Below are 144,179 nucleotides of genomic sequence, written 5' to 3'. Positions count from 1 at the left end.
TGCCTTAATGAAGTCTCCTCACCCATTTCAATCTTGGCTCACTGTTGAACCTCTACCAAAACTAAAGGGAAAACCACCTATGCCTTCTTTGGAATCTCCCTCGCAACTAGAACTAAAGCCCTTACTGGACTCCCTTAAGTATGTATTTTTAGGACCCGATCAAACACTGCCGATGATCATAGTCGCAGACTTAACCCCTAGACAGGAAGAGAAACTGATTGAGGTATTAAAGGAGTATAGGGGTGTTATTGGTTGGTCAGTAGCTGATCTGAAGGGTATTAGTCCGTCCATCTGTATGCACCATATTTACACAGAGGAAGGTACCAAACCTAGTAGGGAGATGCAAAGAAGGTTGAATCCAAATATGAGAGAGGTGGTCAAACAAGAAGTAATTAAGTGGTTAGATGCGGGTATTATCTACCCGATCTCAGATAGCAGTTAGGTAAGTCCTATGCAAGTGGTGCCTAAGAAACCTGAACTCACCGTGGTCACTAATGATCAAGTTGAAGTAATCCCTACCCGACCTACCACGGGATGGCGAGTGTGCATCGATTTTAGGAAACTCAACACAGTAACAAAAAAGGCCCACTTCCCTTTGCCCTTCATTGACCAAATTCTAAAAAAAAACTCATCAGGCAAAAATATTTCTACTTCTTAGATGGGTATTCTAGGTTCAACCAAGTGGTCATTTACCCCGAAGACCAAGAGAAAACAACTTTAACTTGCCCTTATGGAACATTCACCTTCTTGCCAATGCCATTTGGATTATGTAATGCACCAATTAGAGGTGCATGATAGCAATTTTTTCGAAAATGGTGGGTAATTTCCTAAAAATATTTATGGATGATTTCTCGGTCATTGGGGATTCCTTCAAATCATGTCTCGAACACTTACGAAAAATTCTTCAACGATGTATCAAGACAAACTTGGTCCTCAGTTGGGAGAAGAGTCATTTTATGGTCAAAGAAGGCATTGTTTTAGGCCACATAGTTTCTGAATGGGGTATCGAGGTGGATAAAGCAAAAATTGACCTAATCTCAAACTTCCACCTCCCACTTTTGTCAAGCAAATCCGTTCTTTCCTTGGACATGTTGATTTCTACCGACAATTTATTAAGGACTTCTCCCAATTTTCCAGACCAATGTGCAACCTACCAGCAAAAGATGTCCCATTCGGCTTTGATGACACATGTCTAAAGGCCTTCGAGTACTTAAAATGGGCATTGACTAAGGCTCCAATTCTGCAACCCTCTGACTGGTCTTTTCCCTTTGAAATCATGTGTGATGCCTCTGACCACGCCATTGGAGCTGTTTTGGGACAAAGGGTGGATAAACGTCCTATGGTGATCTGTTATGTAAGTCGTACCCTCTCAGAAGACCAATTGAATTATACCATCACAGAGAAAGAATTGGTAGTTGTAGTGTTTGCTCTAGAGAAATTCTGCTCGTACTTATCGGGCACCAAAGTGGTTGTCTATTCTAATCACTCGGCCTTAAGACATTTGTTGTCTAAGAAAGAGGCCAAACCTAGGCTCATCAAATGAATCATTCTTTTACAAGAATTTCACCTTGAGATTTAGGATAAAAAGGGCTCTGAAAATGTAGTAGTTAATCATCTATACAGAATCCAAATTGAGAAGAGTGAACCTATGCTTGACTACTCTTTTTCAGATGAACACCTCTTGGCAGTCCCATAGCACACTTCCATGGTTTGCTCATATTTCCAACTATTTAGTAGTGGGTAAAATTCCTGAGGGGTGGTCCAAGAATGAGAATGACATATTCTTCTCACAGCTCAAATACTATTTCTAGGAAGACCCTGAGCTATTCCGTCTCTGTTTGGATCAAGTAATCCGAAGATGCATCCCCAAGTCTGAACACCAAAGTATCCTTAATTTTTGTACACTCTTGCTTGTGGGGTGCATTTTTCGGGGAAGAAAATAGAGGCCAAAGTACTACAAAGTGGCTTTTATTGGCCAAGTTTATTTAAGGATGCCCATGCTTTTAGTAAAAATTGAGGCTATTGGGAATATGTCTCGTAGGGATATGATGCTACTTAATCCCATTCTAATGTAGAAATCTTCGATGTTTGGGATTTTGATTTCATGGGACCATTTCTGCCATCATTTGGTTATGAATACATCCTAGTGGTTGTTGATTATGTGTCAAAATAGATTGAGGCAGTAGAAACTTGGACCAATGACTACAAAGTTGTAATGAAATTTGTTCAAAAGAACATTTTCTCTAGGTTTGGGTGCCACGAGCAATCATTAGTGACGGGGGTTTACATTTCACTAATGTACAATTCAATGCTTTGCTCCACAAATACGGAATCACTTATAAGATAGCAACCCCTTACCATCCCCAAACAAATGGACAAGTGTAAGTTTCCAATTGGGAATTTAAGAGTGTTCTGCAAAAATCTATTAGGTCAAACCGAAAAGATTGGCTCGACAAATTGAATGATGCACTTTGGGCTTATTGGACGACATATAAAACTCCCATTGGATTGTCTCCTTATAGGCTAGTCTTTGGCAAAGCTTGTTATCTTCCTATAGAATTAGAGCATCGGGCCTATTGGGCCATCAAAAAGTTTAACTTCGATCTAACCCAAGTTGGACCCCACTGAGCTTTACAATTAAGTGAGCTGGAAGAATTTTGCAATGAAGCCTATGAAAACTATTGCATTTATAAAGTCAAAATGAAAGTGTTTCATGATAAAAACATCTCTTGAAAAACATTTGAACTTGGTCAAAAAGTTTGGTTCTTTAATTCTAGGTTACGGTTGTTTTCAGGGAAATTAAAATTTAGATGGGATGGGTCGTTTGTTGTTGATAAAGTGTTCGAGCATGGCGCGGTTAGAATAGTTGATCCCAAGAATGGAACCATGTTCAAGGTCAATGGCCAAAGGCTTAAGCCATACATAGAAGGAGTATCCGAAAATAGAGGAGTTGAGACCTTTAGTCTGGGTGATCCAGTTGTGTTTGACTGAAAACGTTGAACTTAGCACTAGTTGGGAGGCAACCCAACATAATTTTTAGTTTTTCTACTTTTAGGATTAGAGTTTTTTTTTTTATTATTTAAAACCAAGTGGCATACCTTGAACCCCTCTAGAAAACCCTACTCGTTGTTTCCTTTTGCCAAAATCTTCTTTGCATCATTCTAGTCATTCCATTAGGGGCAATGGCATTTAAGTTGGGGGGTGAAGAAAGAGAGAGAAAAATTGAAAAAAAAAAATTGTGAAGCTAAGCCTCCAAAGATGGAGAATTAAAATTTCACTGAAATTTTTAAATTTTTTCATTAAAAGTGATTCCCAAACAAAAAAAGTTAAGGAAATTGATAAAAGAATATTGAATTCTATAGAAATTGGTAGAAAGTGATAGAAGTCAAAAATTGATCTTGTTTGAATATTGTCATAACCGTTTAGAAATTAGAAAATACTCCCAAATTTGCCCCTATCAAGATAAGAAGAAAAATATTGAAAAATTAGACAAAATTTTTTAAATTGTTAAGAGACAGTGGACTACCCTGAACAGTGTTGCAAAACAAAAGAAAGAGAGAGAGAATAACAGGTCAATGAATACCGTAGACTTAGTAATCAGGTCTCTTCACCTAAGTCAAGTGTCGAGATTCACATCAAACAGAAAAGAGAATGCCAAAAGTACTTACCTAACACTTAGTAACCAGGTCTCTTCACCCAAGTCAAGTGTCGAGATTCGTGTAAAATGGTGAAAGGTAACAATAAAAATAAGTTCAGGGGTAGAAATCTATTGTCAGAAATAATAAAAAGAATACCTGTTTGATTTTAAGATCAATCTCATCTTATCAAGACAGTTTGCAAATGGAAGGGTAAATAAGATTTTTAAGCCATGTTTTGGTAAATTCAAAATAAGACAATTTTACCCCTAAAGCCCAATACCGATCTATATAGAGTTCGAGAATGCTGGAATCAAGGTGCTTGATTAATTCTATTAGGGATGACCTTGTGATAACTCTGCAATGCTAAGGGACTAGCACTATTTAAGTTGGGAGGTGTGATAACTCTGCATTTTGATGCCTTAAGGGCATCAATTCAGGGGTATTTTTAGCCTTAGAATAGTCAAAGTGTACCATTTTTCCCAGTTAAAATCAATTATGTGACCTTTGAAGGTCTCTGTGCAAATTATGTAGAAAACTAAGAAGTTTTCTATGCTGAAGTACAGTTTTTGGAAAGCTGATGTGAAGACCAGTTGAGAGAGGGGGTGTTTTTGTAAAGAACCGAGAACAGGAGGGCGCATCATATCTGCTAAACCCAGTTGGCGCCCATCCTACTATATTACCATGCTCCCATCTTCTTAGCAAACCTTAGGGAGCCTTTTTAACCTAATCTTTTCACTCTTAGAAAACCTTAGCCGCCCTTAAGTGTTTAATATCCACCCTCCACCTCTTTTAATTTCAACCACTCATTTTAAGGCTTGCAACTTTTAAACCGTAGGGTGCCACATATCCTGTTAACCCTCACCACTCAGCCCCTTACCTCCAAATCTCAGCCACTCCCTCCATCTTATATCCTAACCATTCAATCTAGGACACCACCTATTTTTTTAATCTTAACCCTTCAACCCTAAATGTTCTAATTTACACCCTCCATTTATGGGCACCCAAATCTCAACCATACATAATATTGGGTGCTCTCTCCTTCAATTCTTGGCCATAGGATCACCCCAAAACCATCTTAACCATCCACTAGAAACCCTAGGGGGTCCTTAACTTTGCTAAATCCTAGTTGTCGCCTCCCATCTTTCTCCCTATTTTCAGTTGTGTCCACCATTCTCTATAAAAAGGGTCCCAAAGGCCCTGTAGAAGGGGTTGGTCTATTCACCCAGTTAACAAGACTAAGGTTTCTTGAGGAGTTCATGGGTTGTAGAAGGGGAGGACGCCCAGATTTTGCCAAGAGGGGTTCCTACAAGTTGTTCAACCATTCTGTAAATTCCGCCACGGGATCTGATCAACCATTCTTTTCTTTTCTGTTATTTTTATTTCTACAATCCTTTAGAATTAATTCTTATTCGTTTATCTATTTTGCAGATCTGAATTCATTCGGTTCAAGGCTAAGGTGTCTTGAGGGGTTCATTATGAGGGATTTCTACAAGATGTCTGGCCGATTTGCAACTACCGCCACCAGATCCAAATTCTATATCATTTTTTTTATCAACAATAATAGATTCTATTTTCTTATTTTCTGTAATTCTTGATTATATTCTCTTGTACAGATCTAAGCATATATTAATTTTTCACTTGCTTCTCTATGGATATGACTCATTCTCACCCATTTACTACATTAGTAGTTGTTTGAGAAATGGTAAAAATTATAAATGTATAAATTGGTGTTCTGGTATATTTAATAACGCACTTCCGAAAAAACCAATACTATATCAAAGAACTATTCAAAATGAACTTCATTGAATTAGATGAAATTCTTCAATAGATTGATATTCTCTAACAAATTGAACTTCATTGAGTTGTCGTTACATTATATAGTTGTAGAATTGAGTTGTAGCTCAAAAGGAAACTAAAGCCTAAAGGGATAAAATGCAATGAAAACTAAAAGATAAAATACATTAACTGGTATATAAGCTGGCATGTAACAGTGTTCAAATGAATAAAGCAAACTAACAAAGTTAATAGGGCATATGCAGTGCTATATGTGGAAATAATTGTCTCGTAATGCAAGGATGACACTGGAATTACCAAGTACTCTCATCGTTAATGCAAGGATGACACTGTAATTAAAACTTTTTGCTCTATTTCTGATCTAAACTCATTCACCCCCAAAGCAAATATAGGTCCATATTCCATGCAAAATTAATTGCAAACCAATTAAGACTAATAAAATGCAAAGACACTGCAATTCCCTGATGCAGCTGCAGCTTCAACTGCAGTTCATGCTTTAAAAATAACTGAAAACAGAACAATCAATGGCACATTTTTCTACATGGATATACCTTTGCAAGATATCCACAATAAATAGAACACAACAAAGAAAATAATTTCGTCTTGGTTTCCTACCATCCAAATTCTGGATTATTCAAATGAATTTTAGGAGTATTATATATAACCAGTACAACAGGACAATTCCTGTATAACCCATGTTGGAGAGAAATAGGTATAAAGCTGTATGCATGTGACTTAACAGGAAAGTACATGCCATTCTACTATTGGTTTCTATCCTAATGCCTTTCCTCTTTTTGTATGGTGCATCAAGTTATCTCATGTTCTTCCAACCCTCTTAATTTTTGTATTTTCTCTCTTCCTAGGGATTTAATGTATATTTATCTTATTGATTACTGGGGCTGAGCTCGCACCCCCCTCCCCGCCTTATGTAGCCCCTCCTATTTATACCAAAATAATCTCAAACCCAAATAAAAATAGTCACTGAATGATTTTTCTCTTCCAATGTCAAGGTTTACACTTAGGCCCCGTTTATCTTTCAGTAAGTTATTTATCTATGTTCTTTTTTTCCAGGTAAATAATGCAATGACTATTTTAGCCATAGAAATCTATTATTAAAATGGATGTTTTTGTCACATTCAAGTGTTGGCAACTTTCCTCCAGTGTGGGAAAGTTATTTACCCACTTAGAAGATGAGCTATCAATTTCTTGGGTAAATAATAGGTAGGAAAATAAACTTTCCCTGATCCACATAAAGCTGAAAAAAGAACAGAAAATTCTTAATCAATAAGAATCAAAATCCCATTGACCAACTTCCCCACTCTCAAAATCCAAAAGAAGAACGCCACGTTAATAAAGTTTTTATTGTCGTACTTTAGACATGTGTTGGACCCTCAAGCTGTTCCCACTCTGCCCACCTCTCTGCCAGCCCAACTCCTTGTAGCATCCTTACAACTTCTGCCATCTTTGGGCGATCCTTTATAGAGCTTTGAGTACAAAATAATGCAACCAGCTGGACAATGATATCAACTTCTTTGGATCATAATACTTTTAAATGGCTATCCACAATGTCAAGAACCTTTTCTCCCTCAGCAATATTGCTCCAGTCATCCTGGGTCTTGGGATGGGTGGACTAGATAAAGAGTCAAAAAGCCCATATCAATGGATCTGACCTGTGCGTTTGTGCTCCATTACAAGGGGTTAGAGTATATCTCTTTGGTGGAAAAAAATCCAGTGGTGTGTCTTGACCCAATTTTGAATATAAAATATAAGACAAACAAGTTGTTAGAATTGGACCCAGCTTATCAATTTAGGTGGGTCCAGATAAAAAAAAAGGTTCATCAAGATCATAATATTATGGAGATGACAATTTTGACCCAACCCACCTACTTAAAAATCTATTCATACCTATCCATTTTAATTGTGGGTCAATATGCGTCAAAAAAACCATTAAGGTTAGGGTGGAGTTGGGTCGATGATATCCACCGACATCGGGTGGGTCATAAAGGGTGATTCCAAAGGTTCATCTCTTGAAGCAACGCGTGAAACTTGGAACAGTAGATCCAGGGAGTTGGCGAAGTCAGATAACCATTGTTCGGTGGTCTGAAAAAGTTTGATTAATGATCTAACACCAGTAGTCTCAAGCAGTTCGAACTGATGATTCAAGCTTGTAGAGTTTCAGGTCCATGTAGTTAAACAATATTATCGAACAAACATGCAGAAACAAAGTGACAAAGATTCCATATTTCTTCTATTGCACTAGAACAAAATTCACCTCCTCACAATACAAGGGAAGAGTCGGATATGCTACATTTGTTAGCGCTGAACATAACGTGCATTTGCACTCAGGCTGTATTGCTGAAGACTATGGAGGTCGTATGTGTATCAGTTTATGTTAAAAACACAAGCTAGATCTAGTAGGTACAGCATTGTAAGCATACTGAATGAATACTTGATAAATGTTCCAACAATTTATAAAAGCTTGTTTTTAATCATTTTGAAGGATAGTCTGGAGGTATTTTAAGGTACATGTGTAAAAGAATTTTATAAATACCTACTCAATGTATTCACCATGTATGCCTACCTGAGCCCAACTGATTAAAACATACAAGACTCATCAGACAACCTAGCAATTTTGCAAATTCCTAGCGGTGTCTTCGGTACATTAAAACCTAGTGGGTCTAGCAATTGACACATTCATCCAGTAGGAAAAGTGAGTCAAAAGTTGGTCTAACAGGCGGGATTTTATCTAAGTCTCTGCTACGACCAATAAGAGACCTTACCAGCAACCAGTGTTTGGCACCTTGCTTCGTTAGGCTGATTTGAGTACCATTATTGTATGAGCTGAAAGTGGTAAAGAAAGAGGAGAAGCTACTGGGAAAATTGGGACACCCAGGACTAGGGATGATAATGGACCGGGCAGGGTTTTTACAAGGTATTAACAGCTTTTGTGGGCCTGTAGTGGATCCAAGCTGGGCTGGATTAGAGTGAAATATATATATATATGCTTGTCCGGGCCTAAAACTTTATGAGTTGGGCTGGTTCAAAAATAATTACTTGTGATCAGTTCACACCACTTTCCCATATGCTCAATAATGATCATGTTTTTATGTGGAAAATAAGACATTATTACAAAGAAATCAGGGGTGGGAACAGAGTAAGTCTACAGACACTGACTGACTAACTTAATTATAGAAAATTAAGTTTTACGCGGTTATAAATAGATGTTGGTTTAAGTTGTAATTGGTTTGCAAGAAAAAGAAAATGGTAGGGTAACCTGTACAAACCTTGTATGGATTTTCTTACATTTTTTTTCCTTTTTATACTTATTAATTTCAAACCAAACAGTATAAGAAGGATGGTTAGAGCTCTTAAAATCTATCTTGAGAATGTCCCTTGGTTTTTCTATGGAATTGTGACCTGTGGATAATATTAAACAATGAAAAATGTAAGAATAATCATATTGTTAGGTAGAGAAATGGGGTTGCCAATGCATGCCTTTTGGTGATCAATTAATGGTAAGTAGTCAAATTGCTTTAATTTGGTATTGCCATTCCATTGATCAATTAATACCACAATTCAATTTCTTAAAATAAAATATAGGTATGATCGAATAAACCTTTTTTTTTTTTCTGACAAAGTGAAATTATGGTTAACTTAATGCATCCCAAGCCTCGTCCTCCTTTCACATCAAGCTTTGTTTTTGTGTGCGCACTATTCCTTCTGAAATTAATAAATAATAATGTCCCTTTATTCTTTTTCATGTTGTATGGGCTATGACATGGTCCAACTATATGTGATTTATGGACTTCATAATCTACTTGGGCTGCATCGTAGATAATTGGGCGTAATTTTTAATTTGATGTTTCTTCTTTCTTTTGTTAAATACTAGGCCCCATCCAAAATAATGGGTTGGATCGATTTACACAACTTAACATATGTATTATCTTATGTTCTTTTCTTCATTTTTGAACTAGAGAATTTCCTCATATCAAGTACGGGGCGATTATGCTTTTTTTTTTTGTTTTTTATAATAATAATGTTTTATTTGTTTTTTTTTTGGTAGAAAATCTAATTTTAAACTTTCATTTAAAACAAAGGCCCCCTAAACTTTCACTTTGCAACAAATAGCAACTTAGCCATTAAGTTAGATGATGAAATACATTAAATTACCAAAATACTCACTTGAACGTTCCTTATTTTCTTTTCTTAGCCTTTCCTCTTAAACCCTAGTTGATCCAAAAATACCTCCATTTTATCCAAACGAAACTAGCCAAAATAACAAGAATCATTTCACTAACATAGAATAACAAGTTTCTTTGACTTGTTGTTTCATTGGGTGAATGTCTCTCTTCATCTTAATATATAAGAATTATATATCCACTTCCTTATCCAATAAACTAGGAAAATCCAAATGAAACATTAAATTTATATCTATTAAAAAGAAACATCTACCATTTCATCTAAATATTGAATCCAACTAGAAATCTGCAATGATACATTAGAGCAATCAAGAGGTCCTCAATATTATATCTACAAAATTAATTAAATCATAAATAATTCAAACAAATAAGAAAAAGACAGTTTGGGGATTTAAGAATTTTTAAACAGTTGAATGATAATCTTTTTTGAAGTTAATTGCTGAAACCCTAACAAGTGGTATTTGTCACAAATTAAAAGATTAGGGGGTCTTTGTCACAAATGAAATTCATGTCATAATTGTAACTAACCTTATAGTACAAGGGGGTCTTTATAATCTACCCCTTCTTTTAGTGGGCAACCATGTGTTTGGAGTTAAAGAGTAGAGTTAACTACTCTCACTTTTTTTTGAAAGTGGATAAATACATGTCAAAGGAAGAAAACTTTTATTTAAGAATGAAAAGTTTCTTGAATAAAATTTCTTTAAAAAATAGAATTCCATGTGTATGAAGGAGCACTCTAGTGTAAGAGGGTTTTACTTTAACAAATACATTTTTAAATGACCCTCGCACTAAGTATGGGAAAAAAACACCTATGTATCATTTTATTTTTTATTGGCATCTTTTCTTTTATAAAAATATATTCTTATTTAAGATTTCACTATAATTTGTTTAGTAATTATATCTAACTTAAATTTCCTATTTAATTTGAATAATCAAATTAAGTTAAATATGTAATTTAAAAGTCTTTATAATAATTCTTTTATTTTATTTATGTTATTGAAATATAAAGATTAATACGAACACCACAATCTTTGAGTGGATGCCTTTTTTATTGATAACCATATGTTTAGAGTTAGCTTGGAGTGAAATTCTTTTTTTTTTATTGGTAGCTATGTGTCTAAAGTTTTTTTTTTTTCTGAGAATGGAATTAACTACTCTCACATATTCTAAGAGTGGGTAAGTACATGTCTAAAAAATAAATCTTCTATTTGAAAGTGGAAATAACTGCTCCTTTCATACTCTCTCTAGATATAATATGATATCACTTGTTTAAAAAAAGGTTTGTGATTTTAGGGCTTTAGTTTAAATATATACTAGAGAAGGACTATTATACTAAGTATGGGATAAATGCACTTTTTTGTAATAAAATCATTTTATTTAAAATATACTATTTTTTGGTAATTATATAAAAAAATTAAAAGTCATATTCTTATTTAATTTAAATAATTAATTTAGGTTTAATTTATAGTTTACAAGTCTTATTCTTTATAATGATTCTTCTATTTGAATTGTAAAACTAAATTACAATGTTAATATGAGTCTTATTCCTTTGGAATAGATAAATTATGTGTTTAAAGATAGTTTGGAGTCGATGTATACTTTTCTTTCATATTTCTCATGTGTCTAAAGTTTGCATTTTTTCTTAGAGAAAAATTAAATATTTTCATTTTTTAAGAGTGAGTAGACACATGTATAAGAAAGAAAACTTGTATTTGAGAATAAGAAGATCCATTTCTAGCAGAAGAAATGATACTAGTAGTGAAAGGATATATGTTCAATGTTTTCAGAATTATCTTCCTTATTCTCTCCAAGGCATATCATTATGTAAGCCAAACAACATAGAAACAAATTCTGAAAATTCTTAGCACATCAATTAAGTTAATGTGTGTCTAGAGTTCGATGGTTGTTGTTATCTCATTAAAAGACTTTATTGATTTATTGTTCCTTCAATTATCCTTTTATGATGGTTGTCATTTTCTAGCCATGATGTCCGTGAATTCTTGGCACTGTCAGAGCCTTACCCAAATTCATTGTACTATGTTTTCAACACGATGCTATTGATGTTACTTGTCTTCCACATATACTGGTGGATTCTCATATGTTCAATGATCATGAGACAACTACAAAATAGAGGAAAGTAGGAGAAGATATCTGATCAGGTAAACACAATTATGAGGCTCACCAAATTCGTACTTGTTTCTAGTATCCAATCTCAAGAAGATAATCAATCTAAATAATACATCTATACAAGCATATACATACATTTGTGTGTGAAATTAAGTGAAACAAATTTAACTTTGTTAGATATTTGGAGTCTATCAGATAGCTAGTAGAGCATAAATGACTACAATTGTTGAGCCCCATTCATTAAACACTTAATAAAGCATAAACCAGGAACAGGACTCTATAGCAAGACGAGCAGGGTAAAGTTGGTACTTTGAAGTTCTCATTAAAATTTTTGAAAAGGGCATGGATTACAACTTGGACTAACTGGCTTGTGACCCAATGGGTTTATAGGGTTGTAAAACTCCCCATTTTTTAACCCCAGTTTAATTGTCACTCAACTGGGTGGGTTTCAATTTAACTATTTGGTTTAGAAACCTATCCTCTTATAATCAATCTATCCAGTTCATTGCTCCATACCATAGTTATGAAGTCTAGATAGGTAGTTAACGTGGATTAATGGCTAAGTCTTGGATCTCTAGTGTTCACATCGTAGGTCAGTTTCAATCATCACAGGTCAACTATATGCGACACAATACACCTTAATAAATCCAAGTTTGGTTGTATAAAACTGAGTTCCACGGATCAGATGGTTCAATTAGGGAAGGGAGAAATAAATCCTGCTTGTTCAACAATCATTCATCCTAAAATTTAGGAGATCACATGATAGGTTCATTCAACTATTGGGCTTACAATTGAACCAGAATCCAACCATCTTTCTATCTGGTTCAGTTTTCCTAACTATCTTTTAATACATTGGAACATAAAGACCTAAAGCATTAATTCCTAAGGTATCCCTATGATTATAATGGAGTGATTCAATCCACAAACCTTTGGCTTTGTGTATCTATTGGGGAACCCCAGACTGTAGCAAACCTTCCAGATGTGTAACCAATGTATTTGACATGCTACAAAACATTAGATTGAGGGGTAGAAAAATACTATCTAGTTAAAACACCTCAAGTTGCTAAAGACATCGGTATTTCAAATGGTGAACACTTGAGGCAAAGATCCATGATCTCCAAAAGTGCAAGATGTACTAATTTCTTTAAAAATGAAATATAGGAAAAGATACATAAAAAAAATATCGCAAAAGCTTCAAAGATTATGTCTATTGAGACAACTTACACATGCGACGTGATTTAACCATAACATGATAGTTTAAAAAAAAAAAAAAACATAAATAAGATGCATAAATTGCTTTGATTGAGACTTAAAAGGTAAAGGACGTCTTCAAATTTTGTTCCAACAAATAGAAACAAACTGGTAAGATAAATAATACAAACCATTCCTACTGTGTAGATTGTAAAATCCATCATCCAACAAAGCTCTTATCTTAATGTGCCAATTCATCACCTCAGGTCCAGCCTTAATAAATTTAAAATGCTGATTGCGATGTAGTCACTTCACAAGTTGGCAAGAAGGAAGATGAGAAGACAAGCTTTGTTAGTAAAGTGTTCCTACGGTAAACATATAAAACAGAGGCTATGCTGGCAACCTGTGAGATAGCCACCTTCCACCTCCAGTTGAGTGATTTCAATTAGGAGTTGGGGTCTTGGGGAGGAGTATCATGAAAGAGTAGAATGTATGAACTGGCCTAGATCATAATACTCTAGGTGGGATTTAGTGCTAAGAACATCTCTGATGTCTTTAATTAGAAATCAGACATTTTGGACACACTCAACTAGTTCCCAAACATATCTCTGCATTGGTACATACTTGGGTGGAACATACAACCAATACCTATAAAAAAATGAAAATCTTGGAAAGAACAATTCTCCAAAATGCACAAGAGAGTAGCAGGTAGGGTTGTAATGGGTATCACTTTCACAGAGGACGAGTCTAAAATTCAACCTATGTTAGTTTTGGATCTCAAATATCAGTTTTCTTGTAGTGTCTCTAGGCAGTTCCTCACGAATTAATCATGGCCAATGGGGCTGTTAATGTCACTCCCAGACAAATGGACCATGAGTTTTGGGTCTTTGTACCACCAAATAAGAACTATTATCAATAATAGGGTTAAAAGGCAACAACTGACCCCTGCGTTACAAAGCCTACTAATCTAATTGCCCTTTATAAGAAACACAAATCAATCATCTAGAGCCTCAGATGGAACTCAGGCTACAGTCACTGAAAATCTCATCAATTGTGGGGACCCACCACAAGTTTCACTCTCTTCTACATAGAAACAAATTAATTAGCAACAAACAAACCAAAATTAGGGCTAGTACAAACTGGAAAATAATTCCATTCAAAACTCCCTCTTGGTATTTGTAACTCTTTGACAATAGAGTTGATGGCCTTGCTTTAAGACGCTTAAGTCAAAGAATTGGAGGTATGTATTAATTGAAGGGGATTGTAAGGTAGTTATTATTTGGCTAAATTTTGAAGAAGACCTAACCTTCCATGGAGATTTAGATTTTTGGTTGGGGAAGCATCTCTTGGGTAGAAGTTTGAAATGCTCATTCAAGAGTACTCCTAGATATGCTAATTCCCTAGCTGATTCTTTGGCTATAAGAAGAGTATCTAGACAAGGTTCTAACTAGGTACACCAAGTCTTGGGGCTCTACAGCAACAGGGGTGTATATGAGTATTTTTCTGGTATGGTTATTTTTTTTCTGTTTTGATCTATTGATCCTTACGCTCTTTTTAGAAACTTCAAGTTTTGCTTTTGATCATTAATAAAATATGTTAAATTTTATAAAAAAAAAAAAAAACTTTAATCTTAAAGTACGAGATTTTATAAGCAAATATACTAGATGAAGATTCCTCTCAGTTCTTGTGCCATAATCGATGTAACACATTCAACACATAACTTTTAGGGATTCCAAAACCATCAATATAGATTTCAAGAGATCCCTCCTAACACAATTTTTACGCATTTCAAATAACAACCCAGTCTAAGGAATTTTGTGAAATTCAATTTATTTTGTAGAAAATGTTGCATGAACACCAGCAAAGTCACCATTACTTTTTATCATCTATATGTTCCATCAGTCCTATTTTTAAGCTATTTGCTAATGCTTATTGTACCTAGTTGGAGTGGATTCTTTTTTAATGAATAGCAATACTTTTCAAGTTTACCCTTCTTTTAAAGGAATTATAGTTGATAAGGGCAACTTTTGAGCCCTAATATCAATAAAAGTAATCATTTTAATATAATTTCTAAAATAGGTTAGCTTTTTTTTAAATATATCAAATAAGGGAAAAAACATTGTTCATCTTATTCTTCCTCTAAACCACTGAACAAATCTCTCCCAAGATTAATAAATATTAATCATAGATCTCTACTTTTTTGTTCTTCACTTCAGAACTTTTTTTAGTACTCCCCAAGCCCTAACCCTTGTTTCGGTATGCAAATAGGATTTCAATGGGTTAAGCACTATCTTGAAGAAGAAAACCATTAATTGAACTAAATTGCAAACCTTCTCATTCGATTGATGAAGGCCACTGTAAACCAGTACCCTGGAACAATACCACAGAGTAATGAGAGATTATGCCCTTGCAATTCTAAAGACCTCTTCAATGGCATTCGTCGTGTTTGCAGGGGGATCCACCCCAATTGCGTTGAAGATGTCCTCAACCTGCAAGACCTTGGACATGTTGGATTTTTTATCTTTCAAAACAGGAGACGCCTTTTCCTACGCTAGTAGTAAGTCAAAGCAGTAGGCAATGCACCAAACACTAGAAGAAACGCCATATGTATTCAACTTGTGAGACAGTTGAGGTACTGACGTCAATTTCGTAAGTTAAAGAGGAGTACTTGGCCTTGATTGCAATGGATGATGATTGAAACCACCCCACCAACTAAGATACTAAATGCTTGCATGGTGAAAACGGTAACAATGAATGCGCCACAAGTCTTCTTGTTGGCATACTTGGAAATAATCGTGGCAAAAAGTGGGTAGTCATCATGTTCTGAGCCCGGGTGTAGGATCTCATCACGGGTTGGTCCACCGGGAGAGACTCATGTCTTCCCTTGCCCTTCCCCGTGCGTGCAGACCCTATAGTGGCAATCACATGGGTGATTTGTTCGAGAGATCACCCGAACTCTACTAACACCTTTCTTGGTTAAAAACTTAATGCATTTATTTCCACTCATAGCTCCTTAAGTTGGAGATTACAAAGGGAATTCCTTGTTGGATTCGGCTAGACTGGGGAATCCTTAACAAACTCAAACTCCTACTTCTAAACAAATTGCCTACTTCTGATGATAACACAACCCCTACTAAGAATAGATAAGGATAAGGCATGAGGGAAAGTGTAGCTGGCGGATGGTGAGCAGAGTTGTTGTGGTAGGATAAGGTGGGGCCCACCCTGATGAGCTATCGTGTGGGCCCCACTCTACTACTACTGCCGATGGTGTGCATGCACAACGGTGCTACTGTCGTGGGGTGCATGCTGCTGCCGTGCGGTGCGTGCCGTTGCTTATGACTCTGCTGCCGGGCGATGCATGCTGTTGTGCGTCCATAACATCACACCCCTCCTGGACAACGAGCTTGTCCTCAAGCTCAAGTTCTGGGTAGGCATTGTGAAGATCGGTCCAGGGAATCCAGGTCGCCTCAGCTGATGGCAGTCTACCCGGAAGTCGAATCCAAGGAATTTGCTAACCCAATGTTGTTGTGGCGAGGTGGTGAGCCATTGTTCCAGCAGATATTTGAGGCTGTAATGGTCCATCTTAACTATGAAAGATCTTCCCCATAGGTATGGCCTCCAGTGCTGCACTGCCTTGCCTAGGCTAATAAGTTCTCGTTCATAGGCGGGCAACTTAAGGTGGCGATCGGCCAGCTTGTGGTTGAAAAAGGCGATTGGGTGCCCTTGTTGTTGTAGTATCGTGCCTATGTCGGTGTCGGATGCGTCACACTCCACTATGAACTCAAGATCAAAGTTTGGCAACTGTAGAACTGGTGTGGAGGAAAGGGCTTCTCTTAATTTTACAAAGGCCGCTTCAGTTGTACCATCCCAGAGGAAGGCGTTTTTCTTGAGCAAACTTGTTAGCGGGGCTGCTAGCAGTCCATAATTGTGAACGAACTTGTGGTAGTAGCCTATCAGCCCTAGGAAACTACGGAGGGCCTTGGCGGATTACGGTCTGGGCCATTCTTTGATGGTCTGAATCTTGGAGTCATCCACAGTGACCCCTTGACCGCTAATCACATGTCTTAAGTAAAGGACCCTGCATTCCCCAAAGGAGCATTTTGTCCATTTAAGGAAGAGTTGATGTTGTTGCAGGAGTTCAAGAACAATTCGTAGATGCTGCACATGCTCTATCCACGATTTTCATAGACTAGGATGTCGTTGAAAAATTCCAAGACAAATCTGTGGAGATGGGAGTGAAACACCTCATTCATCAGGGCCTGGAATGTGAAGGGCACGTTGCTAAGACCGAAGGGCATGACCAGGAACTCGAAGTGGCCATGGTGTGTTCTGAAGGCCATTTTCTCTACATCTTCTAGGGTCATTTGAACCTAAAAGTATCCTGATCGAAGGTTTAGCTTGGAGAAGTAATGCGCTCCATGGAGTTCGTCTAACAGCTCATCTACGATTGGGATGGGAAACTTATCCTTGATCGTCCAACTGTTAATCTCTCTGTAATCCACACAGAATCCCCAAGTCCTGTCTTGCTTGGGCACCAAAAGAACTGGGGAGGAGAAGGGGGAGCAGTTGGGGCGGATGATCCCTTGTTTTAACATGTCTACGCACTGCCTTTCTATTTCATCTTTCTGCCGATGTGGGTAGTGGTAGGGCCTGACAACGATGGGATCTAATCCGGTTATCAGAGGGATTTGGTGGTCACAAGCTCTAGGAGGGGGAAGCCCCTTGGACTCCTTGAATACTGCAGAGAAGTCCGTAAGGAGCCTTTCCATATCTGTTGTGCGTAAGTCCCTTGGAGTGTATGTAGCTGCGCCCTTGTTCTTATTCCGGTTCCCTGACATGTGACTGGTTTTCCATCCAAGTGGAAGGTCATGGTCAGGGCAGCGAAGTCCCATAGGATTGGTCCAAGTGTGATCAGCCATTTAACACCTAGGACGATGTCAAATTCGTCCAATGATAGTATGAATAAATCTGCTTGGAAGGACTCTATTCCGACCTGAATTCTGTGTTCTTGCAAATTCCGGGGCTGTGAACTCTTTCTCCGTTTGCCACGGCCACCTGTAATTGTGGTCTTCTTTCCATGGGCAGTTCTAACTTGCGGGCTGCCTGTTCATGGATGAAATTGTGGGTGCTACCCGAGTCCACCAGAATACGGACTGGCCGCTCTAGTATCAATGCTCTCAGTTGCATGGTTTGGGAAGTCTTGACCCCTATGATGGCATGGAGGGAGATTTCTGGTCCTGATGTTGCAGGTTCGTCCTCTTCCTCTTCGGGTTCTTCTACTAGGAGACAGAACAACTTCTTACACTTGTGGCCGGCAGAGTACAGGTCATCGCAGTTGAAGCACTGCCCCCTTGCGCGTCGTTCCGCCATCTCGGCTCGGGTCAACCGCCTAATGGGGGGTGCAGACCTGCTGCTTCCTATGCTTGATGCTGATCTGGAGGGGTTGCCCATAGGCAGCCTTGGTTCTCTGCTAGTGATCGAAGAGGGAGTCACTCCTGTTGTCTTCGAAGGCGTCCATGTTGATGTTGGCCGTCCTATACTGAAGCCCCCGTGGGAGATCTACATCTTCCTTTCAAAGGCATGTGTGAGGTTCATAACCGTGACTAGATTAGGGAGGTGCTGCATCTCAATGTCCACTCTTAGGGGTTCCACTAGCCCTGTTGTGAACATGTCGACTTGCTGGTCTGGGCATACCGAGGCTGCTCTGGTGAGAAGGGTTTGGAACTGGCGTTGATAATCCGCCACAGTCCCGGTTTGCTTGAGGTTGATTAGTTCGTCCAACGGATTACTTGTCAGTGGGGGTCCAAACCGAAGGAGGCAATAGGATTTAATTGTTCCCAACTAAGCCTGGGTTCTTCCTGCTCTAGACGGTAGAACCAGAGTTGTGCCTCTTCTGTGAGGTGGAAAGCGGCCAGACTGACGTTGTCTTTGATATCGGTGCGCTAGTTGCGAAAGAGCTGTTCATAGCGATACAACCATCCCAATGGGTCTCTAGTGCCGTTGTAGGACGGAAATTCTAGCCGACTGTATTTGGGGATAACAGTGGCAATCGGGCGGCCATCTGATGTTCATCGAACATTTCTGCCCAGTCCGGCCTGTGGCTGTTGTTGCTGGTGGTTCCTTTTGAGTTCATTTCCCTATTGGCTAAGAATGTCTCCAGCAAGCATCGGAGCTCCCAGACATCATCCTTGACCTCACGAACCTCCATTCTGGTCTCTACAAATTTGTGTTCCAGTTCGTGGACCTTGGAAGATAGCGGCTCTTGTTCCCCAATGATGGTAGGCTTTGATACCAGAATGTTTTGGGCCCGGGCATAGGATATCATCATGGGTGGGTCCACCGGGAGAGACTCCTGTCTTCCCTTGCCCTTCCCCTTGCGTACAAACCCTATAGTGGCAATCGCATGGGTGATTTCAAGAGATCACCCGAACTCTCCTAACACCTTTCTTGGTTGAAAACTGAATGCATTTATTTCCACTCATAGCTCCTTAAATAGGAGATTACAAAGGGAATTCCTTGTTGGATTCGGCTAGAATGGGGAATCCTTAACAAACTCAAACTCCTACTTCTAAGCAGATTGCCTACTTCTAATGATAACACAACTCCTACTAAGAACAGATAAGATAAGGATAAGGCATGAGGGAAAGTGTAGCTGGCGGATGGTGAGCAGAGCTGTTGTGGTAGGATAAGGTGGGGCCCACCCTGATGAGTTGTCATGTGGGCCCCGCTCTATTGCTGCTATCGATGGTGTGTGTGCCTCATGGTGTTGCTACCCTGGGGTGCGTGCTGCTACCTAGTGTTGTTGCATAGTGTTGCTGTCGTGCGGTGCGTGCTGCTGCCTATGACTGTGCTGCCGCGCGCCGCCAGGCGGTGTGTGTTGCGGTGCATGCTGCTGCCTATGGCTGCGCCGCAGTGCGCTGCAGGGCGGTGCGTCCATAACACATCACCAATGTCAAACTCGTGCTAGAAGCGAGAAAAAGAAATCACCATTATGTTGTTTGGAATACTTCCAAAAGAAAGCCCTAAAGTGAAGAACAATGTTGAGAAGAAGAGTCATTTCTGATTTGTTCTTCTGGTTTAAAATGCCAATGCGGTCCATTCTTATTGGTGGGTTCACGTGTCTCATGAACCCACCGGTTCATAGGATGCAAACTTAGGAAAGAAAAAGATACAAAGACTAAAGGTGGGAAGATTTGTTCATTAGTTTGAAGGAGGAAGGAGATGAATAGTGTTTCTACCCTTTTCGATATTTTAAATAAAAAGTAATTCTATTCTAGAAATTATGTTAAAAAAGTTATTTTTTTAAGTTGCCTTTATCAGCTATAATTCATTTTTAAATATAGAATTAATTACTTTTAATTTTTTTAAGTGTGAATAATGCTTGAGCAAAAATGCTTTTATTTAATAGTTGAAATATCCACTTTTAAAATACATGTTTAAAAAAGATTCTATTTGTCAAAAAAACTCATTAGCCTATGAGTTAAAAGTACATATCGTGATATTCTTATTTGAATTAAAAAATTGAATTATAAAGTTAATTTGTGCCTTATATCTTTTGGAATGGATAAGGCATGTGTCTAAACAACGGATAATCATATATTTAAATTTGGCATTATTTTCTAAGAATGGACTTAAGTACTCTCACTTTTATTTTGAGAGTGGATAGAGAATTCTTGAGGAAAAAAAAAACTTCTATTTGAGAGTGGAACATTCATTTCTAAAATCATTTTTTCTAACATAAGAAGACAAAATTTCATAGTGGTTTATTGTAGGAAAAGAATTACATTAATTCCTTTTCTAAGTTAGGAAAAATGAATTATAATAATATTTGTGACTTAGATTCCCTTTTGTGATATATTTTATATTCCATTCTGCGTTAAATTAAAAAAAAAAAACTCAAAGGAAAAATTTTATAATGGTTTTTAATAAAAGTATAGGACTTAGGCCAACATTATGAACCTAATCCATATTTATTTTATGAGTTTAAACCAAATTAAATATAAAAAGTTATATAGTTTGGAGGTTTTCTTTTACATACATTTTTTAACTTAAGAGATAAGTTGAAAAAATTTGTGTGTTTTAAGTTTTAGGGCTTATGTGAAAGAGGTGTATACAATTATGTAATCTCATTTATTGATTTTATAATGAGTTTCTTTTCCTTCTGTAAGGTATAAATCAAACTATGAATATTTGTGTGTGTTCTATTTCTTAATTTTCTTTATCTTTGTTATTCTATTTTCTTATGCCATTATATTTTCTAGGTATTATGCAACATTTATAAAGTTAATATGAGACCCACATCCTTAGGTGTGAATTTATCATTTGTAAATTTATTTTAAAGAAGATAATTTTTTCTATTGATGGTCTTGTATTCAAATTTAACATTTTTTTTCAAAGGCTCTGTTCATTGTTTAGAATTTTACTTTTTCTAGTAAATGTACTTATCTATATTCTTTTTTATTTAATTTGTGTGGATAAATGTATCATATGGGTCATATTTTATCATTTTAATTTTTACATTAACCCTCTACTTAGGAAACTCAACATACCAATGGGTCTAACAGGTTTCTTAAATAAGAACATAAATAAATTAGTCAATAGGAACTACAATCTCATTAATCAACCTCCTCCTCCAAAATCCCAAAAATGAACTAGGTTTGAAAGTAAAGTTATTTTTAATTTTTTTAGATAAGTAATACATATTCAAAGATATTTTATTTGAGAGTGGGAATGTTTCTTCTTAAATGTTATTTTTTTAAGATGTTTATTGTCTAATAGAATACATTGTATTGTATGAGTTTAAAGCAATGTTTTCGAACCATCATTGACCCGGAGGGTTAGACTGTTCGGACCAAAAATCATTTAAGTGAACAATTCTGTTTTACCCCAAACCTGATATTTGGTCAAAAATCGTTGAATTAGTCAATGAACAGTTGTCCCAAACGATGAGACAGTGAGACAGTGAGAGAGATCTGAGATGTGTGAAATAGATTTGCGCAAGACAATGAGAGAAAGAGATCTGAGATGTGTGAAATAGATTTGTGCAAGACAGTGAGAGAAAGAGATCTGAGACTAAGAAATCTCATATCTAAATTTGTCACTATCATCGTCGTTGTTTCCATTGTACCTCACCATTACCGTCGCCGCCACTGTTGCCGCTGTAAGTCACTGTCGTTGTTGCCACTATAACATGCAAATCCTCCTCCTTCTCTTCCTCCTTCTTCTAAATTCTTTCAAATTTCAACTGACAATTTTCTCAAATCTTCTCAAGTCCCTCTCATTCAAACCTTATTTTCTCTTATACAGTATGCATCTTACCCTAATATTCCAATATAGAAACTGGTGGCCAGAACGATTCCATTTTCGAGGCAATTTTTATAACATTGGTTAAAATTTTTTTAAATGATTCTTGCATTTAAATTATAAAATTAATGAGTTCAACATCTTTTAAAGTGGATAATTCATATTATTAAAATTAGCTTGAAATAAATATACTTTTCTTTGCATATTCATATGTTTAATATGAATCTCACATCCTTTGAAATGGATAAGCCATGTGTCTAAACTTAATTTCGAATAGATACTTTTTTATTGTTAACCCTGTCTAAAGTTAGTTCTTTTTTTAATAGCTCTTTGATGTCTCAATAAATCATATATGGGTAAATGCACTTATTAAGGTAAGTGTTTCCCAAACTTACTGAGATAATAAATGCATTTACTATGGTTCTTTTATTTCTCAGATACAATTGTACAATGATCATCTTATCTATAAAATAATGACAATATAAAAGAGACAATATTGTCCCATTACATATTACTAATTTTTTGTATATAAATGGGTAAGTGGTTTACCTAAATCTTAAAAGGGTATTATTTACCTAAATAAATGAGACACTTGGGAATCATTTTTTCTTAAGACTCATTAATACTGGAATACAAACATGGGTTTATTTCTCTTCTATGGGATCTACCAACCTACCTATTTTGACTTTCCAAAAAATGATCATGGCTTAAGTATAATTAACTACTCTCATTTTTTTTTTTGAGATGGATAAATACATGCCCAAGGATTTTTTTTACTTGAGATAGATAAATACATTTAAAAGAATTTAGTCTATAGGTTAAAAATTTTTATAGTAATTTCTTGTATTTAAGTTATAAAGTTAATCATGTGTTTAAAAAATAATAATTTGCATTTTTTTATTTTTTTAATCTGAGTAGTTAAGAATGCTTAAGTAACTATTGGCTAAAACAAAAAGACAATAACATTCACGTTGAAAGAAAAAAATAAAAAATTTATTAATAAAAGAAACATACCACTACTACTCACAAACCGAACATATTCAAATTAAACAAGCTTTAGACCGACAAAAATTACAAATGCAAAGATGATAACCATTTTTAATTCCTTAATGTCTTGTTTAATTTCATTGATGCCTTGTTTGATTTCGTTGAGGGCATTTTTTATCTCATCATTGTCGTCGTTAATGTCATTTTTTATTTCATCAATGCCACTATTGATGACATTTTTTATCTCATCAATACCATTCTTTTGCTCTTTTTTAAAATTCTTCATCTCTTTCTTAAAACTCTTTAGCTGATTAATAACCATTTTTCCTCTTTCAATTCTTGTTTTACTCTCTTCAGCCACTACACCAATATAGTCCACTATTCCATAATTTCTTTTTCGGTGACTTTTTCCATTGAAAAAATAAAAAAATTACTTTAACACAAACGAGTATTTTGGCCCGAATTTGGCTGGTGCTATTGGGAACGACTAGCTAATTTTAGTGATACACTATGTGTAAAAAGTCGGTGTTAACAACGAAAAACTGATAAATAAGACTTGATACATCCGAAGAAATGATAATGAGTCACAGAATGAGAAAATCGTGACAAGATGCCACCATTTTTTATTCACTGCCACTATAACAAGTGATACAGGAGATGAACAACTTTTTCCCCCTTCGGAGCATTTCATCTTGATTATCTTTACTTTTCTCCCCAAATAACAATTTTTATTAAGAGTAGAGCTATTAGTTTTATTTTTTTTAGAGTAATTACATGCTTGATGAAGAAAATTTTTATTTAAGAGTTATAGCATCCACTTTTAATATAATATTTCCTTAATCTAATTTTAATTAAAAAAATAAATTATAAATTTAATATGGATCGTACATCATTTGAAATGGAATAAATCATGTGATTAAAGTTAGTATTTTTGGTGTACACACTTTTTTAGTAGTAAGGATTCATAATTTTTGCTAAGCATAAGTGGATATATGTAAGAAAAAAAAATGCTTCTACTTGATAATAGAAACATCTTCCTATAGGATGATTTTTATAAAATATAATATGACATTTATTTAAAGTGAGTATTTCTTTTATTTTTAATTAGAAATTTGAATTACAAAATTAATATGATTCCACATATTTGAAAATAGATAAACCAAATGTTAAAGCTTATATTATAGTGGATACATTTTGCAATATATAGCCATGTGTCTTAACACATTTTTTAAAAGTGGTGTTAATTAATTTGAAGTGATCTTCTATTTTAATTAGAAAAATTAAATTAAAATATCTTAAAGTGGATATCTTTCTCTATGGATACACGTGTGTTAAAACGAACATATTTTTCTATCAGTTGAATTAATTTTTTATAATTTTTAATCGTAAATTGACATATGTGTTAATAGGAAAGTTTTTTCCTTTTAAAATATGAACATCCACTTCTATACTTTTATTAAAAAATAAGATGACACTTATTTTAAAGAAATGCTTTGTAAAGTGATTCTTTTATTTAAATTAAAAAATTGAACGACAAAGTTAATATACATTAACATCTTTTTTATGAGTAACCATGTGTCAAAAGTTATGATATTTTTTAAGAGTAAAGATGCCTATTTTTAATATTCTTCTTAAAAATAAGCTAACACACATTTAAGAAAAAAGTGTTTATTTGGAAGCGTACACATCCACATCTATGATGTTCTTTCTTGAAAAGAAAATAATATTACACTTATCAAATAAACATTCTTTAAAATGATTTTTTTTATTTAAATTAAAAAAAATAAATCTTATATAGGTTGAAATTTATTGATTCTAATTAAAGGGGTAGGAGGCTTCTATATTTATGAATTTCATTCTTCTATTTTTTTCTCCTTTTTTTTCCTATATATTAAAGCGAAAGGGGTGTTTTTTCCTTTCGCTATTTGGAATTTTACTATTGTTACAATGTAGTTTGCTTTAGATGAGTGTTTTGCATCTGTGAACAATTTTATTTGAGAGTGCAGGCATCCACTTCTTTGATGTTCTTTATTAAAAAAAAAAAGATAATACTTATCTAAAAGAAACACTCTTTAAAGTGATTATATATATATATATATATACTCATATAAATCTCAAAAAAGATAGAGGGTTGGATTGAGTATTGGTTAGGGCTTTAGGCTTTCACTATGAAAGGATCAAAGAGATGGAGGGTTGGAATTTATTGATTCTAATCAAACGGGTAGGATGCTTCTAGATTTTTGAAAATTTATTCATTCCCTTTTTTTTTTTTTTCCTATTAATTCTCTCTTTTTACCATAATTAAGAATAGAGAACAACTTTCCTTAAAAGACTCCCACTTGTCTCCCCCATTTATGGATTTTTAGAATTTAAATTTAAAATTTTTAATTTGAAATTCTAAATTCTAAATTCTAAATTGAAAGGCAAAGAAGGAAATGACTAGTGTTTTTTAGTTTAGGGTTTTGGGAGAGCTAAGTTAGGATAATGATGACTTAAGTGTGGAGAGAGTATGCATGTTTAGATCTAGGGCTAAGGTTGCATATAGGGTTGATGGAGATATTGGGTGATTTCTATGAATGTGCAAGGGCCATAATAAAAATATGCAGTTTTTTTTTTTTTTTTTGCAATGAAAGGGAAGTCTAAGGATTTGTTTGGATTTAGTGTAAAACGTCATTAGTGTAAAAGTACATTGATGACATTTTACACTGAACCGTATAATAGGTGATCGTCACATTTTGAAAATCATGATAAAAAAAATCTAAAGTTTTACATTGATAAAATTAATGTAGTATTTACATCGATAATTGATGTAGAACTTTATGCTTAATGAGGTTTTACATTGATTCACTATGTAAAACTCCACTCCATCCAAACACCAAATTTGAACTATAGTGGAGTTTTACATCAATCTTCATTTACACTCCTTCCAAATGCCAACAAAACTGGAACAATGTAAACTTTTACATCATTCTTGATTTACACCAATTCCAAACGTAGCCTAAGGGGTTTGATGTGTAGGATTCAAGGGCAAGGATTACACTTTAAAATGTTAGGGTTTATCTCAACTAACGAGATCATAGGAATTGGAATCTTCAAAGATAATGGGGTAAAATTGGGAATTTTGTAACGAACAATTTCATGGTGGTTATAGGGTGTCTAAAATGGACAGTGATGGGGTTTGATGGCTTTGAGTGGTGTGCTAGAGTGAGAAGTCATGATTTGGGGTGTATCAAGCAATGAGGATTATCAAGTTAGGATCTTTCTAGCTTAATGAAGGGGTAAAATGGTCATTTTGGTGTTTAGAAAATGGAGGATGGTTGATTGGGACATCTAGGAGGGGGATGGTGTCGTGTAGGCATATTAAAGGGTTTATCGTAATTTATATCTTGAATTTAGGCAATTACGACCAATGAAAGCCCTCGATTTAGAATCTTTTTAAATGAGAGGTAAAATGGCTATTTTAAGGTCTGAATTTTGTTGTGCTAGTCAAGAGGTTTTGAGGGAATTCATTGGTGTCGGACGATGTATGACAACAAATATCTTGAATTTGGAGAGTATTGGGCGACGAAAGTGGTTTATTTGGAATCTTCTTAAATAAAGGGTAAAATGGTCATTTTAAGGTATAGAATTTAATGGATCATCAATCAGGAGATTTTGATGTGGTTTGGAAGTGTTGATGATGGATAATGAAGGAAATCTTATATTTGGAGAGCATCGAGTGACGAGGGTGGTCCATTTGGAATCTTTATAAGGGAAGGGTAAAATAATCATTTTAAGGTTTAGAATTTGATGGATCATTGATTGAGAGGCTTTGATGGGGTTTTGAGGTGTTTGATGATGCATGACAACGGATATCTTAAATTTGGTGAATATCGGGCGACGATGATGATTTATTTGAAATCTTTTTAAGTGAAGTATAAAATGTTCATTTTAATGTTTGGAATTTAATGAATCATCAATCAAGATGTTTTGATGGTATTTGGCAACAATGATGGTTTATTTGGAATCTTTTGGGTAAAATGGTCATTTTAGGGTCTAAATTTGTTGGATTGTCAATTAGGAAGTTGATAAAGGTTTTGGAGGTCTCAATTAGTGTATCGGTATGAATTGGCCCATAGGGTGGGTTAAGAAAAATTGAAGTGAAATAAGCCCCATGATATTTCCAACTGAGTTCAGTTTGATTCCAGCAAAAAAGGCATTTTTTCTGATTTGAAAAATTCAAAATCTTATGATTCAGTTTTAAAATTTTATATTAATGTAGTTATATTGATTAAATTCTATTTTCTTAATTATAATTTTACATAATATTGGCTAAATCATTTTCCCCATGTCACAGGTCAATGGTTCAACCATGTAGGTCAGCCCGTGACACAAATGGTTTGTAATTTGTAACTTGTGACTCGTTGATTGGGTCAAATGGATATATGGTTCAACTGCCCAGGTTTCTAGGTGACCACAAACCACCCGAACCATAAATTTTTCAGCACTTTGGCCATTGTTAGCACTCCCCCTCATTAACTTCATGGATTGCTTCTTTAGACATTTCTAAAATCTTAAACTACTCTCGTGGTATTTATAAGATAATATATTCCTTTTAACTTGATTTTTTTTTTCCTTCTTTTATCTTAACCCTCACGGGATCAAATCTACATAATCATAAGTTCTCCATGGTTATTTTTATCACTTTGAAGTTTGTTGCTGTCAGCCCATAGTCTCAAATCGGCAATTTAATAATTTTACTTTCATGGTCAACTACATTAACAAAGTGCTAAAATCTAGAATTTTGAGGTTGCAGCATAAAAAAAAAAAAAAATCTAGAATTTTGAGGGTTTTCTGTCCTAAATCAAAGCTTTTTTCATTGTAATTTGATGTCAAAACAAATGTTTTTTTTTGGCAAAAATAACAGTGCAGGCAAAAGTTACCCAAAATCATAAAAAAAAAAACACTGCAATCGAACATCTGAATGCAAAATTATGGTCTTCAGATGTTTGCACATACATTGAGTGTTCAACCTGTGATCCGATGACCGGATTGATGGGTGGTTTGACTAAATCTTGGGTTTTAGCCAAACCCACCCAGAATCATGGTCAGATGACAATTCAACTATCCAGGGTCAATGACGGGTTGAAAACACTACTTTAACCTCCTATGCCTCCATAAACCTCCCTCTACAGATAAATTGTACAAACTGAAAAAAGATGATGACATTATAAAATAAATTATACGAACCTCCCATGTAGTTTGAGCCTTTGAGGTTGAGGTGTTAAGAGAAAATTAATGATGCCATGCTTTCAAATACAAAAATTCTAGTTTTGCCTCATGATAAAGATATTGAAATATTCATTTACAAAAAAGCAAAATATCAATGAAAAAAATAAATAAAAACAATTAAAGGAAATCACTTCAAAGAAAACCCCTTTCTCTACTCTCCCTCACTCTCACCAAATCTCTAATTATTTTTATGCTATCTCTAATTATTATTATTAATGGAAATACAAGGGTAACTTTATAATTTAATTCTCCTACTCAAACTAGCAAAGGGAGTTACTTTGTATAATATATCGGAAGGTGGAAACTAGAGAGTGGTTTTTAGAGAGGTCAAAGTTTGAGGATAAAGTAGCCATCAAAAACTAAAGGGAGGTCCATCAAACTACATATTTATACTACTGCTAAAAGTGTGAATGATAGTGTAGAAGTTTTGTTTGACTAAAGCATCCAAATTATTGAATTTGATCTCTCTAATTGTAAGGTCAAAAATGTAAATTGAACAAATACTTTTCTCCTCATTCAAAACCTTCTCATTAAGTCTTATATTTAAGGTAATAAGTCATTCAAAACCCTTATTTATGAATTTAGTCCCTTGTCACAAAATGTAATTTGAATTGCTACATTTTTGCCCATTCAATCCTCTCTCACTAAGTCATATATTTAGGGTATTAGCTCCCATTATTTCATTGAATCCTATATTAATTAACCATATTAAATAAAAATAAGTGTGAGAAAAGTAATTCTTTTAATTGATGATAGAAATAAAATACAAATTTAAACCAACCCAAAAATATAGTTATGATTGGTGATGAGTTAAATTTAACCTTATTATATAATAATAATAATAATAATAATAATAATAATAATAATAATAATAATAATAATAATAATAAAATAATAATAATAAAATAATAATAATAATAATAATAATAAAATAATAATAATAATAATAATAATAATAATAATAATAATAATAATTAGAAGAAGATGAAAATACACAAAAGTATAAAAAGTACGAAAATTTTGTAGAACATATTTGGGCAATCTTTAATATTGTATAAAACAAAAAAAAGTGTAAAAAATAAGAATAATTTTTATAACCAAAGAACTAAAAAAAATATAGAAATATATTATTTACTATAATAAAAAATTACCACCTGCACTTACTAGTAGCCATAATGGTTGCATTCTTGCCCACGTTTTTTCACTTCTTAACCTCTTCTGCTTATAATCTCCTCTTATTATAATGAACAATTACTGCCAACAGTCTAACATCTGAACATTCCTGTTCTTGGATGTTAGGTTTAGTGCACAATGCTTCTTAATTTATTGATTTAGGAACATATAGGAGAATATTAGAAAACAGAAATGTTCACAGCTCACAGATGAAAAATATTGATGATCAATAATCACAATTGGGGAATGATTTTAGTAAGATAAAAAGTAGCTACAACTTGTAACATTCAGAATGCATCTTTAATCTAATGATGCACCACCCCATATGGAATAAAATCGGCTAGATCTCTAAAGTTTAATTAAAACCAAAACAAAGCTGCTTAAAGGGTTTTGGAATTTTTGTTCTAATTTTACAAATAGAAAACAAGGAAAACTGAACCAAATACACCCTAAGTTCAATATAATTGGTTTAATATCAGATGGGATTGGAATAGATCCATATTGGTTCAGTTCAATTATATATGAATGAAATAGATACCACTTGTAGCTAGCGCTAGGTACCAACTGTATGAATAGCAATTAACAGTTAGAGTTGAAACAATTGAGAAGACATAACAGTGTTCAAATGAATTAGTAGTCAATAGGCATAAGCTGTGCTATGGAAATAATTGCCTTGTCAAGACCTTGCAAATCTTGAATTTGTAGCTACTAGCTACTACTGATTGTAAAACTTAGAACCCTCCTTTGATAATGCGAGAATGACGATGTAATTAAAACTTTCTTGGTCTACTTATCAAAAAATCACTCACCCGGTCACCCCCAAAGCAAACAGGTACAAATTGCATGCAAAGTTGCACACTAAGACTAATAAAATGCAAAGAAACTGCAATTTCCTCATTCATCTGCAGTTCTGCTGTAGATTTTTTTTTTTTTTTGATAGATTGCAGTTCTACTGTAGTTCATGCTTTAGAAATAGCTAAAAATAGAATAATCAATTGGTTTGCATGGAGAAATGGACGTCATGAAACCTGACACAAAGCAGTCAATGGCACATTTTCTGCATGGATGTACCTGTGCAAGGAATACACAATATATATCACAATGAAAACAATTTCCTGCATGGTTCTACCTTCCAAATTCTGAATTCAAATGAACATCAGGATCAGGAGTACTATAACCACTATAACAGGAGAATTCATGTCTCTAGTGAACCCATGTTGGAGTGAAATAGGTATCAATCTGTATGTATGTGACTGAACAGGAAGTACATGACATACTACTATTGTATTTTATCCTAGTGTTTTTTTCCTACTTTTTCTTTACATAATGGAACATGTATAATTTCCCAATTCCAAATAAAAATAGTAAGTGAATGTTCTTTTTCTAATGTCAAGGTTTACATTTAATGAAGCTTTTATTATCGTGCTTCAGACAATTGTATAGCCTCTTGGTCATGTGTTGAATCCTCAGCCCAGGAAAGGTGGCAGGACATAACTGAGAACTCTTGATTACGAATTACCTCAAGCTTCTCCCACTCTGCCCACCTCTCAGCCAGCCCTACTCCTTGCAGCATCCTTACCACTTCTGCCATCTTTGGGCGATCCTCTGGAGAGCTTTGAGTACACAATAATGCAACCTGGACAATGATTTCAACTTCTTTGGGATTATAAACTTTTAAATGGCTATCCACAATGCCATGGAGTCTTTTCTCCCTCAGCAACTTTTTGATCTGTTGCATGAACACAAACAATTGTCAGAAATAAATAAGAAAGCAGTTGCAAAGACAGTCTACAACATCACTTTCTTTGGATATTATTTTCATGCCATTCAGCAGCATTTTATTTGTGATAAAAAAGGCCATTATGCAATATTGCTCCCAGCAATATGGGGTCTTGGGATGGGTGAACTGGATGCAGACCTAACCTAAGCATTTTTAGCAGCTTAGTTGTAGTAATAGGGTTATGTACCATTGAGATTTAAGGATGAATGGGAAGCAATTACATTTACATTTGCAATCAACAAGAAATTGCGATTAAAATGAGAGTATGATTTGCAACAGTAAGTAAACCTCTCTCTCTCCCTAAATTCATTCTTGGGGGGGTGGGGGAGCGGTGTACAAGATAAAGTTTTACACTTCTCATGGGTTAACCACAAATGGACAAACTCAAAGAGAGGATACCTATCCAAAGGTGAGAAGCTAACACTCATACAAAGTGCTCTATCAAACTTACCAATTTATTACTTTTATCTGTTCACTGCCTCAATCTCTATTATCAATCAATTGGAAAAATTGAGCAATTTTATGGAGGATGGTACAAATAATGCAAAGAAACTTCACGTAGTATTGGTATTTACCCCCTAAAGATCAGCAAAGACTTGTTGGGAAAGTGGCTGTGGATATACAGCCTTGAAAAAGAAATGCTATGGAGGAAGCTGATTAGAGCTAACTATGGTGGAACTGATCTGGACAGGCATTCACAACCACCCCCAACATGCTTAAGGCTCTTAACAACTGGAAGGGGGTCATGAAAATTCAATGAAGATTTCTCTAAATCTATCAAATTCAAGCCCAACAAAAGAGATGGGGTTCTATTTTGGAAGGACACCTGGTACAATGTTTGACCTTTCAGTCAATCTTGTCTCAGGGCAGGAAGATGCTTTGGTTAAGGATTGCTTCTAAACCTCAACTGGCTTATATGGACACCTAACCTGTAGAGGTTCAGTACAGGGAGGTTCAAGAATTGCTCTTCTGGAAGCAATCAACAAGATCCATCCTTGAATTAGCCTGCATTTGATAAATAGGACAGTACTCATTTTACTATCATTTGTTAATAGCATATTTTTACTTTTTTCTTATTCCTCACTAAGATCTGTTTAATGTATGTTTAAGAAATCCACAATTGTCTGATAGTTAGGTAGAAAGATGGCAATGCACAACCCATTTTTGGGTAGTTAGGAACATGTTTCAAGGAAACCATATTCACAAGATGAAATGAGTTAGATATTTATGCCCTCCTACTCAATTTTGTTTACAGGTTTATGCACAAATTGATGCATATATTGGATTTTCATTTATTTTTGTTGGTAATCACTATTTCCTATTGTAAGAAAAGTTAAATCAACACTTATCCATGTAATATCAACTTATGAAATTATTTCCATGTTTTGTAAATGTATAGAGAAGTTCAGAGAAACCTAAAGTACCTGCACATATTTAGAGTGTTCAAAACTCAATAAATATAAAGAAGGTAAACCACATGGATCTGAACACTGAGTTATAAAAAATAAGATTCCTTTCTTTTTAGTTTCATAGGTGCAATAGCACACTTTGACATATTGTCCCTTTTTTTATCTCTTGAAGTGTTCTTTTTGTTTTTTCCTCTGAATCTTTTGGGATATTAACTGATCAGAAAATTTATTAAGCAACAACAACCGCTCCAATATTATCACATCAGGGCTAGTACATCATCCTTACCCTCCACCCTCCCCCCTCCCCCCCCCCCCAACCCAAATGAATTGTTATTTCAGTAAGTAAATTGGTGCCATCAATTGGAAGCCACAAGACACTTTACAAGAGAGTTAATTCAACTCTTTTGTAATTCACTAATGTATTCCAGGTTTTATGATGCCAGATACAAGTCTTTGAATAAAAGTAAGATGCAGAGGTGAATGAAAGTATTACAATATGGGAAATATCATATTGGACATACAACTGAATGATAATTACTTAAATTCTTGCAATTTTAAACCTTTTAACCAAACATAGTCAAATACCAAGTTATACAACAAATTCATACTGTAGTTATTACCAACTCCATTTTGATAGAATGAGATTAATATTGTTCAAGCATGGAGTCTCCTAGTATCACTCTACTACACCTCCATAGGTCCACAATGTTTTATTTTTATTTTTATTGTTTTTAATAAGTATAGGTCCACAATGTATTATTATGAGCCATCACACTATATTCAATTATAAACATCCATGTAACTAGGATATTAGATATTTCCTCTTCTCAGCAAAAAGAAAGAAAATGATAATGGAAATGTACTTGTGGGAATAGAAGTGGTACTTTTCTTTTGGAGCTAAATTACGTACATTTTTTGTCAATAATTAATTTGTACTGTCTACTGCAAGTAAAGCATGCAACCACGATAATGAGATGAATTACATCTATCATGTGAAAACTGAATGAAATCATGCCCAGGATCCAAAACCAGCACATATGCACATAGAACATAAAGAAAGGAAAAATGCAAAAGAAAGAACAGGAAAAGGAAGGGAAGAAGAATAAAAAGGCTACAGTATTTCATGTCACAAAGCATGTATAAGGAGATCCATTGGACCATTCAGAAAGGGATTCAGGTCAGAAAAGGAGTTAAACAACATTTTCATCAGGAAAACTGGAATTTTTAGATTAAAATTGATATATTTCATTCAACTGGAAAGAAGAAAACTAATACTCTTACATGATCAAGCAGCAAAACATCTTCTTCCTCTTCAAGCCGTGAAAAATCTACTGCACGTTGGCCAGTCACAAGTTCAAGAAGTGTAATACCATAGCCAAACACGTCTGTTTTTTCTGATGATCTTCCTGTGGAAAGATATTCTGGTGCAATGTGGCCCATAGTCCCACGCACCTGGGTTGTAACATGAGTCAATTTTGTGTCAACCAGTCTAGCTAGTCCAAAATCACAAATAACTGCTTCAAACTCGTCATTTAGAAGGATATTAGCAGCTTTCACATCACGGTGTATAATCTTAGGATTGCAGTGCTCATGCAGATACTCCAAGCCATGAGCTGCACCAAAAGCCACACATTTTCTTGTTGACCAGTCCAGGCCCTTCTCCCCGGGTTTTAAATCTGTTGCAAAGGTAAAATAAATGATAATATTTTCTTTATAGATAACAAACATATAGACATCACAATCCTAGACAAGTTGTTGGAGATATGGATTGAATGATAAGCCATTCAAGAGGAAGTTTATTTCGGTGATTCCCCAATCGAAAATATGTTTCTTCATTGGGCACATCACACATAACAAGAAATGATAATATTTTCTTTATAGATAACAAACATATAGACATCACAATCTTAAACAAGTTGTTGGAGATGTGGATTGAATCATAAGCCATTCAAGAGAAAGTTTATTTCGGTGATTCCCCAATAGAAAATATGTTTCTTTCATTGGGCACATCACACATAACATAGATGGCGTGTTTCATTTTGTATCAGATAATAATTTAGAAACTAACTCTAGATCCCCTACCATACATGTATCTCTAGAATTGGTTCTGGGCAATACTTTGGGATCACCAGAAGAGTGACTTACAGAAACTTTGGGCTTTCTACAATGATATAAAAGTGTTGTGGGACCTAACAGTGTGGGTCTCGGCCCATTTATGTTATGACTTACTATTTCTTGTTTGGATATACTTCTGTTATTAAGTGTTAATAGGCCTGGACTTCCTTATTTCAAGTTATTCCATCTGTTACTAATGAGAGGTAAAGTTGTAATCTTATGTTTTTAATGTTGCCCTAATATAAATATCAGTTTGAAGGGACTAAAACATAATCTTATGTTCCTTATACTTCATGGACTAAAACATAATCTAACACCAAAATTTTAATCCTTGAGTATAAAATATAAAGAATAGAGATAAAAATATACAATTTTATGTTGACAGATTAAGATGGAAAGCTAGCCCAGTTTGTGAATACATAATATTGTAAAAAAGATAGCACAGAAGTGAAATTATAAAGAAATACCTCGTAAACGATATGCAACACTAAGATTTTGCATGAATGGATAAACAAGAATTCTCTCTGATGAGGTTGTACAAAACCCGATCAAGTGAAGAAGATTTCGGTGAACTGCGACACTTATCAGTTCTACTTCCCTCTGGAATGCAGCCTCTCCACCAGGGTTATGATAATCAGTTAGACGCTTCACAGCAATCTTTGAACTGTCAGAGAGAACCCCTCTGTAAACTTTTCCAAAGCCCCCTTGTCCAATGACATTACTTTCATTGAAATTGTCAGTTGCAAGTTGAAGCTCACGCCATGAAAATCTTCTCAATTGTCCAAAGAAAATCTTGCACTCATCTTCACCTAGAGTGACATAGATGTTAAGAGTTTTAGCTCACAAAGAGTAGTCCCAGGATATGCTATTAAAAAAGGAATAACCCTGTTTGTCATTCCAGATTTCAGAAATCATTCGTGAACAACAGATGCATGAAACGAGATGAAGTTAAATATGAAACAAAGTGACCTTGTAGAAGGTCCAAGTAAGACAACAATTGTTAATCATGACCTTGATTTAACCATGAAACAGGTAAGCTGAACTCTAAAAAATAACACTCAAGATTAGGAAAAAGAAAAAAGGAGTGGATGAGAGTATATTTTCCCAGACTTTTTGTAGAGGTGTTGCTCATGAGTTAGCACTATGGGATCTCCATTAGAGATGATTTTAGAAAGAAAACAGATCAGCTGTTTGGCTTACAAGTTACAATGTTACATAAGGACCAAAGTTGGCAGCTAGTCAATTTCTATGTATGATGGACCTGAGGATTGCTAAGGCTACAATATATCCTGATAACTAGAACATGTCTAAGTTTTTCCATGTGATATGATGGTTGCAAATGAAGCTCTATTCTTCTAGAGAATATGCAGCTTGCAAAGATCAAAGGATGGATATCACCAGTTGAAGAATCAATGCTTACTCAATCTTTCTTAACCCCATAGAAAGATGAAAAATCAATTCTTCCTTATGCTTTAGTTATTTTTTATTCCAACATAGAATCAACATGGCAAGAACCAATGTCAATGAATTTTTTGGTATGGATTCTTATACCTAGGATGCAGCATGAAAGTAATAGGATTAATGTCATGGTGTCATTGAAAATTTCAGATTCTTAAAACACAAAAAAAAAAAAGCAGAAAGATCAGAAAATGAAAATTACCAGAAACATCAACAAAGAGATCATTTTTAATTCCATGAACTTGACGGTATTGATACACAAATACTGCCCCAATGGATAGAAGAAGAAAGGCACCACAACCTGCAGCACTGACCAGAACTCCAAGGCTAGGCTTTCTGTCTGAATCTGTCAAAGTATCAAGAATGTAGGTAACTTTTTAACATAAAAAGGGATTGGAAGAAATTGAGATGTACAGGGATGAGAAAAATTAGACCTCGATTAGATAAGCTTGAACCTGAAAAGCAAGGGCGTGATAAGCTAGAGCCACATTCAAGATGAGTTCCTGTAAAACTGATGGACTAACCTTGCCAGTAAAGAGCCATTGAATTATAAAATAATATTCTAGATAAATACCCCTATCACATGTTTACCCATTATGTCTCTAATTTGAAGCAAATTAGACATTTCGGTAAAACTTTGGTTGTGACATAGATGTGCACAAGAATATCTTTATTTTTAGACAGTTAAGGAAAATATTTATACATAAGAATCTATTTAACAGTGAGATTCCATCTGCATGGATTTAGCAAGTTATGACACTTTCTAGTATATTGAAGTGCACTCTGTTCTCCTATTTCTCTTTTCTGGACAATTACTTTAATTTTAAATGTAAGATCTATTATTCTCTTGAACTATATCTTTCTCTTAAGATAAATTACATATAACAAATGAAACAAAAGCTCGTTTTATTCCCCACCTGAATCTTCTAGATCTTTCTTAAGAAAAGGATTACCTAACATTTCTAAGGTTTCATGCTTGGGCTTCTCGTCGTGTTGCATCAGCTAATCCATTGATAATCAACCTTATAACCTCACAAGAGCCCAATACTTGAAGTAAACCAATGCAGGTTAATGGGCACAACCCTCACTGCAACAGCATCACTTCCCAACCTGAGATCCATGCCCCAAGTGTTAGGATTCAGGCAGAGTCCAAGGCCATGAATTGCTCACTTATTGAGCTTTCTTTTTCTCTCATCAACATTTTATAATCTTTCTTTTTGTTCCTTTTGGGGTTCCTCCCTAGTACCATTTTGGTTTTTACTTTGTATTCAAGTTTGTTCTTACTGTTAAAGTTTGAGCTATATCAGTTGAATAATCAGTATGACTAAATTAAAGCAGTATTAAGGTGAGAAAGGTTAATGAGAAGAAAAAGACGAGAAAGAGATTAGGAGGAAAACTATGAGATAGGGATTTATGTCCTATTACTTCTTTTTTACAACAAGAGAAAATAGCAGAGGCTGTCAACTCAGTTCAAATCAGAGAAGAACTAGGAAATGAAAGGGTGTGTTCTCTTGAGTCAAGGTTATGGAAAGGACAGTTGTGCCCTTCTCTTACAAGAAAGAATAAAACAAAAAAATAGTGTACATAAGTTACAACATAAAAGAGTAGTCCCAAGGGCCAAAAAAGGAAAAAAGATGTAAGAGACATAAATCAGTCTCTACACCCCCCCTCAAACTGATGCCAAGGTACGAGCATCGGTTTGTCAACTAGAAACTGGTGGCGAGCATAGGTCATAACCTTGGTGAATAAGTCAGTAAGTAAGTTGTAGGGCAGAAGACAAGTGTGGCAGAGATATATGTCCAACAGAAAACTGATCTCTAATGAAGTGGCAGTCAACCTCTATATGTTTGGTTCGCTCATGGAAGAACGGGTTGGATTAAATCTTGATAGCACTCACATTAATTGGAGATGATAAGGGGATGCCAAGGTCATCAAGGAGGGCTCTTAGCCATATAATCTCACTGCAGACGAATGACAAAGCCCCATACTCAGCCTCTGTAGAGGACTTGGAAACAGTTGGTTGCTTTTTACACTTCTAGGATATGAGAGAGTCACCAAGAAAAACACACCAACCAGTAATGGAACATCTAGTATCACGCCTCGGACCCCCAATTTTCTTTAATAATAAAAAGCATGCTAAAAGCTTCCCAAAATACCAAAATTTGAAAAAAAAAAAACTAAAAACAATAGAGTTTTGGCCGTTTCTAAGTGCCGATACAATACAGCCGAAACTCATATCATATCGACACTTCGAGCCTTGCCTGCCCAATCAGCATCTGCATAAACGGATAAGCTAAGTGAAGGAGATGCATGAAAGAAAATGCCATGTGAAAGTGTTCCCCGAATGTATCTGATAATACAATAGACTACAGTCATGTACGGTTGTCGAGGAGAAGAGAAACCGACTGACTACTTAGACAACATAAGAGATATCTGGATGTTTCATGGAGAGGTAGATCAAGAGGTGTGTCAACCTATTTGTCATCACTCAGGTTTGTAGATTTCACAAGATCCATCGCATACTTGTGTTGATTAACAAAATACCCACAGGAAGAGTGAGTAACTTCTAGCCCCAAGAAATAAGTGAGATGACCAAGGTCCTTCATCTTGAAAGACTGATTGAGAAGTTGTTTCAAAGAAGAAATACTTTGATTGTCATCACCAGTAATAAGAATGTCATCCACATACAGAAGTAATAATGTAATTCGTTGGGGACGTCTCATTATGAACAATGAATAATCTGAAGAGCTCTGTGCTTGACAATGTATGCCCTTAGCTCCAATCAGATTGATGTACAAATACATTTATTATAAATGAATAAAGGTACATCATTGCTTCATGTTAATATTGGTATGTTTCTATGTATTTACCTCTTAAACTGGACATTTATGAGACTCATGTTAGTTTAGAATGTTCTCAATTGTTGGATAGACTTAGGGAATTTATCCTACCAAGGCTGACACTGATGTGTTGCCAAAAAAGTTGGGACAGCTTGTCTCAACTGCTAGGTTTAGACCCAAAGCACATACAATTGTGTTTGGATGAAACACTGAACCCGAACCATTTTCCAATTATGCCTTGGACCTTGGAGATTGATGGAAAAATTTGGAAAGTTACACAACCCCTAGACTTGATTATGGTATTTCACTAGGTGTTGGATTGGGTTGTCTTTGATATGTCAATCAATGAGACCATCAAGGGTCAAAACTTAGGTATGTTAGGGCAATCTGGGAATTCACTTGAATGGGTGATCATACTGATAGGATGGGCCCATTTTTTGGTCAAAGTGAATGATAGGGCTTACACTCTCTCTGATGGAAACCTACACTGCCAGCAGTGTATTTCAACTATGTTTGAGATTTGGTTTTACAAAATATATTTATATGATATATATTAATTTTTTATGAAAAATGATTGCAAAAGGTTTTAATTCCCGAGATCCATCCGAGTAGAGTGTGTGAACTACACCTTGCAACCAGGGGAAATGTCCTTTGTCGGGTAGTGTTTGATCATTATGGGCCGAGAGGATAAGTGTAAGAGACCATTAAGGGTTGATTACCTTGTGGGATTTATCTTACTTAAGTCCGTTATCCTTGGGTCTTCATAGGATGGATGAATTCAATGATCATTTAAGTGTAAATGTTGGGCCCATATTGAGCCCATAGTGATGTGCTTAGGGGTTCACTGCGTTTAGTAGGGAATTTGGCTAAGCCTTTTCATAGAGGCTGGGCTGAACCCATGTGGACTTATGTAAGGTCATTGTGGGGTCACATGCCATACAAATTAGGTCTAAGTGGGCCAAGCAACACTTTGGAATCGTGAGCCTTATAGCTAATGGCCCATAATAGGATTTATTAAGTTGGCACATGAAAACTTGCTATGGGGAAATCATGGTTTGGATCTGTGTATAGAGCACCTAATCTTCTAAGAAGATAAGGTATATCTCTAATTAGAGTCCAGATCTAATTTAAATTTGGATTATCTCCTAATTAGATTAGGAGATAGCTCCATAAGAGATTATAAAAGAGAAGGGGGCGGACTAGTCCAAGACAACTTCATATTTTTGTAGTTTCTAGTTCTCTCTACACCCTTTTGTCTCCCAATTTTTTCCCAGTTCGACATCAGCTATCAAGGACTGATAGAGATTAGTTTTCTTTTGATTTTTTTCAAGAAAAATTCAGAGGAATTTCAAGCTCACCTTCCCCAATTCAATCCAAGCAGATGGGTTGCAGTTTTACTGAAAACTGTATTGCTAAATCAACTTCACCTATACACTACACCATCTTCAGTGGAGGCTAGTTTTAGGACTGATTTAGGCATGAACTTCCACCTTGGGATCTGCGTTTGAAGTACCCATATCAGGTACACATCTCCCTCTATGTTTGATTTAAAATCTGGTCCGGTTCAATGCAAGACCAATCCTAAAAAATACAGTTTTTCAAAACATAGGGAATTTGATTCCTAGAAGGATTAGGACATTTTTTAAATTTCGCCCAACCATTTAGCATGGTTCGGCCATCCATATGATGGATCCTAACCCTTCCAACACTTTGGGTGAATCCTACATCTGTGACCATTGAACGAAATTTCTCAAACCAAGCCCTAGGGTCTTGTTTAAGATCATACAATGACTTCTTAAGTCGATACACCAAGGGAGAACCATCATAGTATCCTAGTGGAGGCTTCACATAAATAGTTTCCTTGAGGTCCTCGTGTAAAAAAGCATTTTTGACATCCATCTGATGAATCTCCCAGTGTTTAATTGCAAATATAGCCATTAACAGACGAACAGTGATCATCTTAGCTATAGGGGCAAATGTCTCATCATAATCTATCCCATACTCCTACTTATACCCTTGTGCCACCAAATATGCCTTGTATCTATCAAGGCTCCCATCAGAACTAAGTTTCATCGAATATACCCACTTGCTTCCTATTAGAGAGGCATTTGGAGGGATAGGAACCATGTCCCAAGTATCATTATCAATAAGAGCTTGGAGCTCAATATTCATGGCTTCTTTCCAATGCAGGACTTTCATAGCCTTCCAGTGTGATGTGGGAATATCTGTGATAGACAAAATAACAAAGAAGGAGCTATGGTTTGAAGGAAAACCATAGCGGTCAAGAGGGCGAGAAACTCGAGATGAACGATGTAAAGGGGGATTAGAGGATGGTTGAGGATCATGGATAGGTGCAGGTGTACTTACAAGATCAAGAGAAGAAGAAGAACTCATGGCTAGTGATGATGGATCAACTTCTAGTGATAAAGGGGGCAGAGCGATAGGAGTTGGAGCAGCTAGCCTCTTCCTAGAATAGACATGGAGCAATTCTGGAGTAGGAGGTGAATCAAAAGAACCTACAGAGTCAAAAGAATACAACACCAAATGAAAGTAGCAAACAACTTAACAATGTGGGCAAAAAAGGAAATGTTTTCAAGAAAGTTGACATTGTGGAACACATGAACTCGACGAGACATAGGATCATAGTAAAGGAAACCCTTATGATCAGGGCTGTACCCCACAAAAGCACATATTGCTGAGTGAGAAGCAAGCTTTGTGCACTCATGTGGTGGAAGGTGAACAAAACACACACAATCAAAGACATGAAGAACAAAAAAATCAGGTGAACGATGAAATAAGCTTCAAAAAGGAGAGGTATTATGCAAGATAGATGAAGGAAGAATGATAATAAGGTACATAACAGTGTTAGCCACCTCCACCCAAAATGAAGTAGGAGCATGGGACTCATGAAGAAGGGTACAAACTATGCTCAAGATATTTTTGTCCTTGCACTTTGCCACTCCATTTTGTTGTGGAGTGCTAGAACAAGATCTCTAGGATTGAATTCCATTGTCTCTCAAAAAGTTTTGAAAGTCTTCATCAAGGTATTCACCCCCCGAGTCTAAATGGAGAACCCCAATGTTCGCATCAAAATGGTTTTTTTATCTTTGCTAAGAATGATCTAAAGGAAGAAAAAACTTTAGATTTGTTCATCGAAAAATATATCCAAGTAAAGCGAGTACAGTTATCGATAAATGTGACAAAATATTTATATCCCAACCTGGAAACAACTAGAGACGACCAAACATCACTATGTACAAGTTTAAGAGGAACAAAAGCATGTTCAACAACAGAAGGAAAAGGTGAAAACATGGATCTTACTCAAGCAACAAGAAATGCAAGTCTTATCAACATTATTAAAAGAAGTAATTTTAAAAGACAAAAATCCATCACGAAATAAAGACTCAAGTTTATTTGCATAGGGGTGACCAAGTCGCCTATGCCACAAGTTCCATACATTATTGCTACAAATAACTTCAAAACTAGGGGTAGTAGTAAGCAAACAGGATGTAGAGGAAGGCCCCGGTGTCTTTTCAATTTCCAAGGCAAAGAGCCGACCCAATCTACGCCCCTTCCCTTTCACTGTCCCAATGCGTTGCTCCTATATCAAACAACCATCATGGGAAAAGGACTGACCAATGTGTGCCCCTGTCATATGGTTAGAGGCCCCAGAATCAATGATCCATAAGTGACTAGGAGAGGAACAATAATAGGATGACTCACCAGAAAGACCGATGGCTAAAAATGCATAGGAAATAGCTGAGGATACTAGTTGCCACATTCTTTCTTCTGTAAGAGCTCCAAAATTTTCCTCCATTCCTACTGAAGTTGTACTCCCTATATTTTCACCTTCATTTGTTGTCTGGAAAGCCTTATGTTGACTCTTCTTAGAACTTGAACCATTTCCCTTTGCTAGTCGGGTAGGACACTCAAGAATAATATACCCATGTTGCTTGCAATAGGTACAAAATTTTTTTCTTCCGACAGTGTGAGATAACATGTTCATATTCCTTGCATTCATAACACTATACTCGGGACAAGTCCTTCTTGGGCTTAGATTTGTTTATTAGAAAGGTTATTTCTAGAATCAAATTTTGACCTCAAGGTCAATTGAGTAATGAGTCTAGTTTCTTCCATAAGAAGTTCCCCCAAAACTATGTCAAGTGTGGGAGGAGTGCCCCTACTGAGAATGTTGGACCTTACAGTCTCATATTCAGGTCCCTAATGGATTAGAAAATGCATAATCTTCCTCCTATCAAAATGTTCCTTCAGGTTTTTGATGCAGCAAGCAGAAGTGGTTTCACCCAATGTGAACTAATTCATATTCTATCCACAAATTCACAAACCCAGCACAGTACTCTTGTATTTTCTTCTCACCCTGACTATAAGAAAAAATCTGTCTCAATCTAATATTGACAAGAGATGTTGGACTGTTGGTATACCTTCCCAACGTAGTTGAACATCTCAATAACAGTCCGATAACTTCTCATTGGAATAGCAATCTCAGTTTCAACAAAGCCAAGAAGCCAAGACACTACATTGGCATTGTCGATCTTCCATTGTTTCAGCCCCTTGGAATCAGATTCATCGGTTGTTTTGTGGAATCATCCACGAATCTCCATAGGCCATTTCCCTCAACATAGAACTGGAAATGGAATTTCCAGAAGGCATAGTTTGTCCCATTGAACTTTAGTGGTAGAATATCCCTTTTCTCCATGACCATTTCAGCAATGATAACAAAAACTTAAGAAAGTAGAGTAGCCGAAGGTCCAAAAGAAATAAAAACTTGATGGGATATGTGTGTCCAATCACACATCACAAGGAGGAAACAAAACCCAATAAAAAACAGCCACCCAAAATTTTCGAACTGATAACAGTCCAAAAGAGGTAAGTTTCCTGGACTGTCAAACAAGAAGGGCAAAACACCCTTCAAATGTAATCTGAACCAGAACTAAATTATAGATCTATATAAATCTGACCTAGGCGACTTCAGATCTTAAGTTTCACAGTGTTAGAAGTAGCCGATTGAGAGATAGAGAGGAAACCCTATTGCTGATGGCGATCTTCCAGAGAAAGAACAACAAAATTGTGCTGATCAGTACAGCAACCTAAGAGATCCAAAGTTGAAGTAGATGGGTCGATCTCACAGACCAAAACAGATTTCAATCAAGAGCAGGTTGGAAAAAAAAAAAAAAAACTTAATCTGATACCATGTCAATTCAGTTCAAATCAAAGAAAAAGAACTAGGAAATGAAAGGGTGTGTTCTCTTGAGTCACACACCTAGAAAGGATTATCTTATATATGAAAGTGTACAAGGTTATGGAAAGGACAGTTGTGCCCTTCTCTTACAAGAAAGAATAAAACAAAGAAATAGTTACATATGTTGCAACGTAAAAAAGTGGTCCCAAGGGCCAAAAAAGGAAAGAAGATATAAGAGACATAAATCAGTCTCTACAGTGATTATGAATTTGATGATCAAAAGAAAAATGCCAAAAAGAGTGAAATGAAAAGAAAACAAAAGTAGGAGAAAAAAAAAAAAGAGGATAGAGTTGTGTATGGGGGTATTATTTTAATCTGATTATACACCCATTTGATTGGTATTTATATATGAGAGACTTAAAATTACAACCCTGATTTTAACTAGAAACTCCCCTTGCTAGATTAATTAAATAGAAAAACAAAACATCCTTGGATATATGGCCAGCTCTCAACACAGAGAAATTCATTTATACTAATGTCTGTTATACATCTCAGCCTACAATAATCCCATAGAGTAATATAGATCAGACACCTATTTCTCAACAATCACCATATAAATTGCCAATTTATGAGGAGAAAAATATATTAAATTGTAGTATTTTATTGCCTACCAGGACACAACATGCTTAGAAAAATAAAGAAAGGAAGTAAAGGCAAATTTACAGAACGAAAAAGCCTTGAGAGATTATGGTTCCATAAAACAAAAAAATTAAAGAAAGTCTCAGACAGATAAATTATAACTTTGTAACCTTTGTAGTACAAACATGTATGCTTAGCAGAAAAATCATAATTGGACAAGCAAGACTATGATAGGTATAACAAAATGAAATGAAAGAAGAATTAAGTGGTTGATTTACTTGAATATTGGAACTGAAAACAATCTCGATGGAATTTGTCCACTAAGATCATTGGATGAAAGATCTCTGTGACAACAATAAAAGATAATTATTAATATGTATAGCACAGACTAGAAGAGGGGCAATAAATAAGAAGGAATATAAACTAAAACAATACTAGAAGGTGCATAGGGATTCCTCACAGTTCTTTTAACCGCGTAATATTTGCAATCGAATCTGGAATAGATCCACTTAACTTGTTCTCACTTATTATTCTGACTCAAAGATCAAACAAAACAAAATTTTGCAAACCATGGTTAAGTTTATAAGTTGACTTGCATCAAGAGAAAATGCACTTAGAAGGTACAGTTTCCATGAACTTGATATTAACTGTAGCTCTTAGGAGATAAAGCATCAAAAAGCTCATGAAGAAAATAGCAGGCTTACAAATGTTTTAGGCTGAACAATTGACCCCAAGCTTTAGGTATAGATCCACTGAACCTATTGTTTCCAAGATTCAGGTATTCCAGGTTCTCCATACTACCAAGGTAATCAGGTAACACACCAGACAGATGATTATTCTGCAGCTCCCTGCATGATGTAAATGTTTATGATAATGCCTCTCTGAATAACAAATGCACCACCCACAATCAAGTTTGCAGCCCAGCACTCAGGGGAATGAGCCAATAATTGAATCTACAACATTTCAACTTGTCATCTGTTGCACTTTTCATATCATTGAATCTTTGCAGACATAAATCGATTTTCCCCAGGACAAAGCCATGGAAATTGTTCGAAAGAGAAATATGTCTTCATAAGATTTTTATAAAATAAGTAAAAAAGGGTTTTTCTAAATAATAAAGACACCAATTTTCTTTGTTTTTCTTTTAAGACATAATTCACATGAGGAGAGACATCAATTGCTCTGCTGATCTTTTAATTTCTTCTTTGCTGCATAAATCAACAAAATTTACATATTGCAGGCTTCCATAACCTATCATCTAGAGAGAGGAGACACAAATGGATAAATATAAATACTTATAAATGCCTTCTATACTGTTTTAGCTGATGGGACCTTCCCCTGATTGGCAGATAATATTGTACCAGTGCTTCTTAATTGATGATGTAGTGTAGTAGTTTAAATGGGGCCCAGCATTTCCAGACTTCCAGTTTCCTATTATAAATAAAATTAGAGCAAGGTATAAATACAAGGCAAACTACAGATGGCCAGAGTAGATTATATCTGATTGAATCTTTATAATTCACTCCCAGACCCATGAATTCTTAACTACAGAAGATTCTGTCTTGTCACTCCTGTCTTTGCTATAGTGTCAGCCAACTAGCTCATAATTGGAAATCCTTGAGACCCATCAGAGTGAGCAGTTTGCTTGAAAGAACCATCACCATCATCATCCATGTGTTATCCCAACTATATGGGGTCAGTTACATGAATCCTGTTTCGTCGATCCGTTCTATTTAAAGCCATATCCACTGTTAAATTATTAGTGCTTAAATCATTTCTTACTAGTTCTACCCATGTCCTTTTTGGTCTACCCCTAGCTCTTCTAGCCCCTTCCACTTGTAACAAATCACTTCTAATTAGAGTTGTTAGTGTTCTTCTGTGCATGTGACCAAACCATTTTAGTCTACTCTCTCTTCCTCTCTCATTTTATCACCTATTGGAGCTACTCCTAGGTTTCTACGGATGGATTCATTCCTAACCCTATCCTTTCTAGTTTTTCCACTCATCCATCTTAGCATTCACATTTCTGCCACACTCAGTTTCTGAACATGTTGTTTCTTGACTTCCCAACACTCTGTTCCATACAACATAGCTGGCCTTACAACTGTTTTATAGAATTTTCCTTTTAATCTAAGTGGTATTCTCCTATCACACAAAAGTCCAGATGCACCCCTCCATTTTGCCCAACCTGCTCTAATTTTTTGGGTGACATTCTCCTCAATCCCTCCCTTGTTATGAATTATTGAACTAAGGTACTGGAAATGGTCACATTGAGTCACCTGAAAGAATCATATACTAATTTCAGTAAAAACCATATCTACAACATCTAGTTATTACCAAAAACAAAAATATACTCAACCAAGCACCTTATATTGGTGAAAAAAAATTACACATGTACCAACTAATCATAAAGAAAGTGCTAATGTGTCAATATAGGAACTTACAAGCTGATTAAAAACTTCAATTTGGTAATTGACTGTGAAAGAGTTCCTGAAAATCCATTTGATGATAGACTCCTGCAAGGGTGGGCATTCGTAAACTAAATGTACTGCAAAATATACACAAGTTGAACAAATGCCAAAAATCAAACATGAAGATGGAAAAGACATGGTAGTCATTAACCTTTAGCTCATTGATGTATCAGTATACCACTGAAATGACATATATTCTTAGATAAATACAGGAGTAAAAGCACTCACAGGGCTATAACCTTTCCATTCCTACAAGTGACATGAGACCAGCTAAAACATGGGTTCACAAAATACGTATTCCAATCAGTAATTCTTTTATTGGTATCATTCAGATCCTTCAGAAACTCGACTAAAGCTTCACCTGAAACATTTCATTGAAAAGAAAGAACCATTCCATCAAGCTCATTAGATGAGAGAATTAAGGATATCTACCAAAAGCACAAATCCAATCCATACCAGAAAATACAACATTTTTGTTACTTAACCAGCCTTCAGAAGAAATAAATACATTGGGTACACTAATCAGTAAGATTGATGAATTAGCAATTAATGCAAGAAATGCCAATTGGAAAGCAATAATCATCTTCTAATCCTCTAAGCTACCAAGTAATGAACTATACCATTTGATATCTCTCCTTCTCATCCAAAAAATTTTTAACATAATAAAATGCATCATGGAAGGATTTGACTATGAATCCATTGACCCTAAAGGACTTACTACCACTTTACTCGGACTAGGGAAATTTATATTTACTTCATAAACAGACATGCTGGATCATCCAAAAAATTTTTAACATAATAAAATGCATCATGGAAGGATTTGACTATGAATCCATTGATCCTAAAGGACTTATTACCAATTTACTCGGACTAGGGAAATTTATATTTACTTCATAAACAGACATGCTGGATCATGCATCTATCAATCTATAGATAGAGATTGAAATAAGTCACACCTTGGATGTTTCACAGATGGTGATGGTATCAACTCATATGGCCAACCAAGATTCAAGAAAGAAATGGTAGCAGAAAATAAAGCAAATGATATTTAACAAATTCTCCTTTCAGGATAATGAATTCTTTGTTCTCTCATGAAAAATCATGAATGAGGTCCTACATAGAAGAAATGCCTTATGAGTTCTTAAACTTGATTTGGTATTATGCATCTTGTGAGGATAGGGTTATATTATTGGAGGACTTATAGTGGAGGAAAATGCCTTTATAAGATAACTACCCTTATTTTTATTCACTCCATATAGCCCATTGTATAGTGATGTACAAGGTTGGTCCTTCGTGGAACTTGGGTTAAAGATTCTATCCCTGACCACAAAGTTTGATCTCTAGTGAGCACTAGGTCCAAGCCTATCCCTACTTGTGCTTCTTCTTGGTCATTTCTACTTTCCTTCACTAAGACCTTTCTCAGAAAAAGTCATTTGGCCCAAGTCAATCCCTCTTAATGAAGTTTCCTTTTATCTGGGAAGTTTTCCATTTGAGGATCAACACTTGTGAGGTTCCATAAAAATGGAGACCCAATTGATGCTTGTCACCCCACAATTGCTTATTTTGTAAAGATTGTGGTGAAATTATGCACCATCTACTAATCTCTTGCCCTTATGCATTGACCATTTGGGAGCATTTCTTTTCTATCTTTAGATGTAGGTGGTCTCCTCTAAGGGATATTAAATAACTTGTTTAATGAGACTTTTTCCTCTCCATCCAAGAAAAGGGGGAATATTTTATATAGCTTTGTTAGAGATTTTGCCATTCGGTCAATTTGGGAGGAAAGAAATAGAAGAATCTTTATGGAAGCAATAAAAACATGAGGTCTTGATTGAAAACATTACAGTAAAGGTAGTGTATTTGACTAAAATACTTTTGCTTTTTAATCCTTTCTCAGTGGATGATTTGCTAAGAGGTTGGCAATTTATTGCCTTTCATCATCTCTGCTTGCTGCTAATAGAATGGTTCCTCCATTATGCACCCCCCTCCCCACCCCACTACTTGTGAACCGTCTTAAATTAAACTCTGATGGTTGCAGCATGAGAAACCAAGGGCAATCAAGTATAGGGCCAACCTAGTGGATGATTTTCAAAGAGGTAGATAATATATTGCCTCTTCATCATCTCGACTTGTAGCATTACCAAGGATAGTCAAATATTGGGCCAAACTAGGGGGCGTTTTTAGACACTATTATGACACAGTGGCAGCAACATTTTCTAGTCCTATAGGGCATGGAAACTCAACAAGAACAGAACTGTTGGCTGTACTCAAAGGCCTAAGAATAGGGAAAGAACTCAACTACGTCCATCTGATGATGGTAGAGGGGTACTCAAAGGTTGTGGTGGGATGGCTCAAAAGAAGCACATGAGGCCATAGCAATACAGATATGTTATGAGAGATCAAAATTTTGGCCAGAAACTTGGGAGCCATTTTTAACTGGCTTCAAAAATCATGCGACAGTATGGCAGATGTTTTAGCCATACAAGAAGTAAACAGAACACATATGTATTGGGGAATCATTCCTAGGAAAATAACTGATGATGTAATGTAAAAAGAAAAGGAACTTGGGTTAGGTAGCATGGCCAACCTAAATATGGGATGGTTGTCTTAATTGATGTAAATATTCACATTCTATTAAAAAATTAATAAAGGAAGCTTTAGTGACTGATAAAAAAGGGTAAAATACTTAAACTACCCCTAGGTTTTGCAAAATTGACTAACGGCACTCCTATTAGCAGGTTGAGCTGTCAACACACCCAATTCCTGAAGGCCCTGGATTCTCAAGGCTGCTTCCATCAAATTTTAGCTTTACGAACCCTGCTTTTGGAGGTACCCAAGTAGAACAAGGTCTAACCATAATTTCTGAACTTTTTCTACTACTTCCCAATTCCTCCAGAAATCATCAAAGAAGAATTAAGAAAATAAAGCCATGATTTTGACCCCATGTAGAGCCCTACTTAAGATGCATTCTCAAATAACCTCCAAATTCCTTTCCATGCCATTAAAAATTCTGGTATTTCTCTATTCTCATATTGTCTTGTTAGTAAACCCTAGTAGATTCTAGGGTTGAAGTAGAGAAGAAGAAAGAAAAGAGAAAGAGGAAGATGAAGAAGAAGAAAGAAAGGTTTGGCCAGACTAGAAGAGAGTCAAAATCTCCCTACCCTAGCTGACCCACTTGTATTTATTCAAAAACATAGAGTTATAGGAAAGACCATTTTGTCCCTCATAGAAGATGGGACACGTAACTTAAACACAGATACAATAGACCTTTCACTCTCAAGAAAGATAATCCAAAATGACCAAAATACCCCTGACTCGAGCATTCTAACACTCCCCCTCAAGCTGGAGAGTATATATCATATAGTCCCAGCTTGTTAAAAATGTAATCTATTCTTCCCCGAGACAATCCCTTTGTGAGAAGATCTACCCACTGATTTCCTGAGCTCACATGAGATGTGGTTATCACTCCACTTATCACTTTATCTCTTACAAAGTGACAATCAACCTCAATATGCTTAGTTCTCTCATGAAAGATGGGATTGGAAGAGATGTGAACAGCAGCTTGGTTATCACAGTATAGTTTCATGGGTTTGTCAATTGAGAATCCCATCTCTTGAAGCAAGTTCTTCAGCCATACTAGCTCACATGTGGTATGGGCCATAGCCCTGTACTCTGCTTCTGCACTACTTCTTGCCACCACTGTTTGTTTCTTGCTCTTCCAAGTTATAAGATTGCCACCGAGGAAGGTACAATACCCTGTAGTTGATCTCCTATCTGATATAGAACCAGCCCAGTCAGCATCTGTGTACCCTACTATCTCAAGAGTTCCTCCACTTTGGTATAACAAACCACGACCTGGAGCACCTTTTAGGTACCTAACAATTCTCAGAACAGCCTCCCAGTGAGGAACCCGAGGATGTTGCATAAACTGGCTCACCACACTCACAGCAAATGATATATCTGGTCGGGTAATGGTCAGGTAGTTCAATTTGCCCACCAACCTTCTGTATCTTCCAGGATCATCAAACTCTTCACCCGCATCAACACTCAGCTTGGCATTGAGTTCCATAGGAGTCTCTGCTGGTTTAGCACCTAACAAGCCTGTCTCTTCAAGTAGATCAAGAACATATTTTCTCTGACATAGGTTGATCCCATGTTTTGACCTCGCAACCTTCAATCCCAGGAAATATTTCAGCTTCCCCAGATCTTTCGTATTGAAGTGATCCTATAAGAATTTCTTCAACCTGTTGATTCCATTGCTATCACTCCCAGTTATGACAATATCATCCACGTACACAACTAGCAAGATTTTCCCATCCTTTGAGTTATAGCTTAACACAGAATGATCAACCTGACATTGTTTCATCCCAAAGGTTTTCATCACTTCACTGAACCTGCCAAACCAAGCACGTGGAGATTGTTTCAGTCCATAAATTGCCTTTTTGAGCCTACACACTTTGCCAGACTCCCCCTGAGCAACAAACCCTAGGGGTTGCTCCATATACACCTCCTCAACTAGATCACCATGCAGGAAGGCATTTTTGATGTCAAGTTGTACAAGAGGCCAATCATACATAGCAGCTAATGAAATTAGCACCCGAACTGAACCAATCTTTGCCACAGGAGAAAATGTCTCCATATAGTCCACACCATACATCTGAGAATAACCCTTGGCCACCAACCTCGCTTTCAATCGCTCCACACTACCATCAGGAAGAAACTTCACTGTGTAGACCCATTTACACCCACCTGTGTGCTTACCGGAAGGAAGATCGGTGAGTTCCCATGTGTGATTATGTTGTAGAGCAGAGAGTTCTTCCATGGCTTGCCGCCACCCTCGGGAGGCAAGAGCTTCCTGGACAGTCTTGGGAATGGGAACAGATGAGAGTAATGATATAAATTTGCAATAAGAATCAGAAAGGTGAGCAGTAGAAACATAGTGTGAAATGGGGTGAGAAGTACAAGTGCGTTTACCTTTTCGCAGAGCAATAGGAAGATCAGGATCTGAAGGGGAAGGAGCAGTAGTAGGATCTGTCGACAGGGGCTGAAGTGGAGGAGGGCCCGATGCACTTCTGCGGGTATACACTTGAGTGATTGGTGGCTTCTCAGTAGTAACAGGCATAGTATGTGCATCTGTAGTAGAAATAGGAGCTACTGGAAGGATGTCCACAACAGGTACCGAAAGGGGAACCACAGAGGGAGAGGAAGAGACCCCAACATCTGAGAAGAATGGAACTGACTCAAAGAAGGTGACATCAGAGCACACAAACGATTTATAGGATTTTGGGTTATAACACTTATACCCTTTCTGAGTCCTTGAGTAGCCAAGAAAGATACACTTAGTAGCTCGAGCATCTAGCTTGTTTAACCCAGGCCCCAAGTGTTAAACAAAACAAACACAACCAAAGATTCTTGGGGTAAGAGGAAATGGAGATAAAGTGGGAAACAACACGGAGAAAGGGGATTGACTTCCAAGGATTGACATGGGCATCCGATTGATCAGAAAACAGGATGTGAGAACAGCATCACTCCAACAATGTTTTGGGACATTCATATTAATCATCAAGGATCGAGCAGTTTCAAGAAGATGTCGATTTTTTCGTTCAGTTACACCGTTCTATTGTGGGGTGTAGGCACAAGAAGTTTGATGAATGATCCCATGATGTTCTAGGTATTGCTGAAATGGTGAGGAGTTGTATTCTTTAGCATTATCGGAGCGAAGAATTTTAATATGAACACCAAATTGAGTGCGTATTTCAGCATAAAATTTTTGAAAAATAGGGAACAACTCACTACGATCTTTCATAAGATAAATCCATGTCATCCTTGAAAAGTCATCGACAAAGATTACAAAATACTTATACCCATTGTATGACACCACCATCAAGGTAATATAATCCACCTGCTTCATGCCCTCCACCAATCTTCCTCCCCGTCTTGAGATCCTGAAACACACAAGAAGAAGGGTAGAAGGTTACAGAACAATTAAGAGACTTGGTTAATCTGCTGACAGACATAAGGTTAAAAGAAAACTTAAGAACATATAAAACAGATGATAAAGACAAGGAGGAGAGATTAACATCACCAACACCACAGATAGGAGATGTAGAATCATTAGCAAGTGTAACTGTTTGGGGTGTGGAGAAGTGGGAAAGGGAGGAAAATACATCATGAGTCCCAGACATATAGTCCGAGGCCCCGGAGTCAATGATCCAGTGTGAGTCTTTGGAAGCTAAGCAAGCCATACCTAAATGGACAAGTGTGGTGGTGTTCTGCTGAGATGTTTGAATGAACTGCTCATATACTTCACGTGGTACACTCACCATTTCCTTCTTAGAAGCACAAGTAGATGTGGAGATGATTGGGTCAGTTTGCCGACTTTCAGTAATTGTGTCACTACCCTTAGTCCTAGCATGATTAGACCAAATGTTGGGTGCACCACGCAAATCATAGCAGAAATTAACTGTGTGCCCCTCTAAACCACAATGTGTACACTTTCTCTGAGTATTACTCCTTCCTCTTCCTGGACCTCCCCCTGAGTCTCGGCCTCCAGTCCGGCCACTAGCCCTGCTAAACATGTGACCACCACGGTTGCTTGGGAGTCCACTCCTGACACCACCACTTCTATTTCCACGACCACCCCCTTTAGTTGCTACCAAACCAGATCTGTCAGAGAGGGAAGAATGTTCTCCCGACTCAATAGATGTCCTCTTAAGATGAGCAAAGACTTCTTCAAGTGAGGGAAGAGCAGACCCTCCCAACATTTGTGCTCTAACAGGCTCATACTCAGCCTTCAACCCCACAAGAAACTGTCACATCAAGCTACTCACGTTGTTGTTGTTGGATCTGAATATCTGATGTTAGAGGATGATACACATTAAGCTCATTACGAATGTTCCTCAAACTTGCATAGAACTCTTCTAAACTTTGACTCCCTTGCTTCAAATTGAAATACTCTTGGTACAACTGATACACCCTAGTTGTATTGTCTTGTCCAGAGTATAACTTCTTAGCATGATCCCAGATTTCCTTAGTTGTATCTAGGAACATGAAGGTCACACTAATCTTTGGTTCCATGCTGTTCCAGAGTCATGTCATTATCTGTGCATCTACTTGTTCCCAGTCACTGAACTCAGGGGTATCAGAGGGAGGTTTATCCTCTCTTACATGTTTTACCTTCCTCTTGGCCTTCAAGAACACCTCCATAGATTTTGCCCATGGTACATAATTCTCACCATTCAACTTGATGGATGTCAGTTGAACACTTAAATAGTCTGGAGAAAACATGGCACCTGTTTTGTTATCATCCCCATTTTCAAGTGAAGCCATCTTAATTATTTCACCTTCAAATATACAACACAACCTCGCACTCTTTCACACGGCTTATCTCACTTATAACACCACCAATTCCAGCTTCTTTAAATACACATTACACACCACACACTAAGGCTGAAATCACTCAGTCTTCACATCAAACACCTGGGCTGCACACTGCAGGACCATTCACCATCAACACACTAAGACTGAAATCACCCAGTCCTCACATCAAACACTTGGGCTGCACACTGCAGAACTGATTACACACAAGGTATAGGAGATTACTTTTAAATATTTTGAAACATAGATACACCAATCACCACGACACAACCACCACCAATCTACTGCTGTTGTGAACTTCAGCAGTCGACAACTCTTCTTTCAACATACATACGAAGAGAAATGCAGAGGAACACGACTGAGATCCATATCAGTCACACTGAGCACCACCACAATCAACTTTTGAAACAAAAAAGGAAGCATTCGCAGTTCCTTACTTGGACAAACAACAGTAGTGTTCATACCTGTACACATTCAGCCCTCTTCGATACTGAATAGAGGGTTTAGTATACCACTCCAACGACCACCACAGCAACGACCGGAGGCATCCTCACCTCCAGGCCCACAAAACGACAGCTCCTTTCAGCCCCTTATCGAACATCCACTCAGATCAGTCGAAAAGGAAGAAGATGACTGTGAAAGTTGGCGGCGAACCCAGAAGGAGAACAGCAGCAAGAAAGAAATGAGGATACGACCTTACGGCTCTAATACCATGTTAGTAAACCCTAGTAGATTCTAGGGTTGAAGTAGAGAAGAAGAAAGAAAAGAGAAAGAGGAAGAAGAAGATGAAGAAGAAGAAAGAAAGGTTCAGCCAGACTAGAAGAGAGTCAAAATCTCCCTACCCTAGCTGGCCCATTTGTATTTATTCAAAAACATAGAGTTACAGGAAAGACCATTTTGTCCCTCATAGAAGATGGGACACATAACTTAAACACAGATACAATAGACCTTTCACTCTCAAGAAAGATAATCCAGAATGAACAAAATACCCCTGACTCGAGCATTCTAACTTAAACCACTGCATCCCTAGCACATCTCCACAAAATCCTACCCCTCCTCTTCAACCATCTGAAGGTTGTATGGTTAAAAAAGCAACAAACTTGCAGACATAAAGACCATATACAACCAAAAAGTACAAATAATCTTTCCTAAAGGATTGCAACAAGCAGGAAACAGATTAGCAAATGATAATAACCCTCACCCTTAGCTAGAGAGGCAAAGGAAGGGTATTTGTTTTTGCAAAGTGTCCCAACATATTTAATTTTCCATGATGGACTTTTCAACAAAGAGCACCAACCTGGGTTTCATGTGTTTGGACCAAACTTCTTTAAAAGGGAATGACAAAGGGGAGAAAGCCAAATACAAGGAAGAAAATAAGGAAGCACAAGAAAAGATGCCCTTTAGGTGAGGGATCCAAACCCTACAATCTGGTAAAGAAGGACCTAAAAGAAAAGACTCAAGAGTTTTAAAAAGTAAAGGAACCTGATCCAACTCATGATTCCTCAAGTCTCTTCTGAACTCCAAATCCCAACTAATACCATTTAAAGGGGAAAAGGAAACAAATTTCTGAACTGCTTCATTTTTAAACAAGGAAAGGGAGTACAAAGAGGCAAAAAGGTCCTTGGGAGATGAATTACCAATCCAGAGGTTTTCCCAAAACAAAACCTTGTCTCTGGTACACACATCAAATGTTGTTTTCCAGTTATCTGGAGTCTTGGGAGGGCTACACTGGATATGGTTCTAACCTTTGGAATTTTTGCACAAATGGCTGCTCTAAGACTCAAAACTGCATTCTCGTGCTTGCAAGTCTGAGATTTTACCACTAGACCAAGTAATGTCCCCTCTCAACAATCAAAAGTACAAGGCCATTACCCAATGTTGCTCTAAGACTCAAACCTTGATATGGTTCGAACCTATGGAATTTTTGCACAAATGGCTGCTCTAAGACTCAAAATTGCATTCTCGCGCTTGCAAGCCTGAGATTTTACCACTAGACCAAGTAATGGCCCCTATCCTTTATGTCTCAACAATCAAAAGTACAAGGCCATTACCCAATGTTGCTCTAAGACTCAAACCTTTGGCATTTTTTAACACAAAGTGGCTGCCCTCGGACTTGAACATGCATTCTCATGTTTGCCGGCCCAAGATTTTACCATTTGCACCAAGTAATGGCCCCTTGTTAACAATCAACAGTGAAACCCTAAAATTGAACATAAACATATATTAGAATATAATAGGATGTTTCAAAATGCAAACTAATAGATAAACTCAAAGTAATAATTTTACAATAGGGTGCTTATATTGTTATTATTGTTTCCTGGACAAATCTGCCTCGTTGCCTTGATCAGTGCATTTTGTATAGTTCATTGCGCAGTGCAAGGGTAAAATCTTAGGCTGGAAAGTGTGAGAACATAGGTTTGAGTGTGGGAGTGACCACTTTGTGGAAAAAAAAAAACAGAAAACAAATGCTAAAGTTTAGGTCCATATCCAGTCCAACGCTCCCAAGAGTTAAGACCGTGGATACATAATAATGGCCCTTCTATGGCATTCAGGCTAGGAAGCCCGACAAGGGAACCTTTTCACCTAGGTAAACACCTAGATAATGCCTTAACAACTATGACTGCTTTCATTTCCAGCTAGCAGATTCTATTTAGGAATGACAACGGAGTGGGGTAGGGCCGAGTTTTGCATACCCCGTCCCCAACTCCAAACTCAATTACCCTGCCCCATACCCCAATGGGGATAAGAAATCCCAACCCCATCCCCATCCCTGTGGGTGACATGTAGAGATAAAGAGAGTTAACTGAGGACTATTTTTGTACTTTTACCTTCTTTCTTGTACAATAGTTTGTTTTGTGCACTATATTATGTATATTAAGGGAAGATTTGTCCTTTTATCATTTTAATATAAATATCATTCTCTTGGGTGCCAACAGTTACTTTTGATACACCCACCAAACTGTCCTCTTCTCTCTCTCTCGATCTAACTCTGACATGGTATCAGAACAGGTCACGATCTGATCTGCATAAAGCTTCTTTTATACATGTGTTCTCTCCGTCCTTCGGAATCTCCCTGAAAGTATTTGGGAAACCTACAAGTTCCCTTGAATCTCTTTTCTAGGGATGCTTCAATCAGATCTATAAAGACCAGATTTCTTGAATGTTGTGCCATCAGAAATATTTTTCTCCCCGGATTCCTCTTAGAAACATCAGATCGGCCTGAATCTTTAGATCTAGTGTTTCCTAGAGGAGTACTATTGATCCTCTTTGGTTTGGTTTGAATCGGTTTTGATCTAGAAGGCTTTTGATCCATTTATGTGTTGGGCAGACTGATACAGTTTCCTTTTCTGGACATCGACTAAAAGGTACTTCTCTCTACTTTCTGACTCAAAGTCTATCTACTCTTTTGGAAGTGTGAACTACTGTTCTCTTTCCTTTTAATGGTGTCAGAAAGAATGGATGCTCTCCCTATCAATTTCAATGGTATGAACTATGCTTTGTAGAAGTTTAATTTTCAATTCCATGTTGAGGCAAAGGGACTTTGGGGATACTTGGATGGGTCTATAGTTAAACCTGATGATTCAGACATTAAGGCATTAAGGCCCTTAATCAATGGAAGATTGAAAATGCAAAAACTGCATCATGGATCGTAGGATCAATTGAAACTGATATTCCAATTCCTATGAGGGGATATCGGACTGCATGTGAGATGTATGAGTGCCTTGAGAAAGAATACCTACAATCAAACACCTCTAGATAGTATCAAATAGAAGTTGATATATTTTCATATCATCAAGGAGAAAGGAAAGTTCAGGAATATATGCAGGATTTATTAATCTCTGGACGGAGTATGAGCTAGTGCATATGAGAAAGGATCCCTTAGATTGTTGTGTGAAGTATATGAAAGAGCATTTTAATAGAAGGAAGATTATGCATTTCCTAATGCATCTCATACCTGAATTTGAAGTTGTCAGATCCAATATTCTTAGCCAAGGGACTCTTCCTGATCTAGATACTATCCTTGGGGAAATCTTGAGAGCAAAAACCAGGTTTGTTACACAAACTACTCTTGATTGAAGAAAATATTCAAACCCAAGGAGTTTGGGTATGTTGTCTCACACTGCAAGAAGAACACATGTACTTATTTTAAATAGTCCAGACATAGCACTACAAAATGCTCCACTAGACCCCACAAAGGTAGTGGGTTAAATCAGAAGAAAGAAACCTATAAAGCTTATCAGACTTCCATAGAGTTCAGATGCCTCCTCTTCTATTGCTTCAGTGATTGGAAAAAATGATACTTCTGGTGGTATATCTAAAGAAAGGATTCGACATCTCATGTCCTCGGTCATCTCTTCTGCCTTTATGGCTATTGATCTGTCTGGTAAGTCTCCTACCTACTACCCTTCATCAAATCACCTTTGGATTATTGACTCTGGCACCTCTAACCACATGATGGGGGCCACCTTTGGTTAGTATCCCAAACCCCAAATCCCTAATAAACACATTGTTACTACAAACGGTGAAAAATTAGATATACTTGGTTGTGATGATTTACATTTGTCTGCCTCTAAGCCTTCTTCTTTTCACCTACCCAAAACCTTTTTGTACCCAAGTTAACCACTAACTTGATTTTTGTTGGCCAACTTGTAGAAAATGGTAACATTGTCTTGTTTTCCTCTGATGGTTGTTTGATACAAGACCAACAAACTAGGGAGGTGAAGGAGAAGGGGCTTAGATTGGTTCGGTTGTTCACTCTAGAGTTTGAGAATAAGAAGGCTTATTCTATTTCTACTTCTTGTCTTCTTTCTACTACTTCTAGTTTTGAGTCTTTTAGTTATAAACGCCTTGGTTACCCTTTTCTAAGAAACTTGATCACAAGGGAGGCAGCTAGCACCATTATGAATCTCATAAAACATTTTTCCTTCATCTATCCTAAACAACACTTTTTCATTTTCAATCCCTCCACAAATCTCCAAACCTATCTATGCTCAGAGTTTTTGGTTGTGTTTGCTTTGTTCACCTTCCACCCCATGAAGACACAAAGTTAACTGCACAGGCAACTTTGTGCGCCTTTGTGGGGTACAATCCTGATCACAAGGGATTTCTTTGCTATGACCCCGTAGCCCGCCACATTTGGATTTCTTGTAATGTAATTTTTCTTGAAAATGTGTCTTTCTTTGAACATGTTAAATTTCCTGCTCCATTTACCTCTTTGTTGCATAGCTTTGATTCTACAGATACACTAAGTGCACTGACATCACCCCTGCAGCAACTATAAAACTTACTTTAGGAGGCTACGATCTACATCAATCTCAATGCCCCTCTCCTCTCTACCACTAGCTGCTAATCTAGTCACTCCATTTGTTCCTGTAATTTCACCTGAACCCACTAAACCCACTTTGGGTTGTTCCTCTATAATTTCTCATCCACCTAACCATTATGGTTTCTCACTAGATCATAGCTCCTTTTCTATTGTTTTATCCACCACAAACATTCCCAAATCTTACCAACAGGTTGTAGCAATTCCACATAAGATGCCATGGACTCTGAGATCCAAGCCCTTCTTGAGAATGACACCTAGGACCTAGTTAAAGCTCCACCTAAAGACTCTCTCATTGGTAGTAACTAGGTTTACTCTATGAAGTTGAAGTTTGATGGGGGCCTAGATAGTACAAGACTAGGCTTGTTGCACAAGGTTATAAACAGGAGTACGGTATAGATTATGAGGAGACTTTTGCTCCTTTAGCAAAAATGACCACCCTACGACTGTTGTTGTCTATATCTACAACAAAACATTGGACAATTCATCAGGTGAACATAAAGAATGCATTCCTACATGGGTAATTGAAGGAGATTATGTACATGAAGCCTCCTAGATATTACACAAATCCACATCTTGTTTGTCACTTAAAGAAGTCTCTATATGGCCTCAAACAAGCTCCTAGGGCCTGGTTTGAGAGATTCAGATCTGTTATCACTGATGTCGGCTTTATTCAGAGCTCTTCAGATCCTTCCCTCTTTACCTTACATCGGGAACAGAGGGTGACAATTCTACTTCTCTATGTTGATGATATACTCATTACAGGGAATGATGTAGAAGGAGTTTCCGATTTGAAACGACTACTCAGTGAATCTTTCAAGATAGAAGAACTTGGGTCCTTGACTTATTTTTTGGGGCTTGAAGTAAACCGTAATTCTTAGGGTTACTTTGTCAACCAACATAAATATGTGGTTGGTCTTGTCAGAATGGCCAATCTCAACGATTCCAAGATGGTTGATACTCCATCGGAAATATCTTGAAGATCTTACTCTCTATCACCAGCTAGTAAGTAGTCTAATCTATCTTACCACAACTCAACCGGATATATCTTATGCAGTCCAACTTGTGAGTCAGTTTGTGTCATCCCCAAGACAGACAACCACGCTTGCCTATAGTCCATCAAATTATTAGATATATAAGGGGGACTTTATCTCACGGCATATTCTTCTCCTCTTCATCCTCCATTAGCCTCACTGCCTATGCGCATGCTGATTGGGCTAGATGCCCAGACACCTAACGATCTACTATACGTGGATGTGTGTTCTTGGGCAACTCTCTCATTTCATGAAAGTGCAAGAAACAATCCACAACCACTGAAGCTAAATACAAAGCCATGTTCTCAGTGTGCAGTGAAATTATATGGCTTCGAGCTCTCCTACATGACATCCTCAACAAGACATCACCCTCTATTCCTCTCTTTGCAGCCAATGTAAGTGCAATCAAAATTGCATCAAACCTTGTACTCCATGAGAGCACAAAACATATCGAAGTTGATTGCCACTTCATTCGTGATCTACTTACAAGTACTATTTCTCTTCCACATGTGTCCTCCAGCCTCCAACTTGCAAATCTATTGACAAAGGCAATGACTTGACCTTGACATATATTTCTCATGGACAAACTAATGCCTATTCCAAGGTATTAGTTTGACGGGGAGTACTGAGATAAAGAGAGTTAGCTAAGTGTTATTTTTGTACTTTTACTTTCTTTCTTGTACAATAGTTTGTTTTGTATGCTATCTTATGTATATTAAGGGAAAATTTGTCCTTTTATCTTTTTAATATTGTAGAGAACACTGAAGTGGGCCCCACAGCTACGGTCTCACTGTGTTCATAGGGTAGAAGATATTCTAGTCTGCCTAGGGTTAGCTATTGGTCATTTAGTTGTTTAAATTGTTATTTATTTCAGTCTTTGTTTTACTCTATTTGTTATGTAAAGACTAAGGGCAGATCTGTCCTTTCCATGTAATGAGCATAACCTATAAATATTAATTAAAGTGGCGGCGGCAGAAGATGATGCTTCTACTCCTCCTTTCAACCCTTGTGTTCTACTGCTTCTTCTCCCTCTTTCTCTTCTCTCCTCTTTCTTTCTGCTTATCTTCGATCTTGAGATTCATTAGGGTTCAAGACTGATAACAGTCCTAAACTTCTAGTTGGTATCAGAGCCAAGTTCTCTCATGTGAGTCTAGTCCAGCCAACCACATGAGAACCATCTAAGGCTGGAAGACTGAGAAAGCAGAGTTCGTTGACTGGTTCTTGGAGATCTCCAGAGGATTAGCAGTTGTTTGAAGAAGTATCACAGTTGTAGCAAGTTGGTGATCAGGAAGAATCAGAGAAGGCTAGGGTTCGGGTAACCTTGGTAGGCAGCAAACTGCATTCTACTGTAAGTTTTTTACTTTCTGAGAGAAGTAACATCAGAAAAGATAGGTTGGACCTATCCAGTAAGGGTGGCCGAACCACTCTAGGGTTTTATCTCTCTATTCTCTAGGGTTTCTCTAGGGTTTTGTCCTATCCCTACGGCAAACCCTAGTATTAGGCCGAAACTTGTGATCTTATTCCTGCGGAAAACCCTAGAATTCTCCTCAACATTGATCAGTTTTAGGGTTTCATATTAACCCTAATACAAACCTTATCCGTAAGGCTCTTAGGACTGATTAAAACCTCGAATTGGCTTCAGCATATCAGATTGCCCTTCAAACTGTGTTTCAGTCTTCTTTTGGGGTTTCAAACACTTTTGAAGGGGTGAAAACAGTTCGGACTGTTGCTGTTGTGTGTGGTTATTGATTTCAGATCAGTCTTATATATATTTCATGCACATCTATCGTGAGTACAGAGTGGTTCTCCACTGATTTTGTGACTGTTGTTGGGACTTCTAGTGCTGGTTTTGACTGTAGTAACCATAATCTTTGATACTTTTGGTTCTTGACTGAAATGGAGCTTAAGAATCAGGCAGAAGGCAGTTTTGGGAACAGCAGTTATGGTGGTGGTTCTGAGACAGGTTTTCAGATTACAACCGTAAAGTTTGATGGATCAAACTACTTGGAATGGGCCCAATCAGCCATGATGGCTATTGGGGGAAGGGGCAAAGTAGGGTATCTCTTGGGAGATGTAGCAGAACCTTCCAAGGGAGACCCTACGTATATCAAGTGGGTCCAAGAAAACTACTTGGTTATGACATGGCTCTGTAATTCAATGCAGCCCCATATCAGCCGAAATTACTTATGGGCAAAGACAGCCAAGGAGATATGGAATGTGATGAAAGAGACTTACTCCCAACCCCTTAATGTTGCCAGAGCATATGAGTTGAAATGTGAGGTGAATGCCCTTAAACAAGGAGAGAAACCGGTGTCGGTCTATTTCTCTAACTTGCAATCCCTGTGGCATGAGATTGATCACTTAGAGACTCTTGAGTGGGAGAGTCCCAAAGATGCTCAGATATATAGAAAGCACATTGAGACAAATAGAGTGTTTAAGTTTCTGGCAGGACTGAATTCAGAATATGATATTGTGAGGCAGCAGATCTTGACCAGAGATAGTGTGACCCTCTCTCAGGCATACTCCTTAGTGCACAGTGAAGAGACCAGGAGGAAAGTCATGATGCAACCTCAGCCGCTTACACCTACCTTGGTAGCTGTCAAACCCAAAACAGAGGGTGATTCAGAGAGGGACAGAAAGAAGGAAGATAAAAGGGATGTGGTGTGTGAGCATTGCAAGAAACCTAAACACACAAAAGAAACATGTTGGAAGCTGCATCCACATTTGGTCCCGGCAAAGTTGAGAAATAAAAGGAGTAATGCTCATGTGGCTACGACTACTGATTCAGCATCCTCATCTGGCACGAGAGGCACACCATTAGAGACCTTAGCTGCAGTTCGGACAGCTCTAATACAATTGGAGAAGGAAGTTGGCAGTTCAGCTCAGTTACCGCAGTCATCATCAGCTCCAGCTACATTGGCATTTGCACACTCAGGTACTCGAGCCTCAGCCTACCATGCCTCCGCTCCAGGTACTACTGAACCGTGTTGGGTAATAGATTCAGGTGCATCTGACCATATGACCAGCTTGCCCTCTCTGTTTACTACTTATCACTTATCTTCTGGTAGGGATAAAGCATCTATAGCTGATGGCTCTCTTGTCCCTATTTCTAGCAAGGGTGACATCAAACTGTCAAATACTATATCATTGTCCTCTGTCTTGCATGTTCCTAAACTGGATACTAACCTCCTTTCTGTCAGTAGCATTACCAAACATTTGAACTGCTCAGTAATTTTCTTTCCTGACCGATGTGTTTTTCAGGACATGGAGACGAAGAAGGTGATTGGGACTGGTTGTGAGACGAATGGGATCTATCTGCTCGGGGAGAGTTCTCGTCGGGAAGAGTCAGTGGATAAGAAGTTACTTGTTTCTCAAGTTGTGAGTCCGGTTATGTTGTGGCATAACCGATTGGGTCATTTATCTTTCCGGTCCTTGAAGAGTCTGTTTCCTACTTTGTTTGAGTCTGTTGAGTCATCTCAGTTGAAGTGTGAAAGTTGTGAGTTGGCTAAACATTGTAGAAACTCTTATTCATTGAGTAATAAAAGGAGTAATAGTTCTTTTGATATTGTGCATACTGATGTTTGGGGGCCATATCACATTCCTTCTATGGGGGGGTATAGGTATTTCTTGCTATTTGTTGATGACCACACCCGTTTTTCATGGGTTTATCTTATGCGATCACGAGATGAGGTGCCTGTCCTGACCCAAAACTTCCACCAAATGATCCTAACACAATTTGATGCCAGGATAAAAGTACTTAGATCTGATAATGCAAAGGAATACTTTGCTAAGCCATTGGCATCGTACCTCCTTAATAATGGGGTTATCCACCAGAGCATGTGTCCTCATACACCTCAGCAGAATGGGGTTGCAGAGAGGAAGAATAGGCACATATTGGAGGTGGCTAGAAGTATTATGTTTACCTCCAATGTCCCTATTCGCTTCTGGGGTGATCCTTACGGCGGTATATCTTATTAATCGGATTCCTTCTCGGGTTCTTGATATGAAACCTCCTTTTTCCCTTCTATACCCCAATGAGGAGTTGTTCACTATTCCCCTCAAGACATTTGGTTGTACCTATTTTGCTCAGCTTCTTGGTCCCAATCACTCCAAGTTTCAACCCAAGGCCTCCAAATGCATCTTTCTTGGTTATGCACAAACTCAAAAGGGTTATTGTTGTTATGATCCTGTCTCAGGGAAAAAGTTTGTATCCATGGATGTCACTTTCTTTGAGGAGACACCCTACTTTTCTCGGGTCTCTCCTCAGGGGGAGAGTAGTGAGCGTGGAGATTTGGGTCTTTTTCTTCAGGGGGAGGAGGAGTGCAGTGAGGACAGGGTTAATACCTTTGGGGTTGTTCCCTTACCTATTCCAGTTGATGATGAGGGCTATAGTAGCGAGGGTGGTCAAAGGGATCGGGAGTTGAGAGTCTATCATAGGCGATGCAGGCAGATTGATCCTGGTCATCAGCAGTCCCAGCCAGCTACAATCTCTTATGTGGCTCCAAGTCCAGATATTACAGTCCCAGGGCCCACAGAGACTCCTTCCATTGTTGCTACCTCACCCTCTGCAGATGACCTTGACCTTCCCATTTCCCTCCGTAAAGGAAAACGGCATTGCACCACATCTACAACCCACTGCATCTCCCAGTTTTTGTCCTATGATCGTCTATCTCCCTCCTACAGGTCCTATTTCACCTCTGTTGCTGATGTCCCTATTCCGAGAACAGTGCAAGAAGCCCTATCAGTCCCGGAGTGGAGAGGTGCAATGCAAGTTGAAATGGATGCCCTATTGAAAAAAAATACCTGGGAGCTAGTTGACTTGCCCAAAGGAAAGAAACCAGTTGGATGCAGGTGGGTATTTACTGTGAAGCATAATGCGGATGGTTCCATTGAGAGGTACAAAGCTCGGCTAGTTGCAAAGGGGTTCACTCAAACTTATGGTATAGATTACTTGGAGACATTTGCCCCGGTAGCCAAGATGACCACCATTCGGGTTCTATTATCTCTTGCAGCAAGCTACACTTGGCCTTTGTACCAAATGGATGTTAAGAATACTTTCCTGAATGGGGACTTGCAGGAAGAGGTCTACATGCAGTTGCCTCCTGGATTCTATGATACAGAGGCAGGTAAGAAAGTTTGTCGGCTCAATAAGGCTTTGTATGGTTTGAAGCAGTCACCTAGAGCTTGGTTCGACAAATTCAGACTAGCACTTGGGAAGTTCGGTTATGTATAGGCCCAATCAGATCATACATTATTCATCAAGAGGGTGGAATCGTCACTGATACTACTTGCAGTTTATGTTGATGATATTGTGGTCACAGGAAACGACAACCATGAGATTGAGTCCCTCAAACAGCTTCTTCATCAAGAGTTTGAGGTGAAAGATCTTGGTACACTACGGTATTTTTTGGGTATTGAGGTTGCTAGATCTAAGCAGGGGATCTTTGTCTCTTAGAGGAAATATGTGTTAGATCTCTTGGCTGAAACTGGAAAGCTAGGTATCAAACCTGCAGATACACCTATTGAACAGAACCACAGGATTAATGCAGAGAGTGGAGAGCTGCTTGAAAACAAAGTTATGTTCCAGTGGTTAGTTGGAAAGCTCCTATATCTATGCCTTAACCGACTAGACATCAGTTATGTCGTTAGTGTTATCAGTCAGTACATGCATTCTCCTAGAACCACACACCTTCTAGCAGTAGAAAGAATACTAGCATATTTGAAGAGATGCCCGGGTAGAGGTATACTGTTCAAGAATAATGACCACATGAAGGTGGAAGTCTATACAGATGCCGATTGGGCTGGGAGTGTTGATGACAGAAGGTCTACCTCTGGATATTGTGCTCTTGTGGGAGATAACCTGGTTTCTTGGCGGAGTAAGAAACAAAGTGTTGTCTCTCGATCCAGTGCTGAAGCTGAGAATAGGTCAATGGCTAATGGAGTGGCTGAAATTCTTTGGCTGAGATCACTACTTGAGGAGTTGGGTGTTGAGTATGAGAAGCCCCCGATGTTGTATTGTGATAATCAAGCGGCTATTAATATAGTACACAACCCAATGCAACAAGACAGGACTAAACATATTGAAGTTGATCGACACTTGAGGTAGATCTATCCAAGTTGGGAATGATAAACATTTATTCCCAACTTGAGGGGGAGTGTAGAGAACACTGAAGTGGGCCCCACAGCTACGGTCCCACTGTGTTCATAGGGTAGAAGATATTCTAGTCTGCCTAGGGTTAGCTATTGGTCATTTAGTTGTTTCAGTTGTTATTTATTTCAGTCTTTGTTTTGCTCTATTTGTTATGTAAAGACTAAGGGCAGATCTGTCCTTTCCATGTAATGAGCATAACCTATAAATATTAATTAAAGTGGCGGCGGCAGAAGATGATGCTTCTGCTCCTCCTTTCAACCCTTGTGTTCTACTGCTTCTTCTCCCTCTTTCTCTTCTCTCCTCTTTCTTTCTGCTTATCTTCGATCCTGAGATTCATTAGGGTTCAAGACTGATAACAGTCCTGAACTTCTAGTAATATAAATATCATCCTCTTGGATGTCAACAGTTACTTTTGACACACTCACTAAACTGTTGCTCTCTCTCTCTCTCTCTCTCTCTCTCTCTCTCTCTCTCTCTCTCTCTCTCTGTGACATAATGGGGATCCCCAAATTTGCCCTGCCCTAAACCGGTTATTTATTTGCAATTTTTTTTCTTATTTTCTTTTAGAAATATCATGTATTAGGCAGGGTGGATAAATACCATCCCCGCCCTGTCCCCGGTCCCTAGAGTTTTGGGTTTCCCTAAAACCCACCCCAAACCTGATCAGTGGTCAAAAAACCCACCCCAACTGAATGAGGCAGAGTGGAACCCCACAGGGATGGAACAAATTGCCATCTTAAATCCTATTCATGTTTCTTCCTTTTTTTTAGAAATTCTTCTTTATCAGGAAAAAAAATCCAACCATACAGCTTCAGTAATTATTGGATTCATGATGGTGTAGGATCCCATTATGATCCATAAAGGATGTCCAGTAGCATGAACCAGGACTGAACTAAGAAACAATAAGTCAGTGGTCCAGCAGTTGGCTTGCAGAGAAAGGTGAAATCACTTATGTGCTAACTTCATGCTCACAGAAAATAGTGTCATACATGTTATCTTTGGATGGGGAAGGGGAAAATCAGAACTGTGTTAGAGCCACTCAATTCCAAATCATTAGCATACCATAAGATCCTAATACATAACATATTCTATCTTTCAGAATTTGACTATACCTTCATAATCAGGTTCCACAGATGAAAGACCAACACTTATCAATTCAAGGAGTATAAGGAAATATAGTAGCAACTTTACATGGACCTTCCAGCAGCAAAAGACACGGGAAGCCAAATTCTTTCCTCCATCCAAGGGTGATTCACCCAGAAGTATCCTACTCCTTTTTCCACTTCTTGACAATTCTAAGGAAAGCACAAAAGTCATAATAAAAATCAGAGACTGTGTAAAATAAGATGCATAGTTTGGAAGTTTATAAACAACATGAAACCAAAAGAGCCAATGCATTAAAGTTGAAACCAAAACAGCCAGGTACAGAACAAAGAAGTCAAAGTGTCTAAATATCAGTAAAAAAAAGTTCAAAAAGAAGAAGAAAGCTGAAATCTCATTCTGGTTTCTAATCAAAAACTAGATCAGCAAATCAAATTTCTTGTAAATTAACTAAAGGAGGGATCCGATGTGCTGTAATGAGTAGAAGATCAAGACTGTAATCAGTCTTGAATCCTAAAAGGTTTTAGGTTTGTAAAACAAAAAAGAAGATGAGAGAAAAAGGGAGAGAATAGAAGAGAAGCAAGAGAACACAAATTGCTGAAAGGAGGGACAGATTCTAGCAGATCTGCCGCCGCCACTCTCTTAATATTTATAGGTTTATGTTTAGTACATAATGAAAGGACACATCGGCCCTTGGTACTTACATAATAAAGAAAGTAAATAAAACTGAAATAAATAACAGCTGAATTAGCAAACTGACTCAAACTGACACTACTATAACTGAAACAAATACTGCTGTCCTACGAACATAGTGGGGACCACTGCAGTGGGGCCCACATCAGTGTTCTCTACACTCTCCCTCAAGTTGGGAGTAGATATCTATCATGCCCAACTTGGATAGGTCTGTCTCTAACTTCTTCCTTGGTACAGCCTTGGTGAGGATATCCACGAGCTACATATTGGATGTGATGTACGGAAGACACACTTCTTGTGATATAACTCTTTCTCGCATAAAATGTCGATCAACTTCGATATGTTTAGTTCTGTCATGCTGCACTGGGTTGTGGGCTATATTAATAGCTGCCTAATTATCACAATACAACATTAAGGGCTTTTCATAGTCAATACCCAACTCTTCAAGTAGTGACCTCAGCCATAAGATTTCAGCCACTCCATTAGCCATTGACATGTATTCCGCTTCAGCACTGGAGCGGGAAACAACGCTCTGCTTCTTACTCCTCCAAGAGACAAGGTTACCTCCCACAAGGGCACAATATCCAGAAGTAGACCTTCTGTCATCAACACTTCCAGCCCAATCGGCATCTGTATAGACTTCCACCCTCATGTGATTATTGTTCTTGAGTAATATACCTCTACCCGGGCATCTCTTCAAGTATGCTAATATTCGTTCTGCCACAAGAAGATGAGAAGTTCTAGGGGAGTGCATGTACTGGCTGACAACACTAACTGCATAGCTGATATCCGGCCGAGTGAGACAGAGATATAGAAGCTTTCCAACCAACCGTTGGAACATAACTTTGTCCTCAAGAGGGTCCCCACCCTCTGCACTAATCTTGTGATTTTGTTCGATGGGTGTATCGGCCGGCTTAACACCCAGCTTTCCAGTTTCCGCCAACAGATCTAGAACATATTTTTTCTGAGAGATAAAAATCCCTTGCTTGGATCTAGCAACCTCAATACCCAAAAAATACCGTAGTGCACCAAGATCTTTTACCTCAAACTCTTGAAGGAGCTGCTTGAGAGACTCAATCTCATGACTGTCATTTCCTGTCACCACAATATCATCTACATATACTGCTAGTAGGGTCAGAGAGGACTCCATCCTTTTGATGAATAGTGTATGATCTGATTGGGCCTGTACATAACCAAACCTTCCAAGGGCTAATCTGAACCTATCAAACCAGGCTCTAGGTGACTGCTACAAACCATACAATGCCTTGTTCAGTCGGCAAACCTTCTTACCTGTCTCTGTATCATAGAATCCAAGAGGCAACTGCATGTAACCCTCTTCTTGTAAGTCTCCATTCAGAAAGGCATTTTTAACATCCATCTGAAACAGGGGCCAAGAATGATTTGCTGCAAGGGATAACAAAACTCGAATGGTGGTCATCTTGGCTACTGGGGCAAAGGTCTCCAAGTAGTCTATACCATAAGTCTGAGTGAATCCCTTTGCAACCAGTCGGGCTTTGTACCTTTCAATAGAGCCATCAGCATTAAGCTTCACAGTGAATACCCAACTGCATCCCACCGGTTTCTTTCCTTTTGGTGGGTCAACCAGTGTCCAGGTATTATTCTTCAACAGGGCATCCATTTCGACTTACATTGCATCTTTCCATTCTGGAACCGATAAGCCTTCTGCACTATTCTTGGAATAGGGACATCGGCAATGGAAGTGAGATAGGACCGGTAAGATGGTGATAGACGATCATAGGATAGGAACTGTGAGATGTTGAGCTGTAGAAGTGGTGCAATGTCGTTTCCCTTTGCGAATGGCAATAGGGAGATCAAGGTCATCCACAAGAGGGGAAGTAGCAACAACGAGAGGTATCTCAGTAGGCTCTGAATCTGGAGCCGCAGAAGGAACTGGATCTGGCCGGGACTGCCGAAGACTAGGATCAACCTGCCTGCATCGCCTGTGATAGACTCTCAACTCTGGCTCCTTTGACCACCCTCACCACTACAACCTTCATTACCCAGTGGAATAGGTAAAGGAACAGCCCCACTTCCACTCTCACTGCTCAAAACAGCCCCACTTCCACTCTCACTGCTCTCCCCCTGAGGAAAGAAACTCAAAACAGCCCCACTTTTACTGCTCTCCCCCTGAGGAGAAACCCTAGGATAATAGGGTGTCTCCTCAAAGAAGGTGACATCCATAGAGACAAACAGTTTCCCTGAAACCGGATTTTAGCAGCAATAACCCTTTTGAGTTTGTGCATAACCAAGGAAAATGCATTTGGAGGCCTTAGGGTCAAACTTGGAATGATGAGGCCCGAGAAGCTAGACGAAACAGGTACAACCAAAGGTTTTAAGGGGAACAATGAACAACTCCTTATCTGGGTAAAGAAGGGAAAAGGGGGTTCTCATATCAAGGACCCAGGAAGGAACTCGATTAATGAGATAAACTGCCGTGAGGATAGCATCACCCCAGAAGCAAATAGGTACATTGGAGGTAAACATAATGCTTCTAGCCACCTCCAAGATATGCCTATCTTCCTTTCGGCAACGCCGTTCTGCTGTGGTGTATAAGGGCAAGTGCTCTGATGAATAACTCCATGGCTACGAAGGTAGGAGGTCAATGGTTGAGCAAAGTATTCCTTTGCATTATCAGATCTGAGGACTTTGATTTTAGTTCCAAACTGAGTGAGAATCATCTGATGGAAGTTTTGGGTTAGAGTAGGAACCTCATCCCGAGAATGCATAAGATATACCCAAGAAAACCGGGTATGATCATCAACAAACAATAGAAAATATCTGTACCCACCCATAGAAGAGATATGATATGGCCCCCAAACATCAGTATGCACAATATCAAAAGGGAAATTACTCCTTTTATTACTTAAAGAATAAGAGGTTCTACAATGTTTGGCAAACTCACAACTCTCACACCTCAACTCTGATAGCTCAACAGACTCAAATAAAGCAGGAAACAGACTCTTCAAAGACTTAAAAGACAAATGACCTAATTGATTATGCCAAAGCATAACCGAACTCACAAACTGGAAAACAAAAGACTTCTTATCCACTGACTCTTCCCGTCGGGTACTCTCTCCAAGCAGATAGATCCCGTTCGTCTCACGGCCAGTTCCAATCACCTTCCTTGTCTCCAAATCCTAAAAAACACATCGGTCAGGGAAAAATGTTACTGAACAATTCATGTGTTTGGTAATACTACTAACTGAAAGGAGGTTGGTATCAAGCTTAGGAACATGCAAAACAGAAGATAAAGAGATAGTGTCCGATAACTTGATGTCCCCCTTGCCCGAAATGGGAACAAGAGAGCCATCAGCAATGGATACTCTATCTCGGCCAGAGGACAAGTGATAAGAAGTAAACAAAGATGGCAAGCTAGTCATATGGTCAGATGCACCTAAATCTATTACCCAGTAGTAATCAGTATTACCTGGAGCTGAAGCATGGTAAGCTGAGGCTCGAGTACCTGAATGTGCAAATGCAGATGTAGCAGGAGCTGATGGGGACTAGGATGGCTGAGTTGAACTTCCAACTTCCTTTTCCAACTGCATGAGGACAGCCCGAACAGCAGCTAAAGTCTCCAGGGATGTACCTGATGAGGATGTTGAATCAGTGTTCACAGCCATATGAGCATTACCCTTCTTATTTCTCAGTTTTGTTGGGACCAAGTGAGGATGTAGCTTCCAACAAGTATCTTTTGTGTGCTTGGGTTTCTTGCAATGTTCACATACCAGATCCCATTTATCTTCCTTCTTCCGGTCCTTTTCTGAGTCACCCCCTGGCTTAGGTTTAATAGCTGTCAAGGCTGGGAAAGAAGGCTGAGGCTGCATCATAACTTTCCTCCTGGTCCCTTCACTATGCACCAAGGAGTATGCTTGAGAAAGGGTCACACTATCTCTTGTCAATATCTGTTGTCGCACAATGTCATATTCTGAATTCAAACCAGCCAGAAACTCAAATACCCTATTCGTCTCAACTTGTTTTCTATGAGTCTGTGCATCTTTGGGACTCTCCCACTCAAGGGTCTCCAGATGGTCAATCTCATGCCACAAGGATTTCAAGGTAGAGAAGTAGACAGAAACTAGCTTCTCTCCTTGTTTAAGGTTGTTCACCTCACACTTCAGTTCATAGGCTCTGGCAACATTAAGGGGTTGGGAATAGGTTTCTTTCACAACATCCCATATTTCTTTGGTTGTCTTTGCCCACAAGTAATTTCGACTGATATGTGGCTGCATGGAATTACACAACCATGCCATAACTAAATAGTTCTCTTGAACCCACTTGGTGTATATTGGGTCCTCCTTGGAAGGTTCTTTCACATCTCCCAAGAGGTAACCCAGTTTTCCCTTCCTCCAATAGCCATCATGGCTGATTGTGCCCACTCCAAATAATTTGACCCATCAAATCTCATAGTTGTAATCTGAAACCCGGTTTCAGATACATTACCATAATTATGGTTTCCAAAACTACTATCTCCCTGACCCTTGAACTCCATCTTTGATCAAGATTCAGTGGCTACAAACTATTAGAGCAATTATACCAGAAAACAGAGTCAAGGAAGTAAGTCTGAAAGCTGATCCGAAACTAATCTGATCTGAAACTGATCTGATCCGATCAGAAATACCAACACAAAACCAATGTGATCTGAAACTGGTCTGATCCGATCAGGAATACCAACACAAAAACTGATCTGAAATCAATCGCCTATCAATCTGAGATGCTATTCTCTGAAACCACTACTGTGGGGCCCACTACTGTGAAAGCAAAAATAGGGTTTCAACTGTAGGTTTGAAGAAAATTAGTGATCTGAAATCACTAAAGTGCTCAACTGCACTCTCCAAGCAGTCCGCACCAGTGGGACTTGTCGTAGGGCACTGTGAAACCCTAAAAACTAATCCCCTTTGAAGAGGAGGGTTCGGCCCAACAATCAAACCCTAGACACAAACTTAATCACAGTTCGGCAAGCCAAACCCTAGAGCAAACTTGAACACAGTTCGGCCCCTCTTTCTATATAGGTCCAACCTATCTCGGCTGATTGCAATCTCTAAAAATCATTAAAGAAACAAACTTACTTACTGATTACCTGCCTTCGTGTACTGTCTTCTAGGGTTACCTGAACCCTAACCTTCGTTGCCTCTTCCTGATTACCAACTCTCTGCAGGCTGCGGAAAGTCTTCAACTGCTGCTAACCTCTCCTGGTAATCTCCAAGATTCAACCGCCGAAAAACTTCTGCAAGGCTTCTAGCCCTAGCTAGTTCTCATGTGATCGGCTGGACTAGATACACATGAGAAGCCCTAGATAGGCTCTGATACCAAGTAGAAGATCAAGACTGTAATCAGTCTTGAATCCTAAAAGGTTTTAGGTTTGTAAAACAGAAAAGAAGATGAGAGAAAAAGGGAGAGAATAGAAGAGAAGCAAGAGAACACAAGTTGCTGAAAGGAGGGACAGATTCTAGCAGATATGCCGCCGCCACTCTCTTAATATTTATAGGTTTATGTTTAGGACACATCTGCCCTTGGTACTTACATAATAAAGAAAGTAAATAAAATTGAAATAAATGACAGCTGAATTAGCAAACTGACTCAAACTGACACTATTATAACTGAAACAAATACTACTGTCCTACGAACACAGTGGGGACCACTGCAGTGGGGCCCACATCAGTGTTCTCTACATAATGCAGCATTGTTCTTCCTATGTAGTTTGGTTTCCTTTCGTTGTATGGTAATGTGGTTGAATACACCATATCTCCATATCTCAGGTAATAGTCCTTTCTTCTGTCCTTTTCTCTGCCAACTTTTAACAAATATCCTCATCATTGATCAGAAAACTAAAGAAAATGAGAAAAAGAAAGTAGCCACTATCAAACTACTTTTTGATAACACAAGTTTGTAATAATTGAATTAGAAGTTTGTTGTATGAAGGACAGAAAAAGAAAAACTAAAAGCAGAAAAACAACAGAAACCATTCAAATATCATACTAAGATACTGTACACTAGCAGTTCTGTTGTTCATATAAATTCAGGAATCGTGCATCGTATATAGCATACCTAGTACTAATTCCAATCATACGTTTTCTGTACATACTTTTAAAATTTTAATAAAATTTTACTCTAGGATTTGTCAGCTATAGGGCTGGTTATGTGAGCCTAACCCACATTGGCTTCTGTATTTTTTATTTTTTTTGATAAGTAGTACAAAGTATTATATTACTGTACAAGAGGGAATTTTACAGAAGGCTATACATTGTAATACGTACCAGTATAGCATGTACATAAAGCAAAACATATCTTCAACAAAAAATAATACATAACCAGTCATACATGAAAGTACCAACATCTACAGAAGAACTGATTCAACATACTAGCACACTGAATGAGAGTCCATTCAATTTGGCAGGCCACCTCCACCACAGAAGACCTTTTATTCTGAAAATCCTGCTATTATGCTCCGTCCAAACACTCCAAAAAACAGAAAAAGGCAGCTAGTCCCATAACATTTTCAACTTAACAGAAAACACCTGACACCCTCGAAGAAGATAGTAAGCTGTTATGTCCCAGAAACTTACACACGATTCTCAGACTCACAGCAGAATTCACACAACTCGAACATCAACAAAAGAAACAGGTATTCATTCTGAAGAAAAGAAGAACATTAACAGTTGGTCGGTTCTTCGAGAGACCGCCGGCTCTCCCAATCACTCACAGTATTCTTCACTCAACAAAAAGCATACCTCCCTCGTCCCCCAAAGCCCCTTCTTATACTCTTCTCACAGCATAACTGACTCCCTCAATAAATGCCCAGCTGGCCAAGTTATAAATGCCCGACACTCTTCTTATTCCTAACTGACATAGCTATAAATGCCTCAAGACTCTCCTTATTCCCTGCAGCTATAATTGCCCCCATGTGATTAATTGTTCAATTATTCCCCCCCCCCCTTAGCCGATTGTTGACCTTTCCTCTTCCTGGCATACGTAAGGTTAATTGGGGGCCTATCATTACCCGCCGCACAAAGTCTAACCTTGTCCTCAAGGTTAAAATGAGGAAATTGGTCTCGAAGTAAGTCAAAAGGCTCTCAAGAATCTTCAAAATCAAGCAGGCCCTGCCAATGAATAAGCATTTCCAAACCAGTAACCCCAGGCATAGTGGATGGATGCACACCGCGCACTGAAATGTCCCTACACAGGCCAAGCAGCAGCATCACCTAATGCACAGATGGTGTGTCTGCTTTGTCACCTCTTGAAGCATGTCTTTTTCCTCCAGCTTCGTGTTTCCAACCTTCAGCCTCTCCATGATCGTCCACAGCCATCCTGTCCCCTCCCTGCATGGTGTGCACTGCCCACAACTTTCATGCTTATAGAAGTAAGAGAGCCTAGCAGATGCATTCACAATATCAGTTGACTTGTCCATCACAATTACAGCAGCTGTCCCTAAACCCATTTGGACAGCCTCGAGTGCATCATAATCCATCAACACATCATCACATATGTGCTTTGGAATCAGTGGAACAGAGAACCCCCTGGTATCACTGTAAGCAAATTATCCCATCCACCTCTAACTCCTCCACAGTGCCTCTCTATCAGCTCCTTCAATGGAATACTCATCTCCCCTTCAATTGTACAAGGCTTATTCACGTGGCCTGAGACACAGAATAGCTTTGTCCCAGAATTGTTCTTCCTGCCAAAACTAGCAAACCATTCAGGACCACGCCTTAAAATGGTGGGGAAAACAGCCACAGTTTCAACATTTGTAACATTTGTTGGACATCCATATAGCCCTGCATTAGTTGGAAAAGTAGGCTTCAACCTTGGTTTCCTTGTTTTCCTTCAAGGCTTTCCAACAACACCGTCTCTTCTCCACAAATGTAAGCAGCAGCTCCATAGTGGATATGAACATCAAAATCATATCCAGATCCACATGCATTTTTTCCCAAAAGTCCAGCTTGATAAGCTTCCCTCCTTGCCTTCTCAAGGTTTTTCCGCTCATTTACATACTCTCCCCTTATGTAGATATAAGCAACAGTGGCCCGCATACCAATCAGGCAACCCTCTAGTAGTTTATGTTGGTGATGGCGCATAATTTCTCTGTCCTTACATGTTCCTGGATCACTCTCATCAGCATTGGCAACAAGACAAGAAGGACAGCCATCAGATACTTTTGGCATGAAAGACCACTTCAGGCCAGATGGAAAACCAGCTCCACCACGGCCTCGAAGACCAGATTTCTTCATTTCATTGACAATCCAATTAGAGCCCTTAAGTACCAAGTCTTTAGTTCTATACCAGTCACCCCGCTTCATGGCACCGTTCAGGAAAGGGTCGTGCAACCCATTAACAAGTGCTGCTTCAAGGACTGATTCCGGCAGGTCTTGTAAGGGAGCGGAGAGCACCTCAAATTGGCGATGATATCCCTTAACGGTAGAAGATTGATGTAATGAGAAGAGCTGCTCCTGTAAATTACCCTCCTGAGTTGATCAAAAACGTTCAAGGAGAAGCTCTTTGAATTCTGTCTAACCACAAAAAGGTCACCGACCAACTTCCCGATAATACCATGCCAATGCATTGCCCTCTAAACAGACAACTGCAGCTCGCAGACGCTCTACTGGAAGAAATCCATTAATCTCAAAATAGCGCTCCGCACGAAAAAAGCCAGCCGTCAGGATTTTCCCCATCAAAAATAGGTAACTCCAACTTCCAAGGAAGTGAATCAGAAGTATGTTCCGACACCAACATCGAAGAAGACATCGGAAAAGCTGCACGCTTCCCTTTGCCAGCCGCACGACTCGATGCGACTAAAGGAGGAGCAATGTCAGTCGTAGACAAAGGAGCTGAATGGGTCTATTGCTGAAGCAACAGATCAAAACGTCTTACCAGATCTTGAACACCTCCTTCCAGAGACGAGATCTTCGAAAGTCCAACTGCTACCTTTTTCTGGATTGAGTAGCTGAATGTCATTGCGTAAGCCATCCATCTCCACACGAAATTCAGAATGCAGAGAAATCATGCGTTCTTCGAAACCCTCCACCTGCGACGCCACTTCCTTAGCTGTCAACATGGCCGAGGAAAGACGGGCTTTGATACCACTGTTATGTCCCATAAACTTTACACACGATTCTCAGACTCACAGCAGAATTCACATAACTCAAACATCAACAAAAGAAACTAGTATTCATTCAGAAGAAAAGAAGAACATTAACAGTTGGTCGGTTCTTCGAGAGACCGCCGGCTCTCCCAATCACTCACAGTATTCTTCACTCAACAAAAAGCATACCTCCCCCATCCCCCAAAGCCCCTTCTTATACTCTTCTCACAGCATAATTAACTCCCTCAATAAACGCCCAGCTGGCCAAGTTATAAATGCCCAACACTCTTCTTATTCCTAACTGACATAGCTATAAATGCCTCAAGACTCTCCTTATTCCCTGCAGCTATAATTGCCCCCATGTGATTAATTGTTCAATTATATACCCCCCCCCCTTAGCCAATTGTTGACCTTTCCTCTTCCTGGCATACGTAAGGTTAATTGGGGGCCTATCATAAGCCTGCTATGTTTAGGGGGAACAACCCATTGTCTAAGAAAAAACTTCAGAAAATTGGTCCAAACAGCATAGGAGAAAGGGCAATGAATGAAAAAATGGCTAGCCAACTCATGAGCTTCACTACAAAGACTACATGAAGAATTAACATCCAAACCACTCTTCATTAAATGATCCACAGTATGAATTCTATCCCAACCAGCAGACAATACAAGGAAAATTATCTTTGATGGAAATGAAATCTCTCTTTGGATATCTCGGATCAGGGCCAAACTTCAGATCTGGTGTCGCCTAGACCAGATCTATCTGCTATACAAATCTCTCTTGATTTGGTGAAGTTTTGATCCTCTTCCTTGGGTGGCTGCTACTTACAGTTTCCTTTTTGGACTGTTGATTTTTCGACTGAAGTCTCAGACTTCGTTTACTTATTCTAAGGGTCTCGGTGGTTCCCAGTGATTATTAATCTCCTCCTCAAGGTACTCCTCTTGACTTCTGGTGATTATTATCAATCCTTATATAGTCTTTCTTTGGTTTCTTGACTGAATATGGGATCTGAAAAGGGTGACATCATATCTGTGGAATTCAATGGAACAAACTATGATCTTTAGAAATTCCATTTCCAAATTTTTGTTGAAGGGAAAGGTATGTGGGGCTATCTAGATAGTACCACAACCATTCCTAATGCTACAGATGCTAAAGGACTGAAACAGTGAAAAATCAATAATGCCCATATAAATTTCCCAGATATTGAGTTCAGTCGCTGTTGATGTAGTTATTCCTATGAGGAGCCTGAAACTGCGAAGGAGATGTATGACTACCTTGAGAAGATGTATCAACAATTAAATGTGTCCAGACAATATCAGATTGAAATGGAAATATTCTCATACACCCAAGGGAAGAGAAAAATACAGGAATATTATGCTGGTTTTTTTAATCTATGGACAAAATATGAACTTGTTCATCTTGGGGCCGCAACTACTTATTGTTGTGTGACAACTATGGAAAGGCATTTCAATCAAAGGAAGATTATGCATTTTCTTATGCATCTTAGACCCAACTATGAGTTGATAAGATTCATCATGCTCAGCAAGGAAAATGTGCCCAACTTGGACACCATATTGAGTGAACTATTAAGGGGGGAGACTAGACTGTACACACAGTCCTCCCTTGACAGCAAGAAAGAACATGGACATGATACAGTATTTCTAGCCACCAAGCCAAAGGGAAAAAAGGACTTTTCCAAGATGCAATGCTATGAGTGCAAGGAGTTCAGACATGTGGCCTCTCACTATAAGAAAAGGAATTTTTGTACCTATTGCAAACAATAGGATCACATTATTACTAAATGTCCCACTCGACCTCCCAAGAAGGGTCAATACAAGGCACTTCAGACAGTTACAAAGTCTTCATTTGATATTGTTGTCTCCTCCAACTCAGACTCAAAGGGGAGCCTTCTGGTACTCTGACCTAGGATAAGATACGATAGCTTGTCTCTTCATCTATTTCATCTGCCTTCTCTGTTATCGGCCTATCTAATAAGTCTTCTACCACTTGCTCCTCTCCTAGTCATATGTGGATTATAGATTATGGAGTGGGTCAACTTGTTGATGATGGTAACTTGGTTCTGTTTTCTCATGATGGTTGTGTTTCACAGGATTAGCACACTAGGGAGGTGAAGGGGAAGGGGAGTAGGCTTGGGAGGCTGTTTGCTCTTGAGTTTGAGAAGAGACCTTCGTCTTCAACTTCTTGTTTTCTTTCTACTACTAGTGATGTTTTACATTCCCGTTGTAATAATGCGTGGCATTTATGGCATAGACGTTTAGACCACACATGCTAAGAACTAGGATCACTTATTTTCTTCTAGTTGTTTACCTACTGTTAATTATGTTTCTAAGAATATTGATAAATCTTCCATAACTTGTGGTCTTAGTAAAAGCCATATTTTACCATCTCCATCTTTATCTATGCATGCTACTATTCCTTTCCAAGTAATGCATAGTGATGTTTGATGGTCTCCTATTATATCTAGACTTGGATACAAATACTTTGTTTTATTTATTGACAACTACACTAGATGTACCTAAATTTATTTCCTCCAGAAGAAATCAAAAGTACTTCCCACCTTTCAGAACTTTCACACCATGATAATGACCAAACATAATGCCACCATTTGTATTCTACATTCTGACTCAGGGGGAGAATATTTTAATGGGGAAAATGGAGAATTTTAGACCTATTTAAAAAAACATGGTATTCTATCCCAAAGATCTTATCTAAGAACTCCTCAAAAAAATGGAGTTGCAAAGTACAAGAACTGACACATCCTGAGTATGTTAAGATCCCTTCTGCTTGACTCCCATGTTCTTGTCACCTTTTGGGTGGAGGTGGCCAGCACTGTTGTATATCTCACTAACATCATTCCATTTTCAGTTCTTAGTAATCAATCACCTTTCTATTGTCTCATTCATCATTCTCCAAACTATTCTACACTTCACATTTTTGGTTGCATTTGTCTTATGCGTCTTCCTCCCCATGAGCACACTAAGCTCATTGCTCAATCAGCTATGTGTACCTTTATGGGGTATAGTTTAGAACATAAAGGATTTCTTTGTTATGATCCTAAAGTTTGTCATCTCCGTATATATCGAAATGTTATCTTTCTTGAGAATTTGTCCTTTGAATATGTTTTGTTAAATTACTTGCACCATCTTTCTCTGTTCTACATAACTTTACTCTTGCAGGTGATTCAGTCTTGCCTCTTCAAGTCTATCTCAGGAAGTATCAACTACACCAACACCTATGCCTCCTCCTCCCTCATCAACCCCGATGCCTATTCCTCTAACATCCTCAAACCCTATACCATCCACATCTACTTCTCATGTAAGTGATCCTTCACCTCCTACTCCCACTGCTTTACGACACTCTTCCAGAGTTACTCGTCCTCTTGACCGTTATGGATATTCTGCTATCCATAGTTCCCTTTCTACTACTTTGTCTTCCACAAATATCCCCAAGTCTTACCAACAGGTTACAGCAATTAGGCATTGGAAAGTTGCAATGGACTTGGAAATTCAAGCCCTATTGGAAAATTGATACTTGGGAGCTTGTTTCTCCTCCACCAAATGCCTCTGTTATTGGAAGTCGTTGGGTGTACTTAGTGATGACTTGGAAGGGATCACTCAGTTGAAGCAGCTTCTCAGTCAATCCTTCGAAATGATGGATCTTGGTCCTATGACCTACTTTCTTGATCTTGAGATCACCCGAAGTGCCCGAGGATATTTTGTTAATCGGCACAAATATGCTAGTGACTTGATTAAGATGGCCAATCTCCCTGACTCAAAGCAAGTTGATACCCCATTGGAACTCAACCTAAAGCTCAATAAAGATGATGGATAACTCCCCCAAAATGCTCGAGGATATTTTGTTAATCAGCACAAATATGTTAGTGACTTGATTAAGATGGCCAATCTCTCTAACTCAAAGCAAGTTGATACCCCGTTGGAACTCAACCTAAAGCTCAATAAGGATGATGGACAACTCCTTCCTGGTGCTACATTATATCATCCACTTATTGGAAGCCTTATTATGAATCGACCAGACATATCATATGTTGTGGAGATAGTTAGCTAGCTGGTAACAACTCTTCGACACCCTCATTTCTCTGCTATGCTTTGGATTATCAGATATGTTAGAGGTACCTTATCTCATGGACTTTTCTTCTTATCTTCCTCATCTCCTTAGTTGACTGCTTATGCTAATGTTGATTGGGCTGGTTGCCCTGACACCAGACGGTCCACTACTAACTAGTGTGTTTTCTTAGGTGATTTCCTCATCTCTTGGAAGTGCAAGAAACAACAGACAGTCTCCAAATCATCTACTGAAGTCGAATACCATTCCATGTCCTCTGTTTGTAGTGAGCTTGTCTAGCTTAAAGCCCTTCTTCATGATTTGACCCCTGGCAATGTCGCATAGCTCTTCCTTTTTTCGGTAGACAATAACTAGTAAATAATTCCCAAATAGCAGCAAAGCCTTTCGATATCTTATGATAAGCAAGTCAAATAGAACGAAAAAAGAGGGAAGGCTTTCACCCGCCTTGGAACAGGGTGTAGAATAGAACATTAGTTTGAGCATACGCGCCTAGCTCTTTCTGCTTCAATGGTGGCATCAGCTGCGTCTAGAAAAACCTTTAGTTTCTGTGTCTCGTTCTGCAGATTCGTATTCAGATGGGGATGGGAATGCTAATACGTATGTTGTTCTAGTTTATTTGTGTTGTCAAAGTACGCGCTAAGTCTTACTTATGCTCTGTTATAGGGTGGCTTCCTAAATGAAATCCATCCCACTTCGGAGCAGATGTCATGCTCATAGCAACCGAATCATGCTGATCACTCAGCTCCTATTCCTTTATTTTCTGACAACATGAATGCAATCAAAATTGCCTCAAATCCAGTCTTCCATGAACAGACTAAGCACATATAGGTGGATTGTCATTTCATTCAAGATCTTCTCACTACTAATCACATCACATTGCCTCATGTGTGGAGACTGTACACACCCATCCATATAATATATAATAATGGACAGTTCTGTCCTTACAAGAGAAAATATGTATAGTAATGTACAAAGAGGTAATACAAAAAAGCCAAATAAAAGTAAAATAACAAGGTTACTCCTCATCCTTTCTACAGTTGATACCACGTATCAGTACACAAAAACCAAATCACCAAAGCGGTAAGATACTGCCCACCAAGCTGCAAGTTCACAAGGACAGAGAAAAAAAAAAAAAAAGAAGAAGAAGAAGAAGAACTGCATCTGCTCTTCACCTTATAACCTACCTTGAACGCTTCCTTAGCATAAACCGTAGTAGTTAACTAGAAACAAGTGAAAATAAAAGTTCATAAAGTGAACTACTCAGTAGAGAAGAATTTATTTGAACCAACCTTGCATTTATCTACAGGAAATGATATGTCAGAGACACAAAGTACATGTTTTTTTGCAAAACAAGAGAGTTCAGTGACGAAAAGACAAAAACATTAGAACGCTCACAAAGCTCATTAATCTTGATGAAAATCATCTAAAGGATAGAAAGCCACCAATTAAATACTTGAAAATTTAAAATAAAATAACAAACACTTAGTTCTTCGACTCAACAAATGCAAAGTGATGTTTGTAGAATTGCTCCAATCAAATTAAAACAAAATAAACCATCAAGCATCCACTGAAACAACAAAACAGACAGAAACAAGAGCAAAAACAGAAACCTTACCTGCATAAGCCATGGCTTGTTCAAGCCAGCATGCACCCAATACAAGGAGAAAATGAATAATAATAAGAACAAGAAGTCTTCATATTCACTTCACATTTGATAACGACTTGCTCTTCCAATCTTTCTAGGTATACATGGGACCCATAAACCACTCCAGAAAAGCAACAGGGAAAGATGTGGTGGCACCCGTATCAATGTGGCTTTGGCTACTTGGCACAGAATGAGAGTCCCATCCACCACCATTATCATCTTGATCACTGTTACAATCACTTTTTATTAATGGAGGAATTATTTGGATTATCTTATCCCCAAGTGTAAGAAGCTTCTACATCAAATCACCACGCTTTGCCGTGATTATATTCTCTTTATCTCGCCCTGCTGCTCTCTTTTTTATTTCTTTTTTTTTTTTCTGAAATTCTGCAATTCGGAATCCCACGAGGAATAGTTTATTCATGGAATTTGATCTGTAATCGTATAATCGGAGGCTTTCGGCAACAGTCTTCAACTCTGATCCTTCGGTACTCGACAGTGGAAACTCGGCCAACCCGGAAATCCGAGTTGCTTTTTCCTTTATTCTTTGACCTTCAGAGAAAATAGTCTGCAAGGCAAGATCGTTAGTGCGGGAAACGACGCTCAAAGCCTCAAAAGTGAATGAGACCGGTCTTCTCTTCTGGTCCCTGACAAGACCGATAGGCACGAGTTGGGGTCTCCATTAACCCTCTTAGTGAACCGCAATTTTGGAATTTTGTGTTATATCGAATGCCAGGAATGGTCACGATTTGATAACGGTCCCTCACATGTGCACGAAAACAAAAGGACTACTTTTCACCGGTGTGTTGTTGTCTCATGGGAGCATGACAATACAAAGTGTAATTCGTAAAGGGTGATGATTCAGCGGGAGCGGTCACGCTGAGTAAACGGTGAGATCCCTAACGTTTGGGTCACTTATTGGTCATAAGTTCTGGAAATATATATATATATTTTAAAAGTCTTAAATTTTGGGCCAATGAATGATGAACACATGGCTTCTCGGCCTGACCGTGACCTGTTCCCATGATTATTGCCAAGTGCAAGTGCGGATGGCCCCTAGATTTTAAGAAGGGCCAATCTGACATAAAAAAAGGTTCCCCTCGCTTGTGAGTCTAAGTGACTGTGATGGGCCTGATGAGTGATGACGATGTCCATATTACCAGCATTGCAATGCATATTTGGGCTGGTTGACAATAGCTGAAATGGCTGAACTGAACGAATTATTGTTGTGTTTTAGCCTCTTAGGTTTCCTTCCTTTTCCTATCTCTTCTTTCAAACCAAACACAGCATTAGTGGATAAAACAGAAATCCAATGCTCCATTCAGCCATGAAAGAGCTTATTACCTACTTAATTAATTATTCACAAAGACAAAGCAATAAGTCTTTAAGTTCAGCCCCAAATGATGGTGGCTTTTTGTAAAATTCTCTAAGAACTCTCCCTAGACTTTTTGTATCTCTTATTTTCTATTAAATCAAACCTAAGTAATATTAGGTTTGAAGCAAAAGGTCTATTTTTTTAGTTCAGTGGTCTCTTTGGCTTTTAAAATATCGATTGGTAGATTATTTTTTGATATAATCATGATTTTAAATTAGGGAAAGTTGATCAAACTTCAAATATATACTCATTGTGAACCACAAACACCCCAAAATTAAATAAATAAATAAAAAGCCTCTGGATTCACAGTCAAGCCCTAGATATTGCCAATTTATTGCGTTTACATTCTAACAATAACCATAAAAATAAAAATACAAAGGGTAGTAAATTACAGGTTAGTTTATAGGTTGTGGTAATTAGCCTTACGAACCTTCATTTCTAAAAAGGCCCTCTTGGGCTCAGTTTGAAAGAGTACAAATACAAATATGTAGTGTAAAATCTTTTATTTTATATTATTTTGTATATATTTGCACTATACATACTTGCATTTGTATTTCCCCAAACCGAGCCTTAGATTTCAACAAAGACCCCTCTTTGTAAGTTGAGTGATGAAAGAAGTTAGGATCCAGTTTGTTTATGAGAATAAGGGTACGGGATCAAAATCGGAATTGGAATGGGAATCAGAATGGTCTATTCTGATTTCAATTATTTAGTTGGGTGGCATTAGAAGAGACCGGATCTGCTCCTCATAGAGGGCACCTCACATGCACATCCTACCATGTATTGGGAATATCCCCTGTACTTTTGAGTTATTATTCATGGGAGGTGTTCCCAATGCACGGTGGATGTGCATGTGAGGCACCCAAGTGTAAGGAGCAGATCCAGTTCCAAATTAGAAACTCCATTACCATTTATGGTGATTCCCCATTTGAGGGAATGGCCATTCCCTCCGCCCCCACTCTTGGGAATGAAAATCCACTCCAGTTGATTCTAATTCCCAATGAACAAAACAGGTAAGAGGAAATGAGGAATATATCATTCTAATTTCGATTTCAATGTATTTTGATTCTAATTTTAATTTCCAATTCAAACTGTGAAACAAACCCTTAATTTACCAAAATATCCGCCCAAAAAAACTTTTATAAAATGGAAATTGCAATAAAAAATCAAAACATGTCACCCAACACTGACATGTTCAAAACTCAATGGGGGTCTTGGGCTTGTCCTGAATCGGGGGTTGCAGGAAATGTTCTCTCCTTCTCAGAAGGGCTCGATCAATACAGTTCAATGAATGGCGAAGCCCTCCCAATTCCAAAACGGACACTAATTGTAGCTATTTCTTTCAGAAGTTGGAAGTATTTTTTCTATAGTTTGCTACTATTCAACCCTTGTCAAATCTATAGTTTATATTTCTTTCATTTTAGTTATATGTATATAATCCCATAATCTTTATTTAATTTTTTTTGGGGTATTCCGTGTCATGCATTATTAGTAATTTCCCTTTATCTCTTTTTCCCCAAAGTACTGATTGCGAGATTTGATTTTGCATCAACACTAAAACAAACCAGCTAATGCACCAACAAATCAGCCCTAAATTGGTTATTTAACTCTAATAGTTCTTGCCAAACACTGGTCGTAATTCATGAATGCAAATCACTAAAGTGGCACATTATCTTTATTTTCCAGTAGTACACATACAAAGGAATAGAGAATTCACGTGTCTGAAATCTAATCAACATAATTGCACTTTGTTAAAGGCAAAATTGTAGAAAAGTGAGCTCATTTTTTGACAATGATTTTCATATAAATGAAGTGATACTTCCCAATCTGCTATTCCTCGTCATTTCTCACCTTATTGGTTAGTTAGAACTTATCTGTTCAACCATGAAAAAGAATGGTGTTTCATCAAGTTGTCTATCCACATCCATAAAAATTTCACTAAAGAAAGGAACCATCTCATTATTATAAGCAAGTAAATCATATAAAATATAAAGATAGAGATGAAACATGAAAAGATTAGTGTTTCTTTCCTTTATATGCAATCGTCATATGCAGCAGTGGTTTATACTTTCCTATAAAGGGAATTCTTGAACAGATGAACAGATGGATAATTCCCCCTTTTGTTTTGGTGGTGGGGGCAGTAGGGAGGAATTTGTTATTCTAGGATTGATTTTTTATTCACAAATCACAACGTAAGTTGGGCGTGACTTTTGAAACTCCATTAGCTTCTTTCTGTTTTCAGTGCAATTTAAATTGCACAGATAAAAAGAATGCAAATTCTGGTGTAATTTTGTTTGGGTGTTGCTTCATTCTGCTCCATGTCTTATTTTATCTCATAAGCACTGCAATCAAACAAATTAAGGTAAAAGTGTTGAATCAAAAATAAATCAGACTTTGCACTCAAGTGATGTGCACTACCATGGACTTTTGCTTCAGCGCAAATGAATTATCTGCAAACAAACCAGGCCTAAGAAACAAGCAATGCAGATTCAACAGGTCCACCGGTCTACCAAGTCACTACTTACCTATAGGCAAGTAGCCTGCCCTCCTTGCTTCCATTTCTTCTTTGTAGAAGTATAAAAATAAGGATAGAAGTTAAGAAAAGACATTACTGTGATAAAATAGAAAGAAATATCGATTTCCTTCTTCCAATAATGTGATTGGAGATGTAGCAATTTCTTCACTCTTGGTAAGGCATTAAGAAGCTTTTTTAATGAAAATATTCAGCGTTTTCTCTTTGCATTTGATATCATGAATTTACCATGTAAAATTGGTTCATCATCATATGCAAGAATCAAAATTTTCAGTATCTTGGGGACCGTCAATGTTTCAAATATAAGACAGGAAGATTGTGATGAATACCGATGAGACCAGATTAATATGCCAAAAAATTATAAGTAAAAGCAAAAGCAAAGGTACCCAAACAATATGCAAAATTTGTTCTTACATCATCTATACAAGGGCATTTTTTTAAATAAAATTTATCTTGTTTATTTTCAGTCATACTTGTACTGTGAAACTCTGAGAAACCTAATTTGATGATATAAAAGCTAATTTGTTCGCCAGGACTGTATTCAGTGAACTGATAGTAATGAAATTTCTAAGGATTTTCAGTGGATGTAGGCATATAACACCCCACCCACATTAAATCTTATGTGTCCTCCATTTACAATTTTTTTCTTAGTTTCTATTGGTTTCTCTAACAACAGCTACACAAGGAATTTCTACCTTTATGAAGCAACAGACGTGAGTGTGCAGTGTTTTGGTTGCATCACCAAGTACACTTTAGCAGTTGTAGCTCTGAAGTCTGAAGCTTTTAAGTTCTAACTGAAAACAGATTTGTTTGGTTTGCATCACCAAGTACACTTTAGTAAATTGAACTGGTTAAACTTTTTGCACTGAAGCAAATTGAGGTCTTTTTCCAGACCCACGTGCACCACTGTGATTCTGTCCTCTCTAAGAGAGACGTTACTTGTTGGCAAACCACATTCTTTTAGCAAAGGCAAAGAGCCATACTTTGTGTGGGCCAATTAGGAACTAAATTATAGTTCCACAAAGTTTTTGATCCACACCAGAAAATGAAAAAGGTTTTTTCTTCAATCAGATCAACTAGTCTTCTCTTGTGGAGGATACATAATTACATACTATTTCTGCATGTCCATAGATGGTGTCACAAATTCAGGTTCCAACTGGTAGAGGATCCACTGTACTTCTTTGACTGGTCTTCACTTTTTCAATTCACATTATCTCCTCTTTTTGAAGATTTTCCAAATGATATCAACCGTCCAAAGTTTCAATCAAATAGTCCAATTAAGATGCTTTTTCAAATATTTGCTGCATGTTTAACAAAATTCCAATCAATCACATTAAAAACATCATATGCTCTATTTATTTTTCATCCGTGTACACAAGAGGATACTTTGTCATTGAGACTTCAATTATGTTAAAGGTATCAGCTGTGGTGTATCATTTTAGCATTGATTCACCTTTTTTGCTAGTGCAATTCACGCTCAGGTTTTCTCACAATGTTGTAAAAAAATAACTTAGAACTGGAACCGTTCTAACCACTGGTTTTTGGATTGACAGTTCGACCATCCAATTCAATCAGATAGTCTGTTCTGACAAAAAATTAAAAAAAAAAAAAAAACAACCAAAACCGTTGAACAGGTCAAACGGGTTGACTGTTCAACCACCTGGGTCAATGGGTTATTGACCAATTCCATGGTTTTTTACCAAAAAACGTAGAACATGTCAAATGGGTTGACAATTCAACCACCCAGGTCAATGGGTTATTAACCAATTCCACGGTTCTTGGCCAAGGGCTAGGTTTGGGGTATAATAGAACCGATTGCCTGGACGGTTCCCAGGTCAAACGGTCCCAAGGTTCAAAATATCGACACGTCTCGACCGATACTTATCGTTCTAGGACCCATCCGATATGCCCCTAGAGTAGGTGTATCGAAGGTCTAACTGGTTCAGGGGGTAGAGGAAACCTAAACCGCCCCCCCTAAACCGATTGCAAAAAAAAAACATAAAAAAAGCTCTAAAATGTGTATCAATTCACCCGATATGCCCCTATTGGCGTAACAAACGTATCGATATTTTAAACCTTGAACGGTCCTACCATCTGAATCAACGGCGGTTCGAAAACATTGGTTTCTAATAAGCGGCGTACTCTACTATCCTTCGATGTTCGATGATTTCTTCCTTGTATTCTAGTACAATAAATCTTCCGGCTATACAAGTCCATGAAATTTTTTGGTCTGAAACCTGGGCTAAAGCTAGAGTCAACCCAACCGCTGAAATCCAACTTAGCTTTGCCTTATCCTGTTATCCATTCAACCCCGAGAGACCGAGACACTTCCAGCTCCAGGTTAAAACATAAAAGGATGGTTAAATCACGAATTGATATCCCCTTTCCAAATGCCACAGTGCCCCCAAAACCAAAATGGAATAAAGTACACCCCATTGTTCACCTAATAAGATCTACTTTAGGAATCCGGATAGGCATCTTGTCCATCAGGGCAAATATTTTAACGAGAAAAGCTTACATTACATAAGCACCATGTGGTTAATGGATTAGAGCATATTTTGGTGAGACAGATTCATAGAAACAACTATAAATAGCATCTGTAAACTAAACAAAGTGGATTGTGGGGAAAAGTAGCAACATAGATGGATGTATACGAGAGAGAGACAGAGAGAGAGAGAGAACAAATAAAGGCATAAGATATCATGAATATTTTAAGTGAAAAGAAGATTGGGAATAGAAAAAGGGGGAGTTTCAAGTCTCCCTTTGATACAAGATAATGGATAAACACCATCGGTAACAAGAAACTAAAAACCATCACCATTGGCTCTACTCCTACATTTCTACTAACTTTTAAGATCAGACATTCCGAGAAGGGTTCACTTGATAGCTTACAGCTCAATATTTCCTTTTTAGCATAATAGAATAAAATGAAAAATCAAATTGGCCTTTGCCCATTTATCAATTTCTCTTTCAAGCAATGTGGAGTTTCATTTACGCACAAACCCAGTCTGAGAACCAGCAATATATCCTTGAGTATACACCGTATTCTTGAACATCATCTGCAATGAAATTCCTATTATTGACCGCAGAATGTAACAAAAGGAAAAAAAAAAAAAAAAAAGAAATAGAAAAGGAACACTTGAAATTGGAGAAAAACATAATACAGAAGAATGATGGTTTGTTGTGGACAACTGGACTGCAGACATAAAGTGACGTAAGGTTAAACTGGCTATGGCTTCTCTCTAATATATCACAACTGTGAGAACTAAGGTCAACAATCATAAACTATCATAAATGCAGTTTCAACGGAACAGAAAATGAAGCTCCTTTTCCTTTTCATCTTAAATATAAATTTCGGCCAATTTCTCAATAAATTTTTTATTAAGATGGGAAGACATGATTAATGAAGCCAGCCAACCCCATTAGATGGGACAAGGCTCAGATGATGATGATGACAGCAGCAGTTAGTAACACCAATACTATGACCACTACCAACAACATCAACATCCACCGAATTTTCTAGAGGGAAGTTCCCCACCCCCAATCTAGAACCCTAATGAGCTATAACAATTTATAACACATTGCATTATGAAATTATAATGCATTACTTTCAAATAGAAAAGACAGATAACTGATCTTTACTACTAATATTTTGGGTATAACACTATTACAATGGCTTATATAACTGTCGGCATCTTTAATTTGATTGATGTAGCAATACTCACAGCTAGGCTTTCCACATCCAAACTCAGGCGTTTTCTGATACTATCAGATATCACAGTCCCAAGTTGATCTCCATGTTGTTGAATGCTGTCCTTTGTAATCTGAATTCAGATTCTCAAGGTTAGTACATTGTAAAAGCTCTATAGATTGAGATCAAGACAGAATATGGAACCATGTGGCTCACCTCTGCAAGCAGTAGTGCAGATGTCTTATCTATAATTTCTTCAACAAATTTCCTAACATTACCATTGGCATTTAAGGGATCTGCCGCAGCCTGCTGTTTATCCTTAGTAACTGGTGTAGGATTAGACTTCTTGGCTGCTTTTCCTACATCAAAGAGAACGAACATATGACTAAAATGGAACCAAAGAAAGGAAAACGCATAAGAAAATGAACATGTTAAGAAGGAAGATCAGGAAATATATCAAAAAAAAAAAAGAACTGACTATAAACCATAAACATCATATTCTTTTTTCCCTACCCTTTAGGCAGGCAATCTAACTGCTTATTTTGCAGATAGTGATGATGGATTTTTCAACCCAAGCTTATTGCACACAACCATGCCAAATGGAATAGGGATGCAGGAGTAACTGCTCTGATAACAATTGCTATAGAACTGGTATGGTCCTTCTCTGGACTGGTGGCAAACTAGCCATCTTCTGGAAAAACAGAGAACTGAATGTTTTCAAGATTTAGGTCTAAGTTTAGGATTTATGGGGCTAGGAGCAGGTCTAGCAAAGACGGCTAAGAGTTTATCGAGGATTATAAGGCTACATGGCCAAATTATAAAAGCTATTTTAGAGATCAAATTCCTGAAATATGCAGAAACTTCTAGAAGTTACAGAGGGGATTAAATATGGAGTGGTTCTGAGATGGCTTGGCTTGGTACAAAAAGTCAATAATTATCAAAATTAGAACTGAAAAACTAGGGAACTAAAATACCCTACTGTCCAAAAGTGCAGATATGATAACATTTTCAGAAAATTCCAGTTAAGATCTGTTAACTCCTGCATCAAATGGACCAAGTGAAAACACCAGTTTGTACATTTTGGAGCAGAATCGTCCATAAACCACACCCCAATTTTTAGGAATGCAGCACACCAGTGTCTTTTTTACCTGTAACTGCTGCCAAGTTATTTGCCACTGGAACAGTATTTTCAGTAGGGTGTTGGACAGAACCAGCTTTTTCTGGTAGATCTGGCAGTACTATTGTGCCAGCTAGAACAAGTGCAGCGAGATCAGGAGGTTGATCCTTCCCGACAGGAGGATTAGCCTATTATACAGCAGTATCATCGTTATTCAAATACATTTGAGAAAATGTTTTTTTTGTAAAAAAGAAAATATGTACTAAAGGATCAAGTGAAGTTGCTCTGTAGAATAAGTAGTGAATCACCTCCAAGTCCACATAAGATGGTTCTTTTCCAATTGAAATTAAAAACTTGTCAAGGTCACGAGAATTGACAGCTGATAAGTAACATATCAAATTGTCAGTACTGTAATTAGAGGCTAATTTCAGAACAGATAAACATGAAATTCTCCTGTAAAACAGTTGCAGAATAAAATCATACATAATGGTCTCAGTTATAACCTTCCAATCAGTGCAAAGATCTGAAAATGCCATGAATGACGCCTTAGCTAAACAAGGGAAACATAGGGAACAAATATTTTGGGCTCAGATTTATGTTGTCCCTACAGTTATTTTGCTTTATTCAAAACAAAATTATTCAATTACCCCAAAGACCAAGACATTATTCATTTCTCAGCAATTATAGCACACACATTTTCCTCTATATCTATGTTGATTGTTGAACTCAACATAACAAGAGCACTCCTTTCACTTAATTTTTTTTCTTCTGTTCTCTGATCTCTCTTGCATTAACAAAACAATGCTCCATCTTGTAGTTTTCGCAATAATCATCTCAAGTGGCTTGCAAGCCTAATCAATCTCATAATAAAATACTATTTTTTAATATATTTGTATTTATAAAATAAGTAAACATTAGTTTTTTTAAATTAATTTATTATAATATAAATATATACATTTATAATTGATTTTCATAATATATTTTATTTATAGTATTTATAATATTAACTTATCTATAATTTTTTAATATATTTCTACTTTTGATATTTTTAATATCCTTCATATTAATTTATTTATAATCGGTTCAAGTAGCTCATGAGTATCAACTTGATTCAGGTTTTGAGCTCTGTGTTTTTGAGTCAAGCTCGAGCTCAAGCAACTTGATACTCGGCTCAACTTGACTAGATCACACCCCTAGTTAAAGGTGAATTTTGGCCAAGTGTATTTTGTTGGGGATTAATCTGGAGAGAAATGAGGTAGAGTGTGCCAGAATATTGAGTTGTGGTGTTAGGGGGAGGCCTTTAAAATATTAAGGAATACCTTTTGGGGGGAAATCCTAAGGGTCTAGAATTTTGGGATTGGATGCTAGAGAATTTTGGTGAAAAGCTAGCCTCTTGGAAAAAGAATTACATTTCAAAAGGGGGGAGGGTGACATAAAGTTTACTTTGTCTAGTCTCGCAATTTTCTCCTTGTCAGTTTTTTAGGGTCCAATGAAAGTAGTGCAAAAATTGGAGAAGCCAATTAGGAATTTCCTTTGGGATGCAACTTGCAAGGAACAACAGGATCAATCATCTTGCTAAATGGTCGGAGGTTTGTAAACCTAGTGAAGTAAGGGGTTTGTGGATAGGTAGGTTTGCAGGGAAAAAAAAAGCCTTTGTTAGGTAGATGGATGTGAGGATTTCCTAAGGAGAGGGAAACTTTGTGGCATTTGGTAATAGAAAGCATTTATGGTTTGCATTCCAATGGGTGGGATTCTGGAGAAGGTAGAACAGTTAATGATAGAAACCCTTGGAGAGCACTTTTGTCTTTACTCCCAACCTTTCTACAACATATAAGACTTGATGTTATTTCAGGACAAGGGGTAGAATTTTGGGAGGACACTTGGTGGTGGAGATTCTCCACTTTGCCAATTGTTCCCAAGAATTTACATGCTGTCAAATTTCAAAAACAAAACCATTGCTGAATTTTGTTCCTTTAATGAAACTGGGTTAGTATGGGACTTGGGCTTAAGGAAACCTTTAAGAGACTTTGAAACTATTGAATTGATTCTTTTATTCAATTTACTTCAAGACATTGTCCTTACTCCTTCAGGTGTTGATGAGAAGGTTCAGATCCCATCTATTAAAGGCAGTTTCACTTATTCATCTTTTTTAAGGTCCTTGTTAACCAAGATGAAAACCTTCCTTTTCCAGCTAAAGAATTGCAATCCAGCTCAATACCCCCAAAATAAAGGTTTTTTGTTGGGAGGCTGCAAAGAAAATCTTAAACACCTGTTACAGACTCCAAAGAAAGTGTAAAAATTGGACTCTTTCACCCCATGTTTGTGTTCTTTGCTAGAAGAAAGGGGAAAATGCCAGCCATCTGTTTTTGCAGTGCTCTTATGCTTCTCAGATTTGGCAGCACTCTCTCTTTGGTGGGAGAAGTGTGGACAGCACCCTCCGATGTGGTGGATCTATTTAAACCACATAATGAGATGTTTGAGGTGGACGAGGTGAAGGAAGCAATATTTTCTATGGATCGCTCCAAGGCACCCAGACCTGATGGCTTTATTATGGCTTTCTACCAGGACTGTTGGGAGTGGTTAAAGGACGATCTAATATGAGTCTTTGAGGAGTTCTATTACATGGGGATTGTCAACAGGGGGGTAAATGCTACTTTTATTGTGTTGATCCCAAAGAAGTTTGGTGCTTGCCATCCCAAGGACTTCAAGCCCATCAGCTTGGTAACAAGTCAGTACAAAATTCTTGCTAAGGTCCTTTCCCTTCGGTTAAAAAAGGCCCTCCCGTCAATCATCTCTCAATTCCAAGGGAGGGCATTGTGTGTAAGTTGGATCTAGAGAAAGCCTATGACGTTGTGGTTTTGGAGGACGTAACATGGTGCAAGTGGATTAAAGGATGCTTGCAATCCTCCCACTTCTCAGTATTGGTAAATGGAGTAGTCAAGGACTGCTTTGGTGCCCTAGGAGGAGTGAGCAAGGTTTAAAATGTTGATGTCAATGGCAATGTCACTTGCCAAAATATAGGACATATGTCGGAAATGTCGGACATGTCGAGGGGAAATATTGTAAAAATTAGAAACATTGTGGAAATATTATGAAATATGTGGAAATATGCAAAGATATTATGTAAAATGATAAAAGAAGCATTAATACATATTTCTAGACTATTATCTTATTCCCAACCATTATATAAAGCCAAGAAACTAAGATCAATAACAAATTAGTAAATGACGATTTACTTATTTATTATGCATTTTGATGTTTTTACAAGGTTACCTGATATTTTCTTTTCTTATTTTTAATTCTGATTTATTATAAATTCTAATATATTTATTTCACACTAGTAAATAGAAATACATTTATTCTGATTTTTTAAATATTAAATTTATAATACATTATGTTTTATTATAAATTTAATAAACTGATTCTCCTTTTTGTAGTATAAAAACTATGATAATTTCTGATTTATTATAAAACTTAATGAATTTATTATGATTTTTAATACTAAATTTATAATAAATTATGATTTAGTATAAAATTTATTAAATTTATTCTGATTTTTTATATCAAATGTAGAATATGGTTTATTATAAAAATTAATAAACTTTTTCTGATTTTAATTAATATTTTAAAAAATACTAACTAGTTAATATTTTATTACTTGAAAAATATTTTATGTTATATATTATAAAGTAATTAATTTATTCTTTTATTTTTATATTTTGTTAATTCTTTTTATAAAAATTTTATTTGAAATATTAAATAGAATTTATTAATGGAATAATCTATATTAATATACTGTATTATATTTATATAATATACTAATATATTATATTTTTAATGTACATTAGTCGACATCTTGTCGACATAATAGGAAAAACTGTATTTTTTTTGTTAATTGGACCGATTTGGTCGACATTTCCGACATAATGTAATTTTTATATTACCATCCATTTTCATGTCGGTGAGCCTCAACAACGCCATATGTCGGGCGACATTAGCGACATTTGGCGACATTTGAAACCTTGGGAGTGAGACAAGGGGATCCATTATCTCCCTTCCTTTTCACCATCTTAGCAGAGGTGTTTAGCAGATTGATCTCGAAGGCAGATGAGGTAGGTTTGTTAAAGGGATGGAGAGTAGGAAGGGAGAGAGTGGTGGCAACTCACCTACAATTTGCTGATGACATCATTATCTTTTGTGAGAATGGAGGTGAGTTAGGTGCAAGAAACCTAAGGATGTTGGTGAACCCTTTTGAAAAAGTGACAAATCTAAAGGTGAACCCCAATAAAAGTCTGATGGCAGGGATCAATTTAGCTCAAGAAAAGGTTAACCTATGGGCTAGGAAGCTAGGTTGTTTAAGAAGTGATTGGCCACTGAAGTATCTAGGCCTCCCCCACGGTGTAAATCCTAGAAATTTAGATTTCTAGAATCCAGTAGTGGAAAGGTTTGAAAAGAAGTAGGCTGCATGGAGGAGTTATATTTCTTTGGGGGGTAGGATTACTCTCATTAAGTCTACCCTAGACCTGTTCATGGGTCGGGTGGCCCAACGGGGGCCGGGTCGGGCCGTCCCCAAGATGGGCTTGAACAGGTATATGGGCCTGCGGGCTTAACCTCGGGCCAAAAATCCCGGCCCGCAATAAATTCGAGTTGGGCTCGGGATTTGCCAAAATAGCCCGTCCCGAGCCCAGCCCGGCCCAACCTATAATTAAACCTAAAAACCCTAGTCAAATACCCCTCTTTTTTTCACCTCTTTCCCTTATTTTTCCAACCGAACCCTTTTTCTCCACATCCTTTTTCCCTTCTTTATATTCTTTTTTTAATGTAAATAAATTTTGAATTTATATTCTTTTTTTAATGTAAATAAATTCTAATTTATATTGATTATTGAATAGGGAAATTTTCTAATTTTTTTTATTAGGTCGGGCTTTGGGCTTTTTATCAAGGTCGGGCTCGGAACCAAGTTGTAGGCCCATTGGTCGGGCCGGGCTCAGGCTCGGGCCTAACATATTTCCATTACTGAAGAATAAAAGCCCGGACCGAACCCGGCCCGGCCTGGCCCGGCCCATGAACAGGTCTAAGCTATTGGAAAGAAATTAGAGAGAATAATGAGGGATTTCTTGTGGGAACCGGGTGAGAAGAAATATCATATAGTAAGATGGGATCTAGTAACTAGGAGGAAAGAGTTTGAAGGCTTGGGTCTAGGGAGATTGAAGGAAAGGAATGAGGCTTTACTAGGAAAGTGGTTATGGAGATTCCCACGCGAGAGTGACAGGTTGTGGCACAAAATTGTGACTAGCATACACGGTCTCTCAAAGAAAGGTTGGGATGCTGGAGTGTCTAGTAGGGCTTCCAAGCATCACCTTGGAAAGCGATTCACAAACTCCTTGCGTTGCTCATGTCAGGTTTGATCACAATTCAGGTAACAAAATTAATTTTTGGGAAGATGTGTGGGTGGGTGACTTCTTTAAAGACCTTATTCCCCTCAATTTATGCACTATCCTCTCTTAAGGGCAAACCGGTTGCTGATTTCCTATCCCCTTCTCCCTCCCAATCTGGTTTTGCTTGGAATCTAGGTCTTTGCAGAAATGTGAGAGATTCTGAACTGGGTTTGGTGTCTTCTATTCTTCAGCTGCTTGATGGGTGTTTATTGATCCTTTTAAGCAAGATACTAGGCTCTGGACTCCTAATCCCTCTAGAGCTTTCAGTTGTGCATCCTTCTTTAAAGCCTTGACCTCTCCTACTCAACCTGGGGTACACTTCCCAATCCAGGAAGTTTGGTGTCGCCCTATTCCCCCCAAAGTGGTGCTTTCTGTTGGGAGGTCTACCATGGTGCAATTAACATCTGCGATCCGATGCAGAGGAAGAGGCCTGGATGGTGCCTTTCACCTAATAGGTGCTGTTTGTGTGTTGAGTCATGTGGTGAAACTGCTTTTCATATTTTTGTCTCCTGTCATGTTGCTAGCTGCATTTGGGAATGGCTCTTTTCTCTCTTTAGATGCAGGTGGGATACTCCGGTGAGCTTAGAAAGGCTGTTTGACTCCTCCACTTTCAGATGGTCAAAAAGAAGAGGTGCAAGGAAATGCTGATAGAAGGGATCATGATAAAAGTGATCTCGTGGGTAAAATTTTTGGGATTATTCTCAGATTTTACTGCAGGTGATATACTCAGAAATTGGAGGACAGTAGCATCCTCGTCATCAGCAAAGAAGGTCTTAAGAAACTAGGACCCCCCTGAGGCTGGTTTCCTCAAATGAAACTTTGATGAGAGCAGCTTTGGTAACTCAGGTATGTCTGGAATCGGAGGGGTTATAAGAAATGACAAGGGGAGTGTGGTGGGGCTATATTTGGGCCCTATTGGATGGGGAGACTCCATTACAGCTGAACTAAAGGCAGTGGCTTTTGGGATACAAAAAGCAGTGGAATTAGGAGTGAGAAAGCTGGTTGTAGAAGGCTACTCCAACGTAATGAAATTTCACCTAGCAAACTCAATGGCTGATTCACTTGCCAAACAGGGGGTTTCTCGGGCTTCTTTATTTTGGGCTACCTTGTAATTTTATTTGAATTTATAATTCTGTGACTAATCTTAAAGGAAAGGTCGCATCCCGTGTCTTTCCCTGGGTTAACTGTAACTCTTATTTGCCAGATTAATAAAATTTTACTCATTTATCAAAAAACAAAAAAGTTTAATCACCTAGCCGAGGACATGCAGTTATTAATTCAGTGAACTCCAAGAGCAGCAAATGGTTATGCAGGTCAGCTAGTGAAGCAAGGAGTTAACTGGGAACATTGTTTTTGGGCTCAGTGGTAAGGCTGAAAAGCAAAAGTTAATAGGATCTATCAAAAAAATAAATAAATAAAGCAAAAGTTAATAGGTGGCAAAGTTTAAATACTAGTGGGGTAGCCGAGGCTACTCAGCTTCTGTACTGTTTCTCATCTTCATTTTCTTAATGAAATTATAATTACTGATAAAAAATGAGGTGTTCTACACAAAGACAGAAAATCTTAGTGTGAGAGGGGCAGTGTTGTGGGTTTAGAGAATGAAAGAAATGGTAGAATCTTTGAAGAAAATCACAAAGTGGAGGGAATGACTGAACTTACAACGGTAAGGATTGCACATTGGGCTCAGGTTAGCAAAGAATTCAATGGGGTAAGCCTGAATGACCTACTAAGAGGGTAAAACATTATTGTGGGTTTTAATAATAGGGTGCTTCAAAGGGTGGTGGAATGGACTCCACCAGGGGATGGAAGCTGCAAACTAAACTTTGATGGGTGTTGAATTGGAAATCCTGGGAACTCTGGAGTGGGAGGAGTGGTAAGGGATTCTGGTGGCAATGTAATTCTTAGTTATTCAGGGCCAGATGGGGTTGCTTTCATGTCAGATCTTTCAGCTTGTAGTATTTTCATAGGTTATTTAATATTGCTGTAATTCTACTTTAATGTATGATTTTTCATGTTGGATCAATTTTAATGTTTTCTAGTTGCAAATATCAATTAACAAAACAAGCTAATTCTCAGAAAGGGAAACAAGCTAAAACAAACCAGATTTTTTTATAAGAAAAAACATTGCCTAGACACCACCTAGTTGTTGCCTAGGAGACAAGGCATTCTCCTGTCACCCAGCCTTGACCTGGTGCCTCAGAAACTGTGTTGATGTACAAGTACTTTAATTACTGTTGAAACCCAAGTTAAAGGGAGACAAGGGGAAAACCTAAAGTACAATACTTTCAGTCAAGTAATGTAAATCAAAAGAATCAAATCTAAACCTTCCTTCCGTAAATTGCATGGGCCTCTGTTGTATTTTAGATGTGTGACTTACACATATAATATTTTTTTACACTTAACTACCCTGCACTTACATATAATGTTGAACCCACTAATGGTGTTTATCGTGAATGGGCAATTAATAAATTGCCCAAAAATCTTTTTTGATGTTTTCTGAATGAAAAATTGAGACAAATGGCTGGGATTCTGGTCTTGACCCCAGAATCACTCGTTTTTCTTTTGGAAAGCAATGCATAGTACTCTCTCCTATCTCCTTCCTTTTTCAGGTTTGATGCTTTCTCTGGTAACAAAATCCTTATTAGGGAAGATGTGTGTCTTGGGGATTTTGTTGCAGACACAGAAGCAGTAGACACACTCGTAGGCGAGCCTAACCACCGCGGCCAGCAGCAGCAGCGAAGCACAGCAGCATGCACAGCAGAGCGTGCCGCCCGACAGCAGCGCGCACAGCAGCACACACCGCCCGGCAGCGCAGAGCACGCACCACCTGGCAGTGCACAGCACGCACCGCACGGCAGCAGCACGCACCACACAGCAGCAGCACTGTGAGATGCGCGCACCGCCCAGCAGCAGCAGTAGAGTGGGGCCCACATGACAGCTCATCAGGGTGGGTCCACACTTATCTTACCACATCAGCTCTGATCGCCAACTCGCCGCCAGCTAAACCCCTTATCCCTTATCCCTTATCCCTTATCCTTATCTTATCTTATCTTCTTAAGTAAGAGTTGTGTTACCATTAGGAGTTTGAGTTTGAGTTGGATTACCCTAGCCTAGCCGAATCCAACAAGGAATTTCCTTCTGTAATCTCCTATTTAAGGAGCTACGAGTTGAAGTAAAGACATTCAGTTTTCCAGTCAAGAGAAGAGTGATGAGAGTTCGGGTGGTCTCTTGGACAAATCACCCATTCAGTTTTCCACAATAGGGTCTGCATGCAAGGGAAGGCGCAAGGGAAAGCAGGGCTTTCTCCCCGTGGACCGACCCATGACGAGATCCTACGCCCGGGCCCATAACAGATTTGGCTCTCGAGGACAGATTCGTGTCCATTTACAACACTTCTTTGAACAAAAGGTAAACAATTTCTGATATCAGAGGTATTGGGAATTCTTGGGATTTGAAGTTGAGGAGAGGGTTACGGGAGTCTGAAATGGTGGAAATTGATAAGCTTTCTTCACTCGGTTTTTCTTTTATCTTCCTGTGAGGATAGTAGAGTTTGGGCGAGTTCCCTCCCAGATTCTTGTTCTTGCTCCTCACTCTTTAATGCTTATTGCAATCTCCGGGTTTGACAAGGTCTTTTCCATCCCAAGAGGTTTGGAGTAGCCCAATGCCTCCAAAAGTTATGTCTTTTTGCTGGGAAGTGGCTCATGAAAGGACCAATACTTGTATGATGTGCTTCAAAAAAGAAGGCCAAATTGGTGCCTTTCACCTCATATCTACATTCTCTACTTTGGTTGTGGTGACACTGCTGAATACCTACTAATCTCTTATTCCTTTGTCTCTAGTATTGGGAGTGGTTTTTGTTTCTTTTTGGTTGCAGGTGGGCCCCTCCTGATGTGACAGGACTCTTTGAAGCAAACTTCTTTAGACACCTAAAGAAAAGGGGAAGATTGCTTTAGAAAGCCGTACGAGCAGGAATACTATGGGAGGTTTGGAAAGGGAGGGACAACCAGATTTTACAAGGGAAAGAAAAGTAAAAGAAGGATTTGATTGGCAGCTTTACCATTAAGGTAGCACATTGGATTAAAGGCAATGATTTATTGAAGGAGTTTTTTATAGGAAACTGTATCTTTCATTAATTTTTAAAGAAAATTAGTACAACTATCATCTTCCAAGGAAGGTGATTCCCCTATTCATAGTAGCCTTACAAACATGCCCAAAAAGGAGTTGCCCTAGAAACCCCTTGCTTTGCTAATCATCAGCCAGGGTGTTTGCTGACCTTCTAGCCCATTTAAACTGTCCTCTAATCTCCCTTGTTAGGTTCAAAGTTTCCCTTACTAATTGCCCAAGGGACCAAGTGCCTAGGCCATTTTGCATCCATCCAACCACCAACGTTGAATCTCCCTCAACTTCTAAATGTTGAAAACCCAACTGTTTAGCCAATTTGAGCCCTTGCAATAGTGCCATTACTTTTGCTCTGAATGAGTCACCTATCCTAACTGGCCCAGAGAATAAAGCCAAGATTCTTCATTCCATATCTCCAAAAACTCCCCCACTCCAAGAACCCCCTATTTGCTAATGTTATTCATTCACTCATCCTAATAAAATATCTTCTTAAAAGGCAATTAAAATTATAAAATCATTATTTTTTGTGTGAGAAATAAGAATTTAAGACCCTAACATGGACTTGTTTGGGCTTGCCTTGAGGGATGCAGTACAAAGGAGGCTCGTTGAATCAGGAATGCAATATGTTTTACATCGCATTTTCTACTTGAAGTAATGCAATTGAGGAAAAAAAGAGATTGCGGGTTTTACATGCTTGAAAGCGTTTTATATGTTTGATTTTATTTTTAAATTTCCTTTTGAATACGCTTTACATGTTATGCTTATGTATTTTAATTTTAGATAATAGATTTTCTAAAACATTTATTTTAAAATTTAAGTTTAAATCTTTTATTAATATTATGTTTAATATATTTTTTTCATTTTTGAAAATTGTCATTTTTTGAATTTTCTAACAATCTTTTTATTTTTTTGGCAATTTTTGTATTTTTGTGCCTTCCTTTTAAAAAGTGTGCACCTCGCCTGCCTTGTGCCTCGGGTGCAAATTGCCCCTTGCGCTTTTAAAACACTGGGTCGGGCTCCAGCCCAGGCTGGGTTCGTATTGTATATTATATATGTATGTATGCATTTATGCAAATAAGTATACATATATGATTATATGTATGTATTGTATATTAGATCTGTTCATAGGCCGGGTAGCCCAACGGGCCGGCCCGGCCCTCGGCCAGGCTTGAACACACATTTGAGCCCACGGGCTTGACCTCGAGCCTAAAAGCCCGAGCCCAACTATGTTGCGGCCAAGCTCGGGATTTGTTAAAAAAGCCTGGCCTGACCTATAGGTTAAATCAAAAAACCCTAATATCCTAACCCCTCTTCTCATTCATCTCTTTCTTGTCTAAGCCAGTTAGCCGAACCTATTCTCAGTTTTCATAATGACTCACAAGTCACAACCTCACACTCTCAGGCAAACACAAAACCGACGCAACCAGTAAATTCCTACAGACCGGCGTGAGTCCTCTCTCTCTCTCTTGTTCCTCTTCTCAGTTCTCACTTCTTCTCTTTCAAATTTCAGATGCGAACTCAGGCACCGGCAAGGTGGCGAACACAGGCATCGACGGCGGCAGTGAGTCCCCTCTCTCTCTCTCTCAGATGCAAACTCAGCACCGGTGAACACAATCACCAACAGTGAGTCCTTTCTTCTGTTAGGTCAGGCTTCGGGCTCAGGCCCAAGCTTCAGGCTTTTTATTAGGGTCAGGCTCGGGCCCATGTTGTAGGCCCATTGGTCGGGCCGAGCTCGGGCTTGGGCTCGGGCCTAACAAAGTCCTGTTTATGAAGAGTAAAAGCCCGGCCCGGCCTGGTCCATGAACAGGTCTATTGTATATATCTAAATATGTATATACATAAATATGTATACAAATATATGTATATATGTAAATACATAGCTATATATGTATGTATGAATATCAGCAAGGTTATTTTATTAAATTGATTAAAATTGGATTAGTACGATTTGATTACAAGAGTACTCCCCACATACACAAAGTAAATCACAAAGATGCCCAATAAAATTGCTGCCTTGTGGCCCCTTGTTTTGATAGGGCATCAGCCAGCCCATTCGCACTCCTAACCCACTTGAAATCAGCATTCAAGTCCTTTGCCAGCCTTTCAACTTCCTTGAAAATGTGTTTGGGAATCCAAGGAATTTGTATATTGCAAGGAACCCATGTGATAATTACTTTTGAATCCCCTTCCACCTCCACCTGTGACCTGTCTAAATCCCAATTGCTTTGCCAACCAAAGGCCATGCAACAGTGCCAAAAGCTCTGCCTTCACAGAGTTAACTGCCAATTGGTCCGGAAAATAAAGCCAAAATCCTGCTCTCCAAATTTCTGATTGCTCCACCTATTCCTGCCAGTCCTGGGTTACCCAAGTTGCTGCCTTCAAAGTTCAGTTTAACTTTATTGCTTTCCAGAGGTTTCCATTCCAATCTTACTTCTTTTGTTCTAGAGGACTGTGTTACTTCCTTCCAAATTCTTATAATGTCAATGACTGAGTATAACTGGAAGCAATCCAAGGTCTTAACCCAAAAAGCAACCTTTACTTTTATGCTATGTATTACCTCCTTGACAGTCCTACTCTTTCATTAAAGATTCGGTTATTCCTCTCTTCCCACATCACCCAAGCTATCACTGCCTTAGTAGCTTTTCACATTATTCTCTCTCTCTTCTTTTGTTGCCTTAGGAAGCTTGGGTTGAAGATATCCACCACCTCTTGAGGGGGAACCCACCCGCAGCCAAAGAGAGAGCAGAAAAACTCACAAAAGACAAGAGATTAATAAATGGGCAAGGGTCTCTCCATTTTCGACAAGACCCCCCCTTTCAACTAATGTTATGCATCTTTATTCTTCTTAATATAAAAGATTTTTATTAAAAATAAAGAAAAAGTGAGATCCCCCCTTCCTCTTCATCCTCCTCCCCTTCCTCCTCCCAACCCCCCCCCCTCCTCTTAAGGAGGCTTACGCCTCCTTGTGTTTGGGAGGCTTACGCCTCTTGCGTTCTGAACTACGCCTCACGTCTCTAGGTATTGGAATGCCTCGCGTCACGCCTCCACGTTTTAAAACATTGGAATATAGTAGCAAATTCCTCAAGGTACAAGCCTCTAGTACAAGAAGAATATCCTTGACATAACAAAGAAATAAGTTAAACTTTAATGGTATCACACTTGGCAATCCAGGGCCATCTGGGATAGGAGTCCTAAGAGATGGAGGAAGACTCTTAGCCCCCTATTCGGGACCAATAGGAGTGGGAGACTCATTAAGAGCGGCAGTGATGGCCCTCCAAGGTTTAACATTAGCAAATCAATTGGGTATCCATCAGATTGAAGCAGAAGGAGATTCAAAATTAGTAATAGGGTGGATGCAGAAAGGCAGCTTAGGGGTCTAGACCTATAGACAAGCAATGAGAGAAATATGGAAGTTGGCAAGGAAATTGATGTCAATTTTAATTGGGTTAGAAGATCAGTTAATGGTATGGCTAAACAGGGGTCAACTAGGGCTGAGTTGTTTTGGGCAGCATTGTAATTGTGGGATCTTGCACTTCCTTATTTGGGTGTTTATAATTGTTTACCTCTATAACTTAATGAATGAAGTTACTATTTCCAACAAAAAATGAAAATTTGAGAGAGGGAGGAGGTTATGGTTGTGATGAGAATGGTAGTAAAGGAAAATATCAGGATGGAGAAGGTAAGAGCTGATGGCCGGGGTTGATTTGTGGGATGTCATGCGATGGGATAGGGACAAGGTTCTAAGTATCAATACACATGAACATGGGTATCGGGTGCTTTGATACTATAAAACACTATTTTGTTTACTTTTTTACTCTGATATTCTCACAAGGGGTCAGTTTTAAGGGTATTCAACACTTAGAAAACTAAGTTTCTAGAAAGGACTTAAGAAAGGTGTTTTGGTCAGCCAAAGATACGAAATGATATGCCCAATACGGAGTGTATCATATCAACACTTTAAACCTTGGATGGGGAAAAATGTGGTATTACCGTTCTCAATTCTTGGGAAGTGGGATAAAAAAAACAAAAACATCTTGTAGCATGCTTAAGAGTTAATTTTAGACCCGTTATCCATTAATAAATTATTAATTAGTAAAAAATAATAAATACTTTAATTAAATTAACTAATAAATAAATTAAAAATAATTAATTAATAGAAACATTATTAAATAATTAATAATAAAATCTAAACAATAAAAAGTATTATTAATTAATAAAATAATTATGAAATAGTTAAATAATTAATATATAATTATTACTATTTATTTAATGATCACACCATCCTCACAACCCTTATAGCCATGCATTAGGTATATCTCCCCATGAATAAAAAAAAAATACAAGTACAGAGATGCTCTTAATGCATGGCTGCAAGGGCTGTGAGCACAGTGTGAGGACGAAACCTGAACTCCCCACCAAGGTTCAAAGTATTGATACACTTGATAACCTGTTTACAGGTGTTTTCGGGAACCCTTTCTTAATGAATAATATATAACTAAATTTTGAAAAAAAAAAACAAAACTAAAAAACATAGAAGGTGCATGGTTTAAAGCACTGATACACAAAGGTGTATCGATACTTTGAACCATGGTCCCCACTAATGTAGGGTCTGGGGAGGGACAGATGCACACAACCCTACCCCTATAATCGAACAATGGAATGTTAAAATTTTCTACCCATTTTCTCTTCCTCATCCCATCCCATCCCACCAAAATCTTCACTCAAACCAAGCATGGCCTTATTGAACATGGACCTTAAATCCCTGACTCATATCCTCCCTTCTCCCTCTCCTGATTGACAACAAGAAGAGAAATAGTAGACAGGAGAAGCAAAATTAAGCAGAAGCACAAAGAGCAAACTCCCAAATGTCTCGATGAAAAAACAATAAGAAAATATAGAAACCCATTATCATGGCAAAGATAAGGCCCAATTATAAATCTCTTCTCCCATGATATAATGATGTAAGATTCAAGGAGCAATAACTCTCATTGACCTAATCATCACCTAATAAGGTTCAGCCTCAACCTCCAAAGTGTTTGAACCCTAAAGTGTGCATCTACCTAAAACCTTATTTTCCTAGATAATTGCATGTTCTTTCTCTTTCTATCTTCTACCAACAAGGGATTTGCAACAAAAAATTTAGGGCTCATTTGGTTCAAATAGGGGTCTGAAATCGGAATTGTAATGGGCCATTTCAATTCCAACTGTTCAGTTGGGCGGAATCAAAATCACATTCCCATTCCTGATGGAATGGCATTCCCCCATATGAAGGAATGGCCATTCCCTCCCCCTCCCTTGGGAATGAAATCCCATTCTAGCTGATTCCAATTCCCATTCCGATTCTTGTCTGAACCAAACAGACTATGGGAATAGACCATTCCAATTCCGGTTCCAAAGGATTTTGATTCTGATTCTGACTGCAAACCAAACAGATATGGGAACAGACCCTTAGTGGTAATTGTTATTGAATGGATAACAGTCTTTATATGGCTTGTGCCACAGTCTTCATGAGACAAGGTTCTAAAAAGTGATGTTTAAATTTCTTTGCAATTTGTGCCAAGTCTTTATATAGCTCAAAATCTGAATCAAGATTTGAGAACATGCATCCAAATCAGTAAAATTCATCTAATAGCAAAAGAGGTACAACTAGTGAAATTGAACCTAAAGATTGAGCAAATATAATTTGCAAAGCCAGATGAAAATTGATACTTTTTTTCAAGATCAACCATTGAAAACATAAACTAGAGAAAAAAAAGTTTAACAAGATAAGGAAACGCTAATGCAAATATTGATAAAGAAAGAGAAAGAAAAGAGAAATAAAAGGGAAGTACACATTAAGAAAAGCTTATCACTTACAGATGGTAACATCATTTGAGAGTGGGTGGAAGAAACAAAACTCTTGAGCTTTGAATCCTTGATCCAACAATAATGAAACATGTCTTCAACAGAAAAAAAAAAAAAAAAAGGAAAAAGGGAATTACTTCATTAAACTGGAAGTTTATTGTTGACTAAACTACTACACCAAGAATGTGATATTCAAAATAGATTTCCCTACTAAAGAAACCAAACTACTACATAAATATGGAAATGAGATGATGAGACCAGTTTTGTAACGTGATTTATTACTCTCCTGTACAATTAACACATTTTCCAAAATAATGATTTAAAGAAATAAAATATAAAGGAAGGCCCTTATCCATCAACACAGTATAAAAATATTGAAATTTAATCAATAACAATAAAACAATCCAAAAAAACGGTATTTACAGATTCTCAAACTGGATGAAGAACAAATAGTTACCAAGAAAAGGGGAATCTGTAAGTGGAATATCAAATGTCAAAAGCCCAAAGGGGCAAAAGTTCTTCTCAGTAGGAAACTACAAAACTAATAAGACTATATATCCACCATCACTATATCAAATATTTTCAAAGGATAACTCAAAGGGCAATCATGTAATTAAGGGATAATACATACCGTGCAGAGTCATTGATTAATGCAAATGGAGTAACACAACCTAGGGGCACCTTGAATAACAAAAAATACAATGTAAAATAGTCAGAAGGGAAAGTTTGTATACACCAAAGCATAAAAAATAGATTATGACGTATAAAAGATTTAAGACACAAATTCTGTTCCAACACTTTTTAAGAAGGGATCTCAGTTCCTTATGCTTTTTCTTTTTTTTCTTATCAGTAGCAATCATGAATTTTATTATCTGTTAGGATAGAATGATGTAAAAAAAGTAAATGTACCAAGACTAGCCCTTGCTACCAAACTTATTTGTACTATATCTTCATTTTCTGTGTTACAATTAGACCCCACAGTTACTTCTATTTACCCCTTATGCTTTTTTTTCTTTTCACATATACCATTATCACTTCTAAACAAGGGATTTCATATTCATTTATCAAAAAAAAAAAAAAAACAAGGGATTTCATATTAAAAAATTCCTCATCAGCAACAAAAAAAATACCCAGGAAATATTTCCAAATAATAATAATGTGAATAAAAAAGAACAGAAACTTCATAATGTGCTTTCTAGAGTAAAATAATCAAATAACTAGTTTCTTAGAAATCCAGATTATCGAGCAGAGAACAATATTCTGTTCATTTATATTTTACCGTAAAGGTTTTGCCTCTTAAGTTAAATAATACAAATGCATAAACCTGTGGGCCTGCCCATTAAGGTCACAGCTTTTTCTTTGCCTTTGCAAGCTACTAAACAAGACAAGCATCATACCATATTTTTTTGATAATATCCTGCTCATATATAATAGCTTGTCTGTTTAGTCCCATCCATGTATGTATCAAGAAGAGCTGTAAACATAACTACTTTATATGGAACAGAACAAGTGGTAGTCAAGATAGAAACCATAATGTTAAATGTCTGGAATCAATATGCAAATAATGCAAAAGCCATCACCTCATCCACAAAGTGATGAAACTAGGAATGTGTTAAACAATTTGAAACCTTTATAATTGGAATAACAGAAACAACAGTAAGAAAGTTAATTAGATGAACGCTCTATGCAAAAGGACAAATATATTTTAACACAAAGATCTCCCTTAATTCAAATTCTGATCTTGGTCCCTATAACAGTTAAAAAGAGGCTAGCTCCTTTGAAGCAGAAATGTTAGAGAAGAACCCATGAAGTCGGGTGTTATCTCCTGACCAATATTCCATATTTTATTATTTTTCTATTTCAGTCAACTAAGCATCTATGCATAATAAAAAAGGCAATTACCCAGTTCTAGTCACAACTATCTGGGGTCATGGGAGGGTGTACTGGATACAGACCTTTGGCTTTCTTATAACAAAGCAGCTGCTCAAAGAGGTTTCTGCACATAAATCATAACACTTACAAGAAATCACCACTTAAGCTTTAAATTGATTGATCTATTTACTTTGTTTTATTTTTTGAGCTGGCCCTGAGTATGGATCTTCTTATTTTCTCCCCATTTATCTTTTATTAATAAATTATTGCTCTCTATTTACTGTTATAGTTTATTGCAATTTTTTTTTATCCTTTATTGTTCTCCACAACTGTTCTTCGTTTACTGCTGTTTAGTTACTATTTACAGTCCAACCACCATAGTCTTATTTTTTACACCCCAAAACAGACCTCTCCCAATATGACCCTTCTGTATAGTACACATAAAGACCTCCATTACAGTCACATATCCAATTGACCAGTCCTCTTAAACCCTGATGTCAGTAAACCTTCTTTTCCAAAGTCAAAGCCCGATTTTTTTTTTTTTTGATAAGCAAAGTCGAAGTCTGATATTTACTTCAAATATTACTAAGTTACTTGAAATCCCTTAAAATTTCTCCACACATCCAATATCACCAATTGTTCAAAGTATCCCAAATGGTTTTCTTTTTTATTGGCAAATTGTACTGTATTGCATTAACAGAAAAATGAATTATTTACAATGTGCCATGCAGCCCTGAGACGGGGCTACAGCCTGCCCATCCCATTACATTTTAGTATTTTTTTAGATTACAAGTCTCCCCCATGGGAGATGGTTCCCCAAAACAGCCGTTCCCTGTGAGTTCCTTGTTTAGATGAATACTCAACCACACCATCTGCTTGAACATCAATGAACCTTTCACCTTGATGGGTGAACCAGCCCATAGCCATTTTGGAGTCACCCTCAACCATTATGTTGCTGTAATTTAATGCTTTTCCAATCCTCAATCTTTGATGTGTGATCCACATAAGGGTAGCACATTGGTTGAAATCCCTGGACCTGTTCTCAAACTTTACTGTGAATGATTTGTTGAGAAGATGGAAAGAAATAGCAAGTTCTGCCCAGGTTAAAAGGGACATAAGTCCTTCTTGGGTTCCCCCTCCTTCTGGTTATATAAAGTTGAACTTTGATGGCAGTAGCATTGGGAATCCAGGGCTATCAGGTATTGGGGGAATTTTCAGAAATGAGGAAGGGAATGCTTTAGCCCTTTTCTCTGGCCCAATTGGTGAGGGTGACTCTCTTAGGGCTGAGATATTAGCAGCCTTGGAAGGGATTCAAAGGGTAAGAGACCTGAATATTAGAAGGCTGATTATTGAAGGTGACTTGGAGGTGGTGGTAAACTGGTTTAAGGAAGATAAACTTGGAATATGGAAATACAGCAATAAGAGGAAAAAGTTCAACTGGTTTGCAAGGGATTTTGAGATAAAGTACAGCTGGGTGAAAAGAACTGCAAATTCCTTTGCTAACAGGCTAGCTAAGCAAGGGGTGAATAGGGATTCTTTGTTTTGGCCTTATTGTTAACTCTATACTTTTTCTTTTCTTTGCTTATGGGGGAGTTAAGACAAATTACCTCCCTCCACTTGTTTGTAATATTTTCTTAATTGAATTCAATGAAGATTTCTGTTATTGATCAAAAAAATAGGACCTGAATATAAGGCTAATGCATTGCCATCCATCCCTAATACCCCTCCAATGCCAAAGATTCTAGGTTTACCAAAGTTGCAACCATCAAAGTTTAGCTTGATGAAGCTTGGTTCTGGTGAGGTCCAATCCTTTATCCAGATCATTCTAGCTGTAGAGGAATGTGCCACATTGTACCAATTCCAAAACAGGATCTTAATGATGAGTTTAAACTTTAAACTCCAATCCATCTACAAAAGATTATCTAAGTGATTATGGAGAAAAATTATACTTGCAATGGGAAAAATAGATGAAAATTTGAAAAAAAAAAAAAAAAAAGATCTCTTGGATCAGTGTTTAAATACATAAAAAGAACTTTCAACGGCACAATATTCCGATTTTATACTACTGTAAAGAACATGAATTGTTTTCCTGCTTCAGACTTCCACTTAATCCATATGGAGAAATACAATAACAGTGATCCCATTATTTTCACAAAGTAGAAATGAAAGATTAGGGGACTTCCACTTCAAATACTCTTCTTTTATGCAATCTACTGAGTCAAATATATGACCCAGTAGCTATGATGGTCATTCAGCATCCCTCAAATATGGAGGAATGGGATTAAGGCTCACCATGATAAGGTCAGTGGGCCTCACATGCACCCTGCTCTGTCCCCTCTTGATCTTCCCTGTAATGTGTAATATGTAATAGTAATACCAGAAAAAACTAGGAATTTCGGTTTTCCAATCATTTCCACCATACTGTGGATTTACAACATGAGACAACTCACCAAGTATATCAAAGAACCAAGTATATCTTTCTTACAGTTGATAGAAAAGTTAATAGAGAAGAGGAGTGATCCTCATATGGTGTTCATTGATCTAAAGGAAGCATATGATGAAACTCCTAGAGGAATAATATTGTGGATCTTGGAAAAGAAAGGGGTGCCAACTAGGTATATAGACCTAATTAAGGATATATATGAGGGTGCAATACCCAAATGTTAGAAACCTGCCAGAGAGACATCAGATTTTACAATAACTATGGGTCTCCATCAAGGTACAGCACTTGGCCCTTATTTAATTGCAATGGTCATAGATGAACTGGCTAAACAAATTTAGGAGGTCCCATGGTGTATATTGTTATCTGGTGGCATTGTTCTAATTGACGAAACTAATGAAGGATTAGTGCAAAATTAAGATTATGGACAAATACCTTAGAAACAAGATATTTTAAAATAAGTAGGACTTTTTTTAAATAAAAAATAAGTAGGACTAAAACAGAATATATGATATGTAAATTCAATAAAAATAGGAATGCAAATCAGGATACATTTAGGGTTAGAGACCAAGACATTAAGAGATAACTCAATGTGACCTTTTTTGGTAGCTTGGTTGGATAATATAAAACAACGGTGAGCAAAATGAAGGGGTGCATCCAAAAATCTTATGTGATAGGAGAATACCACTTAGATTAAAAGGAAAATTCTTTAAAACAGTTATAAGGCCAGATATATTGTATGGAGTGGAGTGTTGGGCAGTCAAGAATCATGTCCAAAAAATGAATGTGGCAGAAATGCATATCTTGAGAGGGATGAGTAGAAAAGCTAGGAAGGATAGGATTAGAAATGAAATTATTCGAAGGAACCTAGGAGACATGAGTAGATCCAATGGGTGATAAAATGAGAGAAAGTACACTAGATGGCTTGGTCACATGCATGGAAGACCTTTGACAGCACCCATAAAAATTTATTTTGTTGTAAGTTGAAAGGGCAATGGTAGAGCTAGACTAAAAAGGACATGAATTGAAGTAGTAAGAAATGATTTAAGAGATAACAATTTAACAATGGATATGGCATTAAATAGAACAGAATGGAGAAACAGGATTCATGTAGCCAACTCCATATAGTTGGGATAAGGCCTGGATGATGATGATGATGGAGAAACAGGATTCATGTTCACATTTCACAGGGTAATAATTAAGTTTCCATGATTCAAATGGAAAAAATATATGCTTCAAAAAGGATTGAAGCTAAGAAATACAACCAAGTGTCCAGAAATAGTAAAGGGATACACCTACTTGAAGTATTTCTTGCAAAGTTTCTTCAGGAGCCATTCTTAGACCTCCTTTTCCCAAACCAAGCCGCTGGGATAAAACTGCTCAGCTTTAAAGAAAGAAAGAATGATTCTCATGAATACCGACAAATTAGAAACGAACACATTGAGCAAAAATTAGTTAAACAATTTATATTCAAAAACCTGTTGACCTCCATTGATGCATATTTAAGATTGTCATAAAACTTAATTGTATAAAAAAAGAACATACCTTTCAAATCCACTGTTGTGCCCGCTAGAGCAGAAACAATATAAAACCTATGCTTTTTGTCCTACACCATGCACAATAGGAAGAACTTGATCATGGCTGTAATAAAGCTGAGAAAGAAAAGCATACCACTATAGAAATAAAAATGAGACTATCATTCAAAAGATAAAATATCTTACCTTCAAGAATAAATTTTTACTTAACCCACCTCCCAAATGCCCAACATATTTTGCCTAATGAAAAATATTGGTATTATTGCACAAAATATAGCTGAATAAAAGAAAAAAAATAAACAATTTCTACATTTCTTTACCTGAGCTTCAACTGTCAAGACAACAGGATGATCATAGTGTGCAAAATCAATTTGAAGTTCCTATATTCACACAAGGAATAAATCATTTAAACAAGTTAGAATATATGTGGCAAGATAATGGAAATCACAATTTGAAGTCAGAACCCTTCCTAGAATGGCATGTGGACCAAAATATCAACAACTTTTTTTTCAGTTTAAAAAGAAAGCAGAGATTATAACTATACAATGATGACAAGACATAAAGGATGTACAGTATAAAGAAAAAGCACAAGTGATGCACAAGAAAATTTCATAATATAAGGTATTTTCCCAATCTCGACAGAAATGGGCAAACTTGAACTGTCTAAATCCCTTGAATCTGCCCATCTAAAGAGCTGCCCCTAAACCTTACCAGTCACATGCTCAACCATGCAACTCTTTCTAGCAGCATTTTATTCTTCTCCTTTCATAGACTCCAATATACACCCAAAAGGAGGAAATTAGATAATATTATGTGTACCATGCCATATTCTCTAGATAGCCAGCCCATAACCATCATAGGTATGTGGCAAGGGATTGCCCACATACAGCCAAAATGATTGTTAAAATGCTGCCAAACCTGCAAAGGAGAACTGACAAGTGTACTAGTATGTATAGGACTGATTCATCAAGGTCATTACATAGAAAGCATGAATTCCAAACAATTCTTCCTTGATTCCTCTAGATATGTAGTTGTATGACGAGAGGACTTTGTCAAAAATAATTCTTTACATAAGGAAACATTTGTCAACAAAAAGAGGGAGCAGTATGTGGAGATGTTTCAGAGCAGCCACCCTATGGACAAATTGGGAAGAAAGAAATGCAAGAATCTTCTATAATAAGGAGAGATCCTTTAAAGAAGTTAAGGAATGTATTTTAACCAGGGCTATTCACTGGCTGAAATCCTTGGCTTTTTACAACTCTTTCTCTTTTGATGACATTTGGAGGAATTAGGCTAAAGGTGCACACACTTCGGTTCATAGTTGTCAAGGTGATGCCTAGGCAGGCGCCTAGGCGACAAGGTGCCCTTTGAGGCTCGCCTCGCCTAATCGCCAAGCAGTTTTGTACTATGTATTGTAAAATACTTTTTTATTCTTTATTTTTTTACATTATAATTATAAAATGGGCACTATTAAACTAAAATATTCATTTTGTTTGTTTATATACTAATTTTTTTATTATTTTCTTATTTGTTAGGATTTAATCAATACAAACATTGCTAAATGCTGTATTGAACCCTCAAAGACTTTAAAACCTGAACCAATAAGTAAGGAAGAACTTAAAATTTTGTCTAATCAACACATTTTCTACTACTTTCTTTTCTTCTTTTCCTATAACAAAAATAAGGGTTCAGCCCCTATGTTTTTTGAATTTTCTTTTCCTTATTTTTTTCTTCTCATGAATATGTTGATTTTCTATACTTTAACATGAACTCTATAGTTTTCTTATGAAAATTATGAATAATTATTAAGGAAATATGGCTATGGTACCTAGGGAACTACCCCAGGATCTATGCTTTCTATATTAAAAAATCCATCGCCTAGGTGACTATGCAACAAGGCACTCCCCTGACACCCAGCCTTGCCTTAACGCCTTGAAAACTATGCTCTGGTTAGGAAAACCAGGGCTGCAACAGTTTGGGTAACTCCTCCAGAAGGGGTTATTAAATTAAACTAAATTTTGATGGAAGCAGTCAGAGTAACCCAGGACTGTCTGGCATAGGAGTAGTCCTGAGGAATAAGAATAGCAACATCGTATCCTTATTCTCAGGCCCGGTGGGGATAGGGGATTCTACAAGAGCTGAGTTATTGGCTACAGAACAACAAATTCATATTGCTAATCAACTAGAAGTGGAGAACTTATTAATTGAAAAGGGGAGTTGATTATCAAATCCAGACTCAGTTGTTCGGAGTTATAGGGATCACATTAAAACAGTTAAATGTTTAACAAGGCACATATCATGTAGATACCAGTGGGTGGGTAGGGAGGCAAATGCTTTGGCTGATTATCTTGCTAAACAGGGATCTGCTAGAGATCGGTTATTTTGGGCAGCTTTATGATCTTTTTTCTCTGACCACTTGTAATGTTTAGGGGAGGCTGCATCCCGTGCTTCTCCAAAAGATGTTTGTAAAGTTTCATTCGGCTTGATTAATGAAATCAATTTTCAATTATCAAAAAAAAATGGCATATCTGGGCATGATATAACTTCCATTAAAACCTGGTATCTTCACCCTACACCACAGATTGAAGAAATGATCTATCCAAGAAACTGCATTTTCATAAGTATCTCAGATCTATCATTCCTCATAAAGAGGATAAATTTTGCATTTACTCAATTCTCAAGACGAAGCATTACTTGGTTTGCCTTGTAATCACGAAATCTTCACCTAAGACAGGGACACCAAGCCATTCATCGCCACCCATCTCATGGAATGACTGGTGAAAGCTCATTCTGTTGACATCAAATCTAACTGTTGGGACTCCACTCCACACATAAAGGCATTCCTCCTATGGAATTGTCTTCCCAGAATGTCAAGCTATGTCCCTTCCCCATAAGAAGTATTTACATTAAACAGCAAACACTTCCATAATCTTGAGAAAGCCTCCCCAAACACTATTGGCACTGATGGCACCTAAATTCTCTCAACATAGATATACCCACATCTACAACTGGTTATAATGGATCTACTCTGTATTTTATTCCAATGTTTTAAAGGGCATTTCAGGTGTATGCCTGGAAGCACCTCCAGACGAAGCACACTCAAAATGCCCTGAACTGTACGCTGGAGGTGTGGATGCCTCTAAGGTGTACAATACAAATGCCTTTTGCACGAGGCATACACCCATGGAATGCCGCATGTGCCTCATTGGAGGGGCTTGATCCAGCACAAAACCAAATTTTGGGGGTCAAACTGCTAGCCCATATCAAGGGGTTATGATGATGGTGAATTGTATACGATCCATTGTTTATTCAATTAATAAAAATTTGAACATTACTAATCAAAAAAATAAAAAAGAAGAAGAAGAATTAACGATCAAAAAAAAATTGTTGATCAAAGTATCTATACAACATAAAATATGCAACTTCCCACCATTATAGATGCCAAGAAGAATTACTAATAGAAGCTTATATTAGTAATTTGGATAAGCAATGTTCGAAGGAATCCATCATTCAAATTACTAATATAAGCTTAGCACAACTTATGGAAGCAGACCATCCGCAAAGAAACCACCACTCTACCAGAAACTCCAAATTGGGACGGCAGCAGTATATATCAATAAATACCAAATATAAAGATCTCACTAGATTTTTTTTTTTACTTTTATAAGATTCTAGAGGTCCTGTTCCATCTTTCAAATTGTGAAACACAGAATAACATGTCTTAGTTTACTAGAATCAAAACTTACTACATCATATAAACCCTATTGGATGACCATACAATCACTGAAAAATAAGAAGACCCCAGAAACCAATTCCTCGAAAAAAGCAATTGGGATGGACTAAAGAAGAAGTGCTACAACATTAGAACCAGGTGACATGAGAGGCAGGAAGAGAGGCCGGCACAAAATCTACAGACAAAACGAGATGAAGCGAGTACATCTATATGATTAGAGATGATTGGAGAATTAAGAGAAGCGAAGAACCTGTAAACGTTGAAGCAGCTGCTCCTTCGAGTAGCCCATTATCCTCTCTGCTGTTTTCTCTGTCTGCAACGTTTTGTTTGGCTTGGCCGGCCAGAAGCCCAGAACTGCAGAAGCGAGACTTCGTGACGTGAGATTGAGAAAAGAAGGGGGCTGGGTTCTCAACTGGAATCGGTCCCAAGACTCGGACGGTTGACGACTTGCTGCTTAAGGCTGCAACTTGGGCCGGGTTGGCCCGAACTCAACCCCAACCCAATCCAAAAAGGCGGGTCGGGTCGGGTTAGAACGGGTTGATGTTCGGATTAGGGTTGAAATTCATGAACCTGACTTTACTTTGGGTTGGGATAGAATTGACCCCTTAACCAATCCGATTCTATAGTACATGTCATATACAAATATATGTTATATATAATATATAATTTGTTTAGATGCACGATATTTGTTAGTCCCCACCATATAGTATCATGTATTTCTTTTAAGACAATCAATTCACTTAATCTTAATCAGAAAGACTAAAACCTTAATAACATTATTTTATGTTTTTTGAAATTTTTTATTCTATGAAGTTTTTGCAAAATTTATGTTTTATTGCAAGTCATAAGTCACAATAAACTATAGTCATTTTTAACACTTGCTTTTCTGAATTTTGTACCAAAATAACGAATAAAAAATATCAACAAACAAATGCTAATGAAACATAGGATTAATATATGTAGTGAAAGTTGAATTAAGATCTACAATGGAAAAATTCTATGAGGTTTTAAGGGATGGGAAGAAGGTTGAGTTGGGCCCAACCCGAGTCCAAACCCAATCCAAAATTGACTTTGAATTGGATTGGGTTGGGTTAGGGTTGAAAGAATTTAGTTAGGGTTAAGGATAGAATTAGAGTTGGGTTTGTCAAGTTGAAGGCCGGATTGGGTTAAGGTTAGGGTTGGGGGTTTAGAACTTAGGGATCGACTAGGGTTGGCCTCAACCTGACATAACCCGACCCGACTTGCAATCCTATGGCTGCTGCTGGGTTGTGCCAACTCGCAACTGGTTACAGTCGATATCGGTAAGCAAAGGTCAAACCCAAATATCTGATGACCGATGAGTGATGGCTTATTGGCTTTTAGGGTCGAAAACCGATGATGGTGTTAGGATGGCAAACAAGCTATGATACCGTGACTTTGGAATCTCTAGTGTAAAAATAACCGGTAGCTTGGAATCTGTGATCCGTAATATAGGATTGCAAATGAAATGCAACATCCAGCCCCAACGTCGCTGAAAGACAGAACAATGTTTACCGTTTTTCATGGATTCCAATTTCTGAAGCATCAGTTTTGTGACTTTTTTGTCTTCAAAGTTCTAGCATATCTTTTAGTGCACTGGATTTGGATGATAAATGCTGGCGTCACTTTTAACAAATACATCATATATGCATGTATATATAGAATAGATAAATAGGATTAAAGCATATAATATATGATGTATAGATGTAATAATAATAGAACTGTAAATCAACATATATATGATGTATAAATGTAAGAGCAAATTCCTTAAAATACACATGATTTAGATTTAGTTGATTGATTAACTCTATTCTTGCTTTTTGCATATTGTTTTAAAGTATCCTTATTATTTATGACAATTGACATCATCGGTAAGTGTTAATGGGAAAAATAAAATATCAAATTTACCCTTCACTATTATTTAAATTTTCAAAATAAAACTCATGTGATGAAAAGTTTGAGGAAGATGAGAAAGAGGCTCTGGCGACGATGTTTCAGAAATATGGGCACCGTAAATTTTAATCTACCTATACATCCATCTTCATTCACATCAATATGGGCTCTCCTCTCCCCCCATTCACCATGTTCTCTGGCACCAAATTAACATATATTAGGGAGAAAGAAATAATTCAATGTGTTTTTTTTTTCTCAATATCTTGGTTTAATTTGTAAGCACCAAAAGATTGAAGATGATATCACCCGCAGAATTAGAGCAGCATGGGCAAAATTCTGGGTTGAATTATAATTGGCAAAAAATATTTAGATTACAAAGAAAAATTTTGTAATACAATTGTAAGGCCAGCTATATTGTATTGAACACACAGTTGGGTAGACAATGTCATAGGGTTTGGGTCAACCCATGAACATTCTACATTACTTTGGGTTTGGGCTTTGGGCCAAGCCCATTTAAATTCTCACAAAAGCTATGGCAAAAAACAGGTCTAATAGTCAATAAACAACTTATATTTATATCTATATACTATATATAAAAGTGTGGATGCAAAGTAAAAGTTTTTTTTTGGACCAAAGTCACCCTCTATTTCTTTATTTGGGAAGAGGGCATAAAAGTCATTTTATTACAGCTTTAATGGTGTATTTAGTCCACTTCTAATTGTAAGGGTTGAAAGTGTAATTTCAATTATTACTTTCCACCTCATTTAATCCCCTCTCATTGAGTTTTATATTTATTAACTCCCATTTTTTTCTTATTATATCTTATATTTAAGTTATCTTTCACTAGTAATTGCTATTAATTAGATTTATGTCAATATTTTTAATAATATAAACCCATATATTTTAAAATTAACTCATCAAGGTGCCAATCAACTGGTTGGTAAGGTCTCTTATTCCTCATAGTAGAAACTTGGGATTGAATCCCACTTGCACTGGGTTTAGGGTTATGGGTTAAGGGATGGGCTACCCTCATTGTGTATCTATTCAAAAAGAAATAAAAAAAAAAAAAAAGAATAAAAAACAAAATCATTCTTTATCCATGTAGTGGCTAAGCAATTCAACTATCTGAATCAAATTGATCAACCTATGAAGTCATGGTTAGGTAATAAGTTTTTAAAATATGAATAAATATAAAAAATTAAAGAAATGCAGAAAAAATAGACACATTTATCATATTTGTATTAATAAAATTAAAAAATAAGTGTAATAAATAAGAAATATTTTTAATGATAATTAAAATGAAATATATTTAGAATTGACAAAAAATGAAATTATGTTATTGTTTGACAAAGATTAATCGTTCAACTTTTGGGTCAAATGTGTTAACATTTAATGTCATAACTAAATAAATAAATATTAATAAAGTATAAAAATGAAAAAAAATACATATATTTTGCAAGAAAATATTCAACTACATGTATAATATCATATATTTATCATATTAAACAAAAAGTAAGTGTGACATATCAGAATTATTTTTACACACAAAAAGAAAAACAAAAAAATCATAGAAAAAAGTAAATACATCTATAATTATATATTTACATTACTATTAAAAATATGAATAAGATTGTGAGGTTTAAATTGTAAATTGAACTATTTCACCTCATTCAATTTTCTTTATTTAAAATTTATAATTTTTTGATAAATAAATAAAAAATACACCAAAAAGATAAAAATATTACAAAAAGAAAAGTCTAACTAAGCAATTAGGCTTGTCAATAATACTTGAAACTTCATAACATGATCTGATTGTCACATATTTGGATGAGGTGTTTATATAATCAAATTTAGGTTTTGCAATATGCATCTAATTAATAAAAAAAAACAAAAAATACATAATTTTATAAAAAATTTTGGATACATTATTATATCATTCTCATCATCTAGAATTATGCAAACCATATACACACTTACTAGTATATTCAAAAGATGAGTGACACAAATGTATATGCTGAGATTTCATGAGTGAAAAAAACTATAAAGGACATGATAAAAAATAAAGTCCTTTGTATAACTCATACGATTTGGTCATGTGCATAGAAACCAGCAACAACACTCAAAATAAGAAGCCATTTGTTGCAAGTTGAAGGGGTTAGGACTAGAGATAGACTAAAAATAGTGTGGGTATTTAGGTGCCAATAATTTGACAATGGATATGGCTTTCAATGGAACAGAATGGAAATGATGAGGCTAGGATGATGAAGACATTGGTGTTTGCTCATCTCTAATAAGCAAGCATATGTTGTTTGACGTATAGCCTCATTCATTTGTCAGTGGGCTGGGGTAAGTTGGTCAACCAGTTAATTGACCACAATACCCTCATTTGTTTCTGCTATAGGGTCTCATGGAAAATGAAATTAAGGCTCAGTTTGGAAGGAATACAAATGCAAAACCTTGTATTTTGTATGTATTTGCACTGTATATATTTATATTTGTATTCCTTCCAAACTGAGCTTAAAATACAAGAATATCGGTACCCAATACTCCCCTGCGACATAGGTAAACAACTTACCCATGGGCTACACGGCATCATGGGCGCTCTCTCCCTCTCACCTCTCTTTTACTTGGGTAAGTGTTAGCGCTAGAAACATGTTTACCAACCAAGTATAAACGAACAAGATCATAGAGGAGAGGAATGGGGAGGAACGAAACAGTGTCTTAAAAACCAAACCTAGAGCTTGAATCAATGGTCGTTCAATTGCATGGGTTAATCAGATGGATCAGTTTTTTTATAAGTAGTGCGTTGTAGGTTGACCCAATTATAATATTTTTAACATGTAATTTGACAATAAACCTACTAGGCTACTTCGTTTAGACATCAAAACATGATAATTTGACAAGGATGTCATGAGAAATGGGCCTATATCTTAGGCCCAATAGCCTTGCGTCAACCTAGACCAATTTAGGCTATCTTATTCTCATGATCCCATCTTAGCCCGAGACTAGCTAGTAGCGTGCTCAAGAATTGGTAGCTCTATAGTCTATATATTTGAATCCCTTCAAATTTCAAAATGTCAATCATTTTTTTTTTTTATATATAATCGGATAATTCTTCCCCATTTTGTCAAAGGAAACTTTGTAAAATCTCCCCATTTCAGTAGTCTATTCTTCAATCACTTAAGTATTTGAGCTTGAAGCTGTTGCCACACACCAGCGAGAAAAAATAGCGCAAGGGAAACTGAATTTGAAAGAATCCTAAAGTCAATGTCCCCATAAAAAAATTAGGAATTTTGTTCATTAGTTGGTCTGAACCATCAACGGACGACAACTTATCTGCTTATGTTCTTTCCTCTTCCTTTCCTTTTCCTGTGTTCTTTATTTATCTTTTCTTCTTGTATCAAAATTTGAAAAGTTGTAATTTGAACCTTTTTTCCTTTCTCATTGATAGAGAATTCTTGTGTTGAGAAAGAAAACCAACACAAATTAAGCATTTATTTTCATTAACATGCTTATTTATGTTCCCCATTTATTTTCAGTGTTACATGGAATATCCTGCCACTTGGTAGATTCTTGGGAGAAACAGAAACTTGATTTTTCCTCTTTTTCTTTGCTTATTAAGCATCAACTAAAACCCAGACATGCATCAGATTTTGATTCCCTTGTCCGTGTCCAAGCAACACAACTTAGTTGTAAAGTTGACTGAGAAGAGAATAGTTTTTTTTTTTTTTCTTTTCTTTTCTTTCTGTGATACTGGTGGAAAAATAGAAGAAAGGATTGGAACTGGTCTCCATTGATCTATAGCTATATGTGTTGGAGGGAATTTCCCAGATTCGGGCATAGTAAATGAAGACAAAGTGGACTGATACTCTCTTTGTATTGTTTGCTTGATGCCTTCATAAAGTATTCACGAGAAGTAGACCCTAGTTTGTTGTTTCCTCTCTAATAACAATAAACTTTGTCTCTTGGGAAACTCAGAGCGATGCAGAATAGATGTTGGACATTATCACAAAAGTCGGCTCAAATATCAAAATTGCAATTGGATTCACAGTTCACATGATGAGAAATCCAATAATCTCACGAGAAGTGGAGCTTATATATCCATGTTAAACAACAAACCTTGACAATACAAATCAACCAGGTTTCTCATGGACTTTGTAGAGCACCAAAGGAGTCGGTAGCAATCAATATTTTTTTGACTTCATGAATCAATCAGCATTTATTTATGGGAGAATGTCTTTGAAGACTGGTTCAGAGATCGAGAGGGAAAATGCAGTTCGCTACATAAAGAGAGAGGGTTCCATGACTCTAATATCTTTTTTCCTATTTAAGGTCTACAGCAGACCGATAAACTGGAGTCTGGATTTGCTACCAAAAAGGAGCCCTGATCTCCTGAAAGCAAAAACTCCAAGAACATAGAATCCAGCCGCACATAGGCAATACCCATACGTATACATTCATGGGGAGCAATGTTTCCAATGTGCAGTTGAATGCCCATGCTAGCAGTACATTAGGAACAATTCCCATGAATGACAACAAGAAGCATGAGAGATATTCCTGATGTGCGGCTGTAACATCTTGTGGGTAGGGTGTGGGTAGCAACTTGTTGGAAGCAGATCTGAGCTTGATGAACTGGCTATCTTATTAGAAACCAACTTGAATGGGCCTTATCTAGGGCCTTGGATAAGGGCATTCCTTGACCAGGCCCAAATAATTTTGTGTTGGGGCTTGATCAGGATCCAATCTATTAATTGGGAAGAATACAAATGTGACCCCGGTCATGCCTGTACCTATCTTTTATAGCAAATTGATACCTCTACACCCATCATGGTGATGCTTTCAGAAAGCCACTGCTTAATCCTGTGAAGCTACAATATATCTCAACCAAGCAATGAAAGGCATCCGAGGTAGAAAACTTGGACTTCTCATGTGCCCACTTAATAGAAATGGTAAGATTATTCATCAATCATACACAACCACAGCATGCCATTGACATCAATATCTTCTTTATTGGTAAATTTATCACAAGTAGAAGAATCACTGTTGTGGGTGCATTGTAAAGAAAACATCAAAATAAACTAACTTAATGGTTATTACTTGTTTAGGTTATGGCCTCTGACAATCAGCCCATCTCTGTTCCATTCTGGTGAGACCGCGACGTGATGTGGGCTCGCCTAGAAGATCATGGAGATTCCATATTTTGGGCCCTTTGTGCCACATTCTCAGCCATGAGACCTAAGTTCCCAAACCCATACCTTAATTTACTTGGAACAAGATTGACATTTTGGACAACACATTAAAAAAGACAAATGGGACTGTACTCTACCAAACACATGCACTGAATGTGAAGATCATAATAGAAATCTACTAGTCTTTGTTTCTGACACTTGGGTCAAAAATTGGTCAATAGGGTCACCAATCACTCAAAGCATCTCCTGAACAGGAGAAGGCCATGGAGAAGCTGGGATTGTCCCTGTAAGCTTGTGGATCAAAACCAGATCATTTTTATTGTGGGCAAATCTTCATCCACAAGAAAATAAAGTGCTTTGGTGAGCCTGTATTCTGTAGCCAGCTTTGAGTATTGGTTACACTGATGAGCATCTACTGATGGCACCCACAATTTCTGGATAGAAAGCTGAAAAGGATGGTCTTGGGGACCCAAAGTCAGTCAGTGAGCCCTACCCATTATACCTTCATAGGTAGAAGATCAACCTATTCTAACTAGCCTGGTTAAGTAGGCATCAAACCATTGGAATTGTTTATAAGACAAAATGGTATAGATTGGATTGTTCCAATCATCTGGTCACTTTGAACCTTGAACCAGGGAAATCTCCTAGGCATGGATGTAGATGTAGACCCTAAACCAAAGTAGCATTCTTGTGCCTTCAAATTAAAAAAAAAAAAAGAAAAGAAAAGAAAATACAATTGAATTGGCGAGAAGGAATGGGAGATGAATTCTTCTTCCCCACTTATTCCAGTACATGAAATAAACTTGAATGAAATCCCCGGTAACTACAAGAGTTTCTGACTTTATATTTTATACATCAATATGTAGGAACAGTAGAGACCAAAAAACGTTGTCCCATTGTGAACTTCTCCTCCTAGCTGACATAGACTAAAGAACTACATAGAAGAAAGTTGTCACTTGTCAGTAATGTATCAAAACGAGAAATTATGAACCATGAAGAAGACCAATGGAGGTTGGTTTGGAATTGGGTATTGTTTAGCAGAAGCTCCACAGACGAATATCACCTTCTTCATAGAATTCTTCGACTGCAGGAGGAGAAAACGTAGTTCCAGGACAGAACATTTGGCAAGAATACCTGGGTGATTGTGGGTCAATGAAGTCCATCCATGAAAACGAATCAGTCGCACGTAGCTGTTCTTCAGCTTCATACATATTGTAACCTGCTGAGCCTGAGAACAAGGAGACGTCCTCGTCATTGTGATCAGAGGACGAAGAGGAGGGCGACGGCGACGGCGACGGTGTGGAGGAGGGAGGCGGAGGCGGAGGCGATGATGGGGCGGTAGGAGTGGTGACACTATCCAAAGTAGTATTATTGGCAGCTGCAGCTGCAACTCTTTGGATGGATTTGGGGGACATAATGGTGTCGGGGATGTAATGTGAGGAAGAGATTGGGAAGTTGAGGTTGGCTGAAGAACCCTTGAGACATAACAGTGCAGCATCGTAGGCTCTTGCAGCTGCTTCTGGCGTAGAATAAGAGCCGAGCCATATCCTTGTCTTCTGATTGGGTGCTCTGATTTCAGAGACCCACGACCCCCAGCTCCTCATCCTCACACCCTTGTACTTCCTTTTCTTATTACATGAAGATGGAGATGGCGTCGGTTTGGATTGCTCGGATTGTATCTTCTCCTCAGTCTTCACCATTGCCGGCTGGGTCGATCAACAAATGGACGATCAAGATAGTTGAAGTGGACGGATAGATGGATCGACGAGTGGCCTGCTGCTGCTGGTTGTGGTGTTGATTTGTCCTATTTTTTCTGTCTCTCTTCTGGATCTTCTGTTTCTTCTGCTTTGAATGTGATAGGAGGGAATGAGATATTAGGTGAATATGTGAGGGAGTAAGAGCTCTGGATGGTTATTTATAGGTAGAGGGCTCATCTTGATTTTTATTTTTTTTACAAATAATACGAAATGGGTTTCGATATTTTAATGGTTTTAACTTAAAATGGGAATGCAGAAAAATTGTAAAATAATTTGACAAAAAAAGTTGCTAAGACTAAAATAGATGGACTGCCCTTCACCTTGGCCAAAATTAATAATATTTTGCTCTAAAAATATAGTCTAGAAATCTTTTCTGCTTATTTAGGAAAAATGGGTCCCAACCCCTTTTGATCTTAGCCGTCTGATCAATTCAATTGGGTAGCATCATTTGATCCAAAGGCTGTAGATTTTGAATATCAATGTGTGTAATTAACTTCCAGGCAAGGCAATCGAGTTTGGCAGTCTGGATACCATGTGCACCCATGAAGCATATCAATAAAGAAAGCTTTTGTTCTAGGGCCCTCTGTGACTTACATTACAAGACACCCTTTTTGACAGAGGATATTAATTGACCCAAAATGGAGAAGAAATGGGAGCATATGAACACAGAATTTGAGGGCAAATGGGTCAATCGGCAACATAAAATTTTGTTTAAATCCAGTTAAAAAAAAGCTTTGGAAGGGGTGAATGAAATCATCGGATTCTCTGAGGCAGCTTCGAGGATTTTGCTTGCAGAAGAGAGGGAGGGAGTACATTAGATGCTAAGAGCATATTGGGATACACACAGCACAGAGCACACGGACACACACGCTCCATTCCTTAGCTGTTGCACCACTGTCTCGCAGCTCAAAACCGCGTCATGACTCGTGCCCCTCGGCATTATTTTAAGACTCCCCCCTACAGTTGCTGGGTTGGGTTGGGATCTCGTCTCTTACGCCTGCATTACTTGACTTTTGCCCCTCTCTCTCTCTCTGATGGACAGTTGAGTTACTAGAAAAGCTCCTCATTTTTAAAGGATTATGATGTAATGAAGGGGGGCCCTCAGATGAGATGTCACTCTTTTCTAGCCAAAAGGGTAATGTAATTAGCCTGTTAAATACCAATCCAATGCTTGAAAGCAGCCTCTCACGTGAGGGTACCCCAGCGAATCAAAACCCTTTAATAATTTGTTTTTCAATATTTTACAATTAGGGTCTCAATTTTTAAATAACGAACCTTTTGAAACACTTGATTTGATTCTTTGGTACTTGGGTCTCATGCTGCCTTTGTAACTTGTACAACTAAACCAGACATACAAACTCTTGTGCTTTTCACTTTTAAGAATGAGTCTGCTTCCGCCATCCATTTCTAGCTCATCACTTAGACTTTTTGGGTGTAAGGAACCAAGGGCTTGTTATACTTTCTTCCTTCTTGTCTTCCTTCTCTAGACACACTGTCAGCAAACACCTGGCACACATGCAAATGTATTGGTGCTTACTCCATTTGATGGGATGTGTCTAAATAATCTCCTCTGATGATCATCTAACCATCTTATTTATTGGTCCTGTTTATTGACCTTTTCTTTAGCAAATTTACGCGTTCTCTAGAGATTAGAGGCCAATCACACAAATGAGAAACCTGGTAGTTGCTGCAACTTGCAAAGGTGTTAAGCAAAAGCATTGCATACTGTTACTGCATTATCATTTGGTTACAATTTACAAGTTTCTGTGAGGAAAAGATCAAAATACTCTCTCTTTATAATGAAAAAGGTTTGAAGAGTCATCACTCATCAGTGGGGCTTTTCCTTTTTGTCTTTTGATTTCATATTCTTCCTACATGCATGCATTTTGGGATGTCAAGTGGGTCGGTTTAAGTGATACTAAACAGACCCTATTGAATTAGGGCTGGGTCAGCCTACTTTAATCATCTTTCGGGGCAGCTTCAGGTTTGGATTGGGGTAAATGTGTGCTAAACCTGATTTTTTTTGGGTACTTGGCATAATACACTAACTTTATCAACTTGGTGCTAATAGCGGGATTTGAATCCGCGTCTTTACTGGGATAACCCAGCTAATATGTCAATCGAGCCTCCACTCGGTGTAGCATTGAAATATTTTGTAAATATAAGCTTCTTTGAGTAGAGTATTATATATATGGGACAGGGTAGGTTGGGTTTAATATCTCCCTACCTGGATTGGATTAGGGTTGATTGAATCAAACCCCTAATAAATTTGACCGATTTACATCCCTACATGCATTAACAATAATGAATTCGGATTCAATCCTCACAAGGCCATACTTACACCCTCCCTCCTCACGGTCACTTACAGCTGTGCATTAAAAATATCTTCCATAAATAAAATAAAATATACAATTACAGAGATTCTCAATTACAAATGGCTGCAAATATGATATAAGCACTGTCTTATGAGTAATGAATCTGATCTCAACAATAATACCAAGAAATTCAACCGAACCCAATTCAAATGGTTGGACAGAAACTAGCTAGCTACAAGCCCACAATCTCTTTTCTTGGCTGAGGAACTCCATTTTAATTAGGCAAATGGTGGTCTAATGCCAAGCCTTGTTTTTATTAATTCTGGCAATGGCTCGAAACAAGTCATAGCTTCTCGGCAATAGTTGCTTTCTGTTTCATTGAAGGGTTCGTTTCCTTCATCCATTAGGTGGTGAAAAACTCAAAACTTTTCAGTTATCTTTAGTAGTGAGAAAGCAAGTGATATTAATAGTTGAAAGAAAAGATAAAGAGGGGCGCTTTGTTTAGATTTTCTGCGTGCGCTCTCTCTGGTGAGCTGATTGAAACTAGTTGCCTCAATTATGACATCCTTTATCTTGAATGTTTATGTTTGTATTTCTGTAAAGGGTTGGAGCCTGTAGATTGGTTTAGTCCTAAAACACTGTTGGCTGTAGAACATGGCAGAAAGATATATAACCAGAGGAGAATTTATTGCCTTCAGAACAAAGGCACATATACCAAATAGATAGATGTATATCTCAGAACCACCATTACCATCTGAAACCTCGTTTAGGTAGCTGGTTTCGGTCAAATGCAGTCAAAGAACAAAGTAATCTTGATAGCAATACATATAATTAAACTAGAAAAATTATTATTTGAGTCGGTGAATTTAGATTAACAGAGAGAGAAGCTTTTCCTAAAGGGAGTACTGTTGCAAGATTAGGCTCAACAAGATGCAGGGTATACTCTGATTGTTGAATAAGTTCTAGAATCCAATTAGAATGAGAATTAGTCAAAAAATTTATATTTTTTAAGCTAGAGTTGGGTCAGGAAGAGCACATCAAATAACTTCAATCCATTGTTGCTGTCTTAAAATGTAACATTTTCAGTAGTTCTTTACGCAGTAAAAAGACCAATCTGCATCACCATAAATTTGCTTCAAGCTGTAACATTGGAATGCACATGGTGCGACATTTAACAGCATTATATCGTTTTTAGGGCCCGTTTGGTTTATGGGAATAGAGGTCTGGAATTGGAACTGGAATTCCAATTGTTTGGTTGGGTGGAATTAAATTCCATTCCCATTTCTGATGAAGTGACATCCCCCATTTGAAAGAATAGTCATTAATTCCTTCCTCCTCCTCTCTTAGATTTTTCAAACTTCCAGCTAATTTCAATTTTCATTCCAATTCCTATCTAAACCAAACTGACCATAAAAATAGACCATGCTGATTTTAATCCCGATTTAGATAGATTTTAATTCCTATTCCGATTCCGACCATAAAGCAAATAGACCCTTTTAATTCCTATTCCGATTTCAAGAAAAGGGTTTTTCACTTCTTGTGCTCTAGAATTTACAGCTTCGTTTTATTAGGCAGGATTCTTTCCTTTGATTACATTTATCTTAATATAGTGCAGAAAAAAAAAAAGTAAAAATAAAAGGAAGTTGCTTTGCCAGTTTCCTCTATATTAACCAACACATGGCACATTAAGATTATAATGCGGCTGCCAGACAAATCTTTCAGTAGAGCTGGAAAAAAATAGGCACGCCTTGGACAATTGTCTCAGTTGGATTAATTTTGACCCAGCTGAAGCTCTCCTGAGAAGCCCTATTGACCCTCTTCATTACGCCATCTGTTCTCCATAAGACCAGTCAGAACACTTCATACCTACTTCAGCCTTCTTCATTTAATTCAATAATTTTATAATCTGAACTCTTACAGCAATTAAAAAAAGAAAAGCTAATACTGTATTTTGCTTCATTGATTTCTCCATTGAGCAAGTGCAGTGGGAACAGTGTCGTCAATCCTCTCTTTCCTTTCCTTTCATACACCAGAGTTGAAAAATATCAAAATCACTGTTGAGAATCTCTTAGAGATTAAAGAATTGATTTGGCTTAAAATTAATTAACCCTTATTATAATCTCAGGTAGCTGCCGCCATTGTTCATAGACATATATTATAAGGATTTTAACGTGTTTGAGTCTCTATTCTCTGCCTTTCATTTGCTTTGTTTTCACCATTATTGAAACTTGGGATCTGCTAATAGAATTATAGAATTATTATAAGCTCTTTAATGAAAAGTAAAGGTTTCTTGATATAGGAGTTATAATATGTCATTGCCCTAGTTTTAATTGCAGCTTTTGAGGTTTAATCCCAGCTTACCCACCAAAAGAAGAAGGATTGTTTAATATACAGATATAAAATGTTGTTACATGAATAACAATTAAAAAATCATGTAATATTGCCTTAAAATATCAATATTATTAGAAGCTGTCCAGACCTAGAGAGTAGAGACCCCTAGGACCTGGGGTTCACAATCTGGTTCAAATGGTTCGATCCATATGGAAAATATAATTATTGGATTGTAAAGAGGGGTAGTTCGTTGGGTCGACCAAGGCTGGGACGACAATGGGTTTGAATATGGGCCAAACTAGAACCTGATTTTAAGGGGATTAATGTTAGGAGAGCAACACCTAGAGAACTGGGATGAGTGATCAACTGATGAAGAATCACAATCTCCTGCCACCAACTCTATATCTAGCTCAATCAGACTACATTTGATGTGCAACCTTTGGACGGGGTTTGCCCCCAGAAACCTGAGCTACCAAACAAAGAACAATGTTAGGTCACATGACCAAATCAGAGCTTCCATTTACTATATGATTCCCTTGCTTCAGCAATCATTGAGTCAAAATCTTTCCCTCTTATGCTTGCATCTTAGGAATCAATTTATTAAAAGTATCAAGATTAATGGGTCCTTCCTTGATCCTTCGGACTACAATAAGAAAAGTGTTTGACAGTTGTTTCTCCAAGGTCACCTTGTTTATTATACAGTTCTAATTCCCTCCTGCACTGTTTATGCCTGCTTCTTCTGATGATCTTCTTATGGGTCTCATTTATTAAATTCTTAATTCCTGTTTATTATGTATTTATAATAACCTGAAATTTGGGGTTCACATCTTAATCCTAAGTGTTATTGACCTTCATGCATTTTCTATAAGCTTGAGGTACAAATGGAATTCAACTGTTGACCCGGGCGGCATGCCTGATGGGGTCCAACACCCATCACCCTCCACTCTTGCATATCCATGAAAAGGACAACAAATAGTATTTACCACATTAACTAATTATAAATGAGCCTGTGTCCATCAACCCAATTCAACAACTTGCCAAGTGTCAGAACCACAGAGACAGATGTTAATTAATTGAGGCATATAAATAAATAATAGGGATGGAGTTAGTCGAGTAGGGAGGATGGGCAAAGGTACATCGAGAGTTTGATAGTTGAAAGATGTTGGGGTATGAAGAGGCAAGGTCCATATGGGTAAGAACTTGGAAGCATCATATCCATCTAACTTATGGTTAATTGAAATCATTCATGAGGTAGGGGATCCACTGAACTGGTCATGTTCAATTTTACAGTCCTTACCTGTCATATGATCCACACCTTAATTTTATTATACTTTTTAGAACTGATATTATCATTAATTTTTTTTCTTTGATAAATGGAATCATCATCAGTTCAAAATTTCAACTTTTTAATATGAAATATATATATAAAAAGGATTATTTTTGCAAAAATAGTGAAGTATTTTGGCTTTTTGGGTCTAATTTTTTACATGAACTGAGAGTACTGAGGAGAGGAATTTGGAGACTTATTATGTGTATGATTTCTTGGTCATCCAGGAAATCTCACAAATTAAATTACCCACTCTGCTTCCATATATCCAAATGAGAGTCGTCCTCTCAAAAAAAAAAAAAGTTAAAAAAGGAAAGATTCACAGGTCAGAGGTTCAATTGGGGTTGAACCATTATATATTCTGCTATAATATATATTATTTTGTATTATGTTATAACCTAATGTAATATTATAATATGCACAATTATATAATTATATGTTTATATTCAAAATATATAATGATATTCTTTTATAATATATAATTTTTATTTTAGTTTCAATTTTTATATTAAAAATTAAGAATTGAGGCCCAAAAAACATTTTTTAGCAAAAATAGTGGGATAAGGCGTATTTAGTTCCTTGAAAACACATAGGTCTTGAAAACTTATCCAAATTAAAAAGAATACCCTAATCAGCTATTTATATGCAAAGTTATAGTCTCCAAAAATTTGCATTATGTTAATTTATTTTTCAAAAAATCAACCTTTTTTTTTTTCAAATTGGGACTGGTCCACTGATTTTCTGATTCGACCATCCGGATTAACAGTTCTGGCTGATTTTTGGGTATGACCGAACTGGCAAAGGGACCAGGTCACAGTTTAACCGGTCCAATCCGATTTTTTAAACACTGGTATTGTTCTCTAATTCAAATTTATCACAAACCAAACCAGATTTAGTTTCCCAATTTGGCTTCTAAAAAGTTAAACAAACAAGAAATGCCCCCAACCTAAGAAAATCCAATAAAACAACCAGCTTCAGGAATCACCAAAAATCTGAGACTTGTCAATTGTCATGTAGATTGGGGATTAACCTGGCCCAAGAATTGGTTATTAGGTGGGGTAGCTATGAAATAATGCAGAGAACGAAATATAAAAAGTAAAACTAACCATGAAATTATGAAAATGAACCTTCCAAGAAAGTTCAGATGGTGATCACCTTTATTGCGATGCAGCAATACAAGAAAATCCATGGTCATAGACTCATAATTCATCTCATGGCTTTGTACTTGTTCTTGCGTACAAAAAGCTCGTGCACGTACAGATTGTTGACCGAAAGGACACAACTAAAACCACTACCGTTCACCTACTAGCTATCAAGAATTTTGCCTATCTTTTAAGGGTGGGTCTTTTAGTGTGTAACAACTCACAAGCTAACTGGCAGGAGGAACAAACCGAGTTGTGGATCAAACAAATGCCACGTGTTGTCAATTTAGAAAAAACACAAAATCCAAAATTCTAAATCATTCACAGTCTAATTTCTAGAATAAAATGTATGGTACATAATTCAAATGTGTGATAAAGTGATACATCACATTCGTTGAGGAATGCTATTATTAATGGTAAATACATGTTATGGGAAAAGTAAATACATTATATGATGTTTTTAATTTGATTATTTGAAATTTATGCACTTAATTAATTAGATTCTTCTTTTTATCAAGTTTTATTGATTTAATTGCAAATATCTGTATAATCATTTTTGGTGTTCTTGACTTAGGCACTTACTGTTTCCTGCATATTCCCAATAAATAGATATCAGATTTCATGGTCATAAAAATGGTCCTTAGAAACATCTTTGTATTTTTCATATTTTCATTAATGCAGGCTGTGAAGATAAAATCCGGATTTCAGTAAAAAAAAAAAGAAAAAGAAAAAAGACACACACAGGCAACAATTATTAATCTTTTCAAACTTCTTTTTCATCATTAATTCGGGGTGTGTGCCGTTTATGAAAATGGGTGTGCCCAAATAACCCACCTTGTTTTTTTTTTTTTTTGTCTTCTTTTCATTTGGGTTTCATTCTTATATCTAATTCCAACTAGACCCTAATGCTTACTTAGATTTAAACAAAGTAAGGTGGGGAAAAAAGTTCTCAAGGCAGACAGGCTTAATTGGAATTAGGTTAAAGGAAATGAGGCCAATTATCAAACTGTTCCTAAGCTTCAAGTCTTCAACTCGCTTTGTGCTTGTGAAATCCCCAGCATTGCATATGATTCTAGGACTAATAAATCTAAACCTTTTGAATTATTAAAACTTTTTAAAAGAGAGCCAATGTCATCAAGACAAGCTTGCATGGAATCTAAAGCAACTTTGTTAAGAGAGAATTTTGTTCGGGCCAGGCCAGGTTTGCACCAAGTCAAGAAAAGCCCCTATTGGGCCCCATGTGGATTGATGTTTGAGGTCGGCCAACCTAAACACGGTTCTGAGGTACTTGATCGTACGAAAACAACAGATCAGCAAAATTGGACTTTACTCAAAGCAATCCATATCGATGAGATCTTCTACCAGTCTATCCCCTAAAAGCTGTCACTGCCATATCCACATTTAAAGCCTGTGGCCGCAATGGAGCTTCAACTTAAGGCAGCCTGCGTCTCACCTGCACGTAGAGAGCTGCTACAGACATATGAAACCCTGGCCCAGGTAGCAAAGCAGGGGCCAAAGCTGGAGGCCCTAAAGAGATTATTATTTTTGTTGCGACACTGAAAACCTAGTGCAGGACTACGGGGAATTTAGATAAAGAAAAGGTCGGCTTCTCTTCTGGGTTGGAACTTGGATCATAGGATGTTAGAAGGTTGATGGATCCAAGAAGTTTGCTAGAGTCGAAGCTGAGACTCCAGGTTCTCCGATTGAATGAGGAGATTGTCTCATTCATTAAATGTACGGTCTAAACGAACACAGAGTAAGATGGATGGATAGACCAAGCTGACATGAAAGGACAGAACTCAGGCCGTTTCCATGCGCAACCGTCCATGGTCCATACTTGCGACGTACCACAGCCATGTACTAGCTTGTGGCATGGGCTGCTGCCCGTGCCCGCCCATGTGATCCGATGTTGTGTGCATGCAGAAGGCCCCACGGAATGCCGTGGTGTGAGCATATAGTAAACCAATTCTGACCATTGTGTGAAGCCTACATCCAAACAGCTGCGTCGTGGCTGTTATCTTCTAAAAGATAAAACATGGGTCGGGGGCCTTCACAACCTACCAACTTTCCCCTGTTTTCAGCAGGGGACCCACGTAACTAGGGTTAATGATCAGAATGCATGATATAATATATTTGTACTATACGTATTGGTAAGGTTTTATATGGGCTTTTCAACGCAAAAAAGCCCATTAGTTTTTTCATTGATTACCATCTACCGGCCAATTTTTTAAGCCCATTTAGAGGATAAGACAAGACCCCCCAAAGCCCAAAAATTAGAAGCTAACAAAAATGGGCCTAGTGTCACTGTGGAGAAAAGTTTCTGACATAGTTGCTGTGAGAAGCTCTACAGTTAATAACCCAAGTCAGCCAGATGAGGACAGTTTGGGGGCCCACCCAAGCGTTGGTCCCAACTTAAAACATGGAAAGGTCAGGTCAACACTTTATAGGCACAGTAGGCACTCAAACCATAAATGTAATGGGCCCAACAAATGGTGGGCCCCAGTTCATAAAATACGGGACGTGGCAAGTTACGGGTCCGTGGTGCTTGACCTATGTTGATGTTCACATTTGCTATTTATAACAAAGCGTCAAATAATGAATGGAGAGACTGGCTGTTTTAGCCTTGGACAATGAAAGTGATAGTCTAGAATCCCGGATTCTGTTCAAAAAAATCCAAAATTATTTTTATTTTATATTATTTTGTTTTACCTAATAGGAAGTAAAAAAATTGTTGACCAAAAACCTACAATTTTACTACTAGAGAGAAAAGAAAAAAACAGAAAAACCACATATAAAATAATTTTCTTATATCTAAGGAGATCAACACGAGAACTGGTGAAATGCATTCCACCTGTGTTGATATCAGTTAATATTGCAACGGTGGCATCGAGTCATCGACCATGTCTCGATTAATATACATGGTATATATCAATTGATATGACACGATCATTTGAAGAAAAAAAATAAAAAATAATGATTCAGCTATGATACTTTAAAAACAAGATACCAGAAAAAACTAGCAACCGATAAACCAGTATTATAAAATGGGTGATCAAGGTAGTATTCATCAAAATTCATTAAGTGTTTTTGATTGGTCAAAACCTTTTCAGTTTCAGGTCTTATTAGCAGCATATATTTTTCAATTTAATAATAATAGGAGCACAAATCAAGGTATACTTAGGATTGGAGAACAAGAGACCTCTTTTGTTACCTTGGTTCAATATCCATAACAAAAAAGAGATTGAGGATGATTCACCCATAGAATTAAAGTGGAATGGACAAAATGGAGGGGTGAATATAAAGTCTTACATGATTGGAAAATGTCACATTGGCTAAAAGCAAAATTCTGTAAAACATTTGTAAGGCTAAGCATGTTGTATGAAAATTAGTGTTGGATAGTTAACAAACAATATATCCAAAAAACAAGTGTAACAAAAATGTAAATACTTAGACCAATGGGTGATAAAGTTAGGAAGGAGGGGATTAGAGGATAAAATGAGAGAAATTAAATTGAGATAGTTGGATCATGTGCATAAAATACAATCCACAACACTGTTAGAAAAGTGAATAGGAACAGGTACGAGTTAAAGGGGTTAGAAGATCTGGGGCAAATAGAAAAGGGCTTGGGTGAAAGTAATATGAAATTATTTTTTATAATAAAAACTGATTTAAGCACCCATAATGTAATGATGGATATGGCCTTAAGCATAATGAAATGGCAAGAAGGGATTCATGTAACTAACCCCATATTAGTTGGTACGATGCTTAGATGATGATGATGAATGATGATATAATATAATATAACAACATAAACCCAAAACTCGAGCCCATGATCACCACAAAGTGGTATATTAACTTAGTTTTAAATTTTAGAATTTTCTTACCTAAAGCTTTGGTTCCCTAATTAACTCCTATTAACTAGCATCTTAACTGTCAATTAAAGCTAGAACAAGTGAATTCATTCACAAATGCAGGTTATAATCCATGTTTATACTCTTAGGTGAGCAAACCTATTTTCCGATCTATTGATATGTAAAAATGAGCACGGGAAAATTTTCTCAACATAGCTCTACAACCGGCAATGAGATTTCTAATTCATCATGGAGTCTCATCAACCTCCATAGAGCTTTAACCACAACAAGAGGAACTCTCGACTGAAATTGAGTGTAGCCCAACCTCCAGGGCAAACTTCAGCCTCTCCCAACAAAGCTGTTACTTCAGTTTTCAAAGCAGAACAGCTTTGAATTTTATTGCACATCCAAAGCAAAAGGAACCATCTCAATTCCTGGTCAACAAGCCAACTCTCAATAAGATGCACTCAAAGATGTACACATGTTTGCTAATTTGCTGGACTGCTGTTGAATACAAATATGCTGTTAATCAGAAATGACTTCTAGTAAGCTAAAGCTCCAATCCTATATCCTGTGGCTGATGATTTAAGTTTGTCTCCCGTTGCGTTAACTTGGTAATTGAGCTTTCGTACTACAAGTTTGCAGGTCAGCTGCTCAGGATACATGACATCCAGACAACCACCTACAATAGATATTGATACTTCATAGTGTTTTTTTTATAGATAAGATTCATTAAATTTCATTAGAAGCAAAGGATATAAGTTTGCAATAAGCACCCCAATGTGAGGCGCGAGGTGTTGCCTCACTCTTTAACAAAGAAACAAAACTAAAATTACAAATGGACCAAGTACAACTGGTCCCTAGTTAGCCCTTACTTAGCTAAAGAATCAGCAAAAACATTGGCCTCCCTTTCCACCCATTGTATAGTTACATTCATCTGTTCTGTTAACCATTTGAATTTCTTCATTTTATTTCTGTAACACCAAATCATTGAATCTGGTTCTTTTAGCCAATCCATCACCACTTTGGAACCCCCTTCTATCACCAAATTCTTCGAACCGTCTCTTTTGCAATGTGGGCACTTTTAAAGAGTCTCTATTCCCTATTAGTCCTGAAAAGAGTGCTCTTAAATTTCCTTGTCTGTTATAACCCCTCCTATTCTAGATGGACCTGGGCCGCCTTAACTGTTCCCATCGAAGTATAGTTTCAGTCTTTCAGAAATCCTTCAATGGAGGTTATCCAAACCGTCCTTGCTTTAAACTTCTGCACTGAACTACTTCATAGTTGTTCAGTAACATGAATTTTTGTTGGATGTCAGAGATGCAAATGCCTAGAGCACCAGAGATCGCAAAAAAGAGGGATAGATCTTCCAGCCTATGCAAGTAGGCCTAGCATTTGTTCAGAAAAAACAGGATGGTAGCTAAAACAAACCATAGATCATACAGCATAAAACTGAGTCCGAATCTCCTACCCACGAGAATTCTGCCCACGTTTATCTCAGCCATACACAGAGAACATCTCATCCTCAGCATAGTATTATGCAGGGGAGATGTTCCCAATTCACGGGGTGTAGTGTATTATGGGCAAGTGTGGGCAGAATTCTCGTGGGCAGGAGATCCGTAGTCTCGGGTTCCCACTTTAGTGTTCGTAAATTGGGCTTCGAAAATGAAAAGTGTTCGTTTTCTCTCTAGATCCCTTGCCATTTTTCACTCCAAGGAAAAAAGAGTACCTGATATCTCTCAATAAGGGTGAGCATTATTCAGTTAAAATCGAAAAACCGACCTAAAATTCCGGTTTCGGTTTTTTTCAAGTTTTGGTCATTTGAGTTCGGTTTTTTCGGTTTTGCAAGATTTTGGTTTCGGTTTTCAGTTTTAGAAATTTGGTTAACCGAACGGTAACAACTTCACTAAAGTAATCTAGTTTGCCAATGGTAACAACTCTGTTAGAGCCAATGCAACTTTGAACCTCACTGCAGATGGAGATTTGATCTTGTGAGACTTTGGTGGTAGTTTGGTTTGGTCAACCAGCACAGTTGGGAAGTCCGTCGCCGGCATGAACTTGACCGAGACAGGAAATCTCGTGCTCTTCGACAGAAACAACCAAACCGTCTGGCAGTCTTTTGATCACCCAACAGACACCTTGGTTCCTGGGGAGAGACTCACAGCAAGGGCCTCACTGACGGATTGGAGTCGAGGTTTGTTTTCATTCTCTGTTACTCGTGAAGGTGTGTTTGCTTTCATCGAGTCGGATCCTCCGTAGGTCTATTTCAAATACTCGCTGGCTGGCAAACTAAGCTATGTGATGATCCTGAAAGATAACGGGACAAGACAAATGAAATGATAACGGGAAATTCTCCTTCAGACTCGTTCCTGTGGTTCCGTCCAGATGGAAAGATGTGCTTACAGAAACCATGGATTTAGGCGAGTGTGGTTAACTCGCGCTGTGGGAATTACAGTATTTGCTCAAATGGGCTGTGTACTTGTCCACAAGGAACTAATGGGGAAACAAGCTATTTTATGCCATTAGATGATAGGGAACCAGATCAGGGGTGTTCTGAAATTACTCCTCTGTCTTGTCAATCTTCTCAATTTCACAGTTTTCTGGAGGACGTTACTTCACTAATGCTGCTTACTATCCAGATATTACAGATACAAGTATGGATTGTTGAAAACAGTCCTGTTCCTGCGAAACTGCTTTCTTTCAGTATTATGAAAATGCTTCAATGGGGAATTACTGCATTCTTTCAGTATTATGAAAATGCTTCAATGGGGAATTGCTCTTTACCAGCCCAAGTCTTCTCCCTCGTGGCAAACAATAAGAAAATCACTAATTATAGTGCATCTGCATTCATTAAGGTGCAGAAATCCCCATCAAAAACGAAAACAACCCGGAGAACAATCATTTTAGGATCCAGTCCTGGAGCTTTCTTTTTTGTTTTCCTGGTTTTTAGCATCTGGGTTATTCTATATAGGAACAAAAAAACAAAAGAGATGCTGATGAGGGTGAGGAGGATGATTGCATCATGTATCAGGAATGCCCACGAGACAATGAACAGTGTTATGTCGCTATGCATGGTGAGGAAGAAGATGAATAGTGTTCGAAGCTATTTTAGTAAAAATAGGTGCACATTAATTCATAAAAGGGTAAAATAGGTATTTTGAAAAAAAATCTCTTTAACGTTTTCCGTCTTGCTCATTGACGGAAGAGAGGTATTTGTTGAATTTTTCAAAAATAAAGAGGAGGTTTTTGCTAAACTATAGGGGAGGTTTTTATGATTGCCAAAAACTTCCAAGGTTTTTTGTATTTTACCCTAAAATATATATAGTGTTGAAATTCAGTTTTAACCAAAATAACTGAAAACCGAACCAAAAATTTCAGTTTCGGTTTTTCAATATTTTGGTTTCGGTTCGATTTTTCATTTAAAATTTCGGTTTATTCGGTTCAGTTTTTAACCAAATAAACCATTTGCTCACCCCTACCTCTCAACCAAACGAGCAATGAAGCATAGTTTTCAAGGCGCCAAGGCGACTCCGCGGGGGGGGGGGCTTGTCACCTAGATGCCTAGCAATGAATATTTTTAAGTAACAAAAATAGATCCTAGAGTAGTTTCCTAGGTACCATAACCATATTTCCTTAATAATTATTCATAATTTTCATAAGAAAAGTTAGAATTCCTGCTTAAGTATAGAAAATCAACATATTCATGAGTAGAAAAAGAAGAAAAAAGAAAATTGAAAAAGTATAGGGGCTGAACCCTAGACCTGGCAATTGGATTGGGTGGGTCGGGTTTGGGTTAGGTCAAGACACTTCGGGTTGATTTCGGGTTGGGTTGAATTTCAGGTTGGGCTGTCAAATGCTAGACAACCCTGAATGTTCCGGTTAGGGTTGACCCATGAGTCAATTCAGGTCATCCCAAAAAATAATTGAAATTTAAAAATAAAGAAAAGATACATGAAAATGCCAAAATTAAAGGAATTAACCTTAAATTCCAAATATAAAATTAAAAACTCGAACATTTAACAATTCAAAAAGTAAACAATAAAGAGTATAAACTAAATAGTAAAAATTAAAGAGTGGAAACTTCTAACAATGCATAAATAGTCCCAATTAGACCTAACAATCGGGTTATCGAGTTGACACATGACCCAACCCAACCCATTCTTTTCCTGGGTCAGGTCGGGTTGGTCTTGGATTCAGGTAGCTAAATATGAGACCCTAATCCTTTTTTTGTGTTGGGTTGGGTCGGGTTCGCGGGATGGGTCAACCTTTTGCCAGGTCTACTGAACCCTTGTTTTTGTTACGGTAAAAGAAGAAAAGAAAAAGTAGAAAACATGAAAATATGGAAGAAAAGTAGAAAAAGAAGAAATCGTATTGATTAGACAAAATTTTAAGTTCTACATTACTTATTGGTTTAGGTTTTAGTTGTTGAGGTTCAATACAGCATTTAGCAATGTTTGTGTTGATTAAATCCCAACAAATAAGAAAATAATAAAAAGAAATTAGTATATAAACACACAAAATGAATATTCTAGTTTAAAAATATCTACTTTATAACTATAATCTCAAAATATAAAGAATAAAGTATTTTATAATAAGAAGTACAAAACTGCTTGATGATTAGGCGAGGTGAGCCTCCAAGGGTGCATTGTTGCCTAGGCATCGCCTTGACAGCTTTGCAGTGAAGATGCACCCGAAGACCATTTTTCATTTTTCGATAGAACTTGTATAAAAAGAACAATGAAATTTTAAGCATGCCTGAAGAACTATATGCTGCTAATTTTATTATTCACTAATTGATAGGTAATTCATCCATATTAGCAATATCTATACATGCAGAGGCACAGGCAAATTACAGATGGTTTAAGGTGCAGTACAGTTACATTCACCACAACAAGGATTTCAGTTTACATACCAATCACTGAACCTGAGTTGAGGCCTCAACTGAACCTCCTTTAAAAGAACTTAATGAACGGATTATGGATTCATATACCTCAATTCCTTTCAGAAATACAGAATCTTTCAGGTACTGCATGAAAAGTTGGTAACAGTGAATGGTTAGAAATAAAATAAAGTTACATGGGAACTGGAAGTACCGAAAAAGATAACACTAATTGAATCATCAAAAAGGAAAAATATATTGGTAAAATTGTCAAACCTCATTGTGCTCATGAAGTAAGATCGGAGTATTTATCATTGGGGAGAACCCAAGAGTAGGTATTCCCATCTGTCTCATGTATCTTGCATCAGTTGTCGAAGCCAAAATTTCTGGTCTAGAAAGTTTTCCTCCAGCTGCAATTATAGCTTGCTTAAAAACAGACCACCATGGGTTGGATTCATTAGTTAATGTCATTAGAGGGCGGCCCATGTAGTCTCTTATGGGTCCTTTCTCACTAATCTGCAACATGAAAAACCCTAAATGATTATCAAGATTTAGAAAGAAATGGGGAAAGCTATTCGGCAATTAAGAATTCCAATTCCCACCACACACTAGACTCTTGATCACATGTTTATGTGTATATGAGAAGAAATATCCCCATGGAAAGATGCCCAAATAGAAAAGTTTTAAAAACTAGAACCCTGATTATCTGCAATTTAATCCACCTAGGAATGAGCTTATTGAGAACATGAACAAAAGCATGCATCACCTAAGCCACCAAAGATGTTATATTGCACCACAGAAAATTCCAAATGTGTAAAAAGCACCTTTTTCTTCCTTTGTATTTGGTATTTTATTTTAGCAGGTATTTGAAGTTTGTAGTCAAGCAAATGATACATTTTAGTTATACACAGTAACCCAACCAAAAAGATAAATTGTGCTTTAGCATGCCCACTATCATCATTTTGATAGCTTTTGCTCTTGGCCTGCTGAATCTTAAATGGGAAATTTTGTAACTTTACCACCATCAACCCTGTTAAAGGAATAGGGAGCAAAGTGCAGAAATCAAAAGTTCAAAGGGGTATTTGTTGCAAAACAAAGTTTGGGGGGCTAAGTGTCACTACTCCCTAAGTAGATGGTGTCAGTCTGTAATTTACCCTTTTTCTGTGGCATTTAGCCCCTTATACTTTCATATCATGACAAGTGACCCCTTCATCATCATCCATCAAAGGAGTTGATATGCACATCATGTGCATAACTGCATTGTTAAACATTTCTAAAATCCCAAATGTGCCCTTGTCATTAGAGGACAATTTCAAACTTTCTTTTTTGTGGTGAATACAATTTTAAACTCGTTCCTCAAGACGGATCAAGTAATCTTGAAAATCTAAGTAATTTGCAATGGTCTGCAGTAATCTAGGGTATGGAAATGATAAATGATATACCAAACTACTTGAATTTAAAAACAAATACAGGCCATGTAAATGACATCAAATTAACCCAAAGATCAAACCATCAAAATGGTCTCTTTAAGACCAGTGCATTAATCTCAGCCATTCAAATGATGTACCAACATCCAAGTCCTTTTGGACCCATCCTTGGAAGATTCCAGAATTTGGAAAAGCTCCACATATGGCCTCTTCTCTTGTTCCTCTTTCTTTA

General features: G+C 37.4%; 4 protein-coding genes and 1 pseudogene across 5 annotated transcripts in view; all 5 read right to left on the bottom strand.

Annotated features, from left to right (window-relative positions):
• Nucleotides 1-30,866: 30,866 nt before the first annotated feature.
• On the bottom strand, nt 30,867-84,817 carry LOC148852110 (Leucine-rich repeat protein kinase family protein). Its single transcript, XM_088945626.1, has 12 exons — nt 84,092-84,817; nt 68,593-68,775; nt 47,824-47,956; nt 47,569-47,640; nt 45,829-45,972; nt 45,585-45,656; nt 45,403-45,468; nt 36,880-36,956; nt 36,648-36,791; nt 35,455-35,796; nt 34,154-34,548; nt 30,867-31,412 (listed from the first exon to the last, which is right to left on the bottom strand). The coding sequence occupies exons 1-12, from the start codon at nt 84,102-84,104 to the stop codon at nt 31,101-31,103; spliced, it is 1,953 nt and encodes a 650-aa protein (XP_088801752.1). The 5' UTR covers nt 84,105-84,817; the 3' UTR covers nt 30,867-31,100.
• On the bottom strand, nt 76,355-77,855 carry LOC148852111 (NADH dehydrogenase [ubiquinone] flavoprotein 1, mitochondrial pseudogene; annotated as a pseudogene).
• A 5,897-nt stretch (nt 84,818-90,714) lies between the features above and the next one.
• Nucleotides 90,715-118,248, bottom strand: LOC148852109 (YbaK/aminoacyl-tRNA synthetase-associated domain-containing protein). Of its 2 annotated transcripts, XM_088943262.1 has the most exons (12): nt 118,069-118,247; nt 114,406-114,465; nt 114,272-114,325; nt 114,096-114,156; nt 113,850-113,926; nt 108,870-108,919; nt 108,251-108,333; nt 93,146-93,216; nt 92,869-93,025; nt 91,937-92,079; nt 91,755-91,853; nt 90,715-91,088 (listed from the first exon to the last, which is right to left on the bottom strand). In XM_088943262.1, exons 1-12 carry the CDS (start codon nt 118,105-118,107, stop codon nt 91,017-91,019), a joined length of 966 nt encoding a protein of 321 aa, XP_088799388.1. In that variant the 5' UTR covers nt 118,108-118,247; the 3' UTR covers nt 90,715-91,016. The 2 variants fall into 2 exon arrangements, with proteins under 2 accessions (XP_088799388.1, XP_088799389.1); XM_088943263.1 differs by lacking the exon at nt 114,272-114,325 and having other exon boundaries at nt 118,069-118,248.
• A 7,340-nt stretch (nt 118,249-125,588) lies between these two features.
• On the bottom strand, nt 125,589-126,805 carry LOC148852108 (ethylene-responsive transcription factor ERF014-like). Its single transcript, XM_088943324.1, has one exon. The coding sequence runs from the start codon at nt 126,616-126,618 to the stop codon at nt 125,953-125,955; it is 666 nt and encodes a 221-aa protein (XP_088799450.1). The 5' UTR covers nt 126,619-126,805; the 3' UTR covers nt 125,589-125,952.
• Nucleotides 126,806-142,384: 15,579 nt separating this feature from the next.
• The window catches only part of LOC148852107 (Peptidase M20/M25/M40 family protein), a 7,272-nt gene continuing 5,477 nt past the window's right edge, over nt 142,385-144,179 (bottom strand). The window contains exons 3-4 of the mRNA XM_088944599.1: nt 142,797-143,036; nt 142,385-142,667 (exon numbers count right to left, since the gene is read on the bottom strand). Of these exons, the coding sequence (XP_088800725.1) occupies nt 142,557-142,667; nt 142,797-143,036 (351 nt within the window). The 3' untranslated portion in view covers nt 142,385-142,556. The remainder of the gene's footprint in view (nt 142,668-142,796; nt 143,037-144,179) is intronic.

Source organism: Nelumbo lutea, chromosome 5, assembly GCF_056320005.1.
Source record: "Nelumbo lutea isolate HS-2025 chromosome 5, American lotus-T2T, whole genome shotgun sequence".
Lineage (NCBI taxonomy): Eukaryota > Viridiplantae > Streptophyta > Magnoliopsida > Proteales > Nelumbonaceae > Nelumbo > Nelumbo lutea.
The sequence above is the reverse complement of the archived record's forward strand: the minus strand, read 5'-3'. Positions and strand labels throughout refer to the sequence as shown.

Coding starts and splice junctions, on each gene's coding strand:
- LOC148852110 (XM_088945626.1), bottom strand. Junction 45,469..45,584: donor ATTACGCGGTTAAAAGAACT/GTGAGGAATCCC, acceptor TTGTTGTCACAG/AGATCTTTCATCCAATGATC. Junction 35,797..36,647: donor TCTCTTTGTTGATGTTTCTG/GTAATTTTCATT, acceptor ATGTCACTCTAG/GTGAAGATGAGTGCAAGATT.
- LOC148852109 (XM_088943262.1), bottom strand. CDS start 118,107: ATGGGCTACTCGAAGGAGCAGCTGCTTCAACGTTTACAG. Junction 113,927..114,095: donor CACAACAGTGGATTTGAAAG/GTATGTTCTTTT, acceptor AAAGCTGAGCAG/TTTTATCCCAGCGGCTTGGT. Junction 93,217..108,250: donor CTCAAATGATGTTACCATCT/GTAAGTGATAAG, acceptor GTTACTTATCAG/CTGTCAATTCTCGTGACCTT.
- LOC148852108 (XM_088943324.1), bottom strand. CDS start 126,618: ATGGTGAAGACTGAGGAGAAGATACAATCCGAGCAATCCAAACCGACG.